The 144,179-nt window shown below is 35.9% G+C and overlaps 1 protein-coding gene across 1 annotated transcript; it reads left to right on the forward strand.

Annotated features, from left to right (window-relative positions):
- The first annotated feature begins 4,004 nt into the window (after positions 1-4,004).
- On the forward strand, positions 4,005-94,370 carry gcgra (glucagon receptor a). The gene is made up of 14 exons (XM_073849183.1): positions 4,005-4,175; positions 70,457-70,620; positions 74,612-74,708; positions 74,954-75,061; positions 77,475-77,578; positions 77,833-77,939; positions 78,062-78,230; positions 80,871-81,030; positions 81,162-81,222; positions 85,844-85,913; positions 88,200-88,288; positions 90,262-90,409; positions 93,115-93,156; positions 93,257-94,370. Exons 2-14 carry the CDS (start codon positions 70,567-70,569, stop codon positions 93,608-93,610), a joined length of 1,563 nt encoding a protein of 520 aa, XP_073705284.1. The 5' UTR covers positions 4,005-4,175; positions 70,457-70,566; the 3' UTR covers positions 93,611-94,370.
- The last annotated feature ends 49,809 nt before the right edge of the window (positions 94,371-144,179 follow it).

The following is a 144,179-nucleotide window of genomic DNA, read 5'->3' on the forward strand; positions in this document are numbered from 1 at the left end:
GTCCGACTCCGATCGCCATTGTGTGACTCAGGTGCAGAAGGATACAAGAATCTCTCAGATTGAGCGATTGAGGTGTTTTGTTGTTGGATGTAATAATGAACATAGCAGTCGTCATTTACTCCCGACATCTGAGCCACTGAAAACGCAGAGGAAAAGTGCAGATCCCGATCAACATATGCCTCTATGTTCGTGGGAATCGTTCCTGATACAGCTTCACCTACAGCAAAAGTGAGTATAAGGGTTTTTTATGCATTTTTGTGAATGGCCTTTCTTAACAATGTGCTTGTTGCCAAGTTTCGTCCACTAAATGCGGCTAAACGTGACTAAATGCTGCTAAATGTGGCTAAAGTAAGCATTACTGTTACACTACTATTGAGAATTTTTAACCAAAGTATATTATAGACATTTCATTAAGACCCTAAATAATCATATGAACCTGGAAAATGGGCATCCGATGACCTCTTTAAGTATACTTGACTTAGAAAAGGTTTGAATATATTTGCGTTATACTTGTGCTCTAAGAATCTGTGTTTTACACTACGGGGACTATTACGCATCCTTACAAAACACAAGTGAAGAAGAAACCGAAACAACGGATGCTTCCACATGTAATCTAACATAAGCCTCAGACATAAAACAGCATAAAAAACATACATTTGTAATGTGTAACGTTATGGAATAAATTGTTGAAGATGTAATAATCACTGTCAAGCTTTAAGGTGTTAATCAACTTAAAGATATTTGTCCTTCTTTCCCCTTTTTGTTCAAAATGTTTGTTTTTTGTGTGTGTGTGTGTGAAACTTACCCACATTCAAGTGTTTAAAAAAAGAATGCATGAAGCTAGAAACAAACGTTTTTTTCTACAAGCAGATTGTTTATTTTTTTGTTTTGTATGTTCAGATATTCATATAACAAAATATATACAAATTAATACCTACATAGGGACATAAGAGTATGCTTAAAGTATGATATAAAGTTCACTTAAAGAACTGAACTAGTATACATGCAGTATAAAACTACTAAACTAGTAGTATACTCAGACTATACTTCAAAGTGTACGAAAGATGCATTAAACAGTATTAAATTGGTAAACTATCAGTATACCTACAGTATAAGTTCACTTTTAGTATACTTGCAGTACAAACTAAAAACAGATGTAAACTAGTTGTGTACTCAAAGTTTACTACTGGTATACTTAAAGCATACTTAAAAGTGTACTATTATATACTAGAAAGTGGGCCAATTTAGTCCCAAGGAGTACTGAAATAGTCAGAGGTGTCAAGTAATGACTTACAAATACTTCGTTACCTTAAGTAGAATTTTTGGGTATCTATACTTTATTGGTCTAATGTATTTTTTAGCCAACTTTTTACTTCTACTCCTTACATTTTCATGCAAATATCTGTACTTCTACTCTTACCTTTTTAAAAATAGCCTCATTAGGCTACTCCTATTTCATTTCATTTGTTTTAATTCCGTCTTGTCATCGTTCAAAAAAAAAAAAACCTATCCAGATAAATACTTATAGGCACCAACTTGCGGTTGAAACAGGTAGCGTAGTGCATCCCAAATTTTTTAACATTACCATTATGGCCTTTAGAAAAATGTTTTTTGAGTAATAATGTTTTTTTTTGTTTTTTTTTTTTTCACAATAGGCCCCTGTGGTGCAGCCTAAGCTTTTGTCCTTAATGGCATTTTTTCCCCTTACATTAATTTTACTTTTATACTTTGAAACCAGCACTTTTATACTTTTACTGAGTAAAAAGCTTGAGTTGATTCTTCAACTTCTACAGAAGTCTTTTTAAACCCTAGTATCTATACTTCTACCTGAGTAATGAATGTGAATACATTTGACACCACTGGAAATGGTATACTTAAAAGTATACTACTAGTACACTGATATTTGTATAATTACTACATATAGTATAACAATATACTTGAATTTTACCTAAGTATACTTCATAAAACTAGAAGTATACTTCTTTTTGGTAAGGGTTCCCACATGGAAAGAACCTATATGAGGATATATGCGCATATATGAAACCTATATGCAGTATATATGCACATATATGATAATATATATGCTGCATATATGCGTATATATGCCACATATAGGCAAAATTGAGGTGCATATACAGGCCATATAGGTCTCCTGTATTGCTTCTTTATATCCACATATAAGCCCTATATGTACATACAAGATATGTCTCCTATATAGCTCATGGCAGGATCTGGTCATTTTAGCTCATATCTCACTTTGGCAACTGTCATACATGCCTAGCTCATAATTTAATTTAACTATGGCAAATAAGTGAGAGGAGATGGAAAGCTATGATGTCTACACGTTTTCCTGAAACATTTACAAGGTCAATTCTTTCTTGTATGAAAATAGTGGAAAAGAAGCAAATGTATAACAAAATGGTTTGTCGTTTTTTTTATTTTGTCAAGCAAGTCTTATTTCCAATTTCAAATCACTTCCAGAGTCACATTACAGCTCATACACATCCACTGTTACATCCACCAAATGCAATGCAAAATGCACATCTATCAATTCAAAGCTCACAGTGTCACACGTGCTGGAGAGACAAGGAGCCAGGAGAACAAACGCGGGAGCAGGAGGTACAAATAAACACTATTTATTTACAAAACTTAAAAACAAAACAAACAGTAAACAAAACCACGATGAAACTTCAAAACAAAACCTGAGGAGCAGACAAACACCATGAGACGTTATCGACAGACAATCAAACTGAGGAAACAAACAACTTAAATAGGAGTGGCAGGGGGTGTAGCAAATTAACAAGACAGGTGAACCAAATCAAAGCTAATGGGGACAAACCAATTAAACACAGAACTACAGGGGGAGACAAAGGGAGAAACCAACAGAAGTCCATGTGAGGGGGGGAAACACTAGGAAACACTAGACAAAACAGGCTATAATCCTGACACATGGAGCTGAGAAGATCCTCAAAATAATTTTTTTTTTCCTGTTCAGTTTTTTGTCTTATTTTTGTTCTTGTACTATATTTTTTGTTCTTTTACTATTTGATTGTTCTTAAGAAAAAAAAAATCTAAATTTTGGGCTTTTATTTATGTTGTCTAGCAGCTATGGATTTTAATAATTTTACTAATATATAGGTAAACATATAGGTGAACATATATGTGCATATGAGCACACATATAGGCTATACATGCATATATGTACCTATATAGATACATGTATGCACGTATATATGTACACATATATGTACGCATACATGTGCATATATGTACATATAATATATGTCATATTAAAAACCTATATCAAAACATATATTAAAACATATATGTTTATGTAGGTTATTTCCGTGTGGGTTAGTAAGCAGGAGAGGGCAATATTTTGACAAAATTATGTTAAAAGGTGATAAAGATATTCATGAGCAGTATTACATAAGATATTAGACTATCTTCACCTACCTGACCGGAAGTAAGAACAAACACGAATGTCGTGAAGATTCCTGAAGACAAACGCCTTTTGTTCCACAGTTTTGTTTTGTTTTTGTTTTGTTTTTGCACCCTTCTTGAATTGTTATACCTTTTAGCAGTCTATATTACTCTATAGTCTATGAACGATTAATACAGTCCAAAACATGGCAATACTTTACCATTTTCAGCAGCAATAATCAGCAAAATATGCGAGTTTAGTTCGGTTCAGTGGCATTGTTTATGTTCAGTGCCGCTTAAAGTAAACATGTTATTTGCCAAAATGGATATCACCTCAATTCTTATTAAAGTAATATCATAATGTTACTTTTACATGAAAGTAGCTTACATTAGTCTCACTCTATTGACTGTATTAACGCTGTCATTTGGTTAATTGTATAATGCAGTTAGCAGTGGTCACTGGGCTGAGTGTTGACGTCAGGCTGATGCTGCAGATACGCGCTCTCTCTGTAGCTTCACTTTGAGCACTTCATTGTGTTCGTGCACTGGAACTCATGTGTGTCACTCAGCGCGGACCGGTCACGCCAAATCCGAAGAGCAGATTGATAGTCTCCGAAGGATTCATCTCACATCAATCCATTCAGGATTGGATTACGTGTTTAATCCTGCACTGGGATTCAGTTTTGTTCCTCTGAAGATGCCCGATTGTGGATCGCAGATTGGGGGCTTTCGCGGAATTAAACGAGCTAAAGGTAAAACACTTTTGATTTGTTTCTCAACTGTGACCTTTGGGACAAGTTTAATTTTTTTTCTCTGAATATGAAACTACTCCGTTTTGTTTCTTTTTTGATGTCTAAGAGCAAAAGGGAAGTTTAAGCAAAAGCGACATTTATTCTGAGGATTATAGGTAGGCTATTATGATCCTGTAGTTGAAGTTTGGTGGAACACCTAAAGTAAGGTAAATCTTTTGGTTATATCGGGTTACTCTTGCGAAAGACAACTCTTAAAAACAAGTTGTCTGATTGCTTAACCTTAATCTTATCAATGCAGGAGTTTGTGAGGATCAAAACACGCTATGTAAACATACACTAGAGAGAAAGCTATTAAATAATATTTTGTGAAATCTTATTTTTAGTATGCGTCGTGTGTGCTACCAAACGCGAATAGTAGCTAAACTTTAACGTGTCTATTTTGTATTTTGCACTTGAATTTACGACAAATGAAAGTCGTGACATTTTATTTGATAGCTAGTTAGAGCATTATTTTGTAGTGTCTTTCACAGTTTAAACTGAGCTCTGTCAGTTTTCTACCACGAGTGGTCTGTTCTCTCTCCCTGCGCTGACAGAAACCTGACAGGAATCACTGACAAGCCAGTTGTTGACATTTTATGTATCCATGAATTGAGTCAGATAGCCATTTAATCGTATTTTAATAACGTATTTGCTTTTGGATAATATTGTAATGTTACTTTCTTTGCCGTTTTAACACTGCGATAAAGCCTATTCCTAGATTTTAGCAAATAATCACTAAAGAAGCGGAGTGCGAGTTGAAAAACCTGAGGGATCACTTTTAGTTCAAATGTATCGATACATTTTAGCTGATCATTTACTCGCATGTGCTTGCTTGTTGTAACCTTTATTCTTGCTGTTCAGAACCTAATCACAAACGGTAGGTTGTGTTGTGAGTCGTCACAAAGTTTTCACAGTTGTGGTTATGGTTGGTTGTGTTTGTTCTGTTCGTGTTTTCTTCTGTCACTTGTCATTTTGCTGACTTTACACAACTGCGTTTTTTTTTTTCTAACATAGGTGTTTATCTTTCTTCCATATGTGACTCTGGACTACAAAACTAGTCAAAAGTCTTAAGTAGCACAGGTATATTTGTAGCAATAGACAACAATACATTGTATGGGTCAAAATTATCATTTTTTTCGTTTATGCCAAAAATAATTAGGTTTTTAAATAAATATCATGTTTCATAAGAATATTTTGTACATTTACTGCTGTAAATATATCTCAACTTATCTTCCACTTTTTGATTAGTAATATGCATTGCTAAGAACTTTTGGACAACATTAAACTTGATTTTTCAAAATATTTAGATTTTTTTGTCCCCTCAGATTCTAGATTTTCAAATAGTTGTATCTCAGGCAAACATTGGAACCATACATCAATTGAAAGCTTATTTATTCAGGTTTAGTGCTCCAGGCTCACGTATGTCATTGATTGTGACCAATTAAATGATGCACCAATATTTAGCCTAAAATAAATATCCGCAGGTAATCACATCTGAAGTGTAGTCACTTTTATACGACAGTTCTGTTAACAAGACTAATTCACTTCATATATTTCTTTTCAATAAATGAAAATAGTTCCAAAAGAAGTCAAAGCATCAAGCTTTTGCATGTCTCCTGTCAAAGCACAAGCCACTCTACAAGCCTTCAGATTTTCCTTCTGGAATGTTATAAACAGTGTGAAATGAACTGAAGGACAGTTCAAAACTGACAATTTAAGTTGGTGCCTATAGCCTTGTGGGCATCACACCGACAAAGCACCGTTGCACTTCGGGCGTCCCGAGTTCAAGTCCAGGCTCGTGGAACTTTCCTGTTCTTGCCCCCACCTCTCTTCCTGTGAACTAACTGTCCTGTCCTGATAAAAGGCAAAAAAAAAAAAAAAACGCCAAGTGTCTGTTAGCAGTGTGAAACTACAGTTTTGGAAATTGGCTCTAAAATTGGTTGGACCACAAAGCGCCATTGTCAAAATTAAATTGTTGCCATTTGTGCTGTTGCAACATTTTATTTATTTATTTCTCATCCATTTAGAATGATGCTTTCTGTGTGCGATACCTGTACTTTGTCCTACAAAAGCAATCAAAACAAAAAAAGCAGTCACTTGGGTCCAGACAACACTGGATCCACTTTCATTTTGCTTTTTATTGTACTGTATGAAAAGAAAAAAATCTGGATATTTTATCATAAAGCTGCTAAAGCTAAAGAAAAGGTGGCAGCATCCAGGTCTAAATTCTTCCTGAGCTGCATGCGTCAACCAAGCAACTGCCATTGAGATGAATGGGAATGCTAATGGATAGCTCTCTCCAGGTGATCAAAATCAGCTTAATTGAGCGGATAACCAGCCAAGCTGGCAACACTGGTTGCTTCTACGTCAGAGATGTGTATCTGAACTCAACATCTGCTTTGTCCTGGTTCCTAAAAAAACTCGCAATGATCTATAAAGAGTGAACACGTTTACTATGTTTGCAATGCAAACATAAACCCATCCAGACAGTTTTAATGCTTGAGGGGACCTGAAGTGCCTGTCAACCATCTGACGCATTCAGACGTTTACAGGTTCTTCTATCAGCTACAGCATCACACAGAAGCTGCTACAAGACAAGATAGGATTTCATAACAAGCAATTATGTACTAGAACAAAGGTCTTTTGGTTCACAGGGTATAAACCTCAAGGCTTGCTATACTTGAATAATTTTCAGTAATTTACATCTTATTTATATTCAGATGCTGGGATAGTGACAGTATGTGATACAATGATTTCGTGTTGTTTCACTCTCATTTTCCCTTCTCATTGAAATCCAGACCTCAACACATGCCCTGAGGCGCACAGACCTCGTCTTTTTTTGCTTATTATAACCCTTCAAGGCAAGTTATATCTTGCATTTGCATCACTTTTTGTCAGCTGAACACGACGGCTGAGGATGTGGTCTAATAATGCCAGCGTGTGTAACTGGAGGCCTTTTCGGTTGTTCTTTATATGGTCATAAATTTCTCCACATGCCCTAATGACATCATCCTTTTTCAAAGGTATAGAAGCCATTTTTATTTTCTCGACTTTGCCTAATTTAGATAACATTCATGCTTGGGCTTTGTTGATATAGAGAAATTAGAAAAATTAACAAATGTTTTTTATCTTATCGCACCCAAACAAGTTCCAAAAGCCAAATGTAAACCCAGGGCTTCAGATTAACACATGTGAGCGATGGCACTGGTGCAACAAAGTCCTTCAAACACTAGCAGGAGACAAAACACAAGTAAACAAACCCAGTGTGCACATAATTGGTCTGTGCTGTACTGCTCATTTTGGGTTGCAATCTGTGTCCTACTTGAGAGTTTTCAGCTTTTTGGTGGCACTAATGGAAAAGAGCTGGGCACTTTGTAGCCACACAAAAGTTAGTCACACCAGCATGAAAAAATGGTTTGCTTTTGTGCACTCGAAAAATATTTAGGCCTAAATTTGAGAGCCATGCATTTGAATTGCATATTAAAGGATTAGTTCACTTCCAGAATTACTCACCCCTGGAAAGTTTTTTAAGAAAAACATTCCAGGATTTTATTCCATATAGCGGACTTCAGTGTGGATTAGCAGATTAAGAATCCAAATTGCAGTTTCAAGGGCTCTACATGATCCCAGCCAAGGAATCTTATCTACCGAAACGATCAATCATTTTCTAAAAAAAGCTAAAAATGTACAGTGAGGGGAAAGAATTAGATGATACCCTGCTGATTTTGTAAGTTTGCCCATTGACAAAGAATTAATCAGTCTATAATTTTAATGGCAGGATTATTTTAACAGTAAGAGATTGAATAACAACAAAGCATTTCAAAAAAGTTATAAATTGATTTGCATTTTAATGTGTGAAATAAGTATTTGATCCCCTATAAATCAGCAAGATGTCTGGCTCCCAGGTGTCTTTTATATAGGTAAAAATCTGAGATTAGTCTCTCTTAAAGAAAGTGCTCCTAATCTCAGCTTGTTACCTGTATAAAAGACATCTGTCCACAGAATCAATCAATCAATCAATCAATCAATCAATCAATCAATCAATCAATCAATCAATCAATCAATCAATCAATCAATCAATCAATCAGATTCCAAACTCTTCACCATGGCCAAGGCCAAAGAGCTGTCCAAGGTCAAGGTCAAGGTCAAGGTCCAAGCTGGGATGGGCTACAAGACCATCATTAAGCAGCTTGGTGAGAAGGTGACAACAGTTGGTGCAATTATTTGCAAATGGAAGAAACACAAAATAACTGTCAGTCTCCCTCGGTCTGGGGCTCCATGCAAGATCTCACCTTGTGGAGTTTCAGTGATCATGAGAACGGTGAGGAATCAGCCCAGAACTACACAGCAGCATCTTGTCAATGATCTCAAGGCAGCTGGGACCATAGTCGCCAAGAAAACAATTGGTAACACACTACACCATGAAGGACTGAAATCCTGCAGTGCCCGCAAGGTCCCTCTGCTCAAGAAAGCACATGTACAGGCCCATCTGAAGTTTGCTAATGAACATCTGAATGATTCAGAGAAGAACTGGGTGAAAGTGTTGTGGTCAGATGAGACCAAAATCAAGCTCTTTGGCATCAGCTCAACTCGCCGTGTTTGTAGGAGAAGGAATGCTGCCTATGACCCCAAGGACACCATCCCCACCTTCAAACATGGAAACATTATGCTTTGGGGGTTGTTTTTCTGCTAAGGGGACAGGACAACTGCACTGCATCAAAGGGACGATGGACGGGACCATGTACCGTTAAATCTTGGGTGAGAACCTTCCCTCAGCCAGGGCATTGAAAATGGGTCATGGATGGGTATTCCAGTATGACAATGACCCAAAATGCACGTCCAAGACAACAAAAAAGAAGCACATTAAGGTCCTTGAGTGGCCTAGCCAGTCTCCAGACCTTAATCCCATAGAAAATCTGTGGAGGGAGCTGAAGGTTTGAGTTGCCAAACGTTAGCCTCGAAAACCTTAATGACTTTGAGAGGATCTGCAAAAAGGAGTGGGACAAAATCCCTCCTGAGATGTGTGCAAACCTGGTGGCCAACTACAGGAAACGTCTGACCTCTGTGATTGCTAGCAAGCATTTTGCCACCAAGTACTAAATCATGTTTTGCGAAGGGGTCAAATACTTATTGCCTTAATTAAAATGCAAATCAATTTATAATTCTATGAAATTTTTTGTTGTTATTCTGTCTCTCACTGTTCAGATAAACCTACCATTAAAATTATAGACTGGTCATTTCTTTGTCAGTCGGCAAATACAAAGTCAGCAGGGGATCAAATAATTTCCCCTCACCATATATGCTTATGCTAAACCGTTAAGGACTTTGCTTTTTAGACATTGCTTGTGCTTTATTCAGTATGGACTTAAAAGTCAGTGCATAGATGTGGACAAGAATCATTTATTTATAAGAATTGTTCTCTACCAGTTTGAAGGAATAGATGCAAAGTGTGCAAACCACACTACTGTGCGAACTATAAGAATAGTTCATGCTTTAATCAATATCCATGCCTCTATTCCTGCAGTGTAGATGCCGTGGGCTGATATATCACATTGTGAGGTGGAAAGCATCACATTAGGCCCGTAATGTGTGTTTTTTAGCACAGTTTATTGTTTCTCCCAGTCTGTGCTTAATATCAAGGATATATTTAGAGAAGCAGTTTACTCAACTCCATGTGCTTCTGTATTAAAAATGGAATAAGGTCCCCCATTTAAGACAGCAAAGAGGATGTTTTTAAGAGATCTTTCCCTTCTGCTGAATCATAGGACCAAATCAGGTGACAGAGCAAAAGGGTATGTGTAGAGGGGAAGATTTCATCCTCTGTACCATACGTTTTGTCCAGACACTGCTCATTTTTCCAATACAGTATGTCAAACAGAGAGAGCATTTGGGGCAAAGAAAAATGTCATGGCTGTATTAACTGTCCTTTGTTCATATTGCACCAAATTCCATTTGCATACCATTTTGTGTCTGAATTATGTGCATCTGTGCATCTCTCTCTCAATGAGTACAATGTAAACCACGAGTTTACTCAAAAACAGCAATTTTACCCTCTTGTTTCTGGGAAATATAATGTAGCGATTCAGTATTGAAGCTGTTTTATTAATTAAAGTGACAGGGCAGCGGTGACAAGTTTCTTTGCTCCTGGATGTTTGTGTGTGTGCTGCGTGATTACCAGTGTGTTAGTCAATGAAAGCAACACATTAATATAGAACGGTAATTGAATGGCTCTAATGCACACCAGTATTCAGATAGAGCATGGTGTGTGTGTGTGTGTGTGTGTGTGTGTGTATTGTAGATCCTAACAGCTAGTGTGTAGTAGTGGTGCCCTATTTTTTACGGGAATATTTTTCCCCTACCCATTGACACTCTGTTTCATGAGCTGAGAGCAGGGGTCTCCAAACTTGGTTCCTGGAGGTCCAGTGTCCTCCAACCATAATTAAACTCCCCTGAACCAGCTAATCAAGGTCTTATTAGGCATATTAAAAAACTTCTCGGCAGGTGTGTTGAGGGAAGTTAGAGCTAAAGCCTGCAGGACATCAGCCCTCCAGGACCGAGTTTGGAAACCCCTGGCCAACGGGAAGGGGTAGGTGAAAGGGTATACAATAGAATTGGAATTGAGTCTTACATCAGTACAATGCCAAAAGACGTAGAAGAGTAGTGTGTCAGTGTGGAGAGAGAACAGAAAAATCCATCACAAGATCTTGCTTCATTACTCATCATTTACTCCTTTTCTGATCTGACCTTTAGACTGAAACTCATTCTACAGTTTTAGTAAGATTTTAATTCACATACTATGGATCTAGTTTGAAAATGTTTATTGAAGTTGTGAGTGAATATGAGTCAGATTTGACACACACAAAAAATGTAATCAAAATTTGTCTTTTTTTCCCCCTAAACAAAGGCTAAATAGAAGAGACTGTGCCACATTTAGACATGTCGTCGACATTAAAAATGTACATGTGACGAATTTCGTTTCATTTTTGAAAATACTGTGATATGCACAACAACTAATGTATTAAAACAGATTCACGTTCATCAGTTTTGGATGAAGCTAAACCTCATTTTAGCTTTTAAAGATTAAAAACGTACATGTGGCAAGATTTCTCCGAAATGATATTATGGTGTTTCTTGCACATTTAACAACACTTTAAAAGCTAAAATGAGGTTCAGTGCCAAGTTGTGGAAAAATGCAGTCTTTGCATTGCCTTGCTTCCAGACCGTGTCAGCAAGAACTTGGTCCTTTGTTCACTTCATTTTACCGTGGATTTGTTTACAAACAAGGCACAATTTTACAGTTCGTTTCACAATTCGATTTTGAGAAAGATTGAAACTAAAAGACAATGCTGTGCCGACTATATTGAATTCGTCAGTAATGTTGCACCACACAAGTGTGAGTAACTGTTTACATAAAGTGGAGATTATTGCTTTGTCTGTTATTACAGATTGTTTGATATGTGCTGAGTATTTATGCAGGCTTGACCTGCTAAATCACAGCGTTGGTCCTTTCAGGAATGTAGCTTGTCAAACATACACAACTGTTAGCCAATCAAAGTAGTGGGTGTTTACTTTATAGTCTACAACCCGCCAATCCAAAACAGCATAGAAAATAGCCTATTACCTGTAAATTATTACGTTTTTTGATGTAAAAATCTTAATAACATTATAAGTGGACCTTATAGTAGTCTCATGCTCCTCTGAAGAGCCCAGTGAAAGTGGATGGACACACGTGTGTAATTACAGCCATGCTATTTTTGTGTGATCTGGGCTTAGTGACCCAAACCTGAGCAAATTCATTTGTGGAATATTTAATACCACAGCAGCAGTCAAATGGACTGAGATCTGACATTTATTCACGGACAAATACGCAATAAGTTTTACAAGTGCACTGACACCTCTTTCCCAGTGAAATAAGGCTGGAGTTCAACATGAAAACATACAAGACATATTTCTGAGAAAAAAAAAAAGGTGGGACTTTAAAATTAGATTTTATCTATCAGGATTTAATCAGATTGTAAAAAATACAACCTGATCTCATGACAAAAACTTACTTGTTGGGGTAGAAATGGCTGGGTAGTAACTGATTACATGTAATCTGGATTACATCTGGAGTACTTGCAATTAGAGTAAACGCAAACATGCCATTTTAGCTTGTTTTTCGATGTCACATCTTTCAGCTCTTTCAGCGTGAGTCATGTTTTTCATGGGAATTGTACCCAAGGATTCCATATACTAAGTCCAATTCCGTGCCGGCTGAGCAACCGAACAAGCTTTATATCTGGAAAGCGAAACAAATGGAGCTGTAATCATAACTATGTACGAAAACGATTACAAATGCATGCTGTTTTACCGCCTCTAGTGTTCATTTCTGTTAGAAACTGCAGTGATATGTACATATTGGTACGTATTTCTTGAGAAAAAGTTCCCACAGGTACATTTTCACTATGAGATCAGGTAGAAAAAAATAAGTCAAAAGGTATTTATGACGTCAGTTATTTAGATGAGGGGATTAAATCTATGCAGTTTTCAATAGAAATACTGATGCAATGCCTTTAATGTGTTGTAAATATTGTAAACGTACAGTGCCTTGAGAAATTATTCATACCCCTTCATTTTTTTTTTACATTTTGTTATGTTGCTGCCTTATGTTAAACTACACTGTAAAATGTAATAAGTTGACTTTACTTAGAAAAAGTGAGGAAACCGATTGCCTTAAAATTTCCAAGTAAAGTAGAGTATTAATGTTTAGTTGGCATTACTTTAACACAATTTGTAGGGACAACTTGTTAATCAAGTATACTTAAGTACTGTTGACTTAAAATCATTATTTGAGTTAACTTTCTATTAGTGTTCACATTACTAGGAAAATATTAGGAAACCGATTGCCTTAAAAATCCCAAGTAAGCTAAACTAAAAACAATAAGTTAAGACAAAAAGCAACAACTGAACTTGAGTTTAGCAGTTTATTATATATTAAATTTCTTCAGGTACTACAGCGTACCAAACAAAGTCAGATGACCCAACTCTGTAAACAGTTTTTTGATAAACAAAAACACATTTTTACTCATGTTAATCTCAAACAGCCTCAACTTACATCAGCAGCAGGTTGTTAAGTGACTGCAGTTTTGGTTTCAGAGATTTGTGTCCAAGAGAGAGAAACACTCTCTGAATAAAACCAAAGGTGTTCTTGAGCTGTGGAGGGTACTCCAAATTCAGTGCATATATCAGCCCAAAAAGTAGACACATGGGATGTGGAAGATTCTCAAGATCATCCATCACGATGATTCCTTCCAAGATGATTGCGGTGTTTGAAGCCTCCAAATGCAGTGCTTATGGGGAATCCTGGCTATCTTCTGTTATCACAGTCAGTATCCCAATGGAAATCTGGGGTGTCACATTCACAGTCCTAATTAAAAAAAAGGAACAGCAATATTACAATTCTTGTTACATTATAAATGGGAAATCTCAAAGTATATGTCACCTAAAGAATCAGGACCATCTCTTGGGCCATGTTATACGTACAACTAATAAAAACTGTTGTTAAAGTATATTGTAGAAATTTGACAAAATTAACAGTACAAGGGCTTGATTAAGAAATGTGAAACAAAAGCAGAATTTACTTATCTGGTCCAAATTAAGGAGTTGCCTAAAACATAATCGAATGCCTATTGGCGCTTTTCCACTACACAGTACCAGCTCGCCTCGGCTCGACTCGACTCTGTTTGGTTTTCCACTGTGTAAAAGTTGTACCTGTACCGGCTTCCAGGTACTTTTTTTCGTACCACCTCCGGCGAGGTTCCAAGCGAGCTGAGGCGATACTAAAATGTGACGTGAAAACACAGCAGACTGCTGATTGGTCAGAGAGAATCGTCACTATTCACTGCATCATCATTGCACACGCCAGCAATAGTATCCAGAATAACCCCGCCATTTTTTAAAAGTTTGGCCAGAGATTGCGTGACATATCAAATCCATTACATATTATGGCAACTCGGAAGAATACGCCGTGGTCAAACGAGGAGGTGCAGACAGCGGGTGTGTGTCGCGTAGAAGATTACATCACGGCAGTTTCCTGCAGCGTCGCTATGACAACCAGGTACTATTGTGGAGGTACAGGTACAACTTTTACACAGTGGAAAACCAAACAGAGCTGAGTCGAGCTGGTACTGTGTAGTGGAAAAGCGCCATAAATGTGATGTTTGTGTGGGGGTTATAGTAAAGGTACTTACCAGTGCTTTTGTAAAAAAAAGTTAGAGGCTTCTTCTCCAAGAATGAGTAGAAGGCCACGAAGAAGTGAGTAGAAGGCCATTGCATGTCTCATCATCTAGTAAGATCTGCAAGTAAAAGAATATGTATTATTATCATCATACATCTAAAATAACATTCAAATATAAATCAGTGAATCAGAGTTATCAGTAATGTTTTCGTCAGGCACTGCACACATTTGCCCTCATTCTTGAAAGTTTCATGAAAATATACAAATAAATTTACGGAAAACTGCGTAAACCAGACATTCATGAAAAAGCTCATCTGGATTTCACAAATGATTTATAAATCACAGATTTGACCATCAAACATGTGTCTGTTATTAAATCACAATCATTAAATAGCATGTGTGCCATTCACTCAGCATTATCTCCCTTTCAATAAATTGTCTATATGCAAACTGTGACAGCACTTTGGTGGTGCAGCGTTTTTCAGCTGAGATGCTGATATGGATTATCCACAGTTTAATATATTACACCAGCATCTGGTTTTGCATCTAGTTTGTTCTATCAACAATTACTGAATATACAAATGCAGTCACACAGGCAATATTAACCTCTTCTTTTTTTGTTCAGTAGTTGTGAATGTAGGATGGGAGAGTTAAAAATTTTTGCACACAATTTTAACTAAAAGCAGTTTGCTTAAAAGAATACAGAAACATTGTATATTTCAAACACAATTTACATGTGCTTGGAAGTAGGTGTAAAACCTACTAACATTTAGAAAACACTTTCATGAACCAAAAAATTTACATCAAAACGGAATGAACAACTTACACATTAACTGAATTTTCAAGAATGAGGCCATTCAAAACAAAAACTTGATTAAAAAAATGCAGCCAAAGATGCAGTGATTAGCAAATGTTAGACTGCTCATTTCGATGAACACAATCCAGCACAATCCAACAATTTGATAAAAAAAAATATAACATCCAATCTCGCTATGTATCTCTACTTTACTTACTCTGATTATTACATGGTCGATTACTGTATATTAAGCAACTGAAAAAGATAACAAACACGAGATGACTCACCTCTCCATGTGGTTCTCCCATGTCAGATGCACTGCCGCAAATCGACGCTACCTATTGGTGGAACTGTGCATAACCACTTATTTCAAAATACTAATTATTGTGAGTAAAGTTTAATTATACCTATTTAGTTTAATCACTTTCAGTGCACAAAAGTTGTCATTACTTTGTTAAACTTAGTAAAGTCAACAAACGTATTCAAAATAAGTTATAATCACTTACATTTATTAGTAAGATCATCAGTTACATTTTACAGTGTACTTTAAATTACTTTTTTCCCCCACATCAATCTACACTCCCTACTTCATAATGGCAAAGCAAAAAATAGGTGTTTAACATTTGTGCAAATTTATTAAAAATAAAAAACTGAAAAGATCCTGTTGCATAAGTATTCATACTCTTTTCTGGGACACTCGAAATTTAGCTCAGGAGCATTCATATAGCTTCTAGATGTTACTACACTTCGAGTGGAGTTAAACTGTGGCAAATTCATTTGAATGAGTATGATTTAGAAAGACACACCTCTCAGAAAATGTGTAACAGCTGAAAATGCATATCAGAGCAAAAACCAAGTCCTGAGGTCAAGATAACTGCCTGTAGAGCTCAGTGACAGACTTGCGTTAAGGCAATGATCTAGGGAAGAGTTCAGAATAAAATCTGCTGCATTGAAGGTTCACAGAAGCATGTAGCCTCCATTATCCATAATGGAAGACGATTGGAACAACTAGGACTCTAGAAAATGTCTGCCAGCCCCCATCCAAGCTGACAGAGCTTGAGAGGTGAGAAGGTGAGGCAAAGAATGGCAGATAATTGCCAAATGCAGATGTGCAAAGCTGGTCACATCATACCCAAAAAGACTTGAGGCTGTAAAGGTGCTCCAACTATATACTCAGTTAAGGGTATGAATACATATGCAATTTTAATAAATTTGTAAAATTTGCAAATCTGGTTTTTGCTTTGTCATTACTATTGTTTATAGAGTGTAAACTGATGTGGGGAAAAACTAATTTAAAGCAGTTTAACATAATGCTGCAACAAAACAAAATGTGAAAAAAATGAAGGGGTATAAATACTTTTGCAAGGCACTGTATAATGAAATACTGTAGTTTAATAGGTAAATCAACATGCAGACAATAACAGTCAGCCAGACAGCGTGACCCAAAAACGCTATTTAAATGTGGTAAGAGAACAAGTGCAGTTCCAAGAACGCCTCTTTCCCATTGAGACGTGAGAGTTAGGGGCCTATGATCTGATTAGAAGCTCACAGAGGGCTCATAGATACCGGTGTCATAAACCAGCACGTTCACGCGGTTGTAGGCCACTGAAGAACACAGTAGGAAATGTCTAAGAGTGCCAGTGCCGCACAGCCCTGTCACATCGGACCCCACATGCTGTCACTTCATTGAGGTTCAGATTAATGTCACTGCGTCTTTGCCTGTGTCAGCAGCGATACTCATGGACTACCGCTGACTCTATCTACTCTACCGTGCCATTTCTATCAACACCAAGTCTGATATGCCACAGATCAGACTCCGTGGCTTTATTCCAAAACCAACTGAGCTGATTTTATGTATGCTGTCTACAAAGGCAACATCCTACATGAAGTAATTGATTTGGAAAACTCTACATACGACAGTAATTCAGTTTGTCACAAAATATAAAAATATTGAGTAAAAGAGTCATTTTTTTAATCCACGTTTTCCCCGTAAGGGCGCGCCCATTTGTAAATTTTATGTCTGGCTTCTGGTCTCATCCACGTCCAGCCATTTTTAACTGTACAAAACAGCTTGTTTTGCTGCTTGAAATTGCAAATTGGTATCTTTCCATATTATTTTAATGTATTACCTTTTGAACACACTGGTTTGTAGTGCAAACTGTTTTACCATTTACTGGACGTTGTTATCCACGTTGAAGAATAAAGTGGATAGGATTGAACATTTTGTATTGATGTTATAGGATGAGTTGGACTTCATCCACCATATTGGATAGGGTGACCATACACCCTCTTTTTCAGGAAAAAGAGAACGTATGGTCACCCTAATATTGGATAAACTAATATGATATAGTTTATAATATGTTTATAAAGACTTTAGTTTAATGTTGATTTTAGTAGCTGCGTAGCTCTTATTATATGTGACCCTGGACCACAAAACCAATCTTAAGTAGCACAGGTATATTTGTAGCAATAGCCAAAAAATACATTGCATGGGTCAAAATTATCGATTTTTCTTTTATGCCAAAAATCATTAGGATATTAAGTACAGATCATGCTCCATGAAGATATTTTGTAAATTTCCTACCGTAAATATATCAAAACTTAATTTTTATTTAGTAACATGCATTGCTAAAAAGTTAATCTGGATAACTTTAAAGGCAATTTTCTCAGTATTTTGATATGTTTGCACCCTCAGATTCCAGATTTTCAAATACTTGTATCTCGACTGATCAACGTGGTATTCACAGTGTGGTCTTAAGGTTTTCTTCTTTGTTTTACATTAAAGAATGTTCTCAGTGAGAATTGTGTGCGTTAAATCATCCTCTGCGAATGTTATGGCGTCCCACAAGGTTCTATACTGGGACCACTTTTATTTACTTTATTAATACTACTCCTCAGGTCTATTAAAAAAAGTGTTCACAGGGTATTTAGGCAAACAAAAGAAGGTATTTTACTTTTGGAAAAACCTTTTGCTTCATGAGTGTGGTTATGGTGCTTAAAATGCTTCCTATGTAGGCAGCACACTTGGTTTTTAGAAAAGAGCCTTGATTTAAATCCACTTTCTTCCAGTATATCATGCTGTGCATGACTATCTCTGACAACAGTATGTAGTGGACAAGCAGGCACATGTATGATTGCTTCATGCTGAAACAACTTCAGCTATGAAAAGCACGCCTTGCCCAGAAAATTGAAAATACTAAAAAATGGAAATGAATGTTCATATGATTCATTGCTTTTGTTAGCTTGAGCATCATTTGCAAACATATTTACAATAGAAGTCGACACTGTAATACGCCTACACAACTGCTTTAACTTGAAAACAAAGCTCGGGATAAAGCAAATGTGGAGGCGGATTACAATGTCATTTCTGTTGTAAAAATAAAGGGGTTTTCAAAACCACTAGGGCTAAGTAGTAAACTCATCCTAGAGCAATTGTGCTCCAAACAAAAATGATGATGGTTGATGAGAAGAGGTGTTATGTTACTTTTAGAAATGCTATGACTGATGATTTTTGAAAATCTATAAATGTCATAAAGACCTAGTGAAGGACTTAACTTTTTTAGCCAGTAAGCCACAGAACAGACTAGCAACATACTAAAACCTCCACTCTCGCACTGGAGCAAAAAGTTTTGCATAAGCAAACATCATTTATGTTAAGAAACAAAGCGATGAAAGTGTACCCCATTTAAGTACACTTACGTTTCTGAGTTTTCAGAACCCGTGTATTGGTCAATGCTTCAATTACTAGAATCTCAAGCTCAGTGGTTTTTTTAGTGATCATTAAAAAAAGACATGCTCATGATTGTTAAGGACAACCAATTCAATTCTTTCCAAACAGCAAATCTATCCCTCTAAACTTTGTAGAGAACATTATTTTCTCAAAAGATCAGACTCTTTATATCAGGTACTTTATATAGCTGTTCACAAGGATAAAGACAAAGAAATTGTCCTGAAGTTTCAATCACTGCACCTGAACAACAACCAATTTACTGGGCAAGTGAACTTGCTTATAGATACAAGCACTTTGTGTGTGTGTGTGTGTGTGTGTGTGTGTGTGTGTGTGTGTGTGTGTGTGTGTGTACCTGGTATTCATCACGTTATGGGGACCAAATGTCCCCACAAGGATAGGAATACCAGTAGATTTTGACCTTGTGGGGACATTTCTTAGGTCCCCATGAGGAAACAGGCTTATAAATCATGCACAATGAGTTTTTTTGAGGAAGTAAAAGTGTGCACAATCTCCTGTGAGGGCTAGGTTTAGGTGTAGGGTAGGTGTAGGGCGATAGAAAATATGGTTTGTACAGTATGAAAACCATTACGCCTATGGAATGTCCCCATAAAACATGTAAACCCAACGTGCGTGTGTGTGTGTGTGTGTGTGTGTGTGTGTGTGTGTGTGTGTGTGTGTGTGTGTGTGTGTGTGTGTGTGTGTGTGTGTGTGTGTGTGTGTGTGTGTGTGTGTGTGTGTGTGTGTGTGTGTGTGTGTGTGTGTGTGTCTTGGGTTTTGCCAAAACTGGAAGGACTTAAATGGCATAGTGAAACCTGAAACCACCTACACGGTTGGGAGCAGCCAGCAGTGCCCATAAGGAAAACAGCTGAATTAACATGCAAATAAGATCCTAATGAAAATGTAAAATGCAAAAAGCCACTGTGAGGGATACTTTTAGGAGTATGTGATGACAAAAAGAGTTAACTTCTAGAATGAACAAACAATTTACTCACCCCCATGTCATCCAAGATATTCTTTATTTCTTCTGTCGAAAAGAAATGAATGTTTTTAAGGAAAACATTCCCGGGATTTTTCTTTATATAGTGGACTTCGATGGGGATCAGCGGGTTGAAGGTCCAAATTGCAGTTTCAATGCAGCTTCAAAGGGCTCTACTCAAGGAATAAAGGTTTTATCTAGCGAAATGAACAGCCATTTTCTAAGAAAAATACAAATGTAAATGATTTTTAACCACAAATGCGCGTCTTGCACTAGCTCAACCTCACACATTAGTAGATGGAAGTACCAACCCAGTGTTTACAAAGAGAACGCGCAAAGAAAGTCAAATGCCCTTCACAAAAAAAAAATGGCAAAACAACAATGTCGGATGATTTTGAAGTTGGAGGACAAAATGAGATGAAGTTTTTCACCCTACCTTTTTGAACTGAAGTACACAACTACGTGATTACGCAATGCGTGAAGATGCACATACGCATTGCAGAGTGCACAAGTGCAAGACGGGCATTTGTGGTTAAAGGAATAGTTCACTTCCAGAACAAAAATGTACAGATAAATTACTCACCCCCTTGTCATCCAAGATGTTCATGTCTTTCTTTCTTCAGTCGTAAAGAAATTATGTTTTTTTGAGGAAAACATTTTAGGATTTTTTTCTCCATATAGTGGACTTCTATGGTTCCCCGAGTTTGAACTTACAAGATGCAGTTTAAATGCAGCTTCAAACGATAAAAAAACAACAACAACAACAACAACAACAAAAAAAAACAAAAACGGTGCAGCTGTAAACGATCCCAGCGGAGGAAGGAGGGTCTTATCTAGTGAAAAGATCAGTTATTTAAAAAAAAAAAAAAAACACAAACAAAAAAAAACTTCTATACTTTTTAACCTCAAACGCTCGTCTTGTCTTACTCTGCCTGAACTCTGTTTTTTTTCCGGTTCAAGCCAGTTAGGGTATTATCTTCTTTGCATGTTCACTTTGCAAACACTGGATTGGTACTTCTGCAGCGATGTAGGATGATTTTGAAATGATTTTTGAAGTTAAGGGAGAAAATGACTACTCATGCACATTACAGAGAGAGACAAGATGAGCATTTGAGGTTAAAAAGTATAAAATATTGTAATAAAAAAAATTATTATAATCGATTGTTCCGCTAGATAAGACCCTTCTTCCTCGGCTGGAATCGTTTACAGCCACATTTGGGATTGTTTGAAGCTGCATTAAGCTGCATTTTGGAAGTTCAACCTCGGGGCACCACAGAAGTCTACTATATGGAGAAAAATCCTGAAATGTTTTCCTCAAAAAACATAATTTCGTTACGACTGAAGAAAGAAAGACATGAACATCTTGGATGACAAGGGGGTGAGTACATTATCTGTACATTTTTATTCTGGAAGTGAAGTTCTGTAAGAAGAATCTAAATTATTATTTTTTTCAAGAAAATGGCTCATTTCATTGGATAAGACTCGGCTGGGCTCGTGTAGAGGCCTTTGAAGTTGCACTGAAACTACAGTTTGGACCTTGAACTCGTTGACCACCGTTGAAGTCCATTATATGGCGAAAAGTCCTGGAATGTTTTTCTCAAAAAACAGAATTTTTTTGCGACCAAAAAAAAAGAAAGTCATGGACTCCTTGGATAAAATGGGGGTAAGTTATCAGGAAATTTTCATTCTGGAAGTGAACTTCTCCTTTAAAAACAATAGAGGTCAATGTAAAGTTCTCAGCATGACATTAAAACAAACGTGTATTTGTTACGGTAAAATGAGCAGACCGGAGGATTATAGTGACTGGTTTGTTGGCCTTAACCTCGGAACACCTACCTATAAGGCATCAGTCTTGCATATCCTAAAATAGTAATATCAACACTGTAATCCACATCGACAGCCCTGTCAACTCACTGACAACATGCATTGTCTGAATACAGTCTTAAGGCATGACATGAATGTGGGTTTTAGAGGGCAGAGGAAACACCATTAAAACCCCATTAAACTGCTTTCCTGAGTCATCGATATTTCTGTAGTTTACAAACTTTTATGCAAACTGAAAAACAGCTGCTTTTCCACCATTGTGTTTTTTTTCCACTGCAGTGCTCCCACTGGAGAAAAAAATATTACAGATATATGAATATTACGGACTCAGAAGCAAAGGTTCAAAATTAAATGGTGTATTTGTTTCTTACAAACACACAGAGTTGTGCGGATTACTTCTCCAAATCTGTTATGATGAAGAAATGGTAACACTTATTCACTATTAACTACAACTGTTAATAAATTCATAATTTGCTGCTTATTAATACTTAGTAAGGTAGTTGTTAAATTTAGGTAAGCCTATTGGGGCAAGGGTGTAGCATAAGGTATTTCTATTTGCTTCATTAGTTCTAATAAATGGCTAATATTCTAGTAATATGCATGCAACTAGTTAAGAGACCGTAAAATAAAGTGTTACCAAAGAAACAAACTGAGTGAGGGTGAGTACATTTTCAGCTAATTTTAATTTTTGGGTGCACTCTTTAATTAACAAGAGAAGATCCTCCAAACCACCGAGTCCACAAACACAGCTGACACGTTTTTTTTAGACACCTACTTACTCTAATGATTAAGAGTGGCTGGATGGCAACCAAGACAGCCGATTGGCTGACATTCACCTCTGCAATGTGCCACCCTTCAACAACTGCACAACAATAGTGTCTCATTAATCACTAGCAAGAGTAAAAGTGACTGCAGTTGTGACGAGCAACGTTGTGTCCGGAAAGAAACGTTCACAGATCCATGCTAATTATTCATGCCTCATGCTTAATCACTTAACAATAATTATAATAATAATAATAATAATATGTTTAATTTTTATAGCGCCTTTCAAGAACCCAAGGTCACTTTTACAAAATAATACAAGCAAAAAACAACAACAAATAAAACAACCAATTGGCAAACAAGATACATCAGAAAAGCTGAGGGGACATTCAGACAAGCAAGTGCTGACAACAAGGAATCATAGATAATTAACAACAGAAAGTCTAGCAACTTTATGATGAACTTCAATTATGTCAAGAAAATAGTCATGTGACACACAGACAGAAAAAAAGGAAAAAGAGAGAAGCAGAGAGGAGAAAGAGTTATTTAGATGTAGTGAATAGATGAGTTTTAAGTTGAGATTTAAAGATCACTTGAGATTAAACATGGCCATATCAAGTAATTAAGAGTTAGCACATTCATTCAAGTCAACATGAAATCAAAACACACACAAAAAAAGATATTGTTTCAAGTATTTAGTTTTTTGTTTTTCCATACAGGAACAATGAAATTGTTAAAAATACCTATTTTTTATAATAATAATTAAAAAATACCTCTGGGTGGATTTTTATCATTGTAGGGTGGTTGTGTACACAAACTGCCAAAACACATTAATGTTCAAACAACAAGTAAAAGTGAGTTTTGTATCCGATAACCCCTTTAAAACTTCCTTTTTGTTCATAGAATATAACATGAACAATGCTGTAATACAAAAGTTCCAAAGATGTCAAGAAAAGTACAAAAGACTTGACATCAGACAAGTGTGGCTACATGTGATAAATGGTTTGAAATAAAGGTACTTGAGATTTGGAGCGCTCCGTCATTCGTCTGCAAGAATCCATTAATAGTCATTTGTGGTGATTTTCTGAGATTTCTGTCTGCTGCAGATGCTTGACTAGTATTGCTTTTCACATTGACCCATAAGCTGAACATTTGGAGGTTTTAGGCTTGTATGCTTGTAAAGCATTAACATGAATTCATCACAATTAAAAATACTCCACAGACATTAAGTAATTAGTACACTTCCAGAATAGGAAAAGTCAGGAAAAATTTCCTGATAATTTACTCACCCCTACAGTGTCTTGCAAAAGTATTCATACCCCTTCTTTTTTTTCACATTTTGTTTTGTTGCAGCATTATGTTAAAATGCTTTAAATTACTTTTTCCCACATCAATATACATCTCATACACCATAATGACAGAGCACAAAACAGGTTTGTAACAACTTTGCAAATTTATTAGAAATAAAAAACTGAAAAGATCCCGTTGCATAAGTATTCATACCCTTTTCTGGGACATACAAAATTTAGCTCAGGAGCATTCATATTGCTTCTAGATGTTACTACACTTCGAGTGGAGTTAAACTGTGGCAAATTCATTTGAATGAGTACGATTTAGAAAGGCACACACCTCTCAGAAAAGGTCTAACAGCTGAAAATGCATATCAGAGCAAAAACCAAGTCCTGAGGTCAAGATAACTGCCTGTAGAGCTCAGTGACAGACTTGCGTTAAGGCAATGATCTAGGGAAGAGTTCAGTAAAAAATTTGCTGCATTGAAGGTTCACAGAAGCATGTAGCCTCCATTATCCATAATGGAAGACGATCTGAACAACTAGGACTCTAGAAAATGTCTGCCAGCCCCCATCCAAGCTGACAGAGCTTGAGAGGTGAAAAGGTGAGGCAAAGAATGGCAGATCATTGCCAAATGCAGATGTGCAAAGCTGGTCACATCATACCCAAAAAGACTTGAGGCTGTAAAGGTGCTTCAACTATGTACTGAGTTAAGGGTATGAATACTTATGCAATGTACTTATTTCAGTGTTTTATTTTTAATAAATTTGTACAATTTGCAAATCCGGTTTTTGCTTTGTCATTATTATGGTGTATGGAGTGTAAACTGATGTGGGGTAAAACTAATTTAAAGCAGTTTAACATTATGCTGCAACAAAACAAAATGTGAAAAAATGAAGGGGTATGAATATTTTTGCAAGGCACTGTATGCCATCCAAAATGTCTTTCTTTCTTCAGTCGAAAATAAGTGAAGTTTTTTGAGGAAAACATTCCAGGATTTTTCTCCATATATTGGATTTCATTGGTGGCCAACAGGTTAAAGGTCCAAACTGCAGTTTTCAAAGCAGCTTCAAAGGTCTCTACACAATCTCAGCTAAGAAATAAGGGTCTTACCTAGTGAAACGATTGGTCAGATTCTCAAAAAAAAGTATACTTTTTAGATAAGACACTTATTCCTCAGCTTTGAAGCTGCATCGAATCTGCAATTTGGACAAACCTGTTGAACCTCATTGAAGTTCAGTATATGAAGAAAAATCCTGGGATGTTTTCCTCAAAAACCTTCATTACTTTTTGACTGAAGATAGACAGACATGAACAATTTTGGATGACATAGGCTATGAGTAAATTATACGATTTTTTTTTTATTCTGGAAGTAAACTAATCCTTTAAGTTTAAAATCAGCCAGAACATTCCTTCAATATTATAATGAATCAATGTGACTCATTGTTGTTTCACAGACATCATTATTGAACCATCAAAGGGTCTTGTTGAGAAACACAATAAGTTCTGTGAGATAATACGGCTGAAAATGTGTTATGTGCTTGCTAATGCCTTGAATGAATGCTATATGATAAAGAGAACATTGGCTATTCAATATTTCTATATTTCTAACAATGTAACTGCATTACCTTAGTAGAAAAACAAAGAGGTTTTGCTTATGGCTGTGTTTAGCCCAAGCCATTAATATTTAACATAAACTGCCATTAGCCTCATTTAACAGACTCTGGTGATTTATGTGCACAATCAAGTAAAATATGAATGCATAAAATGCGCATTAAATGAGAGTATAAGGAGAACGGACAGAAAGAGTGAGTGAGAGAGAAAGAATATTGTTTTGATGGTAATTCATATGTTAAATAGAGAGCTACTTTAGTGTGTGATGGCATATTAATTTAAGATACATGTTTATGTATAATACAACACAAAATTACAATTTTAAAATATATTCAAATAGAAAACAGTTATTTTAAAATTTACTAGATTTCACAGTACTGTTTTTATTATATTTCAGACTTCCTTCATTTAAAAAACCTTTGAACAGTAGTGTATTTTTTCAAACAGAAAGAAGCAGTTGCAGTTTTCATTAATTTAATGCAGAATCCTCAGTACTATAAATATAAAAATAACACAAAAGACTCAAAAGTGGAAGCCGCAAACCTAAAACCACAATCAGAAGTTGCTAGTGTTTAAAGGCACATCATAGTCACTAGGAACTCAGTGGGAAGCAAGTTTTCTACAAGCTCCCGTACCAAAAAAAGAAAAGAAAAAAGGCACACAGTTACACTGAGCATTGAGAGCAAGCAGGGCTGGATTTACTCAAAGGTTACAGATCTCCTGTCAAATGCCAGGAAGATGTTTCCAGAGCCACAGGAAAGGGTAGCATACTAAGTCATCTTCACAGAAATACTGTATAGAAATTCAAGACAAGTTTTCTACTTCAGAGAGACTTTTTGGCTTTTGTCACATAGGTTGAATCCTTTTACAGTATGATGTGTCAAACCTGATCTTACAAATTTCCACATGACCTGCACAGTTCGTCTGGTGGGAAAAATTGTATATATATGGAATAGGGAATGAGCAGCCTTTCTTTTTCATGTAAAAAAAAAAGAAAGAAAAAAAGGGTCATATGGGTTGGTAACAACATGAGGCTGATTACATGGTGACAGCATTGTAATTCTGGGGTGTTATCGCTTTAGTTGCATTATCTCAGGTTATTGAGCAAGTAATGATCACATTACTAAAGATCTTACTATGTTAAGCATGCATACATTTTCAGTAGAGCTCTAAGGTCAGCAATACACTCAAGTACTGACTTTTCAGCCGCAGGCCAAATTCATTCTGTAACATTTACCCCACAAGACCTAAAGAGATTAACCATGAATAATTTTCCATTGGACAAGATATGACTTTGTCATAGTGCAGAATACATGAAACATTAATGTTTTTGAAATTCACTTAAGCCTAAGACTGCATTTATTTGAGCAAATACTGTAGTATTTTGAAACACTATTACAATTTCAAATAGCTGTTTGATTGTTTAGTTTTATCTTAATTACACTACAGTCAAAAGTTTTGATTTTTAAAGCTTTTAAAGAAGTCTCTTCTGCTAAGAAATGATAGAAATCAAAAGTGATGATAAAGACATTTGTAATGTTACAAAATATTTCTATTTCAAATAAATGCTGTTCTTCTGAACTTTCTATTCAGCAAAGAAACCTGAAATAACAATAACAATAAATATTTTTTGAGCAGTAAATCAAAATATTACAGTTTTGAAGGATCATGTGACTGGAGTAATGATGCTAAAAATTCAGCTTTGAAATCACAGGAATGAATACAATTTAAAATATATTAAAATAGAAAACAGTTATTTTAAATAGTAAAAGTGCAGACTCTTAAATTCTTTAAAAAACATCCTACTGGTAGTGTATATTTACCTTCAGTGTCACATGTTCCTTCAGAATTCACTGTAATAAGTTGATTTGCTGCTCAGATATTATCAATAGTTATTAATAACGGTTCTTATTATCAATGTTAAAATAGTTTTGCTACTTAATATATTTATCGAAACTATGACTTTTTAAGGATTCTGTGATGAATAGGAAGTTCAAAAGAACAGCATTTCTTTGAAAATAATATTTTGTAACAAATATTTACACTGTCACTTTCAATCAATTTAATTACAGAATAAAAATATGAATTTCTTTAAAAAATATATTTTATAACCCAAACTTGGTTTCAAGAATAATATTAAGCTGTTTTCAACATTCATAACCTGGAGTAGTGATGCTGAAAATCCAGATTTTACAAAAATTTAAGTATTTCGAACTTTTGACCAGTAGTGTACAGTCGTGGCCAAAAATTTTGAGAATTACATAAATATTGGAAATTGGAAAAGTTGCTGCTTAAGTTTTTATAATAGCAATTTGCATATACTCCAGAATGTTATAAAGAGTGATCAGATGAATTGCATAGTCCTTCTTTGCCATGAAAATTAACTCAATCCCGAAAAAAAACTTTCCACTGCATTGTTAAGAAGGCTTCAGGGCGTCCAAGAAAGTCCAGCAAGCGCCAGGATGGTCTCCTAAAGAGGGTTCAGCTGCGGGATCGGAGTGCCACCAGTGCAGAGCTTGCTCAGGAATGGCAGCAGGCAGGTGTGAGCGCATCTGAACGCACAGTGAGGCCAAGACTTTTGGAAGATGGCCTGGTGTCAAGAAGGGCAGCAAAGAAGCCACTTCTCTCCAAAAAAAAAAAAAAAACATCAGGGACAGATTGATCTTCTGAAAAAAGTATGGCGAATGGACTGCTGAGGACTGGGGCAAAGTCATATTCTCAGATGAAGCCTCTTTCCGATTGTTTGGGGCATCTGGAAAATGGTTTGTCCAACAGTAAAGCATCCTGAGACCATTCATGTGTGGGGTTGCTTCTCATCCAAGGGAGTGGGTTCACTCACAATTTTGCCCAAAACACAGCCATGAATAAAGAATGGTACCAAAACACTAGGGCTGTGCAATATGGACAAAATAATCATATTGCGATTTTTTGAACGAATATTGCGATTGCGATTTTTTTTTTGCGATTTTGACAACTGTTTTTGCTTTTTCAAACAAGCTACATACATACATTCTAAATGTATTCAGTGCACGAGAAGTGCATAACAAAACATTTCACAATGAAATAACATAGTATTAAGTTTAATAAACAAAACTGTTGTAAAATTGTCTTTAAAACAGACAACATAAAAAAATTAGCCATGTTACTTTTTTCCCCAGTACTTTAGCCTACTTTGTGTAATAACGAAAACATTCATTTCAGTGGAAAAATATGTCCAAAACTCTCTATTTTAACATTTTGAGGGCTCTACAATCTTTTGCTTTTTTTTTTTTTTTTTTTTTTTTTTTTAGAAATTATTATGTGTTTTAATTTTTCTGATAATCAAAAAGCATAAACATTTATTTATTTTTAATCAAATGAAAAATAAACCCTTTTAATTTTTGGCAAACAAACAGAAGTTTACTGTTAAAATCAATACATGGAAGAAAAATTATATTCAGTTTAAAACGTTTAAATAATAATTGTAGTGTTTTTTCTACAATTAAGTGGTTAATCTTGTTGTAATATATATTTTTTTATCATATATATTGTTTTATGTATGTTTTGTACATTATACTGTACAAAAGTAATACAAGACTAATATTGTTCTGTTTCATGTTAAACCGTACTTTTATTTTGACAGGTTGCCGTGAAGTTTCTGTGTGTACACTGTAAAGTGTACAGTATGATATGATGCTAGTTTTTTCAAATGAAACGGTAAAAGTGACACTCACAGCAGCTTTGGAGATTGAGTTTATCTGTTCATGTTAGATGCAGATGCCAAAAATTATAGGGAGCTTCACGAGTGCTTCAGTATGCATGTAGTGTCTCTGCCATTCATACATACAGAGGCAAACGGAACATGCAGGATTCATATTAAAACGGTCTTTTTGCATTTCAGTTTTCACAGACACTAGTCCATATCGCGATTTGAATTAAGTGACAGACGAACTTTTGATTTATTCATCCAAAAATCAACGAATTCCGTGGCATTCCGCGCTATAGTAAATTCCTTTTTTATGAATGGAGTCCGCGATCCCGTCTGTGTTTTCGCGGAGGAGACATTGTAAACGCGCGACCATGTAGACACAGAAATGACATGCCTAAGTGTAAATAAGCTAAATAACATAAGGCAATTTAGTTTGTTTAAAAAAAAAACAATCTGTAGACCTGTTCTATAGGAAAGATCACCTTAAATGACTTCTATTGTGATCTGGCGCTATAGAAAATAAAATGAACTTGACGTTCGAGGGGGGAGGGGGATAGATAAAATCGCAGCCTTATGCGGTTTAGAAATCGCATGTGCTTAAATCGCGATTTTTTTGCGATTGCGATTAATTGCACAGCCCTACAAAACACCCTCCAACAGCAACTTCTTCCAACAATCCAACAACAGTTTGGTGAAGAACAATGCATTTTCCAGCAGGATGGAGCACCGTGCCATAAGGCAAAAGTGATAACTAAGTGGCTCGGGGACCAAAACGTTGACATTTTGGGTCCATGGCCTGGAAACTCCCCAAATCTTAAAACTTGTGGTCAATCCTCAAGAGGCGGGTGGACAAACAAAAACCCACTAATTCTGACAAACTCCAAGAAGTGATTATGAAAGAATGGGTTGCTATCAGTCAGGATTTGGCCCAGAAGTTGATTGAGAGCATGCCCAGTCGAATTGCAGAGGTCCTGAAAAAGAAGGGCCAACACTGCAAATACTGACTCTTTGCATAAATGTCATGTAATTGTCGATACAAGCCTTTGAAACGTATGAAGTGCTTGTAATTATATTTCAGTACATCACAGAAACAACTGAAACAAAGATCTACTGTAACAGCAGTTTAGCAGCAAACTTTGTGAAAACTAATATTTGTGTCATTCTCAAAACTTTTGGCCACGACTGTATAAGGACAGAAGGTAATATGAGGGCATAATGTCAATAGGATGGCAGTACAGCTGACAGCAATAAGCTACGATGTACAAAAATCTTTAGTCGACAAAAAACATCCCCTCTAGTCTCCTCGGATTTAGTGACTTTAACTCAGTCGTGCCCTGAACAGAGTGCCAGAAAGGCCTCCAGCAGTCGATCTGGTAATGAAAACATAAGGAACACGACCCGCAGCCTCACCGGGTCTTGTGACCTTTTGAGCTGAGCTCAGACACCCAGGCGCTCTGGTTTCTTTCACGAAACAGGAGGAGTTATTCTTCACCTGCTGATAACTCATCACAAAAACATCAAATAACTGCTGACTCTGAGATTGTTGAATACACAGAAGAAACGCACTGATCCAGAGTGCACCTGTTTTCACCCGCATCTCCAAACAACGAGCACTTCCGTCACTCTGTCATTGTCTGCATGTTCTGACATTTACTACGCTTATATTGACAGGAACTGAGAGAGGACCCACAGTAGAAACAAGAATAACAGATTATCAAGCACACAGCATGCCGTCTTTAGGTTTTTCGGTATCCAGCAGAGAAATCTGTGTGGCTGGGGATTACAAGGGTGAACTCAGATGCCCTGTGGGGTTACCAAGAGGAGAAGCTACCAAAACATATTGCACAAGCTTAAGGTCTTTAAAGAGCAGATTGGCTGCAGTGTTAAAGGTGAACCACGGGGCCGCTGAGATAGTGTGTATATTTCAAAGGTCTAGGGCTTGTGAGGATAAAGTGTTACTCTGAATTAATCTAGCCTTATTTGATCTTTTCCTAATAACGGCAGGATAAACTAGATTTACATTAAATGAGGGACTGTACCAGTGCATGCTTAGTGCTAAAAGTTTAATTCAGGAAAGTTTAGGTTGTAGACTTTCTCTGTAAATGTTGTGCCATATCAGAGACACTTTGTGGTGGTGTTTTGATTGTAAATGAAACTGTTTTTCAACTAATCTTCAAATCACTCATGTTCACGTCCATGTGCTAATTCATACTTTTCATTTACTGAAGTCTCTCTCTTTTGAAGTACCTGACTGCTTTGGTAGCTTATTAATGCAGAAGTTTAATATGAGAGCTGTTTAGACAACCTGGTCTTTCCGGGTGCACTCTTAAAAATAAAGGTGCTTCACGATGCCATGCCATGGAAGAACCTTTTTTGTCCAAATGGTTCCATAAAGAACATTTAACATCTGAAGAACCTTTCTGTTTCACAAAAGATTCTTTGTGGGGAAAGGAGGTTTTTCAGATTATAAAAAGGTAAGAAAGAGATGATTCTTTAAAGAACCTTTGACTGAATGGTTCTTTGTGGAACCAAAAATGGTTCTTCTATGGCATCGCTGTGAAGAACCTTTTAAAGCACCATTATTTTTAAGAGTGTGTAACAATTTTGCTCGGTAGCTTGGCCGGCACAAAATTGGATTTAGGATGTGGAATCCTTGGGTACAAATCCCATGAAAAATATGACTAAGAGCTGAAAGATGAGAGATGGAAAAACAAGTTAAAAGTGCATGTTTGCAGTTGCATTTTAAGTCACATTAGCTTTTGTTCATACTATCGGGTAGGTTTAGGTGTAGCGCAGATGGTACGCTATTTTAAAACGACACAGAGCATTAGAGTTATAGCGCCACTCAATGGACATTTCAAGTCAGAACTGTGGTGACACATACAAAACCAATGCATAAAACGTACCATATGTACTGTACATTTATCTGTTCTGGGGTAAAAAAAAAATTAACACTCTTTCAGTGCCACTCAGTGGTCATCTCTGTTGAAAACCACAGTTATATATACTTATTTTGCTTTAAAAAAAAAAACGTTCCCACAGGTACGTTTTCGTCTTTAGTGTTTAGAATGTTTGCAGAATATTAATATAAGAAAGAAATTAGTAGGATAGTCTGACAAAGTGTATTTCTTTTGTCTTTGATAATAGTCAACTATTACATAAACATTTCCATTATTTTGCATAGCATTTCTTCGCGGTTCTATTGATTTTTTGAACAGGTTTTTGGTTAAATGCCATTTTCAGGTTTTATTCTACACTGATAAAAATGATTTTGTGGTGAAGTAAATACTACAGAAAAACAAATGTAATTTCTACATTAATTTAGTTCAGGCAAGAATAATACAAAAAAGTAAATTCAGTTTAAAAATTGAACTCATAAGTATATTTTACTTGGAATTGTTTGTTATTTTTACAAAGATTGTTTAAACAAATATCAAAGTGATGATCTGATTGTTCCCATCATGCACTTAGGCATGAATAATTTATAAGGTTACATTTTTTGCTGTTTTTGAGATGTATTTGAACTCTTTTACAGCTGCTTTTTTTGTTAGGTAACTTGCTGTTTTGTAACATCTAGAGTTCATTTTCTACTCAAAATGTCTCATTCATACTCAAAAACTATTCACTGATTGTTATTGTCATTGTGCATCACGTGCCAATTATTGAAGTCTCTGTGTTCATTTGGTTAGTAACTACATTGAGTCAACATATAACCTTAAAAACAATAAGGAGCCATCTACTTGCGTACATGTTTGTAAGTGAACCACATGCTTTAATGGCATTTTTTCAGTCCTATGATGTTTGAGTAAAGTTTACAAACCGTGGCTGTACTTGAGGAATGCAGAGTAAACTTAAAATAATTAAGTAGAAATTACTTATTTCCTTTGCTAATCTTATTTAACTTAGTTAAGTAGATTTTACTTAATTCCGTACCTAAATTTTACTTAAATGTGCATGCAAAAACTTGCCAAATAAAAATTAAGTAAATTTGCTTATTGTATTTTTTTAATGTCATTTTTAATTATTAAGCTCTGTCTATTTAATGCTAAATATGCTGCAAATGCATTTACATATCATGCACTTAATAAAAATTACCTGCAGTTATCCTTTTAGTATACTAAACTGACAAGTTTAAAGTCTGCTAAATTGTAACAAATAATTTTGCACTTAATGCACTTTATTTGAAGTCCATCTAAAGATATATTTAAGTATATTTGTGCTAAAGTGGAACTATTCCAAGTATACTTTAGGTACACTTTAATAGACCGATATTATTTAAAGATGATACAGTCATCATCAATAGTGACATTAAAACATATTTTAGGCTTAATATTAAGAAATGTGCATTGTGCACAAGTAGTAATAAAATTAAAAATTTATTTTAAAAATTAAGTAAATTTGCTTATTGTATTTTTTTATGTCATTTTTAATTATTAAGCTCTGTCTTTAAAAAGTGGATGCTAACAAGTGGCTAAATGGAACTACAGAGGTTGTCAGTGATGTTACAAAGATAATAGAAAGCTCTCGAATTTCATAAAAAAATATCTTAATTTCTGTTCCGAAGATGAACAAAGGTCTTACAGGTTTGGAACGACATGAAGGTGAGTAATTAATAACAGAATTTTCATTTTTGGGTGAACTATCCCTTTAAATGTCATCACCGAACGAACAGGAAAAAAAATTCTACTAACTTGCTAATCCAATTTTAAAGCCTTGTTCTCTTGTATAGGGAAAATCCGAATTTAGGGGTTGATTTACAAAAAATACTTACCCTAGTAAAAAAGCGATAGATTTTGCATTTATTTAAAAAATACAATTGATAAATTGCATTTATTTAATACTATAGTTCAATTAACATATTTACTGACGTTGCTTGAGACTTAAAGATATAAAAACTGTATTTAAACTTTATTTGGAGTACTACTTGTGCACAATGCACATTTCTTAATATTAAGCCTAAAATGTTTTAATGTCACTATTGATGATGACTGTATCATCTTTAAATAATATCGGTCTATTAAAGTGTACCTAAAGTATACTTGGAGTAGTTCCACTTTAGCACAAATATACTTAAACATATCTTTAGATGGACTTCAAATAAAGTGCATTGAGTGCAAAATTAGTTGTTCCAATTTAGCAGACTTTAAACTTATCAGTTTAGTATACTAAAAGGACAACTGCAGGATATTTTTATTAAGTGCATGATATGTAAATGCATTTGCAGCATATTTATTATTAAATAAGTACATTTTAGTAGATTTATTTTTCACTAGTGTCAGTTTCATGGTTTCAGGTCAAGGTTTTAAATCCCCCAAAATAAATCTTTTCACTTAAATTGATACATGTTCTGCCCAGTGTTTTACTTAATCTCCCCAACCTGGCAACCATGCGCACAGGGATTGTCATTCAAATGTGCTGATGACTCGAAAACTTTGACAAACTTGCATGTTGGAGTTCAGCGAACTCTACTTTAATATTCCGCTCAAATTAAATTATTATAAAGCTAGTCTGTCTTCCTTCACACTGTAATTTAAGTCTGTGATCAAACCTTCTCAATGACAAACTGTAATAAATCAAAAACTGGATAAATGCAATATTTTCTGCAATATGCCAGTTATAAAATAAAAAGTAAAAAGTAAAAATTATTGTTTGAACAGGTTGAAAAAAAACAGGTGGTTCTGCCTCAAATTCAAAATATTGGATGAGGCTGAAGTTCAACCATACAAACAAATGTTTAGATAGCACCAGTGTTTATACTTGAGAAAAATCAACCTGTCAACGTATGCTTTATGGTCTACTAAGATATAGTATTTTAGCAGTTTAACATAAAAAATACACACTTCATAAACAACAATGCACAACGTGGTAAGAGTATCACAGTACTAAAGTGCAATCAAATCATTCTAATCACAGCAGGAATGTGCCAGAAAGAGAGGATTTCAGGACACCGGATACACAATGAGAGAAAAGCACTCACACATGCTTTTTAGCATCTACTGAAAAGACTATTAAAAAGAGATTAAAATTTGCAGGGTGCAAGGTTTTCACCTCTCCTGGGAGTTTTAATTAAATAGTGTTTCATGCAATAGGCCTCTACAACAACATACAAATAAGCTCACATGGGAACAGTGGTTCCTGATTTAAATTAATTCAAAATTGATTTAAAAGTTATATTACAATTCAATATTCTAAATTTGAATTGAATTACATTGCCCAAAAAAAATGTAAAAATAAATAATGGGATCCATTTCAGAATCCTGTGGTTTAGGTAATTAAAAGTCTTGGCCTGGAGAGATTCCCAGTGCTATAGAGAACATCGCTTCTTGTCCCAATGCATTGAATAACTAAATAATACTTTAGAAACCATTTTCACGCAGAAATTGCTAGAAGATTTCAGTAGCATTTAGAAGGAAATAGCAGGTAAAACACTGAATCAAATGTGAAATAATGTAGAAAATCCAAAACAGTGTGTTCTTGTAAAAAAAAAAAAAATACTCCTTGTATTTTTCACAACTTCAAAAATGAATTTTTTACTGTGTACCAAAAAAAGGTCCATAGAGAAGATCATGGAGAGGTTGGTCCGTGACACATTTGAAATCCCGGGGCAGCTCATTGCTGACCTCCCTGCAGTTTGCCCCAGGTGAGGGTGGATAATGTGATCATCTACATGCTACAGAGGGTCATTTCACACCTGCTCAAAGCTGGCTGCGCAGTGAGAGTAATGTTCGTTGATTTCTCCATTACCTTCAACACAGTCAGCCAGCATTACTGGGAAGGAAGCTATAAGTAATGCAGGGTGATTGATTCCTCTTGGGTCACCAGGCTGTCACTGGTTGTCAAGTTCGGATGTGGTTTTGCTGGGATTATTTAAAATAAATATGATATATTATGTTTGAGATCTGAACCTGGGTTCCTGCATTTGGCAGTGGCTTTTATCCATTCATAGGCTGCTTCTAATATCACATACTCTATAGTATGCACCACACCGCATTGAAACCAACCCAGGATTATAGAAAAAACATGCTAGTGGTGACATTTCTCGCATATTTTGTACCTTTCAAAGTGACATGTCGAGTGAGTGGGGCTAAAACAGGCACTCTATACGTGACTATGGCCACATTTCGATTATGTTGCTTCAGGCATGTATTGCGGCGATTCAGAATTCAAATGTTTGGGGAGTGACGCTAAAAGGTTAATGCTCTATCATGCCGGAAAATAACATACCCCCTACCAGTGCCGGCCTGTAGGTTTGTGGGGCCCTAGGCAAGAAAATGAAAATAGGCCCCACTAAATTTCAAGAGTAAAGAGAAGACACATACAATGACAATTTAAATATTCAAGAGTCAATGTGTATTAATTGTAACACATTGCACAACCATATGTTAAAAAAAATAGTGCAAATGAGCTTGAGTAATTAGACATGAAACACAAATAAATAAAATATAAATGAAGTACATTAAATAAAACAAACAGCATAAGCTAAATAAACATAGGCCTACTAATATTTTTAAATGATAAGAAATGCAGGCTATTCTGCTTGTTTGTAAGGATCCATTGACGATCACAAGAAAAAGAAAAAAAAAGTTTGCATTTTGCAAACTATTGCATTATACATTGGATCTGGGTCTGTAATTGTTTAATGTAACATGCTAAATGTGGCTCAATTTATTTTATTTTTTATTGTGGCTTTCAATTTATTAATTTCCTTATAACAAGTCTGTGATCATGGGCATAACTGCATGTATTAAACAAGCACTAGCAATAAATATTATGTGTATAGCAGTCAAAACATCCTTTTTTTCCAGCTCCGGAAAGACAATAACTTTACTTTAATCTCTCTATAATGCTTTCATTTCTAATAATTTAAAAATAACATCAATGTGGAACAAAACTTAATTTCGAGAGACTATTTTGAGAGGCAATGTTAAGTGAATTCCAAAATCTAAACCTAAACAAAATCTGAACTGTAACAAGAATTATTCCGAAAATTATAAAGTTTGTTATGCCTGTTTGTAGGGATGAACAGTTTGGACAAAATGTTATTTTTTATCAATATGACTAATTCTTATTGTTGTTATTAAATAAAAACATTAAGCAAAACAATAATTATTGTTAATGATTATCAATTTATTTTACAGAAAACTGCAGCATGACCTGTTAACATGCAGGAGGCCTAACTCTAAATGTTCAGAAAGGTATAAGGATTTATTCCATAAATTATGATTAAAAATCTTTGACAAAAAAACCCCAGAAAATTTTATGGCAGAAAATTGTATGCATTCACTGAGAGGAAAAAAAAACCTGTTATTGATATTATTATTCCTCTTTTTACCTCAAATATATTATTAGTAATATACAATAATACAATATATGTAATATAATGTTTCATTCATACAGAAAATCCCTAATATGGACAAAGGTATACGTACGTTTTCGCGTAGCTGAATAAAACTCTGATTTTAACTGATGAAACATGGAGACATTTCTGGACGATTGCGACCAAATGGTTTATCTCTGTTCTTTAAGCCATATCAGGTATTTTTATACGAATAAACTATAAATGCAATGCAATGCTAATCAACAGCCTTCATCACGTTATAGAAAACTAGCCGATATAAAATAAGGTTTTTGCCTCATTCTGTGATGTGAAACCACGTCAGATCACAAAAGGGAGTTATTTTAAACACTCGACTTATGTTATTAAATTTGGAGCAATAAAACCTCCTGTAATATTTGCATGAGGTGAATGGGTGAATGTACAGCGCTCTCTTCACCCTCAATACCACGACAGAGGTGAGTCCCTTGAGCAAGGCACCGTACCCCCAACTGCTCCCCAGCACCACAGCAATGGCTGCCCACTGCTCTGGGTGTGTGTTCACGGTGTGTGTGTTCACTACTGTGTGTGTGCACTTGGGTGGGTTAAATGCAGAGCACAAATTCCTAGTATGGGTCACCATACTTGGCCTCACATCACCTCCTTAAGAATGAGAAAACTTCTGAATGGGGTTATTTTTATAAATTCAACTATTATTTTCTCTTGTGGACTATATGTAAACATCTTTTCTGTGAAATATCTCATACAGGTCAGTACTAAATAAAAAATGTTAAATGCATTTAGTATGATCAATATGTATTTTTGCAGATATCTGCAAGGTATATGTAAAACTTTGACCTCAACTGTTCTACATTTGTCATTATCATGTGACCTCAGTTACATCTCTGTACTGGCATTCACAAATCCTCTCCCATGGTCTTATAGCAAAGTGTCCATCAGATGCACACTTCACAATCTCAGGTCACCCTACTACTTTTTATACTGTTTTATAAATACTGTGAATTCAGACATACTACTTTTTTGGCATACTGCTTTTTCGTCTACTATACAGTATGGAAGTAAGCCAATTCGGACGCAGTGACAGTGTATTTAACAAATTTTTAAGTGTTGACAGTGCCGTGCTCTTGCTTATTTCCTCTGTCTGTATGTAGAGAGTAAAACATCACTAATCTGATGTTACACTGTTACTAAACAGCGAAGCTTCTGAGCTGCCAGCAGCCTGTGTTTGTGTCAGATGACACATCATTTTTTAAAACTGTACTTGTTTTAAACAAAATACCATAGTAATCCAATGTCTGATGATACTGGTTTTCATCAAACACAGAGTGACTTGGCCAGACTCTGACTGTGTTAAGAACAAAGTCCCTTTAAGGAAAGTCAGTTCAACCTGCAGCCAATTTCTATCTAGGCATTAGACAGGCTTTTATGCGGTTTGGCGTCACTTTTTGATGCACAGGGTAGCCCTTTAACATCATTTTTTGACATGAAGGATCCTTCATTGCTTTGCCGTCAAATGTGACCCTGGACCACAAAACCAGTCTTAAGTTGCTGGGGTATATTTGTAACAATAGCCAAAAACACATTGTATGGGTCAAAATTATTGATTTTTCTTTTATGCCAAAAATCATTAGGAAATTAAGTAAAGATCATGTTCTATGAAGATTTTTTGTAAAATTCCTACTATAAATATATCAAAATGTAATTTTTGATTAGTAATATGCATTGTTAAGAACTTAATTTGGACAACTTTAAAGGTGATTTTCTCATATTTTGATTTTTTTGCACCCTCAGATCCCAGATTTTCAAATAGATGCATCTCGGCCAAATATTGTCCTATCCTAACAAACCTATACATCAATAGAAAGCTTATTTATTGAACTTTCATATGATGTATATATCTCAGTTTTGTAAAATTTAACCTTATGACTGGTTTTGTGGTCCAGGGTCACAAATATGCAGACGCAAAAGGCATTGTGTATTTTATCGCTTTTATTTTATCGTATAATTTTGCTATTATAGCATATACGTTGGGATGTGATTTTTTTTAATGTAAACAGTCACAACAATTTTATTTACATTACACTATTTACACATTTATGAGCACCTAACTCAACTCCTACACTGCAAAAAAATGCTTTTCTTACTTAGATTTTTTATCTTGTTTCCAGCCAAAATATATTAAAAAAAAAATCTTCAACCAAGAAGCATTTTCTAGACAAGACAAATTGTCTTATTTTCAGAAAAAAAACTAGTGAAAATTAAGTGAGCTTTTGCTTAGAACAAGCAAAATAATCTGCCAATGGGGTAAGAAAAATAATCTTATTTCAAACAGAAAACGAGATTATTTTTCTTACCCCATTGGCAGATTATTTTGCTTGTTTCAAGCAAAAACTTGCTTAATTTCAACTATTTTTTTTCTGAAAACAAGACTTGTCTTGAAAATCCTTCTTGATTTAGGAATTTTTAGCTATTTTGCCTGCAAACAAGACAAAAATGTAAGTAAAAAAACAACAACTTTTTTTTGCAATTTACCCCTAAACCTAACCATTGGTCAATATAAAACACAGATTATAAAGCGGTTAGTTCCATTCCTCAATTCTGATTGGTCAGCAGCTGTGTCGTATTCATGATACGGCACTGCTATGACCGCTTCACTCAACGGTTTGTGTATCATTGAACCCCCTTAGCAACCACCCTTAGCAACGTAAACACAGCTGCAGCAGTTAGGGACTACTTTTTACAGCGGAAGGCAGTTAATGATTTTACTTTATGAAAACGTACAACTTAATATATATAAATTAATATATATTTTTGATTTTAATATTTTTATTGTGTGGTAACCGTTTTATAAAAGCAATAAGGTACTTGAGGCCGTGCTGTATCGTGAATAAATCACGCCCTTCAGCCGTGATTTATTCACGATACAGCACGGCCTCTCGTACCTTATTGCTTAAATATAATAGGCAACTACAACTACAGTCACAGTTTTTTTCAAGAAGTAATATTCCAAGTTTTCACAGACAAAGTGATGGATTTGTGAGAGTAATAACCGCGATTACCGTCTATATCCACCTTAAAACTCAGATCCTGTGTGCAATCTGTGCACAAAATAAAAAATTGCCACCAGAAGAAGCGTTACGTCAGCTGTGGTTGTAAAAAGCCATTGGCTCTTGTGTGTCTTGTGACCGATTGCATCATGATAATGTTCAGGAGTATCTTTTTGAATGAGATGTAAGTGCTTTAAGAGAGCAGGATCAATTTCAGCGATTAAAACCCTTTTGATTTACTCTGTTCTTCACATAAATATATCATAAGGCTTCAGATTTGGATCAGATTTACTAAACAGGGCGAAATAGAGCGTTAATTAAGCGTTAGAGCGCAGTTCCATAAAAGCACCAATGGGAGGAGGAAATTCTGATCACTTCCATAATAAACCGTGCAATCTATCAATAGCAGCGCAAATTACCGCCTGCATTAAGACATGCTTTTTTGAGCGTTACATAATGGTGCAAATGCTAGTAGCAAATGCAACCAAACAATGCAAACACTGGTTCATTTTAATACTCTCCTCCTATAAAGTTTGCATCTGAAAAGAAAACTCCAACAAATGCATACTTAATAAGGTCAGGTGCAAAAATAACCTCTGACAGTACTACTTTAAAGGTCCCATATTGTACACATTTCTGGAGGTTTATGTTAGTTGTTGATGTCCTTAAGAATATATATTTGCGGTATAAGTGCCAAAATCCATCTCAATATATTTTTACAGCTCCTTTTTTAGGAGCTCTGTCAAAAACAGGTCGATTTTGACCCATCTAATTAATATTCATGAGCCTCTCTTCTGATTGGCCTGTTGTTTTCTGAGTGACGCACAGCCAGGCCAATCACAGGTAACTATGGTCATGTATCGTTGTAGCCGAACCCAGAGCCATAGAGAGAGCCTAGCTTGCTGATACTCAACAGGATATTTCAGAATGATCATTAATGTTTTTTCTTTTTCAAACACCGAATGCAGTAAGCTACATAACTGTTGCTTCAGTAAAGCCCCTTTCACAAAGCGCGCTGATTCTGGAAAATTACGGGAACGAGCGCTGTGTGAACAAAAGCCAGAACCATAAAGGCAGAGTTGTAGTGATGATGCACGTTACCCTGCGACTCTTCACGACGAAAAATACGTGCAAAGTGGAATGAAGCGGCGATCGGGCAGAGCCAGCTCCTCACTATCAGCGCTGAAGCACAGTTTGTTCAGGTTAGTTTCAGTTTAGTGAAACGTACGCGTCGCATTACATCTCACATCCAAACGTCACATGTCTTTATGGGTTGTGTGTAAAGCACGCACAGATCCCGGAAAACAACTGTGAATGAACCAAATCAAACAATTCCGGAACAAATCATGGGACACATTATCCGTGTATTTACCGGAATCGCTGTGTGAAAGAGGCTGAAGTTGACGTGCCACTGGTCTCTTATATTCACGTTGTTCGGAACAGGGTTTTCTCGACTTGTTTTCGTGTTGTTGTTGCTTAGCAATGTTATGCACAAGATATTGTCTGGGTTTGACAAAAGGAGGATGGGACGGTGGTTGGTGCTGGGGTGGTGACTGAAGGCGGTGACTTGAGTAGATCGGACGTCACATCTTTGCGGAAGTCACAGCAGCTCGTGAAAATGAACAGCTACTTTAAGCAGGCTGTGTGCAGTTTACTGTGGATTGACTGTTTTGAAACTCATATGGTAGTTACATAGCCCCTAGACCTCAGTTATCATGAAAAAAGCCAGGAAATTTCGATTTTGACAATATGGGACCTTTAACCTTTGAGCTATCACAAGCTGTTAGTAAATCTGGCCCGTAGTAATACTTTTATACTACTATACTACTTTTTTATGGACAGTTTTTGCAATAAATACCTTGTGACTGTACTTTTATTTGCCTGTTATGTGTATTATATTGTTCAGAAGTGGGTAGGTTTAGAGTAGGGGTTGGGTTAGGTGTTCCAAAATATCTATGAAAACATAAGTGGATATAAAATCATTTCTGTTTTTACAAATGCATGCAAAGCATTAAATGTCTCTTGATCTGATGCATAAGGCAAACAACTGAAAGCAATGGAGTAGGGCCTACCCTGAGCGTCAAAGAGCGTTCCAAGGGGTTGTGACCAAGCATCAATATGTGGCGAGTTGGGAGTGAGAATGTGAGTCCGGAACAAAAAATAGCTTTTACTTTCAGTCCATGTACATTATTTATGGAAGAATGTCAGAGTAAGATCAAGGATAAAATACGTCAAGTTGACAGCAAGTATAAGAGACGTGGACCCAATGAAAACAGCATGACTGACCATCCGGGAGCTAAAATACATGGTCATTTAATTGTAATTTAACACGCAATTAAGTGGCAATTATATATACCACTGCAGCTTCAGCTGGACTATCTAAATGATCTGTGCAATACTACAATTGCTTTTTCTTTCCCATAGTCTCTCTCATTCTGTGTTTCCCTGAATCACACTTCCACTTTTTTAGCGACATGCTCCCATATGCCCTGCCAGATGCTCTTACACACAGTTATGTAAACCACATCAAATTGCCTGGGGGCTCTTGAACTTCCATTCTTGTTTTGGGCAGTGAAGGAGGTCTCATTTGTTCCCAAATGTTTTGGAGAGAAGCATAGTTTAGGGTGACACTGTGCCTTGTCTGTCCGCTGAAGTTTTCAGAAGCTGGCGTGCAAACGCCTCAGAACATAAATAATGGATTTATCAAGTTAAGCAGCCAGCCATGCGGCTGTACATACCAAGCAACGTTATCTTGCCGGCTACCATATAATTTATTTCCCCTCAGCACAAACTAATGCTAAAAGCAATTCAGAATGAATTTTTTTCTTTTAAAAAGGTAAAAGACTAAGGCAGAACAACTTTTATCCTCCTCTAACCTAGTGGTTCTTAAGGGGTTGTGACCCCAAAACAGGTCTTTTCTGACAGGGTCATGGAGAGCAAGGAAAAACAATACTAAATGCAAATAATAAGACGCATCTTAAGTCTTAAGAAACACAGTCAAAATGATCAATTTTTCTTTTATGTCAAAACTAATTTTGATATTAAATAAAGGTCACGTTCCATGAAGATATTTTGTAAATATTTAAAAACTTAATTTTTGATTGATAAAATGCATCGCTAAGAACTTCATTTGGACAACTTCAAAGGCGATTTTCTCACTATTTTGATTTTTTGCACCCAAATTTTGTCCTATTCTAATAAACCATACATCAATGGAAAGATTATTTTTCAGCTTTCAGATTATGTATAAATCTCAATTTAAAAACAAATTTACCCTTATGACTTGTTTTGCGGTCCAAAGTCATATGCACAGGACACATCTAGTTTGTGCAAGATTCAGCAGACTACTGCATTCTGGTGAACTTTACTGGAATTATACAACATCACTCCACTAGTATTTCTTAGTCACTGCACCTACATCTTTAAGCTTGAGGATGTAAGCGAATTTAATAAATAAAAAGTGATAAGATCTGATAAAACAGTGGACAAAAGGTGACAGGTCATTTCAGGTTAGCTCCCTATCCGCTTATCTTCAATTAATGGTTTATTTACTGTAAATGTCTTGCTTGATTATATAAACTGAAGGTTGAAGTGTCTTCCTATGGCTCCACTGGTAAAAGATTATGCTAGCAACACAAGGTCATAAGTTCAACTCCATGCAAACACATACATTACTTTCAAAAATGTGGATCTTTTTTTTTTAAGTCTCTTCTGCTCACCAAGGCTGTATTTGTTTGATAAAAATACAGTAAAACAGTAATATTGCAAAGTATTATTACAACTTGAAATACAGTTGAGGTCAAAAGTTTACATACAACTTGCAGAATCTGCAAAATGTTAATTGTTTTACCAAAATAAGAGGGATTTTACAAAATGCATGTTATTGTTTATTTAATACTGACCTGAATAAAAAGACATTTACATGTAGTCCACAAGAGAAAATAATAGTTAGATTTATAAAAATGACCCTGTTCAAAAGTTTACATACACTTCATTCTTAATACTGTGTTTTTAACTGAATTATCCACCACTGTTTTTTTTCTCTAAGTGATAGTTGTTGAGTCCCTTGTTTGTCCTGAACAGTTAGCTGTTCTTCAGAAAAATCCATCAGGTTCCTCAAATTCTTTGGTTTTTCAGCATTCGTGTATTTGAACCCTTTCCAACAATGACTGTTTGGTTTTGAGATCCATCTTTTCACACTGAGGACAACTGAGGGACTATTACAGAAGTTTCAAACGCTCACTGATGCTTCAGAAGGAAAAACAATGCATTAAGAGCCAGAGGGTGAAAACTTTTGAACAGAATTAAGATGTGTAAATGCCTAAATATCATATATTTTTTTATTTAATACTGCCCTTCAGAATCTATAGAAGATACTTACATGTTTCTCAGAAGACAAAATAAGTTGAATTTAATTTGATCTTCAAATTCAAAAGTTTTCACCCCCGGCTCTTAATGCATTGTGTTTCCTTCCGAAGCATCAGTCAGTGTTTGAATCTTCTGTAATAGATGCATATGAGTCCCTCAGTTGTCCTCAGTTTGAAAAGACAGAGATGTAGAGAGATGTCTTTAGAGATGTAAAATATAAATAAACACAAAAATGTTGCTTGGGAGGATCGCTTTGCTTTCTTAAAAACAACTGCGATTACATTTCACCGCAACTAGAAAGATTGCTGGTGGCAAAATTCATGTCAAGGTGAGCCGACCGTTCTTCACACGGATGGGTGAGCACGCTTCCGCTAGGGGCGACAGACCAAAGATGGCCCGTCTGACATAAAATGTGAAGGGTGCATGCTAGTGTGAGCGACAGTGAAAGCAGTTTGTGTTCATTCATGCTAATTAGCTGGGATATATTCCAGAGCAAATCTGAAAGATTATGACAGACAGAGACAGAGCACAGAGTGAGAACGAGAGAAGGCAAAGTACAGGTGAACGAAATGGACCATAACTAATATCTTCACTAATTTAAGCAGGAATCTCAGAAATGTGGTAAACAGAGAAAAGATGTGGAAAATGCGGCCTTTATTTTAAGTAAACAAAGTTGTTTGAAAAGGTTCTTTTCAACTCAGGGTCATAGGAAAAAACAAGCCTCACTCACAGTACATTTTTGCAAAATTGTGCTTATACATACTCAGGCCTGATAGTGGAAAAAATTCCTGAGCCTGAACTTTTTTTTCCTTGCCCCCAAGGTGAGTGGGGTGGGGGTACTATGTATGCGACACACTTTTAACACATAACATGTTGGCCCCTGGGCCCAAATATATAAACAGCTTATGTATAACCCTGATCATCATATTGTTTTTTAAAATATCTTTTTAGATATTTTCATATTTGCATTATGCCCCCAGTATTATTCAAGAAAACACAGCATTTTCTTCTCAATATGTTCAGTGCCTAGATTAGCCCATCTTAGTACAATCACTGGAAGTAAATGTTACAGATGCTACAGCCATACCAAGACAGGTCAGTAAGTGGCAATAATAGTACTCCAAAGTACACAGGAATTGATTAACTAAAGACCATAAAAAGGACACACATTCATTTTTCTTTAACAAATTTAATTGCAAAATATGCACCATTCAACTGAAAAACCATAGTAGCCCGCCTGGAAAACACAATAGCTCCGGGACGTCGGGCTAGCGATTTTGCGAGCCCTGTATAAGCCCATTCACACCATAGACTTTAATGATAACTACAGTTATAAAGTTTTCTAGCTGATAAACAACTGAAAAACAATTTTAATGAACATTTTAATGATGTTTTGACTTCTAAACTTAAAATGTCTTTCATTTTTATTGCAGCATTTAAGAAATCTGGCCATCTTAGCATTGTGCTTCAGAGAAAACAAATGATTCATTACCTGCTGTTTTGTGTGTGCACCAAAGTGTAAAAAACCAATGAGACCATATGTGTTGAGCTCAGAGTAATTTATTTAATAGTGCTCACTTCACCAGCATGTGCGTGTACTGGTGAAAACGCTGATGTGTGTTAAAAATGCGTTACCTCACAGTTTCCTTCTGTTTGTCAGACTCAGTGAAAGACCAGTGAAAGAGTCTGAGCTGGGGTGTTTGTTGAGCTGTCTAGCCTTTTAGAGAGTTTTTAGATACTGAATTCTTGGTATTGTATCTATAGCTTTGTTGTGGCTATATCTATTACAGTATTATGTAAAAGAAGCAACCCAGGCTCACTTGTATAATGTGCCTACGATGACATTTCAACAAAATGATATTGCACATTTAATGGCAATTTGAAAGTAACATTTTCAGTGAGTGCCACTAAAGGTTAATGCATGAGATGAGAATACATGCAACATGAGATAAAAATGCATTTGTTGAAGCAACCATGACAAATTAGCTTGCTTTTACAAGTCTTTGAACTCTGTAGCATGACTTGTGTTTCATAGGACTCATGCAAGTGCAGTGCTTTACCAGGTGAGCTACTGAGCAAGTTTACTATGTCAGCAAAGCTGGACATATGGAGGCAGTTATGTGTATCATTCCTTGGTATTTGTTGATATTTATGTATTGAAAATATTTTTGATTGACATTTAGACTCCTATCTAATTTTCTAAATGAAAAAAAAATAATAAAAATAGTTAAAAGGATTTTCGGGCTACCAAAATCTGAAGAGTACCTGCCCGAAGGGCTACCAGAGATTTAGAAATTTTGCGAACCTTGTTATAGATATGTGACCACAAAACCAGTTATGAAGGGCTGAATATAAAATAAAATAAGCTAAAACAAATAAGCTTTTCATGTATGGTTAGTTATGATAGGACTGATTTGGCTGAGATATAACTATTTGAAAATCTGCAATCTGAGGGTCCAAAAAAATACTTATTTTTGTGCAACTCTCTGCACAATACTATGTTATCACCTCAAAACACATAACATTTAATAAACTAATACATTTGGATGTTTGCCTCACATAACTACCTCCATATGTATGGCTTTTCTGACATCGTAAACTTGCTCAGTAGCTCACCCGGTAAAGCATTCTACTTGCATGAGTCCTACGGTACACAAGTCACGATACAGAGTCAAAGACTTGTAAAAGCAAGCTAAATTATCATGGCTGATGTGTAAATTGTCAAACGCTGATGTGTGTTTAAATGCATTACCTTACAGTTGCCTTCTGTTTGTCAGACTCTATACAAAGCATTGAAGAGGCCTGAGCTGGGGTGTTTGTACACTCTTAAAAATAAAGGTGCTTCGAAAGGTTCTTCAAGCGATGCCATAGAAGAACCATTTTTGGTTCCAAAAAGAACCATTCAGTCAAAGGTTCTTAAAAGAACCATTTCTTGCTTACCTTTTCATTGCTTAAAGAGCAGGTCATATGGTATTTTAAATTGCCCTAATATTGTATTGGAGTCGCCTACATTCTTAAAAATAAAGGTGCTTTAAAAGGTTCTTCAAGTGATGCCATAGAAGAACCATTTTTGGTTCCACAAAGAACTATTCAGTCAAAGGTTCTTTAAAGAACCATTTCTTGCTTAACTTTTCATAATCTGAACCTTATTTGCCACAAAGAACCTTTTGTGAAACAGTTTTTGTGAAAGTTTAAAGTTTCTTTATGGAACCATTTAGACAAAAAGGTTCTTCTATGGCATCGTGAAGCACCTTTATTTTTAAGAGTGTAGTCCCATTAGGTGTCTAGCTTTTATTTTAGAGAGTTTCTTAGGGAATTTTTAAATACTGAATTATTGTGAATGGGCTTTAAATATATGTGACCCTGGACCACAAAACCAATCATAAAAGTCATAAAATAGGCTGAATAAATAAGATTTCCATTGATGTATGTTTTGTTAGGATAGGACAAAATATATGAGATACAACTATTTGAAAATCTGGAATCTGAGGGTGCAAAAAAATACATCTAAATATTGAGAAAATCGCTTTTAAAGTTGTCTAAATGAAGTTCCTGGCAATGCATAATACTATTTAAAAGGTTTTGATATATTAACGGTACAAAATATCTCATAGAACATGCTCTTTACTTAATATCCTAATGATTTTTGGCATAAAAGAAAAGTTTCACCATAGTGCATGATTTGTAAACCAATACACTTTTATATTTGCATCTCATAACCATCTCAATATGAATGGCTTTTCTCACTTAGTAACACATTCTTTCATAGTTGACTGATCACTGTCGCTGTGTGACAATCTTAACATAATTAACAATCAACATCTTCATTGTCAGTATGAGATGTGAACATGTTTACAAAAACATGTTTGAGCTGATATAGACGACTGGCTTGCTAATGTAATCAAATTATAAGAGGTTATTAAAATAGAGAGAGAGAGAGAGAGAGAGAGAGAGAGAGAGAGAGAGAGAGAGAGAGAGAGAGAGAGAGAGAGAGAGAGAGAAATGCAAACTGCTAATCGAGCGCAAAACATCATGATCTCCACATGACAACTTATAGCACTGGATATGACCATGAGAATGAACAAAGAGTCTTGCTCCTCTAACTTGTTGCCTTTTAAAATGTTAGGAGTCGGCGTGCAGTTCTACAGCACATTTAAAGCTCTTAACATTAACCAAGCAGAGTCTTTTCACATGAGATTTTGTTTGTGCCCAGTAGATCAAGGTTCAGCCGCCAGCACGTTGCCCACAGATCAAGGTCAGCTCTCCCTGTTTGTTTACACAAAAGCAGGCCACGCTAAACACACGGACATTAGGAGCCCACTCTGATGACGCAAGTCACCGTGATGTTTTTCAGCCCCTTGCCGAGTGCCACTCATGGAAGTCCAATTCAACTGAATAAATGCCACGCGCAGTGACAGAAACACTTCAGTCTGCGCAAGAGCTCCGGTGCATTGACAGATTCTCACAATTGAATGCAAAGGTAATTAATTTGAGCCAAAGACGAGATGACTATTATTCATCAAGCTGTTTGTGAATAATGGGTTCAATTATTCAATAAAAAAAAGCAACAATGGCATACAATTTATCAAGTATTTTGGCATTTCAGAAAAGTGCCAGAGCGCAGCCGATCAGAGTACATGCACTCTCTACAAGAGCACGGCTCTCAAATGTTCAATTAATTCAGATGAATGTTTTAAACATTTGAAATTGTTGAAATGAGTCAAGATGGAGTCATGCTTTATGTAATGTTTTACTCAAAATTAAGGTAGTAAGGACTTTGTTAAAATAGTCCATGTGACATCAGTGGTTCAACCGTAATGTTACGAAGCTGCAAGAATAATTTTTGTGCGCAAAGAAAACAAAAATAGACACTTTATTCAACGATTTTTTCTCTTCTGTGTCAGTCTTCAACGCACGTTCACGAGAACAAAAAGTTTTCTCAGAGCTTCATAAAATTAGGGTTGAACCACTGATGTCACATGGACTATTTTAATGATGTCTTTACTACCTTTCTGGGCCTTGAACATGTCAGTTGCGCAGAAAGCCCTCAGATTTCATCAAAACTCTCTTAAATTGTGTTCCAAAGATGAACGAAGGTCTTACAGTTTTAGAACGACATGAGGGTGAGTAATTCATGACAGAATTTTAATTTTTGGCTAAACTATCCCTTTAAATCATTCCACTCAAAAAAAGAAAATTCTGTTATCATTTACTCAACCTCACATCATTCCAAACCTGTGTGTGTTTCTAGATTCTGTGGAACAAAATGAAAGATATTTTGAACAATTTAAGTAACCAAACTGTCCTTAGTCCCTTTGACTTCCATTGAATTTGTCTATTCTATGGAATTTAATGAGACCCAAAACTGTTTTGGTTACCATCATTCTTTAAAATATCTTCTACACTCTTAAAAATAAAGGTGCTTTAAAAGGTTTTGTGGAACCATTTTTGGTTCCACAAAGAACCATTCAGTCAAAGTTTCTTTAAAGAACCATCGCTTTCTTACCTTTTTATAATCTGAAAAACCTTCTTTCGCCACAAAGAACCTTTTGTGAAACAGAAAGGTTCTTCAGATGTTTTAAGAGTATATTTGGTTCTATATAACAAAGAAAGTAAAGGAATGACCTGATGGGCAGAACATTATGACAGATGTTAATTTTTGACAACTATCCTTTTTAATCTCAGTCTATCATATGACTTGGGGTGTTCTGAAGTCATATAGGGCATTTGAAATAATTTTATGATACTATAAAGGTGATTTTTGTACTTCTCGTACTTGGCATCATGTGAACTGATGCTGAATTATAAGTGCTACATGAAGGCTCCTCTAAACACTTTTCATTTAACAAAACCAGATGCATACACTATATTGCCAAAAGTATTGGAACACCCCCTTCTGATGAAGAAGATAACTACTTAATTAGTAATTGTCATGAGTACAAATCTTAATGTTTAAGCATATAATGATATTCTAGGGAATTGTGAGCCTCTAAATGTATAGCAACAGTTTGGACACAACCCTTTTCTATTCTAACATGACAATGCCTCTGTGTATAAAGCAAGGTTCAAATAGAAATGATTGACTGAGTCAGTCCTAATCCCAGCTGAACACCTCTGGTGTGACTTTAAATGCAGACCATGAGCCAAAAACTCATCACCAAACACCAATGATTTGGACATAAACGTATAGTCATTTTAGACGCTTCCAAAACTGGTGCAACAGGTGGAGATACAATTTTTAAATACATGAATTATGCTTCCATCTTTGTTGCCACTGTCATGATCTGGGCTGTGGGGCTTCCCTCAGCCACCTGAGGTCGCTGTTTTCCTTTTCCTGCACTGCACTCTGATAGCATTCACCTGTCCTTGTCGTTATCACTGATTACACGCACACCTGTTCACAATCACTATCTGGACTATAAGAGATCCCACTACTCACTCTGCATTCATGTCTGCATTGTCTTTTGTTGTTCATGTTATTTTGTGTTTCTGCGATTCCTGGCCTTAGACCTTGTTCCCTGTTTTGGTTCTTTTGAGTTTATGTTGTATTTTGCCGTGTTGGCTTTTTGTTTGTTTATTTGTATTTGTTTCATTAAAATCACTCACCCTGCTTTTGGACCCAGACCTTTATCTAAACGTGACAGCCACAGTTTTGGAAGTACCTTTTTCTGTTCTAAATAAGGGGGTGTCCCAATACATTTGTCCATATAGTGTACATGTTTGGAAGCACTGCATCTGAAACCAAATCATTATAGCTGCATCATACGGTTTAGTCACTCCTTCAAGACAAGATATGATCCTAAGGAAACACTTATTCTTCAACAGAGCCAAAGCTAGACTTTCATACGCACAACACAGCTGAGGTGATTCTGATTAATTAGTAGTTAGTAGTAGAAGTAGTTTAGTCTATATTACACCTAAAATTGGACAATATAACCAAAAAAATAATTCATAATCTCATGAGCATTTGTACATATTTTATATTAAATGTGGTTCAACCACATGTACATTTCCATTTGCAAAGACACTAAAACGTACAATACTGACATTGTGATAGCAATTGAAATGTAAATTGTTTACAAATGAACAACTTTACAGATGTGCAATGGTAAATGGTATAAAGAATCTGTAAATATTTAATGATTCCATATTGTACATTTCAGAACCTTTCCAAACATACAAAAAGTATGTTTGTGTAAATGTTACATTTGATTGCTTATGTATAAACAGTGAGACCAGGCTGTTATTTCTGTTAGGAAAGTTTAATAATTCAGCCTTTAACACTGTTGAATATAGAAATGAATATAATAATAACATGCTTCTGTTAAACAAAACTCTTCAACATCTTCAGTAGGCTATTCAGAAAGTTTAGTTTCATTCAGCAACAGCACTGCACACTCATATATTACTATAAATGGGAGAAACTACAATAAAAAATACTGTATAGCAGAACAAGCCCCGCCTTCTAAATAAAATCAGCAATTGATAAAGCCATCACATTACCACAGCTACTGTTGAAAATGCTTTTTTAATGCTATATTAAGAGAACAAACAACATTTATGGATCAGTTCATGTCAGATATTGTTGTTTTTTGTTGATATTTCACTATTTTCCCATTCAAACATAAAGGATTTGGTCTTGGATGCCTGAAACAGCTGTCGGAAGCATTGAAAATATGGTCAAAGAGTTGACAGACTTTTCAGAAAAGGGTCTTCTATGCCTCTTCCTCACAAACCGTGTCAGGGAAAGCTTGGGTCGTGAATATTAATAATGTTATATGATGTTTACATTGATTTGCTGAAAGACTTCTGTTAAGTCTGCAAGCCAAAGTGGGACTGTATCACTTCTCCATTGAGCATTTATTTTAGTGAAAAAAAACAAAAACAAAGGCGAGTAATATCACACTTGTGCTGGATTTGATGGCCTATGGCCGAAATCAGTGTCATACTGATATTCAATACAACAGCACGACTGCGAGTGTGATATTGCTAAAAAAAACAACTCTGATGCACTGTCAGAGTTTGTTTTGTAATAATGACTGGAAAGTTTCTCACTATGATTACGTAAGAAGCTCTCTTCGGTTACAACCTGAGGCATCAAACTGCTGATGCAACAACAATCTCTTTACAAATGAAATGTGTTGGAAAATGTTAGCGGTCCTGGGGACAGACGAGAGAGTAACATTCTCCAGCACACCTCTTCTGTCCTCTGGTAGAGTCTACTAAACGTGACACTGTATGACTGTCATTTTCTCTTTGAGCTTTCTGAAAATGAAGAAGCCATTATATCCAGAGGATTTGTTCCATCATGCCCATTTGTTAACATGAAAAAAAAATGCTTAAACTGGTTTAGCTTCATAATAGACACAGCTAATATTTGTCTCAGTGGTTATGCCAGAGGTATTACCTTACAGTATATTAATATCAGTGCTGTATTACATTTTGCTAAAAGGTAAAACTACACAGCACTTTAAGAATTGTCCAGTGTTCTAAAGATACCAACCTGACCTCATGACGAAAACCATCCTGTGGGAACGTTTTTGCAAGACGCTAAATACGTACTGGCATGTACGTTCCGTGACATATTCAATGTGAAATGTCCACTGGGTGCCGCTAAAAGAGTGTCTGTTTTTTCCTCCCGAAACAGATGAATATACACATGGTACGTTTTATGTGACGTTGGTTTTGTATATGTCACCGTCTGACTTGAAATGTCCGTTGAGTGGCGTATAACTCTAATGCTTTGAGAAGTTTTAAAATAACGTACCATCTGCACTAAACCTAAACCTCTTTGATAGTATGAACAAAAATTAATGTGACATAAAAACGAAATTGCAAGCATCTTTCAGCTCTTTCATCTGGAGTCATGTTTTTCACGGGATTTGTACCCAAGGATTCCGCATCCTAAATCCAAATCTGTGCCGGCTAAACTGCCGAGCAAGCTTGTTATGTCCGGAAAGCGAAAAATATTATGCTGTAATCATAACTGTGTACAAAATTGATCGACTGATTACAAGTTTGCATCTTGCAAAAACGTTCCCACAGGTACGTTTTCGTCATAAGATCAGGTAAAAAGATACTTTAGTCTTTTGAATAAAATCAATTTAGCTGTATGAAGTGAAATGAAAGTGGCCACAGCTGCTTGATACCTGTGACATATTTTGGGAGCGGGCCGTATTTTTATACAGTTAACTTACCTTTTTTACTATTATACAGTTTAACTTTACCTCTTTAATGCTGCAGCCTCTCATCTCTGTGAAAATGAAATTCCATATTAAAGGGGTCATCAGATGCCCATTTCCCATTAATTAATATTAATATTTATTTATTTATTCTTTTTTTACTTTAATAACAGTGAGAGATCTGGATCAGACCCAAACCTTGCGAGCAGATCTGATAAAAGTAACTAGAGTTAACTTTTCCATGCTCTTTACAGTATACACCAGAGATACTGTACATTATTTATTACCAGCCCCGACAACGTAGTTGAATCATATGGATTGAAAATGCATTTATTGTAAAATAATTTTTTCTTGCACTTTTGTGATAAACTCACACTATCACATACAGAACGAGTCAGTCTAGGAATGTAATGGTATTATCAATATCACGGTATCATGATAGCAAAACGACAGGTCTTCTGGGCGGAAAGTGAAGTTTTAAAAATATATTTAAACTTCTTTTTCTAACATAAAAGGTCTTTAAAGTTGTGTTTTGGGTCATTATGCTTTGGTAAAGTATCTGTCAAATGAACTAAAACCAAAAGCACAATATGGCTTAATCCCTGCGCATTTCAATGCGAAGCGTGCACCTCAATCAGGCGATCAGCTCGTGATCTGGTGTTTTCCGTGCCTCAGAACGGCTCAGTTCACAGTGAATGCAGTGAACTCATTATTGCATGTGCTGTGAGTTTAGCACACATTTGGGAACACAACGGCCACCAGTTATGCTTTAATTTCGCAGCAGATGATTATAGAATTGAACTAGATGTTTCTGTAAGCCTGTTTTCACTGAAGCTGGAGTTTTCCATTAAAATAAAAGCTCTACTGCTGTTTCCGTCAAAATAAAAGCTTAAAATTGAAGTATTAATTGCGGACAGCCATTTAAATGGGCAACGCTCCTGCAGTCAAAATTCAAAATATCTCTTTCAAGTGTAGAAATGAGGAAAGAAGTATTCTAATTTTCCTACTGTAGAGTGAAGCTAAAACAACATACCTATGAAATAATCATTTTCATTTATTTTACAGTGCAATTGTTTCACAATATGTGACCCTGGACCACAAAACCAGTCTTAAGTCGCTGGGGTATATTTGTAGCAATAGCCAAAAATACATTGTATGGGTCAAAATTATTGATTTTTCTTTTATGTCAAAAATCATTAGGATATTAAGTAAAGATCATGTTCCATGAAGATTTTTTGTAAAATTCCTACTATAAATATATCAAAATGTAATTTTTGATTAGTAATATGGATTGTTAAGAACTTAATTTGGACAATTTAAAGGTGATTTTCTCAGTATTTTGATTTTTTTTGCACCCTCAGATTCCAGATTTTCAAATAGATGTATCTCAGCCAAATATGGACAATCCTAACAAACCATATATCAATAGAAAGCTTATTTATTGAGCTTCCATATGTTGTATACATCTCAGTTTTGTAAAATTTAACCTTATGACTGGTTTTGTGGTCCAGGGTCACATATATGAAGAAACAGCGATTTTGTTTCTAATATTTTCAGTATACATTTTTAATCTATACATCTATAAATGAAGAATATCTGTATAAAACAACATACAAATGTAGGCAAGAGAAAAATATGTGCATGTTATCATCCTCATTATTACTATATTTAAAATCAATCTCCACATAACCATATAACATTCTGTTCAGCTATGAGTGTGTGTCATCGCACTGCATATTCACTTTCGCTTTGGACAGACGAATCGCTTGTCGCTGGACGCTTGTCGCGTCACGCCTGGTTAAGACTGATTAAGCCACAGATGACAGAGGCAGATTGTGTTAACGTCATGAGTGTCTGTCTCTCCACAGGACAAATGACAGCGGTAATGTGATTTCACAGGGAGATAAAGAGCATGTGTGTTTGAGAACGTTTTATTAAATGAGCCCTGACCAGCATCCAGCTTCATGCGCAGTGTTTCATGTACTGGGACAGATTTAATAAACTCAGAGCTGATCCGTTTAACACACCACGAGAAGGAAAGCGGGAATGATTGGCAATAAAATCTGAGCTGGTTAAAAACAGAAAAGTCAATGCTAATTCAGTAAGTGAGGGGTTATTGTTTCCTCCAGCTCTCAGGCACTGTTTGTACTTGTTGAACACCTGTAAGTGCACACACAGCGAACATGAACGCTGGGATACACGAGGCTCTAATTATCTCAGGGTGTGTGTACCGCAGCACGTGTGATCACTCAACGTGTGATGACACTCTTGGTGAACTCATGGACCCCCGTGTAACCCCATGTCGTAGACCCCATAGGACAGCTGGTGCTAACAACCTCACACAACGCTGTGTTACACCCAATTCCAGTTGAGTGACTGAATGGGTTTAACAACAGCGTGGTCAGTTCTGGCTAGTAACGCCATTTTAAAGGAGAAGACCGCTTCCAGAACAAAAATTTACAGATAATTTACTAACCCCTTGTCATCCAAGATGTTTGTGACTTTCTTCAGTCGATAAGAAATTATGTTTCTTGAGAGAAAAAAAAAAATATTTAATGGATGCCAGTGGTGCCCCCAAGTTTGAACGTCCAAAATGCAGTTTAAAAGCAGCTTCAAATGGCTCTAAATGATCCCAGCCGAGGAAGAAGGGTCTTATCTGACAAAATGATCTGCCATTTCTGAAACAAATTGACAATTTATATACTTTTTAACTTTAAACGCTCATCTCGTCTAAGTCTGCGTGAACTCTGTTTTTTTCGCCGGCCAATACAGTTAGGATATGTCGAAAAACATCCATCTAATTTTTCCCCCAACTTCAAAATCATTCTAAATCACTGCAGAAGTACCATGAACAAGGTACTAACCAAAAGGTAAAACAGCGGGACAATTTTGACGTTGAAGGAGAAAACGAGACAGGAGTTTTTCCAACTGTGTTGACCATATTGAACCGGATAAAAACGTAGACTTAGACAAGATGATCGTTTGAGGTTAAAAAGTATATAAATTGTCAATTTGTTTCGAAAATGACAGCTAGCTGTGCTAGATAAGACACTTCTTCATCGGCTGGGCTCATTTAGAGCCATTTGAAGCTGCATTTAAACTGCGTCTTAGAAGCTCAAACTTGGGGGCACTATTGAAATCCATTATATAGAGATAATTCCTGAAATGTTTTCCTCAAGAAACATAATTTCTTATCGACTGAAGAAAGAAAGACATGAACATCTTGGATGACAAGGGGGTGAGTAAATTATCTGTAAATTTTTGTTCTGGAAGTGGACTTCTCCTTTAAGTCCAAAAACATACTGCAAGCAAAAATGGTAAGCCATTTTTCGATATGGCAAGCTCTAAACTGATGCTTTTTATTTCAGGCACTCAGTAAGATTTAGTCTTGATTGGGCAGAATAAGTTACAACTAGGACTAGACTAGTCAAAAATCTGCAATACATGTACCTCTATCTACCTCAGTCCAAAAAAAAGGGAAAAAAATATACTAAAATGGCAACTTGTATTCTTTTATTTAACACAATTTATACTATGGCTTCAAAACAATCCTGCATGATTTGAAAACTGATACTTCTGAACATTACCGTCACATATTCAGCTGCATATGCGTTACAGCATTACACTTGACTGGTGAAGAGCTCTGGTTCGAACCCCATGAAACTACGGTTCGACAAAACTGCTCAAAGAAAGTTAAAATAACATGGCAACATCAACAAATGCATTTTTATATCACTTTTGCATTTGTGAACACAATCGGGTATGTTTAGGGTTGGATTTGGTGTAGGGGATTTTTCCAACATGATAGAGCATTAGTCTTTAGCACCCGGATATTTGAATTCTGAACAGCCACGATATGTACCTCAAGCAGTGTTATAAAAACGCAGCAATATGTGCCTGTACTTACTTAATAAAAATGTGCCACGGTCACATATTACGTACTTAAAAAAAGAATTGTAATGGCAACTTAAAATGCCATGGTTGTTTGACCGTTTTAGCTCATGTAAAGGGTTATGAACTGCCTTTTTTATTATTTTGTACTAGGGCTGTAGTCAAGACCACCTTTGTCGAGTCCAAGACAAGTCCAAGACCAGGACTAGTCGAGTCCAAGTCAAGACCGAGTCCAAAGAGGTTCGAGTCCAAGACAAGACCGAGTCCAAAAAAGTTCAAGTCCGAGTCAAGACCGAGTCCAGGACAGGAAAAAAAGCCGTATGCATGACATCATCAAGACAATCATTTTGGGTTATTATTTGTTGATCTAAAAGCAAAAACAGTGTCACAACTAGACTTGTAGTCAAGACCACCTAAACCGAGACCAAGACACTACCAAGACCAGAAGGGATCGAGACCAAGACAAGACCAAGACCAAGACCAAGACCAAGACAGACCATGTCAAGACCAAGACCAAGTCGAGACCAAGACCGATACCAAGTCGAGACCGGAGAGAAAAAAAAAACAGACTAGTGTTGAAGCCAAGGTTAATTTAGTTTAGCTTTTTAAAATTTGTTTTATTTTGGTATAGTTTTAAAATTTTCAGTAAAATTTAGTTTAGTTTTAATTAGTTTCTTTAACATTTTTTTTAGTTTTAGTTTAGTTTCTATTTTGTGAACACATTTCTATTTAGTTTTTATATAGTTTAGTTTCAGTTTTAGTTTTTTTGAGATTAAATAGAGATCACGATTTCCTCGCAATTCTAAACTAAGCAAAATAATGTGAGACAAAATATTAATTGTTTCAGTCTATTTAAAAGTGTTTAATTCATTTTAATGAATTCTTAATAATTTAATACATAATATTTATATTTAAAATAGAATATGTTTAACACACCAATTTTTTATATTACATTTATGAAAAAGTGGTTTGAATGAATAAATGACATGCTCACAAAAACATCACTGGATGAATCTGCATTTTTGAATCAATCTCTATTCGTTGACAAATACATTTTTTAACAGTTGTTTCCATCTAGTGGCGAAACAATGCAATCGACACAAACATTATTTGAAGCGCCAATTACTTTCAAAAGATGACGTGCTCTGTTTTAATGTCTACCATAGACATCACATCAGTGTTTATATCCAAACTATGACCTTTAATCATAATATTGCTGTGATAATATGAATGACTGGGTAACAACACCCATGATTTTTAAGTATAGACATTCCCCTTGATATCATATAATCTATTAATCTAAAGAAAACAGAATGATGACATATGGTGATACCTCATAATAGCAGTGTTAGAACTGATATACAAACACCAACCCACTACTATTACCAATGCTCGGTACTAGTACTGAGCATTTAAGCAACTAAATTACAATATAGCTTCACTGCAGATGTACAGTAGTGTAGAAAAGAAGTGACCAGTAGGGGAGAACGGGGCACAACCTAACACTTTTCGAATTTCGCGGTTTATGTAAATCCACTTGGGGTTCAGAGTACAATTTTTATCCACATTATTTTCACATTTGTCTAGTACAAATATATCGCTTTGTTTCATATTTACAGTGTATACGTTTTTCGTTATTTACCTCAAAAGAAAGGAAGTGAAACGTGACAACATGCCCCATAGATGGGGTACATTGTAACATCTGAGGGGCACTTTGTAACACGACCATATGACAGCTTAAAATGTTATCTGATCAAATGAAAAAAATATACACAACAAACTAAAATACATGTTAACTTTTTCAAATTAAGTAATGACGTTTTTAAAAAAAATAAAAATGGTCTAATTTTGGAGTTTGACAATGAACATATCACGACGATGCTTTGAACGGTCCTGATCGCAACACACAGCGGTACAGTAGTTCAAAACAATGTGGACAAATAAATGAAACACATATAGACATTCAGAAAAACATTCCCGTCCCTCCACACACAGCTCTCATAGAACACGACACACATAAACCAGCCAAAATGCTTTACATGTCTTGAAATAATAACATCTGAACATTAAACATTGATTGTCAGCCTTTATTCACCTGTTTCTTGTGGTTTCTTATCAAAATCCTTAGAAGTCAATAGTGTAAATTGCACCGCTTATGTCATGTTAGAGTGTGTGTGAATCAATGAAAATTAACGTTAGCAGGGCACGCAGATGCAGAGCGTGCCGTGCAAATATAATCTAGTGTGTGATTGGTTATTACTTTTTTGTTTTGTTTTTTTGTTTTTGTGATTGGTTATTGTTAGTGATGGGTCGTTCGGGCAGATGACGTGACGAAAAATAATATTTTAATTAAATTCGGGCGGGTGAAATGAAAAAATTAAAATTATAAACAGTTTAAAATGTGTGCTTACTGGGAACATAATAAAGACACCTGGACTCGGTCGAGACCAAAAGCCATATTTGGCAAGACCAGTGGCCGAGACCGAGACAAGTCCGAGTCTGAATACCAGCGAGTCCGAGACAAGTCCGAGACCATAAAAAAACGGTCTCGAGACCGGACTCGAGTCCAAGACCGGACTCGAGTACTACAGCCCTGCATGAGAGCAGCCCTGTATTGTGCGCTTTAATCAGAGAGGTTTGTTTTCTCTTTCATGACAGTCGTGTTCCCCTTTTGAAAAATGCTAGAATAAAGAACCCTTAAATTACAAATATTCAGTGGTCATTTTGTGGCACTTGTAAATTATGAGCGAATGCTCAATGCCTTGCCGCTTTGTTTGCTTAAGAGACAATCATAGTCACCTCTGTAATTACATTTGCTATTGAATTTAAACAATATTGAACAATGGAAACTGCTGGGAGTAAAATCGGCACTAAAAGACTGATCATTGGAGCACAGTTACTGAGACCACTTCATATTATTGTTCATGTTATACCTGTTACTTACATTTACTATTGCTATTACTTAAATATTACACTGTAAAAAAATACAGTGGATTTAATGGTAAAAGACTGTAAAAATGCTACAGTAAAAATTTGTTAAATGGTTAACGGTGAAAAACTGTATTTGACATTACATACCATTTGTGACCCTGGACCACAAAACCAGTCATAAGGTTAAATTTTACAAAACTGAGATGTATTCATCATATGAAAGCTCAATAAATAAGCTTTCTATTGATGTATGGTTTGTTAGGATAGGACAATATTTTGCCGAGATACATCGATCTGGAATCTGAGGGTGCAAAAAAATCTAAATACTGAGAAAATCTGATCACCTTTAAAGTTGTCCAAATTAAGTTCTTAACAATGCATATTACTAATCAAAAATTACATTTTTATATATTTATAGTAGGAATTTTACAAAAAATCTTCATGGAACATGATCTTTACTTAATTTCCTAATGATTTTTGGCATAAAAGAAAAAACAACAATTTTGACTCATACAATGTATTTTTGGCTATTGCTACAAATATACCCCAGCGACTTAAGACTGGTTTTGTGGTCCAGGGTCACATTTTATGGTACTACACAGTTTTTGTAAGTGAAAAAGAACATATAATTTACAGTGAATAACCGTAAATTGACATTCCCAGAATTTCCTGGTTACATTTTAAAATTAATGTTTTTTTAATTGAAATAACTCTGTTTCATCTTAGTTTTTTTTCTTATCAGTTTTGTACATTTGGGTTGTATGTTATACCTAATGTTGTTAATTTTAGATGTCAGTTCTTCAGTAGGCTGGTATATTAACATTATATCAGTTAATGAAATTACAGTATTTAACTGTAAATTTAAATTTAATTTGGATAAAAGCGTCTGTTAAATGAATAAAATTAAATTTAAATTAAAACCGTAAAACCTAAAATGTTGCTAGAATATTTTTAAAGTAAAATTCCGGCAACCACAGCTGCCGTTTTTTTTTTTTTTTTTTTTATCGTAAATTTTACAGTTTTTTTTTTTAAAGGGAATTCTATTATTATTATATTATGCACTATTTTTCAGACGTTTTGTCAGCCATTGTTTTAAGAGATGTAAGAGCGACTGACTCACAACAGAAGAAATTGTTGAATAAAGTTGTTATTTTTGTTTTCTCAGAGATTTATAACGTTACGGTTGAAGCACTGATGTCACATGGACTATTTTAACAATGTCCTTACTACCTTTCTGGACCGTTTGAACATTTTAGTTGCTTTGCTGTCTATGCAGTGTCAGAACGCTCTCAGATTTCATCCAAAATATATTAACTTGTGTTCTGAAGTTGAACGAAGGTCTTGCAGCTTTGGAACAACATGGAACCAATTTCAGAGATGTACAGTAAATGCTGACAGATGTTGTGTGAATGAGCAGCTGGAGTGGAAATAAAGGCCTGTGGGCTAACTGTTAACTGCGTGTTTTGTTTTTGCAGTATCTCATTACCTACGGCCTTTGAGCCATTAGTAAGTTTCTTGTGTTTTCACACCAAATTTTGTGTGTGGCCTTTGGGTTTGTTTAACAAGCTAAAACCGCATCTGTGCCACTGTGTTACTGTTTTTAGCCATTGCTGGCAAAGATGTGATATGAGAGTTGGCTAAAGTTGCAGCTTAAGGCTTGAAGATATCCCTTTTTACTCAGTCAAGTTTTACTCTGTCTTGTTAAGCGAGATTAGCCTAATAGGACTCATGTGCTATTCCTGGGCAATATTCCCCAACTTCCTACGAACAGCATTCCAGTATGCGCTTGAGGCAAGGTCTCAGGTGTTGAAACTGTCACACAGTGTTAGCGCTGTCTGGGGCAACAGTGGGGGGAATGAATTTTTAAAGGGCCTCTGGTGCACATAAACTTTCCTGACCCACTGACTAAAATTTAATTTGCTTTAACAGCTCGTAACGAAATGGATCTGTGGTTTGTTGCTTCACATGTCAAAGACAAATGTCTGGCTATGGGAGAATGCGTCAGTTCTGACTGATTGCTTTATAAGCAAGCTACAGTGCCTTGCAAAAGTATTCAAAAGTATTAATTCATCCATTTTTTCACATTTTGTTTTGTTGCAGCGTTATGTTAAACTGCTTTAAATTAGTTTTTCCCCTCAATTTGCACTCCATACACCATAATAAAGACAAAGCAAAAACCAGATTTGCAAATTTTACAAACTTATTAATAATAAAACACTGAAATAAGTACATTGCATAAGTGTTCATACCCTTAACTCAGTACATAGTTGAAGCACCTTTACAGCCTCAAGTCTTTTTGGGTATGATGTGACAAGCTTTGCACATCTGCATTTGGCAATTATCTGACATTCTTTGCCTCACCTTTTCACCTCTCAAGCTCTGTCAGCTTGGATGGGGGCTGGCAGACATTTTCTAGAGTCCTAGTTGTTCCAATCGTCTTCCATTATGGATAATGGAGGCTACATGTTTCTGTGAACCTTCAATGCAGCAGATTTTTTTCTGAACTCTTCCCTAGATCATTGCCTTAAAGCACATCTGTCACTGAGCTCTACAGGCAGTTATCCTGACCTCAGGACTTGGTTTTTGCTCTGATATGCATTTTCAGCTGTTAGACCTTTTCTGAGAGGTGTGTGCCTTTCTAAATCATACTCATTCAAATGAATTTGCCACAGTTTAACTCCACTCGAAGTGTAGTAACATCTAGAAGCAATATGAATGCTCCTGAGCTAAATTTCGAGTGTCCCAGAAAAGGGTATGAATACTTATGCAACGGGATCTTTTCAGTTTTTTATTTTTAATAAATTTGCACATATGTTAAAAACCTATTTTTTGCTTTGCCATTATGGAGTAGGGAGTGTAGATTGATGTGGGGAAAAAAATCATTTAAAGTAGTGTAACAAAAGGCAGCAACATAACAAAATGTGAAAAAAAAAAAAATGATAGGGAATGACTAATTTTGCAAGGCACTGTATGCTGAATAAGAAAAAATACCAAAAATATTTTTTTCTTAAACTTATTCTTAATATGTGACCCTGGACCACAGAACCAGTCATAAATCACACAGGTATAGGTGTAGCAATATCCAACAAAACATTGTATGGGTCAAAATTATTGACCAAAATTATCTAAATTATATATTTTTTTATGCCAAAAATCATTATGATATTAAGTAAAGATCATGTTCCATGAAGATATTTTGTAAATTTTCTACCATATGATTGATTGATTATTAATATGCATTGCTAAGAACTTAATCTGGACAACTTTAAAGGCGATTTTCTCAATATTTACAGTTTTCTGCACCCTCAGAATCCAGATATTTAAATGCCAAATATTGTCCTATTTCGCATGTATATAATTTTTTTTTTTTAAATCGACTTTTTTTGTGGTCAATGCTCAGATATAAAAGTAGATTTTTTTACATCATTTTTAAAACTTATGAATCAGCGTTTCATTTAGTTTACTTACTGTAAATAAAGTTGAGAGTCATTAATGCTTGTTGTGATTTAGATGTTTATTTGCAAATAAAAAAAGAAAAATTATATAAAACCTACAATAACATCTGCAGTCAATAAAGCCAGTGAAAATACTATTTACACTACTGTTTTATTTTGTTTCTATATAGTAAATGTCTGCTTTTATACAAAACGAGCAAAACAGGTTTAAACAATGGTTTTCGAGAAGAATATAAAAATGCACTTTAAATAAATCGCATGCTCTTTTCAGTTTTTTCAGTGTACATATTACATAATAATACAGTACCTTGACATTCTTAGCCAACTGGCTTGGTTAATGAAAATATTGGCAGGATGACCTACTGTCCAAACAGTAATTCTCAGTCTGTGTGTCAGGGTTTAATTGTTGATGATCTCTCACTGAAAGAGTTTTGACTGGGCCGCACATACCTAACCAATCATTCTGATGGATTTCTGCCGGACGACAAGAACATTAGATTTAAACTGGAGTGCTGCATAATGCCTTTCTGTGATCTGTCGGAGGCTTTAGTGTGGAGGAGAGAACATGGTGTGAGGTGGCCAGCATAATGGAAAAATTAGAGATTCTAAATGCACATATGTGACCCTGGACCACAAAACCAGTCTTAAGTCGCTGGGGTATGTTTGTAGCAATAGCCAAAAATACATTGCATGGGTCAAAATTATTGATTTATTAGGAAATTAAGTAAAGATCATGTTCCATGAAGATTTTTTGTAAAATTCCTACTGTAAATGTATCAAAATGTAATTTTTGATTAGTAATATGCATTGTTAAGAACCTAATATGAACAACTTTAAAGGTGATTTTCTCAGTATTTTGATTTTTTTGCACCCTCAGATTCCAGATTTTCAAATAGATGTATCTCGGCCAAATATTGTCCTATCATAAACCATACATCAATAGAAAGCTTATTTTCTGAGCTTTCATATTATATATACACATCTCAGTTTTGTAAAATTTAAACTTATGACTGGTTTTGTGGTCCAGGGTCACATATTTGCTTAAAATATTTAAATATGGAACATAGCGGACACAGTTTTTATTAAGAAAAAAAGTGAAATGACTGCTCATCCCTCAAGTTTTCAAACATAGTTTGTGGGTTTAAGACAGGCTTGGCTTTTTCCAAATGTAAGGTTAACTGGAAGATTGAAACCAAGTAAAATATGACTCAGCAGACTGTTTTTGTTTGTTGCATTGGTCAGGGGTTTTGCAGGATGTTTTGTTTTTCTTCAACTAGGTTACTGTATACGTCTTTGTCCTTGTGTCCAGGAGATAGATGGAAGTGATTTCTGAATGTACCACAGCTCAATTCCAAGGCTGACTTATCCAGTTTCCAATTGAGTTTTATAAATGTACATTTAAAGTAAACTGATGGAAAGTGAACATGTAATGAAACCAAATCACAATTACTGGCCCTCCAGAGAGCCACTGTAATATATTTCCCAGGGGATCATAAAAATGTATTTAGAAACATTCTGTGAGTAAAGGTGGTTCAAATAGTGTATTTCTAGAGTGCGTCAGGCAGAGCAACTGCCATTGAGATGAATGTGAATGACAATGGTTGCATTGTAATGAAAGATATATATTTTCTAAATAATGTCAAATTGATGTCATATTAATTTGTGTCTGGGGCAACCAGATTGTTAGTCTTTTGTATTCACCACAATAAGCCGAATGAATATGAAACGTCATTTAAGTGCCTGTCCCAGCCTGTCCAGAGACTGGAACAGAATGGAATTTGAAACGTTTTAGCCAAAAATGTTTCCATGGTAAAGGTGTTTTTTGCAGAAACGTTTCAGATTTCGTTCTGTTCTCCGACTACGGCTGAAGTAGGGATGTGGATCGATAACTAGGTGAGTAACTATAACTACACTTTGAGAGGCCAGCATACGGATGCCTAGTGTTGCTTACTTCATTGGCAGCAGCCTACTTGAAACATAATCTGCATGTATGCATGTACTTTATGTCATACAAATATATGTGAAAACCAAGCTGATTTCAGTAGTTTGTTGTTAGAATGTTGCTAAGCTGAAAATGTGATGTTCTAATAAACATGAAATGCGTAAATACAGTTGAGGTCACCTTGCAGAATCTGCGAAATGTTAATTATTTTACCAAAATAAAAGGTGTCATATGAAATGCATGTTATTTTTTTATTTTGTACTGACCTGAAGAAGATATTTGACAATGAAATACATTTACATATAGTCCACAAGAGAAAACAAGTTGAATTTCTAAATCTGAATCTGTTCAAAAGTTTGCATACGTCTGGAACTGTGTTTTGTTTGTCTGTTTGTTTTTTGTGATAGCTGTTTGTGAGTCCTTAGTTTGTCCTGAACAGTTAAACTGCCTGCTGTTCTTCAGAAAAATCCTTCAGGTCCCACAAATTCTTTGGTTTTTCAGCATTTTTGTGAAAAAATTCCAACAAGAACAACTGAGGGACTCATATGCAACTATTACAGAAGGTTCAAACACCCACTGATGTTTTAGAAGTAAGCTAAATGCATTAAGAGCAAGGGGTGTGAAAACTTTGAATTGAAGATCAGGTTAAATTTCACTTATTGTCTTCTGGGAAACATGTAAGTATGTTTTGTAGCTTCTGAAGGGCAGTACTAAATTAAAAAAAAATAGGATATTTAGGCAAAACAAGAAAAATGTACACATCTTAATTCTGTTCAAAAGTTTTCACCTCCTAGCTCTTAATCCATTGTTTTTCTTTCTGGAGCATCAGTGGGTGTTTGAACCTTCTGTAATAGTTGCATATGAGTCCCTCAGTTGTCCTCAGTGTGAAAAGATGGATCTCAAAATTTTAAAGTCATTGTTGGAAATGGTTCAAATACATAAAAAGGCTGACAAACCAAAGAATTTGTGGGACCTGAAGGACCTTTCTGAAGAACAGAGAGCAGTTTAACTGTTCAGGACAAAGAATGTGTTGGATCATTCAGGTAACAACACAGTATTAAGATTCAAGTGTATGTAAACTTTTGAACAGGGTCATTTTTATAAATTCAGTTTTTGTAAACATCTTTTATGTGAAATATCTTATTCAGGTCAGTACTAAATAAAAAATGACATGCGTTTTGTATGATCCCTCTTATTTTGAAAAAAAAAAAAAACTTCACAGATTCTGCTAGGTGTATGTAAACTTTTGACCTTAACTGTACATAGATAAATATTTAGTGAAAACAGAGGTGGTCTAATTACTGGGAGATACCAAGGTACATGGCTTTACCATTGGAGAAACTTAGGTCAGGTGTTACTTTAAAACCAATCACATTACAGTTTTCACATTATTGAATTAGGATACATATGAGACATATGAAGATTAGGATATTGATTAGAGTAGTATGGTATATTTTTCCAAATCCATCCAGTTTGTAAACTGAGCTTGTTGGAGTGCATTCTTGGCTTGCATCCTACAAGTTAACTTTCCTATGATGATTAAACAGAGAAAAAAAGGAAATTGTCATCATTTACTCACTCTCATGTTGTTCCAAACCTGACTTTCTTTTTCTGTGGAAAGATATTTTGAGAACTGTCTCAGTGTTTTTTATATCCATACAATGGAAGTCAATGCTTGTCAAAACTGTTTGGTTTCCAACGTTTTTTAGAATATTGTCTTTTATGTTATACAGAAGAAAGAAAGTCATACAGGTTTGGAAGAACATGAGAGTGAGTAGATGATGGCAAAAACAAGATTTAGTCTGTATCTATCCGGTGCTCATATCTGTTACTGTTATGCTCTGCACTAACATCTATCCGTAAACCATGTGAGTAATTGAGCTGTAAGGGATAGTGTATTCTGTCTGCTACTATCTGCTTCATCACGCAAGCAAGAGCTTGGAGCAAAGACAGTGACATGGTCAATAGTCTGTGTCCTTCCTTTGCCCAGAGGCTTCTGCAGAAAAGTGGGATAATGAGCGTGTTGTTTTTAACTGTAGATCAGTAGGCCAGGTCTTAATTGCACTGCAAACATTCTTTGTTCTTGTATGCTATCCTGATCGCTCACATTCAGCAAACAGTGAAATGAGTTTAGGGAGCCAATGAGGCTCACACTGCTTGCATTATTACTCAACATGATGTTTGCCATTTTAATCAGTGGAAAAAACCAACATCAGTTCCAGTTCTCGCTCTTATTTTGGGAATAGGGATGGGGGATATGACCTAAATCTCATGTCACGATGTTAACAGTACATATTCATTGCTTACAATAATTGTATGCATTACATAACCTTGTGGTATTGGCTATTTTTGAATAGTTTGTTCATTTTTTCATTATTTATCACTTTTTATATTTGCAACTTAAAGCAACTGTATGTTTTGTGAATGTTTTGTGACTTTGGAGCTCCCTACAGTTAAGTGAGTGGAACTAACTGTTGGAAATGTTTCATTGCTGTAATTACAGTAGAAATCTGTGCACGTGAATTTGTTGCTGCTGTAAAGCAATCTGGCATTTTCATGGAAACCATGAAACTTACCGCCAAACTTACTTTAAGAACAGATGTTTGGGGGAGGAGAGGGCAAGAAACTGACCTCCTTTGCCTTATTAGAAGTTAGTGTACCATCAGAATTATTTTGAAACTGATATTTCAATGTGTGAAGAGATGGATCTGAAAAACATGGTCATTGTTGGAAAGGGTTCAAATATGCAAAAGATGCTGGAAACTCATAGAATTTGTGGGACCTGAAAGCTTTTTTTAATTTATTTTTCACAACTATTCCAAAAAACAAAAAAACAAAAGCAGCTTTAGTATTAAGAATCAAGTGTATGTAAACTTTTGAACGGGGTAATTTTTTATAAATTCAGCTGTTATTTTCTCTTGTGGACTATATGTAAACATCTTTAATGTGAAATATCTTATTCAGGTCAGAATTAAATAAAAATAGTATGCATTTTGTACGATCCCTCTTATTTTGGTAAAATAAATAACATTTTGCAGCTCCTGCAAAGTTTATGTAAAATTTTGACTACACCTTTTCAAATAAATGGTGTTTCAAATTTGAACTTTCTTTCATCAAACAATCTGGGAAAAACAAAGCAGCACTACCGATTTTAACATTAAAATTGTAATAAAAATTCACTATACTGTATGTACTTTTTTTAAAATGTACTTTTAATCAAATGAATACAGCTTTGGTGAGATATTTTTTTAAATAACAACTGTAATATATATTGACATACATTACTAGTCAAAAGTTTTTGAACAGTATTTTTAATGTTTTTTGAAGAATAGTCTTCTGCACCCAAAGTCTGCATTTATTTGATCCAAAATACAGGAAAAACAGTAATATTGTGAAATAGTTGTACTATTTAAAATACTGCTTTCTATTTGAATATATTTTAAAAAGTAATTTATTCCTGTGATCAAATCTAAATTTTAATCCTTCAAAGATCATTGTAATATGCTGATTTGCTGTTCAAGAAACGTTATTAAAACAGTTGAGTACATTTTTTTTTTCAGGATTCTTTGATGAATAAAAAACCCAAAGATCAGAATTAATCTGAAATAAAAAGCTTTCGTAACGTTACACTGTACCATTTAAAAGCTTAAACTTGTTCAAAAGTGAGTATACAGAATAATGTTACAAAAATGTCTGTTTCAGATAAATGCTGTTCTTCTGAACTTTCTATTCGTCTAAGAAACCTGAAAAAATTCTACTCAGCTGTTTTCTACATAATAATAATAAATGTTTTTTTGAGCAGCAAATGAGAATATTACAATAATTTCTGATCAAGTGACTGGAGTAATGATGCTAAAAATTCAGCTTTGAAATCACAGGAATAAATTACATTTTAAAATATATATTCAAATAGACAACCGTTATTTTAAACAGTAAAAATATTTAAAATGTTACTGTTTTTGCTGTGCTTTAGATCAAATAAATGCAGGTTTGGTGAGCAGAAGAGAAATCTTTAAAATAAACATTTAAAATCTTACTGTTCAAAAACTTTTGACTGGTAGTGTAAATGACATTACTACCAGTATAGATCACACGACACATATCATCATAACATTCAGCTTTACTTAAGAACACACTGTGCATTTGCGGTTTGATAATGTGTTTATCTTTTTGACTCTTCCCATCTGTGCTTTAGGCTGTCTGGTGATAGCTGAAGCCTTCCTATGAGGTGAGCATATCTCTTCGGACCCCCGGCTCCCCTCCCAGTGCCGCCAGCAACAGCAGCAGCAGCAGCAGGACTAAGGGATGTCACAAGTATTCCTCCTCCTAACCCTGCTCAGTTTCTCCTCCTGCATCCAGGTCAGAGCATATTACCCTTTCTCTTTTTTTCACTCTTTCTTAAGGTGACCAGATGACCGTGAAAAATTGTTCCATCCTCTGCACAGTTACACAGTTGCTCATGTTTGTTACATGCCTCTCAATATTCTAAAGACGAAGCTCAGCACTTCTGATTCTTTATATAGTACTTTACTGTTACCAATATCAGTTTAAAACATTATTTTATAGCAATCAGACCAAAGCCAAAGCTAATTATCAGGACAAATGGCGCTCTGTAACTCCATCAAGATGAGAGCCATGACTCGTATAATCAGGACTGATTTTATCTGGACATCTGGTCACCCTGCTGTCTCCTGTGCAGGAAGACCTACTTTAACCTGCTTTATACTTCAGCATATATTTAAGAAAAGTACTTAGTATAGAAATAATACACTTTAAAGGAATATATACACAAACTACGTGCACTTCTTTTTCACAGCAGTGTGCCGTTTTTATTTGTGCACTGCATGCATTTCATTTTAGATAAATAAGTTTGAGTTGTCTAGCCAGATACATATACAAATAAAGCTGAGAACAAATAAAAATACCACAGACGCACTTGTCAACTCTTTTTTTCGAGTTGGCTAGGAGTCTGAGCATTATGCAACTCACTGAAAATTAGATTAGGCAGTAATTCAGCATATTCATGTGAGGAAATAAAAAGAAATATGAATATCACAGAGGTTCATTAGTATAGCTCAGCTTGCAGGAGTTGCATTTGCTGTATTTTATGGTAAAAAATTAATCCTCCATTTTCCGTTTATTGATTGTAATAAAAGCATTCACTAGAGTTTAGACCTTGAAATAAACTGTGTTCTCATACAGTCACTTACAGTACTAACGTGAGTTATTTATTTTATATCTGCTGTTATGACACTTACAGTTGAGGTCAAAAGTTTACATACACCTTGCAGAATCTGCAAAATGTGAGATCATGCAAAATGCATGTTTTTTTATTATTATTATTATTATTATTATTATTAAGTACTAACCTGAATAAGATATTTCTCATAAACGATGTTTACATATAGTCCACAAGAGAAAATAATAGTTGAATTTTAAAAAAAATGACCCTGTTCAAAAGTTTACATACACTTAATTTTTAATACTGTATTGTTACCTGAATGATCCACAGCCATGTTTTTTTATTTTGTGATAGTTGTTCATGTTTGTCCTGAACAGTTATACTGTCTGCTGTTCTTCAGAAAAACCATTCAGGTCCTACAAATTCTTTGGTTTTTCAGCATTTTTGTGTATTTTAACTAGGGGTGCAACGGATCGTAGATGATCCGTGATCCGTACGGACCAGCCCCCACGGTTCGGCACGCTTGTGATTCGCGGATTAACTGTTAAATTTATCCATCATAGAGTAAAACTTTATAATTTGCACGTTTTGTCTTGCCAGTTTACCTATTCAATCAATTTTAAACCATTGCAGTAAAAGAGAACACGCGCGCTGTTTATTTATTTATTTATTTATACCGCTGCTGCACACACCAGAAGCGAGCACGCGCACAGAGAGAGAGAGAGAGAGAGAGAGAGAGGCGCGCGATTCAAACTGCACGATTCACAGATTGATTCCTCTTCAACTTCTCTTGAACGGAAACATACATACGAAGTTATGTTTAAATACCCGTTGTTTTATTCTGGTAAACACAGTCGGTTATGTCTTCAGTGAACCGAAACAGCTGAGAAAGAGATGCGTGCCAGTATTAGGTCCGTGCATTAGGCCTTAAAGAGACAGCATCCTATAAATACCTGCAGTGAGAAGCACTAGTTATTTTACAATGAATTATTAAATTTCTGCACCTGAATACTAGTATTATTGATTTTATTAGTAACTTAATGTTGTATTCATCTACAGTTGTCATTTGTGTAATTGTTCTTGTTTTGTACCTTCTGTAGCTTCAGAAGGGCAGTATTAAATGAAACATGATATTTAGGCATGATATTTAATCTTCATTCTGTTCAAAAGTTTTCACCCCTGGCTCTTAATGCATCATGTTTCCTTCTGGAGCATCAGTGAGCATTTGAACCTTCTGTAATAGTTGCATATGAGCACCTCAGTTGTCCTCATTGAGAAAAGATGGATCTCAAAATCATACAGTCATTGTCGGAAAGGGTTCAAATTAGGGGTGGGCGGTACACCGGTTTCATAGTCAGCACCGGTGTGACATTGCGCCACGACATGGATTTTCTAATACCGTCAATACCGTAATAAATCAATTATGTGCCTCGAACGGCTGCATTTACATCAATAATAGCTCATTCTAAATAATAAGGCATTAAATTTTCTTCAAACGTTCAGTTGTGGTCTGAATACCTGTCCTTATACTATATATCTTGTTGTAAATAAAGTAAAACATATTCGTATCAGCTTTGCAGGTGGTAGGTAAAAGGGGAGTGGCCATTAAATGACTGGTGAAACACAGTGAAGAAAGGTCGGGCCTGTAGCCTTTACCAGGGGCGGAGTGGCAATCGGGACGACCGGGACTTTTCCCGGCGGCCGGCCGAAGGATTTACACAGCGGAACACAAATTGAGCGGGCGCGAGGCGAACGCGACGGGCCTGTTTACTTTTACTTTCGATTTTGCGATAACGCACACTCTGTGTAAAGGGAGCAACACATCTTATAACATATATATATATATATATATATATATATATATATATATATATATATATATATATATATATTTGTCAGTGAGTACAAGATTGCAGCAAATCCTCCAGTCTATGTTTGTAATCTCTCTTTACTTTCGACCCGTGATCATTCAAATCTAAAGGTCATTGTACACTGAGTCCGATTTTCGTATGCGTTTTTTTTTTTTTAGTTTTCTCATATTCGCCATCCTTATCAAAATCGTTATTATGGATGCGAAAATGCAGAAAATCAAACACGATCCGATTTTTTTTTTTTTTTATGACGGACGTATATATTTTTTTTTATAACCTGTATTTTTTTTTTGTTTTTAACGTGCAAAAATCTCGGACGAAAATTTCGTACTCTTGTGTGCAATGACATTAACTCCAGCAGCTCGTGTTGGATGCAGGGTTGCCAAGTCCGCGTTTTTCCCCACAGAATTGGTCTACTTTTAAACTGTTGCCATGGGTTGATTTCCCCCAGTTATTTAAAGGTTTTAAATATTGCAGAAATTAAATTTCAATAAAAAAAATATTTTTGTTTTGTTGTACACTGTTAAGTAAGATCTTTAGGTTTTTTGCAAAATAAATATGTTAAGAATGCATACTCTCCCATGTCTCTTTTTGATAAGGATACCTACCATTTACTTATTATATTATAAAAATATTAACTTTATTCACATACTAAAGGGACAGGACAGGCTGCTCCTCCCAAAATGTACCAAAAAAAGTAATACCGTGATATTATACCGTCACCGTTCAAAAGATGAAAAATACCGTGATATTAATTTTAGGTCATATCGCCCACCCCTAGTTAAAATACACAATATTTTTGAAAACACAAAGAATTTGTGGGACCTGAAGGACTTTTTTGAAGAACAGCAGGCAGTTTAACTGTTCAAGACAAGAAAGGGACACATGAACAACTATCACTAAACAAAAAAATGTGTATCATTCAGGTATGTAACATTGTATGTAAACTTTTGAACAGGGTCAGTTTTACTCTTGTGGACTATACGTATGTGAAATATCTTATTCAGGTCAGTACTAAATAAAAAATATCATGCATTTTGTATGTTCCCTTTTATTTTGGTAAAAGAATTAACATTTCACAGGTTCTGCAAGGTGTGTGTAAACTTTTGACCTCAACTGTATTAAATGCCTTTTAGTCACTATCTATTTTCATTTTATGGAAAGACCAGCTTTCTAGAAGAAAGACATTCACACAACTTTTTGGCTTTTACAAAAAAAATGCAATTATAATACTTAATTCAAGTGACTTGAGAGTGACTATAATGATTCATGTAGTCTCACTAATTGGCTCTTACAGGTTTCATCTGCTGCATCCCTCAAAACTTTGATGGCAAGATGGATGATGTACCGAGATGAATGTTTTCGAAATATTAGCAGAGAACCGCCGATGACAGGTGAGTTATTCGGCATCCTTCCACAAGTAATGACTAGAGTCTGACTAGAGAATGGCTTGTGTAAATTCATCTGGAGTCCTTCATAGACTCTGTGGACAGCCATGATGAAAGTGCATAGCGCTGTTAAGGGATATATGTTGGAAAACACTGCTGAGACCTCAGATTAGGGGTCATGTCACATACTGATCCTGTCCAGCACTGTAAACAAAGCCCAGGTGACTTTAACATTAATGGTTGTTTTCCAGGTCTTGTGTGCAACAGAACATTTGATAAGTATGCCTGCTGGCCAGATGCACTGCCTAATACTACAGTGAGTGTAGCCTGTCCCTGGTACCTGCCCTGGCACAAGGAAGGTAAGACTACGGGAAAATCAAAACAAAGAAACAGATTTTTAAACTCTTTAAATCAAATTTGAAAATTTAAGTTTTTTTGGTTTTTAGTATGAATATGTAAGCCTTAAGGTTATCTATGAGCTAGTGTGCTCCAATACAATGGCAAAATTCACATTTACAAGACATAAGCTTTTAAAACTTACAGTCTCTAACTTCCAGGAATATGGATCAATGGTTTTGATGACATCACCCTGCACTTCAGCTTCTCATCAAACTTTGTCCAATCAAATGCTCTCTAGAAACTAGAATCGAAAGTGGAAATCGGTCACTTTTTTTTACAGAATTAATATTTTCTGTATGATGAATGTCACTTAGTGCACTATATAGGGGATAGGGAACAATTCAGACAGTGTTAATATGCTTTCCATCGGGCCAAAAGAAGTCAATAGCACGGAGCGGATCATATGAGTCAATCGGCGCAGATCACAAAATTTATTTTGACCCATTTGAATTCTACACAGAATGCTATATTTTATATCAATATGGATGAGATTGTGGCTGTCATACACTGTCAACTACAGCTTTATCGAGCTCAACGACTCTTCCCCAAACTGTTATATAAGCGAAACACTATAGGCTATTTAAAAAAGGGGTGGGATTACTTGATATGTCCTGCTCCGTATTCCTGTTTCTGTTGAAATTATTAAGTCCGATGCGGAAGAACGTGCATAGGCAACTGTCCGGGTAGTGCGTTAACGGGGCGAGGAATATGAAGTCTCTGGTGTGGTCATTAGGATCATCCATGACGGGGAGAAAAAAATAAAAATAAAATAAACACTGATACAAAAAACGGAAAAGAAACGCAGGGAAAGGTGCCGGGTAAACTGTTGCGGTCGGTCCTTCTGTCACGGGTGTGTGCAGGACGAGACGAGACGATAGACGAGATAAACAATCAACAATATATTTAATAGAATTCTCCAAGATGAACAAGGCTGGAACAGGCAGGAACACAAAGGGCTTTCACACACATCAAAATAACGTTAAGGACCGACAATACACTGAACTCAAAGACAGACTTATAAAGGGTAACTCATGATTAAACACGGGTAACGGTGATTACACAAACGAGGACTAAACCAAATGATCACAAAATGACAGGGGGAAGACAAATGGGAAAAACCAATGACAAAACTGTGACAGTCTGACTATTGCCTGAATTTGCTATATTTCATCATCAAAAATTCCCATTGTCACTTGCTTTATTCCTGAATGAATCAGCCATTCGAACGAATCAAATGAATAACATTATTCAATAATTAAATCAGCGACTTGGCGCCTTCTACTGGCGGTTTTAGTTTCATTTTTAAAGTAGCCTATCTTATTTAAATCATTTAATATTTCTATAGTCAGTAGAAGTTTTTATTTAAAACATTAATCTGAACATAAATTTACATATTTGATTGCACTCATGCCACCTTTGAGCCTCATTAAACATATAATAATATACCTACAAGCCACTTTGGTTCTTTTGTGCCACCTCTGTGATACAAATTAATTTAGTTAATACTGATTTAATAAATTTTGTTAATACTGATTCAATAATAACTGGTAACTTCTATCTATATATATATATATATATATATATATATATATATATATATATATATATATATATATAAAGGGATTTTTCTGAGTTCATATTAACATGACTTTTGATTCTGAATTTGGTGTCTAGGCAAATTTGCGATATTAAATGTCTTCTGGAAACCTTTAAAAATTGAATTGAGATTGAAACTGTTCTGACGGTTCTCTTTGCTAGATATAGCAGTTTTGTGAAATTATGACAAAAATAAACATATTAAAAAATAAATAGAGTATGCTTAATTTCACTAAGTGTGCAATTAATCGCAGTTTATCACACAAAAAGGGTGCGATTAATCGTGATTAAAAACATTTAATCTTTTAACAGCCCTACTAATTAATTAAGTTAACGTGTTAAACTTGATAGCCCTACTTAAAACTTATTTACACTTGGTTAAGCTTGAAATATGATTACAGCAGTTTCAACAGTGTCTACCAAACCACTTTATTTGTCTTGAAATTCTGAAAAAAGACAGGTATTTGAGTTATTTTAGAGTTATTTATGGATCTATCATATTATTCGCAATTAGTCACATTATCAAAGTAGGTTGCATTTTCTTTATGCAAAATATATTTGTATATCCTTTTCATTTTGGGGTGAAATATTAGCTGGGCATGTATTGACAGGCTGCACAATATTTATGATTCTGAATAAATGCATGTCTATGTATTATATATGGATGCACTTATTTTAGCTTAGCTAATTTAACACCATATGCAGTATTCTCTAATGCACACATGACACTATTTTATGCACCTGTGTGATGACTCAATTTGTGTGTTTGTGTGGCAGTCCGACATGGATTTGTGTATCTGGAGTGTGATGCAGATGGCCAGTATAGCAAACAGAAGAATGCCAGCGAATGTCTATCACGTGACCCCACACAAATCAACATGGTAAGTGAGAAACAAAGCAACCCTTTCGAGGCTAAATGAATAGGTGATTGTTAAATTAAATATGTGTTAGCTCTTAACCTTTCTAAAGATGAAGTGTGTTCATTTCTGCACCACTAAAGGCTAGAATACACTGAAGACTTTTAAAGTCAAAATATCAGATTCAAAAGTACGGTTGGACTATTTTAACAGTGTCCTGACTACCTTCCTTGGCCTTGGCATTGTCTGAGCAGATGTATTTGTGTGTCTGTGTGCAGCAACACTACGGACGGATCCTTAGTCAGTTTCGGACCATGTACACTATTGGATATTCTCTGTCTCTTGGGGCGCTGGTGCTGGCACTGGGCATCCTGGTGGCCTTTAGGTAACATTCAAGCCAAGTGGGAATTTATTCCTTCTGCTTACAATTTAAATTGAAAACGTGTTTAGCATCAGATTTTGGTGTAATGCTTTTGACTTTTATTCATTGCACTCTGATCTCCGCAGGAAGCTGCACTGCATGAGAAACAACATCCACATGAACTTGTTTGCCTCCTTCATCCTGCGAGCCTCTTCTATCCTCATCAAAGATGCCATGTTGGAAAGGCCTGATGACTTCCATGTTGGTCAGGACATCACCACTGAACTGGAGGTGGAGTGGCTGGTTAAAAACGAGGTCCAATAACCTGCTGTCTTTTTTATGATATTTTACTAAAAGATGATTTCAGAGGTTTGGGGTTGGTAAGATTTGTAATGTTTTTGAAGAAGTCTTTTATACTCACAGAGAGTGCATATATTTTAATATAAATATATGTAAATCAGTAATACTGTGAAATATTATTACAATTTAAAATAACTGTTTTCTATTTAAATATTTTAAAATCTTTTTTTTTTTTTTTTTGATTTTCAGCATGATTACTGCAGTCTTCAGTGTCACATGTTCCTATTTTTGTGGAAACTGTGTTCCTTTTTCAGAATTCTTTGAGTTAAGAGTTAAGAACATTTTTGGAAATAGAAAATGAAAATGTCTTTTTCTCTCTCTCTCTCTTTTATGTCTTTTGGTCAATTTAAAGGGATACTTCACCCCAAAAAAAATTAAATTATCTCATGATGTACTTACCAATCAGAGTTATGTTAAAAAAATCTCCTGGCTCTTCCAAGCTTTATAATGGCAGTGAATGGGTGTTTAATGTTCAATAAAAAAAAACACTCCACATGGCTCCAGGGGGTTGATAAGGGCCTTCTGAAGTAAACTGATGCATTTTTTTTAAATATTCATATTTAAAACCATAATCTTTAGCTTCACTGCAAAAAATTCCTACTTAGATTTTTTGTCTCGTTTCCAGCCAAAATATCTACAAATTCTTAAATCAAGAATGATTTTCTAGACGAGTAAAAATGATTTTTCTTGTTGTCTCCACTGCGCTTCCGCATTTGTTCATCCACTGGAACGCAACTCGTTCATGAACACATGTACAACAGTTAGCAGAAGCTAGAGATTACAGTTTATAAAGTTTTAAATACAGATATTTTTCTTCTAACAAACACATCAATTTTCTTCGTTAGGCTTTTATTAAGCCCCCAAAGCCATGGAGTACTTTTTATGATGGATAGATGCACTTTACTGGACTTCAAAATCTCAACACCCATTCACTGCCATTATAAAGCTTTAAAGAGCCAGGACATTTTTTAATATAACTCTGATTACATTCGTCTGAAAGAAGAAAGCCATATACTAGGATGGCTTGAGGGTGAGTAAATGAGGAGTAAGTTTCCTTTTTGGGTGAACCATCCCTTTAATGTATCCTTACTGAATAAAATATATTTTTCTTTTTTTTAAATCTTACAAACCCCAAACTTTAAAATTGTAATGTGTCTCTGGATTCATTCACATTTTGAATAATCCTATACCTATGTAATTCTTTTCAAAGGAATATTCTGGGTTATTTACAATTTAACGTCTATGAACAGGATGTTAAATCTTCAATTAGGGGAACTTTTTGGTTCCTTCTGTTTTGTTTTTAAGAAAAAAAAAATACAAAAAGCATCATTCTACTTTTAAAAGGTATATTACATGCAGTTTGGGGAAAAAAACAATGTCCTCAAAATAACTAAAGTTTTATTTAGGCATATATGTCTTTTATTCATGTTAAAAATGAATTAGTATATATAAAACAGAAATTAAATGCTGAACAATTACTTATGATAGCTAATGTCAATGTGTAGCATGTTTATTTGTGAAGTATATGATTTATGTAAATTTTCTACAAGTTAGCCACAAAAATAACTGTCTGACCTTTTCGTCACTAATTTTTCACTGTGCTCTTTAACAAATCCTGACAGTAGTTTTTTAGTGCCAAGAGAGGGTTTGCATTGGTGCAAGCGATTAGTAGAAATTACAGTAAGATATTTCAAAACAAAAAAATAGCTTTTACATGCTTATTTAAACTCTTCTATGCTAATATGTGAACTTGGACCACAAAACAAGTCATAAGTAGCTAGTCATAGTATATTTGTAGCAATAGCCAACAATACATTGTATGGGTCAAAATTATTAATTTTTCTTTTATGCCAAAAATCATTAGGATAGTAAGTAAAGATCAGGTTCCATTAGGATATTTTGTAAACTTCCTACAGTAAATATATCAAAACTTAATTTTTGATTAGTAATATGCATTACAAACTTTAAAGATGATTTTCTCAATATTTTGATTAATTTTTTTTTTTTTTTTGCACTCTCAGAGTCTAGATTTTCAAATAGATGTATCTTGGCCAAATATTTTCCTATTTACTCATCTTTCAGATTATGTATAAATCTTAATTTCAAAAAGTAAAATTGACTCGTATGACTGTTTTTTGTGGTCCAGTGTCACATATGCTGTCTATACTGCCCTACAAAGGCAAAGTGCAGTAACTACGCCAACACTGAAACTGAGAAAAATGCCTTTAAAGTTTTAACACCATATATGGTATTAGTTTGGATTTTGTAGTTACTGCAATTTTGACACTCTTGTTTCTCTGAAACGGGACAAAATTGAACCAGGAGACTTTGCCACAAGACAAAACAGTTGTCACAAAGCCCATTTTAAGCCTTAACTCAATTTTGACCAAATGTGTAGTTACTGCACTTTGCCTTTGGAGGGCAGTATAAACCTTACAATATGTTGTAAATGACCAGGAATATTCCTTGAAATGCATGTTAGTATAGATCTGGGTTAAATACCAATTTACCATGCAAATCTGAATGGAGGCGGCAGGTTAAAATTTGGCCGAAAGCTTTCAGTGACCCAAAAACACGCCAACATGTGCATTTCAGACGGCGGTCGGCTGCAGGGTTGCAATGGTGATGATGCAGTACAGCATACTGGCTAACAACTACTGGCTGCTGGTGGAGGGCATCTACCTGCACAGCCTTCTGGTCGTCACAGTCCTGACGGAGAGGAATTACTTCGGCATCTACCAGTGCATTGGCTGGGGTGAGAGGTTCAGGGCTTTTACTCTATGAACTCATTAACAGGGTTTAAGAGCTTCCTCATACATAGCATGTCCACGGCAGATGGTTTATGCCTCGTATCACAAGGTCTCTCTCTCTCTCTTTCACCCTCAGGTGCCCCTCTGATATTCGTGTTGCCTTGGGTGATCGTGAAGTACTTGTACGAGAATGAAGAGTAAGTTCTGGAGCCACGTGGGTTGAGTGTGTTTGCGACTGATATAAGCCAGTGCTCGTCAAACAGCCTGTTTTTGCGGTTGGAGAGTTGGCCGACATTAGCACTCTGTCAGTGTAGCGTTTGTTTTATAACAAATCAAATACATAAATTGTGAACACAAGCTGCGTAGATATTATGTCAAAGGCTGTGATGCTACGCAGATTTTCAGCTTCTCTATGATAAATGAGTGTTTAGCTTTTTTATGTACCTTGAACATCCACTTCAGTCTTACAAGTTGTGGTTGTAGCAGCCAACAACATCGCATTGTCCTTTAAGTTATAAAGTGCGTTGTAAAATCTCATAGATCTTTCACTCACTCCCCGTTATTGTTGGAAGGGCTTTCAAGATCTAAATTTATTTTAATGACCCTTTGGGAGTTCTGAGGTCATGTATTTAATAGTATCTATTTCACCCATATTTTAAAACCTGACTGCATAACTCCCATACGTTCGTCTGCTGTACATCAGATGTAATGTAAGTAGCACTCTAGTAATAAATCCTGTTGGTCCATTAAAGGAGAAGTTCCCTTTCAGAACAAAGATTTCCAGATAATGTACTCACCCCCTTGTCATCCAAGATGTTCATGTCTTTCTTTCTTCAGTTATAAAGAAATTAAGCTTTTTGAGGAAAACATTTCAGGAATGGTCTTCATATAGTGGACTTCAAAGGTGTCCGCAAGTTTGAACTTCCAAAATGCAGTTTAAATACAGCTTCAAAGTGCTCAAAATGGCCCTAGTCGAGGAAGAAGGGTCTTATCTAGTGAAAAGATTGGTTAATTTCTAAAAAAAAAAAAAAAAAATTATATACTCTTCAACTTTAAACTTGCATTTGCATTTTGGAAGTTCAAACTTCCGAACACCATTGAAGTTCACTATATGGAGAGAAATCCTGAAATGCTTGCCTCAAAAAACACAATTTCTTTACGACTGAAAAAAGAAAGACATGAACATCTTGGATGACAAGGCGTTGAGTAAATTATCTGAAATTTTTTGTTCTGGAAGTGAACTCCTTTAAATATAAAATGTACTTCACATATGGTAATTTTACATATGGTGATGATTAAACATCACATTTTCTATATATTATATTCTATATATCCTTTCGGGTCAAATAGCCATATTTTTGCCAGCATATTTTTGTACTAACATATTTTAATACATGCAGTTGAGTGTCCTGAAAACATTACTCTCAATTCACACTTAAGGTGTGTTCACAGCGCTTAGTGTTCACACTGGCATTTTTGACAGCGAACCTAAAGATACTTAACCAAAAGGCATAGTGATAGATTCACAACCTGATTGGTCGCGTTTAATGACGTATATTTTGTGGCGGAACTAACAAAACACTACAAACAAAAGGAAAATGTGTGTTTGAATTAAAGCGGTGCTGCAGGTGTATGACATCAAAGTACCCATTCACTGATTGGTCTGCAGAGCGCTACTTTTAATTCGAATACACCTAATGTCGTCTTCTGGACTAGGCGCGCTTATTGTTGCTTGTATATGATTTTATTTTCACCACCTGCGAACTCACAAAGAGCTCACAAAAGGCATTTGACCTCATCGTTGCTCCACATTTTGTTTTGCTCACTTTGTTTTGGATACACTGCTTGTTCCTTTCAGGAAACCATGTCGTATAGCAACGCATCTTGTCAGAAGTATTTGGTCTATGTTGCATTCATATTTCATTCTAACCTCCCCTGAGTTCGTTTGGGTTCGGCTTCGGATGGCAGCGTTCACACTTACTCAAATGATAATCGATAATGGTTTAATCGAACCAAACATGACAGTTGCGAACACACCCTTAAAGAAATTGTTAATCCAAAAATTCCAAACCTGAATGAGTTTCTTCTGTTGAACACAAAATTTTAAAGAATGCTAGCAACCAAAATGCTGATAGTAGATATTAGCTGTGTTTCCGTCACCATGTTTTAATGCGCATTTTGAAGTAACGTAACAGAAGCTAGTGCTGGAAATGCCAAATAAAACAAAAATACCTTAATTCGCAAAAAAAGTTTTTACGCTCTATTGAGGTGGTTTTTGTCTTGTGCAAAAAAGGGTTAATGCGAATAATGGGAGATGGAAACGCATTTGACGAATAAATTCCTACACGTGCATCAAAAAAGTCATGTGCGCAATGGGACGGTATGACCTGACAAACCAGCAGACTGAAATGTTATGGTCATTCTGAAACGCCCCAGCAAATTCTGTTATGAAGGTAATTCTGTATTATTGCCTCCCAGAGCTGTCTTACAAGACTGCGTTCTCAAACAGCAGGCATCCACAAAAGCAGTGACCGTTTTCATTGTGTTTCTTCTGCTCACTCTAAGGCACAAGTCATATATTAAATATAAAAAAATGATTATAGCAGTGTCTACTCATACTTTTCTGTGTGATATTTAGTGTCAGATTATCAGGAAGTGACGATTTTGTTCTCTTTGACTCGTCGGATGGAAACGGTGCTTATTCGCAAATGTTTTATGTAACGTTCGAATTTCACGCACAAGTTAAATTTGCAAATTTGAATGGAAACCCAGTTTTTGACTTCCAAAGTATTTTTTCATACTATGACGGTCAATGGCTACCATCAACTTTTGGTTGCCAACACTCAAACATTCAAACATTCTTTTGTGTTCAACAAAAGAAAGAAACAAACTTAAAGGTGAGTAAATGATGACACGATTTCCATTTTTGGGTGAATTATCACTTTAAGTGTATTTTTCCATAATAAAAGTTCACCCAGAAATGAAAATTCTGTCATTAATTACTCACCCTCATGTTGTTGCAATCCCGTAAGACATTTGTTCATCTTCAGAACACAAATGTGACCCTGGACCACAAAACCAGTCTTAAGTCGCTGGGGTATATTTGTAGCAATAGCCAAAAATACATAGTATGGGTCAAAATTATTGATTTTTCTTTTATGCCAAAAATCATTAGGAAATTAAGTAAAGATCATGTTCCATGAAGATTTTTTGTAAAATTCCTACTGCAAACATATCAAAATGTAATTTTTGATTAGTAATATGCATTGCTAAGAACTTAATTTGCACAACTTTAAAGGTGATTTACTCAGTATTTTTGATTTTTTTGCACCCTCAGATTCCAGATTTTCAAATAGATGTTTCTCGGCCAAATATTGTCCTATCCTAACAAACCATACATCATTAGAAGGCTTATTTATTGAGCTTTCATATGATGCATACATCTCAGTTTTGTCAAATTTAACCTTATGACTGGTTTTGTGGTCCAGGGTCACAAATTAAGATTTTTTTGATGAAATCTGAGAGCTTTCCGACCCTGCGCAGCAATGCGACTACCATGTTCAAGACCCATAAAGTTAGTAAGGACATAGATAAAATAGTCCGTGTGACATCAGTGGTTCAACCGTAATTTTACAAAGCTATGAGAATAACAAAAATAACAACTTTTTCTCTGCTGTGTCAGTCTTCAATGTGTATTCACAAGAGTACCACAACTTATGCGTGGGGTGCTGCTGACACAGAAGCCGGCTTTCTGGCGTTCCTCATCTGTATATTCTGGTACAAATAAGTAAGGCTGGGCAAAAATTGCAAATCCTCCTCTCTGTCGAAATCTATAGACATGTTTACAAAGACACGTATGCATCACGATGCTCTCTTGAATGCTTGGCAAAGATTGACACAGAAGAGATGAAATTGTTTCTGTCAATACAGGTCCAGACAGCTTTCGGATTTGAATAAAAAATATCTTAATTTGTGTAGCAAAGACGAACAAAGGTCTTACAGATTTGAGGAAAGACATGAGGGTAATGAGAGTAATTAATGTCATTTCTGGGTGAACTGTCCCTTTAAATAATAAGTGTACTTCTTTATCATATGGAACAGCCCAGCCCCCTTTCTACTATTTTACTGTAGATCACCACCAGGCACAGAAACATAACTCATGTCGTTTGTATATCAGTTGTATAATGTGTCATGTTCTGCTGGGGTTGAGGACAGGTTCATACTCTCCCGCACTCATCACCCTATCAATCCAGCTGAATTTACCCATCATCAGCAGATAAAAGAATCACTCCTTCCTGTTGATAAGCTGAACATTGTCCTCATTCTCAACGAACAGCGCGTCATCTGTCATGTGTCCGTGAGGCTATTTGTTGCAGTGTCGCTGTTTTATTTTTTCCATGCTATCACTCCAGATACTGAGATAATGCTGCAGTTTCAGTATGCAGGTTTTCTGTATGCATTAAAATACTACTATAGTTGCCAAAACAGCTCACTGCAATGTACTTGATTTGACCTTATATTTCTACTGTGATGAATGAACTGGAAGTAACATCAGCCACAATTTTAAACTTCCAGTTATTTATGCATTATTTAATCAAACAGGCCATTTTATACACATTTTAGAGACATACCAATAAATGTTCTATTATATTTAATGCTCACATTAACATGATTCTAGGTATTCAAGTAAACCGAAGATGCTTCGCTAAACTTAATTGCTTAAGTACATTTTGTCTGTATTGAGTATATTTAAAAAAATGTAAGTAGGCCATACTTGCTCATTAACAGTGATGTATTTGATCTCTTGTTGTTGATCAGATGCTGGGTGCAGAATATTAACATGGAGTACTGGTGGATTATTCGTTCGCCAATCCTGCTGGCCGTGTTGGTGAGTGCGAGTCTCATTCATTTCCCTCATCATCCTCTCTCAGCTGTACTTTTCTGCCTGAGTGTCCCATATTCAGTGCACTGCTAATGACACATTACCTCTTGTAATGGCACTTTACCTCCACCCTTGAAGTCAATGTGAATGTAAAATTGCTTTTTAGCTTTGATTATCTAGCGATACTGGCGACTGGACAAGGAAGTGGAACGATCGAGGGGGATTGGGTTCAGGACCCACAGACACAACAGCTCTGTATTATAGTATGTCATATGCTGATATTCCCAACCAATTAATCTGTCAGTCAGTTTCCTGAATTCCTGAATTAAGTAAGGCCCTTATATGTCATTGAATATTGTTTTACTCAGAAATTATACATTCAACAAAAAAATAACAAATTAAACCTTATTATTGTACACCTTGCAGAATCTGCAATGTGTTAATTATTTTACCAAAATAAGAGGAATCATACAAAATGCATGTTATTTTTTATTTAGTACTGACATGAATTAGACATATACTCCATAAGAGAAAGTAATAGTTGAATTGATAAAAACAACCCTGTTCAAAAGTTTACATATACTTGATTCTTAATACTGTGTTTTTAACTGAATAATCCCCGGCTGGTTCCATTTGTTATTTGTGTGTGATAGTTGTTCATAAGTCCCTTGTTTGTTCTGAACAGCTGGTCTTTGGAAAAATCCTTCAGGTCCCACAAATTCTTTGGTTTTCAGCATTTTTTTTTTGTGTGTGTGTATTTGAACCCTTTCCAACAATGACTGAATGATTATAAGATCTATCTTTTCACACTGAGGACAACTGAGGGACTCATATGCAACTATTGCAGAAGGTTCAAACGCTCACTGATACTTCAGATGGAAACACAATGCATTAAGAGCCAGGGGTGAAAACTTTTGGAATTTGAAGATCAGGGTAAATTTCACTTATTTGGTCTTCTTAGAAACATGTAAGTACCTTCTGTAGTTTCTGAAGGGCAGTACTAAATGAAAAAAATATGATATTTAGGCAAAAAAATTTTTTTACACATCTTCATTCTGTTCAAAAGTTTACACCCCTGGCTCTTAATTCATCCTGTTTCCTTCTGGAGCATCAGTGGGTGTTTGAACCTCTGTAAGAGTTGCATATAAGTCACTCAGTTGTACTCAGTGTGAAAAGAATGGATCTCAAAATCATGCAGTCATTGTTGGATCATTCAGGTAACAACACAGTTTTAAGAATCAAGTGTATGTAAACTTTTGAACTGGGTCATTTTTATAAATTCAGCTAATATTTTCTCTTGTGGACTATATGTAAACGCCTTTAATGTGAAAAATCTTATTCAGGTCAGTACTAAATAAAAAATAACATGCATTTTGTACGATCCCTCTTAATTTGTTAAAATAATTAACACTTTGCAGATTCGGCAAGGTGCATGTGAACTTTTGGCTTTTTTGACTTTTGACAACTGTAAATGCAAAACTAATTAAATTCACTAATGAAAATTCCTGTTGTGTCATTCCACTTCAAAAACCTGTGGTCATTTCAATTAAAATTCACATTCATGAAATGAAAACAGGTAAATTCTGCCTATTTTGCTCAACACACATAGCAAGAAATTTGATAATACTGTTATTGCTGTGACCCATGCTTGACTGTATTTTCTGACATAATTGAAGGAATATAAAGTAAGTTAACACAGTAAGGTTAAATGTTTTATGCTACTTTATGCCCAGCAGTTTCCATCTATGCTCACACCATCACACCCAATTGCACTGCATTTGGCTTAGCATTAAACACAACATTCAAAATTGAAGTAATTTCCATTACGCACAAAGCACAGCACCAAATGATGTCGACTCTCGGTACATCAAGAAGCCACTACACAGAATATGTTTTAGCGTCTACAGCCATGATTTCAAAGAATTGCTTTCCCCCTCCTCCAGTGTCCACATGAATGCATTGAAAGGCACAATACTGTGTAAAATTGCTAGGCATCCCTAATGCTCACATTGACTACGTGGTGCAAATGAGCATTTAGAGATGTGCAGTGATGTTTCTTTATATCTGTCCACGTCTCAAGTGTTCCTGTAGTGGGCAGGAATTCCTATGTTTGAATTCTCCCAGGGCTGGACTGTACGAATGCTGTTCCCATGCTGTTGCTGTTCTCTGACTTCCTTCCCCCCACGCTGTTTGAGTCTTGAGTCATTTGTTATGCTGTGAGGGAACTGTTGTGTCAGTTTTGTGACATAATGGTCTTAACCAGGACATTATTATGTTTTGTTTTCTGTGCAGATTAACTTTTTCATCTTCATACACATCATCAAGATCCTCGTGTCTAAACTGAGGGCGCACCAAATGAGATATTCTGACTACAAGTTCCGGTGGGTGTCCTACAGTTACAGTATTGATGTAGACATTACATTTACACTTAGACATTTAGCAGACATTTTATCTAAAGTGACTTACAAAAGAGTACAATGGAAGCAATCGACAACAAATGAGCAATAACGTGCAAGTGCTATGACAAGTCTCATTTAGCCTAACGCAGGTTTTTTTAAGCTATATAATAAATAAAAAGGACATAGAATAAAAAAGAAAATGCAAGCTAGTGTAAGAGGCCTAAAATAGATAAACAGAATACAACAAGAACAGAGAAGCTAGTGTTAGTTTTTTTTTTTTTTTTTTTGACTCAAATCAAATGATTTGCGAACCGTGCTCCGAAGACCCGATTTAAACAATGATTTGCGCACCATAATTTCAAAACAGGACTCGGAGCATGGATTATGAATCATTTAATTCATGAAATGGTTCACAAACTCGTTCCAAATCAAATGAATCGTGAACCTGATTCGAGGTTCCGACTGAAATCAAATGACTCGCGATCCGTGCTCTGAAGACCCGATCTAAACAATGATTTGCGCACCATAATTTCAAAACAGGACTCAGAGCATGGATTGTGAATCATTTAATTCATGAAGTGATTCACAAACCCGTTCCGAATCAAACAAATCGTGAACCTGATCCCCAGTTCCGGCTCAAATCAAATGATTTGCGATCCGTGCTCCGAAGACCCGATCTGAACAATGATTCACCAACATTCATTTCAGATCAGGACTCGAAGCTCGGTTTGCAAATTATTTAATTTACAAAATGATTCACAAACCTGTTCCGAATCAAATGAATCGCAAACCTGATCCGAAGTTCCGACTCAAATCAAATGATTCGCGATCCGTGCTCCGAAGACCCGATCTGAACAATGATTCATGAACCTTCATTTCAGATCAGGACTCGGAGCACAGATCGCGAATTATTTAATTCACATAATGATTGACACACCTGTTCCAAATCAAATGAATCGCGAACCTGATCCAAAGTTCCGACTCAAATCAAATGATTCGCAATCCTTGCTCCGAAGACCCGATCTGAACAATGATTTGCACACCGTCATTTCAAAACAGGACAAATCCCTTTCTGAAAGTCCCGAACCTAATCAAATGATTCGCAAACCCGTTCCGAAGCTCTGACTCAAATTAAATGATTCGCGAACCCGCTCCAAATTTCAGAATGAAATCAAATAATTCGTAAATTGATTGGAGTGCTTCAAAAAAGTGAATTTTGCATTGCATATTGATTCAGAGTTTCGAAAAGCGATTTTTGAAATCATTACAAGCGATGTCGAAATGGCTTCTTTAATTTGATCAGGTTTTTTCTAGTGAATCATTTGAACTGAATGATTGAAGTCACAAGTTTGAATCAATCGGAGCGGTTTTAGCGTAAATGACTCGCTCAATTGATTCGGTACATCTGTTCCTCTTTCTGCATCGGTCTTCAGCCATGTGGACACAACACTGTCAGTACTACTACTGGCTCGTAGCTCGTAGATTTATGACATTAACTGAAATAAGCTAAACAAGTATGATGTTTACAAGTAAAATGTGAATATTTCCATTCCAAAGATAACATCCAACACAAATCTACTAACATACTGAGTTGAGGTGACCGGTTTACTGTTAACTAGTGAAACACTCCATTAAAATGAAGAGCTGCAGCTGAAAATACATGTTAGATGTAAACATTGTGCATTATGATGGAGTTTGTAGCTTAATTCACTATAATTGAAATGGTATTCGTGAAAGATATTATACCTAAACTTAACAACTATCTTACTAACTATTAATAAGCAGCAAATTAGGAATTTACTGAGATAAAAGTTTTAGTTACTAGTTAATTACTTAGAATTGGTTCCCAAACAATAAAGTGTGACCTAATTTTCATTTTTGGGTGAACTTTGAGCGTTTGCACAATGTTGTGCATTTGTTTCCAGATTATCTATGTCTTTTTCTCTCAATTTCAGGCTTGCTAAGTCAACCCTCACCCTGATTCCGTTACTGGGGATCCATTCGGTCCTGTTTTCGTTTGTTACTGATGAGTCTACCTCACATGGTGCTCTATCCCTGCGCCTCACAAAGCTCTTCATTGACCTCTTCTTCAACTCCTTCCAGGTCAGAAAGTCTTAAAGGATTAGTTCACTTCCGGAACAAAAATGTACAGATAATTTGCTCACCGCTTTGCCATCCAAGATATTCATGTCTTTCTTTTCTCAGTCGTAGAGAAATTATGTTTCTTGAGGAAAACATTTCAGGAATTATCTCCATATAGTGGACTTCAGTGGTGCGCCCAAGTTTGAACTTCCAAAATGCAGTTCAAATGCAGCTTCAAAAAGCTCTAAATGATCCTTATCTAGTGAAACAAATGATCATTTTCGAAACAAATTGACAATTTATATACTTTTAAACCTCAAATGCTTGTCTTGTCTCGATGCGCATCCAGGTCGATACAGTTAGGGTATGTCAAAAAACTCCCATCTTGTTTTCTTCTTTAACTTAAAAATCATCCAATTTGGCTGTTTTACCTTTTTTTTTTATTTTGTAAAGGGCATTTGGTCTTCTTTTCATGTTTACTTTGTAAACACTGGGTCAGAACTTCTGCAGTGATGGGAGTTTTTCGACATACCCTAACAGGCTTCAAGCAGACAAAGACAAGACAAACGTTTGAGGTTAAGTAGTACATAAATAGTGAGTTTGTTTCTAAATTGACCGATCATTTTGCTAGATAAGACCGTTCTTCCTCGGCTGGGATCATTTAGAGCCCTTTGAAGCTGCATTTAAACTGCATTTTGGAAGTTCAAACTTGGGAGCACCATTGAATTCCACTATATGGAGTGAAATCTTGAAATGTTTCCCTCAAGAAACATAATTTCTTATTGACTGAAGAAAGAAAGACATGAACATCTTGGATGACAAGGGGGTGAGTAAATTATCTGAAATTTTTGTTCTGAAAGTGAATTACTCCCTTAATACGCCATCACTCTAACAAGGACTGAGAATTGTTTTCCTTTCAATTAGTGGTTTTAGTGTAATGATAGGATAGAGAAGTCACACAACAGAGCAATTTCATTAGTTTAATCCATTTTCAGGAACTGAATTGGAATTTTAAAAGGCACTCTCAAGTGAATTCAATTGTGAATGCAGCACTACGCTGACCCTCACTAACAGATGGATATCAAGCTCAAAACTGCTCAGAACAAGCTCAGGTATAAGAACAAATTATCTTCTCGATATGCCACTCAGCTGTGGATAAACAGAAATCAACTCACCTTGCCAAAATCTCCCTAAAAGCCCCATATGCTGCGCGTTAGCAATGCATTCAAACGTCCCTTGATTGGCTGGCAGCTTTGAAAAAATAATTTGACATTCTGTAGCTTATTTTACAGTGTCAGGACTAATTGCTTTGCGAGAGTAGACGCTACAAATTGGCTGACTCACCCTTTGACAAACTGGTAATGACACTTGAGTGGAGCGCAGGTGCAATGTGTCGAATTTGTATCGTCTGCCTGGAGGAATTGCCCTGATGAGACTTTTCACATGCGTAAATATTCAGAGTAAGGGAGAGATCGAGCAAAGCCATGAAGCTTGACTGCTAAGTATCCATTTGTAGACACTTCATCCGTATTGGCTTTTGAACATCTTACTACAGATTGCATTAAATGAGCTGCTTCAAAGTGTCAGGTTTAGCTCATTCACAAAATAGACTGATTATGACTTCTATAGATTTCTGAAAGCACTGGTTTATGTATGTTTGACTATGTACAACCTCATAACGTGGTGTTTAGCTGGGCTTTTCACACTGAAATTGATTATCCAAAGGAACCTACAAGGACAGTCGTGATATACATTTGTGCCCCCTGGGAATCAAACCCAAGAACTAGTTAAGCTACAGAGATTGTACTGTATGGTATTTCCTGCTGAAAAGAAGAGCTTGAATTGCAGATCCAGGCTGGTTTATGATGGTTAGTGTTAGTTTACGTTAAAAGTAGGGTCCGAGTTAGGACTATTTGATATGAATATTACTTTATGATCAACAAAAGATGTTGACCAATGAACAAGACCTGCTTTGGTAAATCATGTTGTGTTACAGAAGGTTAAAACACTCACTTATGCTCCAGAACATTGGTCTCCAACTCAATTCCTGGAGGGCCACAAGTCTACACAGTTTAGCTCCAACCCTAATCAAACACACCTGATCCAGCCAATCAAGGTTTTCAGGATTACTAGAAACTTCCAAGCAGGTGTGAGTTGGACCTGGTTGGAGCTAAACTCTGCAGAGCTGCGGCCCTCCAGGAATTGAGTTTGAGACCTCTGCTCCAGAAGGAAAAACCATGCATTAAGAGCCAGGGAGTGAAAACTTTTGGACAAAACGGAGATGTGTATCATATTTTCTCATTTAGTACTGCCCTTCAGGGGTTACAGACGATAGTTACATGTTTCCCAGTAGACTAAATAAGTTAAAATTACCCTGATCTTCAAATTCCAAAAGTTTTCACCCCCCGGTTCTTAATGCATGTTTTTTTCCCTCTGGAGCATTAGTGAGCGTTTGAACTTTCTGTAAAAGTTACATATTCTATAATAGTGAAAAGATGGATCTCAAAATCATACAGTCATTGTTGGGTTCAAATACACAAAAATCCTAGAAAACCAAATAATTTGTAGGACCTGAAGGATTTTTCTGAAGAACAGCCGGCAATTTAACTGAGCAGGACAACACACACATCTGAGGATCATTTAGCTAAGAACGCATAATCACTTCAAACCATGTGTTTAGGTGTTTCCTAAATGAATTGCTTATTAATGTTCTGACATGTTCACAGGGGCTGCTGGTAGCTATCTTATATTGCTTCGTCAACAAGGAGGTAAGTTCGATTCTCTTTTTAACATGCACAACCTCACAAAGCTGGCTTTGTCCTCGCAAGTCTGTTCCTTGACCGTTTATGCATCTTCTTGATTGGTCAGGTTCAGTCTGAGATTCTGAAGAAATGGAGACGTTGGAAACTTGGGAGGGATATCGAGGAGGAATACCGTCACACCTACAGCCAGTCCCTTCAGATGAAGAGTGGCAGCATCATGGTCCCTCCTTCCAACCTCTCGCGGCTGCCTGATATCGCCACTACTACCTCTCGGCTCGGCAGTCCAGAAGAGAAGCAGATGCTGGTGTCCAACAGCCAAAATGGTATGGGTACTGGATTACAGTTCACCTCCACACAAGATAGTTCCACCTGCAGTTCGATAACAGAGGACATAGTAATGGTGGACAGAGGAAAGTGTTGTAGTGTTCAACAACAGGACAACGCCAAGAGCAACCTCTGAGCTCAAAAGAAGACCCTTATCCCGACCATCCTCGGTTCGATTGGCTGAGAGTCGTAAACCAGTGGCCCTAGCTGGAGCGAGAGCCATGTGTATGTGAGTGTGTGTGATATAGTGTGTGAGTTTGCGAGAGTGTCTGATGGGACACATGATGGACACCCGTTCGTCACATTAAATGGTGCTCAGTTGACTCTGTCCCAGTCAGAAAGGATCCGCAGTGAGCAGAAGGTGGACGTATGTTTAGAAAGATTTGCACAAATGTACATGCTAACAAACTCAATGACGAAGAACAGAGTCTTACCTCTAGTCTTATATAGCTGTCTGTGATGATGATTTAGTAGAGAAAACCCTTTGGGACTGCAGGGTCTGAGAGGAGCCATCACAAGCAAACATCCAAACCAGCACCTCTGGATGAACAGATGATTAAGAAAAAGACTTCAAACTTAACAAACCAGTTGCATTCCCAAACTCTATTTGAACCGAAGCATGTCCTTGTAGAAGACCAACCTGAATCAGAATTTCCATGCAGGTTTATGCTAATGTTTCAATGGACCAGCAAAGCCAAAAATGGGTGAAGCTAAATAGTCAAGGACATTCTGCTGGTTAAGTAAGTGAGGAAGCCTTGTGGTGACACCAGCATTTTTGTTTGCATATATTTTGGAATCAATTGACGCTTTTGGGTACATGTAACAAGTGAAGCTATTTGTGTGTAGTTAAATTAAAACCATTGTCTTTGTTAGAAATGAATTGCCAAGCTAAGGAGTAGATATAAGCTGATCAAGTAATGACTGGTATTGCCCATGTGCCTTTTTCTGTAGATCATAGACCCCGATTTTAAAACAAACAAAAAACGCAAAGATTGACCTTGCAAGTGAAGTACAAATCACTCAATCTTCAGAGGCGAAAGCTGCTTAAAGCAGATTCCTTCAAGCACACATTAGATGAATGTGCCACTATTAATCACCATGATTTTCCCTTCAGAGAAAATATGCTTGGTATACTCAAGCATGCAAAATACAGCCATATGTGAAATGCTTCAAAGGGTCTGGGTTAATGCCTTAATGGAGTAGTATGACAGATCTTAATTCCCCTGTGTCAGTGGTCAGAAGAGATGTCTGTCCACCAGACATCTTGATGTGTTCAAGAATCAGTATTAGTTCTTCTTTCGCATACTTCTCATCTCCCAATAGACATTCGAAATTCTTTGCCATAGAGCTTTCGGGAAGTGTGGGAGGAACTGCGAGGATGAGAAAGGATGAGAACATTTAGAACAAATTACAGCCTAAGACATCGATCAAAATGATGCCTCACTCAGAGGCTGTCTGTCAAGCTCAGTTCAAGATATATGCTTTAAAAAAAATATAAATATATATATATATATATATAAATAAAACTCAACCGCAAGACACTGAAATGAGATTGCGGCGAAGTATAAAGGTGAAGTGTGTAATTTCTGTGACATTAGCGCCACCAAATTTGTTTGTTTGAGTGCCCCAGTTGAGCCATAACAATAACAAAGAGTCTGGAAGTAGGGATGTGCCCGAATAGTGAATCCGTATAGACCATTTTGGAATAGACCTCATGGAGTTGTGTGCGCATTGTGGTGGCAGAAAAACACTGGTAACAGGTGGAGGGAATCGGGTCAAATCAATGGAATAAGAGAATAAATCTGTTGTGCCTGAATCGGAATGCAAATCATTTTTATAGAATACTGTTGTCAAATACGTCATTTGAAACTAAATGCAGATGTTTAAATGAACAGACTATGGATGAAACCTACTATGATTATCCTACTTTTAAAGCATGAATTTGATTCAATCAATAGTTTTACATAATATTCACATGTGCAGTTTGTAGGGGACATATATTATTAGCTCTACAGTTATAGCATGAAATATTATTTAAACCTATAACATTTAACATAACATTTAGCCATTTTATCTCACAATTCAGACTTTTTTTTCCATTACAATGGCATTGTAGTGCCACATTACCTTATTTTTAAAATCTAAGATCACAAGATTAAAGTTGTAATATTTTGAGAATAAAGTCGAAGTTACAAGAATTAAGTCAAAATATTACGAGAATGAAGTCGAAATGTTTTGAGAATAAAGGCAAAATTATGAGAACTAATTTGTTGCAGTCATTAATTATTATTATTATTATTATTATTATTATTATTAATTTAAATTATTTAACAATTTTTAATTATTCTCTAAACATTACAAATTTATTCTCCTAATTTCGACTTTATCCTCAAAATATTTTGACTTTATTCTTGCAATTTCGATTTTATTGTCGAAACATTTCGACTTTATTTTAGAAATTTCAACTTTATCCTAAAACTATTTCGACTGTATTCTCTTGAAAATTTTTAACTTTATTATCAAAATTTTGACTTTATTCTCTAAACTTTATTCGCGAGTCATTTTGACTTTATTCTCAAATTTTGACCTCATTCTCAATCATTTTAACTTTATTCTCAAAACATTGACTATTCTCATAATTTGATTTTGTTCTCAAATCATTTTGACTTTATTCTCAAATTTTGTCCTTATTCTCGAATCATTTCGACTTTGTTCTCAAAATTTCGACTTTATTCTCTAAACATTTCAACTTTATTTTCGAAATTTCAACTTTATTGTCTAAACGTTTCAACATTATACTTATAATTTCGACTCTATTCTCAAAATATTTTGACTTTATTCTTGTCATTTTGACTTTATTCTGAAAATATTACAACTTTAATCTTTTAGATTTTTAGAATTTTTTTTTTTTTTTTTTACGTGGCACTGAAACATCATAGTTCATAGACTGCTACTTGAAAATTGTAATTTTCTGCCACCAGATAGGCACAGGCCACAAACAACATCACTGTTTGCAAATATGAAATTATTCTATTCAGAAAGTCATGGAAAATGAATAACGCGTTCTACAGAGCCATTAAAGGGACATGGTTAGCCGCATGCTAGCTGTAGCCTCTACATTACTGTGCATAGAATTTCACTAACCACATAAAGACAGTAAAGATAGATGACTGATAGGATGAAGGCGAATGATTTGCAGATTCTGAGCACCACTGACAAACACCTAATCTTGTAAAATGTGTGGCAAAGTACTGCTGCTCTGTAATAAACAGAGTACATGTGATCGCAAATCTGGAAAGTGAAAGTAAAACTCAAGCATGCATACAAAAGCGGACTGTTAACAAATAGGATTTCCCTGTTATTGAAAAGTACTTGGGCCAAACAAATGGACCACAGAGAGTTTGTTTTGAAAATTCTGTTTAGTGTCACTAATGGCGTATAAATGACATACTTCACCTTAAATGAGAGGTGATGACAATGACAATGAGCAGCTGATGCCCCATATTGTGGCATTTGTGTGCATTATGATGCACATTTATATTTTCTTTAGATCATCAACCATGTGATGATGATGACGACGATGATTATCGCAAGTAACTATGTGGGGCAATTTGCACAATTTTAATTTATAATTGTTAGATATGTAGATATCGGTAAATGCCTGTTGAGATTTGTAATGACTTTGTTTTGTGGTGTCTGTTATTTGTGCACATGGTGTGTTTTGTGCTTGTGTGTGCTTCGTGAAGAGAGAAAGAAACATTTAAGTCCTGGTATAGTGTTCAGTCAATTAAGTAGACAATTTTGTTTTGTTTTGTTTTGTTTTGTTTCTTGCAACACCCAAGACCAATTTTGCCTTTTGCGTAAAACCGGCTGAGATAATTCAGTCTTTCTGTGGTAAAGGTGAGATAGTGGTGGCTAATTTGTAATAACACTCACAAAACACTTAATCGCCACAAGGGATCAAAGACCATGAACTTATTTGTCTGAGGTTGCCTGCCAAAACAAAACATCCTGTTGAATATTTCAAACAGATTTTCCAAAATTGCCATCATGTGATGTTATCCAAGCATGAGGATAATCGTGGAAGTGGATAAATCATGCATACATGGGTCTGCCTTCTATTTCCATGTGAGTTTCTTGCAGCCAAACTAAAGTGATGCCAAATTCTTCAGTAAGGGAGCAAAGCGTCTGTTATGCTCATCTCTCTCCTCTTGGAATATCTAGGAATGAACCTGCCAAGAGTATCCCAGGAGAACCCAAGCCATGCTTTGGTTGCAGGAGAGATGGAAATCTGTGAATCTGTGTAACAGAACATGCATTTGAACCTGTTATTTTTAAGTATCTGAACGGTAATGAAGTTGCATCAAAGTATATAAAGGAATAGCTTACTCAAAAGTAAAAATTATAGTGTTATTTTAACCTTAGATTATTTTTGTATTAACACTAAAAGACATACACTACCAGTCAAAAGTTTTTGAACTAAGCCTGCATTTATTTGATCCACAGTACAGCAAAACTAGTCAATTTTTTAAATATTTTTACTCTTTAAAATAGCTGTTTTCTATTTGAATATATTTTTAAAATGTTCTTTATTCCTGTGATTTCAAAGCTGAAGTTAGAGCATCATTACTCCAGTCACATGATCCTTCTGAAATCATTCTATTTTTTTGATTTCCTCCTCAAAAAACTCCATTTATTACAAATGTCTTTATTGTCACTTTTGATCAGTTTAAAGCATCCTTGCTAAATAAAAGTATTGTTTTCTATAATTTATTTAAATAAAAAGATAAATGCTTATCCTACTGTAGGATCTTTATATTCATCAAAGAAAAAAAAAGTACTCAACTGTTTAAAAAAAATGTTTCTTGAACAGCAAATCAGCATTTTAGAATGATTTCTGAAGGATCATGTGACACTGAAGATTGGAGTAATGATGCTCAAAATTTAGCTTCACAGGATCACAGGAATAAATTACATTTTAAATGTTTTAAAAAAATGTTAAAAAAATATTTCACAATATTACTGCTTTTGCTGCGTTTTGAATCGAATAAATGTAGGCTTGGTGAACAGAAGAGACTTCTTTCCAAAAACATTTAAAATCCTAATGTTCAAAAACTTTTGACTGGTACTGTAGGCTATCAAAAATTTAAGTCGGCGTGACAATCTTCCCTTTGGCTGTAGCTTTTGCAGTTTCCAAACAGGTTTGCATTTGGTCATGTGATGCATGAAAATCAGTGATATCAGATTCTCATAAAAATGGTTTTAAGTTGGTTTGTTTCTCACACAAAGCTACTTTATGACAGAAAACATCATATCGACACATTTTTTGGCACTTGGTAGTACAAATCATGAGCTGCTGATCTCATTTGAAATGTCATGAAATGTTTTGACAGAATTTTCAATCTTAAAGGGGTCATCGAATGCAAAACTCACTTTTCCATGTTGTTTGAACATTAATGTGTGTTGGTAGTTTGCGTACACAACCACCCTACAATGATAAAGATCCACCCAGTGGTATTTTTTTAATCTTTAAAAGTAATATCCCCTTTTTAAAATCAGGTCATTCTCAGCTTCTTGTCATGTGACGGCACACAGACAGAGGCCGCTTCCACAATAGTTGATTGACATGAGCACCTTACCTTAGACCCGCTCTCACCGAGCTGAAACAGTCCGACTCCGATCGCCGTTGTGTGACTCAGGTGCAGGAGAAGACAAGAATGTCTCTGATTGAAGTGTTCTGTTGTGGGATGTAATAATGAACATAGCAGTCATCATTTACTCCCGACATCTGAGCCACTGAAGACGCAGAGGTTTAACGATACTATCGTTTTTTAAAATGAAAGCACCGATCCCGATCTACATATGCGTCTATGTTCATGCAAATCGTTCCTGATGCAGCTTCACCCACAGCAGAAGTGTGTATAGGGGTTTTTTATGCAAATGGCCTTTATTAACAATGTGTTTGTTGGCAAGTTTCCCCGCTAAATGCGGCTAAACGCTGCTAAACACGGCTAAATGCGGCTAAAGTAAACATCACGTCCTAGACAGAGAGGGGCGGGGCAAGCAGAGCTCATTTGCATTAAAGGGCCATACAATAATATGAGTTGATGTTTTGCAGAGCTGATTTAGACAAGGTAAAAGGGTGTTTTTTTACACTACTATTGAGAATTTTTAACCAATGTATATTATAGACTTTTCATTAAGACCCTAAAGAATCATATGAACTTGTGGAAAATGGGCATCCGATGACCCCTTTAAGTGAACTTTTCCTTTAAATTGAATTTGTTGCCATCATGTCATATAATTTTCTCTTGCAGTCATTGTCATATCCTTGTCCAAAATGTCATAAAATATCCTTTTTGCCCTTAAAATCTATTTTTTTTTTTTTTTTTTTTTAATGAATTGTCTTTGGTTGAATGTATTGTATATTTCTCGGTGAGAATTCCCCTCTTTTTTTAAATATTTAATTTATCACAGTGTTGGTGTTTTATAGTACACCTAAGCTACATTGCAAATGACTGATGCTAAATAATGAATCTAGAACTCTCCTATTATGTTGAAAGACAATGGGACGCTTTCCTCATTGTAATGGGTGTGTTCTAGTTTTGTGTTGTGTAGCTCGCTTGCTGTGTCGATGGGCTGCTGGTAAGGTTGGCCAGACATTGAGCCAGACATGACAGAGAAGACCTGCCATGCTGTTGATTAAAAATATGTGCTTGTGTAATGTTTTTTGATTAATTATGATATCAAGATGGTGAATAAATAAATTCAAGTTAAAACAAAAAAAGAGTGTGGTTTGTTTTTTTACTATTCATATGAATTTAGACAATGTTCTTCGTATGTTTCCATACAATCTGTTTATGCTCCACAGGTTTTAGGGGTGGACCTTCATGATTATTTCTTCACCTTAGAAATGCTGGGTTCAGCCTGTTGGGTCATTTTATTGGGTTGTTTTTAATATTTTTAACCAGGTGCTGGGTAATATTTCTGTTTTCTGTCATTGTTGAGCAGACATGAATCCCTACGGTGCATTTTCCAATCCGTTTTAATTATCTCAGTCCTCTTTAAAGGAACACTCGACTTTTTTTGGAAATAGGCTCATCCTCCAACTCCCCCTGAGTTAATAAGTTGGTTTTTACCGTTTTGAAATCCATTCAGCCGTTCTCCTGTTCTGGCGATATAACTTTTAGCATAGCTTAGCATAGATCATTGAATCCTATTAGACCAATAGCATCGCGTTCAAAAATGACCAATGAGTTTCGATATTTGTCCTATTTAATTCTTGACTCTTCTGTAGTTATATGTGTACTAAGACCGGCGGAAAATGTAAAGATGCGATTTTCTAGGCCGATAAGATTAGGAACTACACTCCCATTCCGGCGTAATAGTCAAGGAAGTTTGCTGCCGTAATATGGACGCAGCAGGCGCAGTAATATCACACAGCGCATCGCAGCACAACGTGACCAACTGCATGCACAGGAAGTGTTCCTCGTTGGAAGTTACCTAGCTGGGAACTAATTTCAGGCGCTGCGTGATATTACTGCGCCTGCTGCGTCCATATTACAGCAGCAAACTTCCTTGACTATTACGCCGGAATGGGAGTGTAGTTCCTAATCTTATCGGCCTAGAAAATCGCAGCTTTACATTTTCCGCCGGTCCTAGTACACGATATAACTACAGAAGAGTCAAGTTTTAAATAGGACAAATACTGAAACTCATTGGTTATTTTTGAACACATTGCTTTTGGTCTAATAGGATTCAATGATCTATGGGGAATTGGAGAATGAGCCTATTTCCAAAAAAAGTGGAGTGTTCCTTTAAGGCTGTAGGCCAAGCTTTAACAAATTTGTCTGTTTCCCCATGGACTTCTCACCTCTGTGACTGTAATACCATGTCCCCCTATTAAAGATTGTTGTGCTTGTGCAGGGGATAAAAGCACATCATGGAAAAACAGATGTGTAGAGGTGTTGATGCTCTGGGTAACTCTTGTTGTGTTTGTGTGAGATTGATGCTGGAATAAGACCGGATAAAGGCATTGTTATCACACACTGCTTTAAATGCTACCCAGTATCATCATTTATCATCACACTGGTCTAACAGTGTGATTTATGATTCACTATTAGAGCCTAACAAGGTCAATAAAATGCTTGAAACACACAGTTGTCTAGTGTGGTGTTGTCGGAGAGACCTTGTTTCATAACTGTCTAGTTAGCAGACTTCAAACCGCATAGTTTGTTTGTCTATCCTGGCAACTGCACTGCAACTCAAGAGTGCTGTAATCCAAATGAGGTGGTGCATTATCAGCCTGTCCTGTCCACCGGGCCCTACATCATTTCCACACCATTCATCATGCACCACTAGTGTTTGTGGGCAGATGGCTCTTGGAACAGAATTGCAGTCGCTTATGTGAGCTGCTTAGATGAATGCTTCAGCACCTCACGTCAAAAATGTGTTCAAATGTCATTACATTCGTAACAGATTAATCGGACCACCGTAAAAAATGAGGAAAGCATTGTGTGTGGCGTGGAAGAACATTAATAGGAATTGTGACATAGCTTTGAAGAATTGGAATATATGCTCTACTTTTGGTAACTTTTGGTACATTTTGCTAACACTTTAGTTTAGGGGCCAATTCCGACTATTTGTGACCCTGGACCACAAAACCAGTCATAAGGTTAAATTTTACAAAACTGAGATGTTTACATCATATGAAAGCTCAATAAATAAGCTTTCTATTGATGTATGGTTTGTTAGGATAGCACAATATTTGGCCGAGATACATCTATTTGAAAATCTGGAATCTGAGGATGCACAAAAATCAAAATACTGAGAAAATCACCTTTAAAGTTGTCCAAATTAAGTTCTTAACAATGCATATTACTAATCAAAAATTACATTTTGATATGTTTACAGTAGGAATTTTACAAAAAATCTTAATGGAACATGATCTTTACTTAATATCCTATTGATTTTTGGCATAAAAGAAAAATCAGTAATTTTGACCCATACAATGTATTTTTGGCTATTGCTACAAATGTACCCCAGCGACTTAGACTGGTTTTGTGGTCCAGGGTCACATTTAAGTTACCGTAGAATGCAATGATATGACATTTTAAATTGTTTTCTGATATCTACATAGGAGGTATATGTCATTGGAAATTCTCCAGAAACGGTTTTACAGGTCCATTTACAACCCTAGGATTTGTCCCTAGAATGAAATGGTCTGTTATTACCATATTTGGAAGGTTCGTGAATATTAATGAGCTGTGCTCTGATTGGCTGTTTCACAGAGTGGCTCATTTCAGTAGCTGGCACATGGAGGAAAATATATATTTAATCACGGAGCCCGAGCCGCTATTAATATGTGGGTCATTGAAACTGCTGTTTTGAATGCAGGATCATTGTACTTTCACTTTTGAGATTTGCAATTGCACATGCTCTGTGTAACTTTATAACTACAGCGGCAGTACTTACCACATATTTTACAAGTTTAGATGCTTGTTAGTGATGCTCAGTATCTGTAAATCATTCGCCGTCGTCTGCACAGTCATCTCTCCTTACTCTGTTTACGTGGTGAAATCTTATGTACTGCCATGTAACAGGCTAGTGCTAGCAAGAAGCTAACTGTGTCCCTTCAGTGGCTCGCCTTATTTTATAGAACACCTTATTTGTTTTCCTTACCTTTCTGAGTACAGACACCAACCCATCCCTGCACTTAACATCCCCTGCACAACCTGGAACACAACATTTATTCCTGTGATCTGCCATTTTCGTCATGTCCATGTACAGAACTGTTATTATTCAACTATACCAAGGTAAGTACAGTTTCCCATTCTATGGCACCTTTAGCTAGTTGCTTATTAGCATGCATTTTAGTAAAATATTGGCTGTTTATTAGTATTTATAAAGCAAATATCAGTGCCTTATTCTGCATGACCATATTTTAGATCGCTTAATCCAACCCCATACCTAAACTTAACAAGTACATTATTAACTATTAATAAGCAGCAAATTAGGAAGTGAGGCAAAAGTCGTAGTTAATAATTATTTAAAAGTGAGAATTGGTCCCCGATATAAAGTCTGTTTAGGTTTGATATTACGATTTTATCACGATAGACACAGATTTACGCAAAACGTGTTTATATTAAAATTAAATGAAACCACTTCTCATTAAGTAACAAAAACATAGTCTTTTTTTAAATGAAATACCAATGGCTATATAGGCTTCTTTATAACAACTTGTTTAGCACATTCTTCATTCTTTCAAGCAGACATTTATTTATAGAAATTAATTAATTAGATTAATCTTTTTTAGGCTAAGTTGTTTCAGTAAGTGGTTTTCTGTCTTTCTTTTGTTGCTTGATTAACATCAATGCCACAGACAATAGCAACTAAATTAGGCAGCTGTCCCTTTTAAAACCGGATACATGGATGCAATGTACTGATTGTACTGCAACGTCCAATATTCTCCCAACTTTTTACATTCACATGAGATATAACCAAGTATGTTAAGGTGAATACTTGCCAAAACGGACAATTCGACACAATTTTGTTTTGTGTCCGTTCATGAGACGTGAAAAAGTACTTGTGTGCTGCGTGAAGGCACTGCTTCTCTTTTGCTTAATTACATTTATCCATCCGTCAGCTCTTTTCTTTTACTCACAGATATTGGCATGTTTAAGATGTTTATGAGACATGCAGCAAATGTATGCTGCTAGCTTATGTCTTGTCGGATAGCTCAATAGGCTATGTCACAGTTCAAATGTACGCATCTAACCTTTTAACCACGCAGCAGATTCGTTCTGAATGAATTTCTTCCCAAATCGTCCCGCCCTAACATTTTCGTCTTGTTTTTGTTCTTTGCTGAAAATGTCAATCGATTGCCGTCAGAGTTTTTGTCATTCATAACAAGTCTTTGTTTTGTTATCGTCTCGTTTTTGTCACTGAAACAATGTTGTTGACAAAAATTATGACGAAAATTATCCATCAACTAAATTAACACTGGTTATTATGACCTCAAAATACTTTTACCATAGTGCATGATTTGTAAATGTACAAAAATTTAGACATTTGGATTGCATAAACAGCTCCATATGCATGCCTATTCTAACATAGTAAACTTGCTTGGTACCGCACCTGGTACAGCATTGCGCTGGGTATGAAATGTGAAACATGAGTCAAAATAAAAGAGCTCAAATCTTACCAGTTTGTTAGTTGTCTTATAAACCATTACAGTTTACAAAACAATCATTGCATAATGGCAGCATCTGCATTTGAATTGAACTAGAGAGCGATACCAGGATTACATAATTAAATAATTGTGCACATAATATTTATTTGAGTTTTAATATTGGCTAACCAAACACAAAGCTTCCACAAAGAAGAGTTCTACAACTGTTCCTTGCAAGCCTTCCTTCCACCGTGTAATTCGATTCACCATCTCAGGTGTGCATTACATTCTAAAAAGTCAACAGCCCATTCAATAACAAGTAATTCATGCATTAGTAAGTATTGCAACATTTCAAAGGACACAATTTAAAACTGCACAAATGAACTTTGAAGGGAATTTGTGATGTTTACACATTATGCACTTAAGTAATTTGTGCTGATTAATCTCAGTGATCTGCGCCTTGATGAACCAGGCTTTGAACGCACACTTAGAGCTGTTGTTTACATCTGTACCTGCCGGTAAAAATAGCATAACTACGACCAACCGTGCCCTCCATCAAATAATATTGGAAATGGCAGCGTGAAGTGCAATTTCCGTCCCTTTATTTCTTTATGCTCATGACGTACAGACATAATTGTCAAAAGTCATAATGACAATGATAGCAGGGCAATTTTGTATCTGCTATAAATATTGCTCATAATGGGACCATTGCTTCCTCTCAGGTTGTTATCAGTTCCATTAGAGCTTAATGGACTCATTCATGATGTGATTATGGTGCACTTCTTACACATGAAGCTCTTAAACCTCTTTCTCTCAGTTAAACTGGCTTACCTTGACTCGTGCTGATGAAGTAAGTGGGCTAAGTTTGTTCTGTTGTGTTGGTTTATCGTTGATTGTAAATTGGCCTGATATTCGGTCTCTAGAGAAATGTTGGTGACTGCTGGTGAAGGTGTGTGTTGAATGCATTAATGTTCATTACCACAATTAGTTTGTACAATGATGACTGAATAACTAATTTCTCAATGCAACTCATTAAGCGAGCATCATGAATGACATGATAAGCCTGAACTAATGAAATCTTCACTGTGATTCAGAAATCTACTATAGTGCCAGATTTACCTAAAACAATACACTCAAAATATGTAAATACAGTGCCTTGCAAAAGTATTCATACCCCTTCTTTTTTTCATGTTTTATGTTGCTGGAACCATATGGTAAGTAAATGATAACATTTCTATTAATATCAGTAGAGGCTCACCCATGTGTCTAGTGTACATTTTAGTGACAGACCATGAAACACAGGAGACAAACTGAATGTTGCGAGACTATAAGACTCACTGCTCAGCTGCACAGATGTTACGCAACTGTCACGCTAATGCTATTTTCCCTCGTAAATCCACTGGGCCTGCATTCTCACATGCAAGTCAAAATCCTTCTCTGTGTTAGAACTTGTTCTCTCAACTTCAGAGCATTGATTAATGGGTAGTTATGTCATTGTGCTTCGGGGTGTTACCTCTGTGTGACCCAGAGGGCTACTTCCCACCTTCTGTTTTCAGTGACAGGACCCCCCTCTCTTGTTCTCACTCTTTCTGTTGTTTTGTCCCTCTCTCGGTCTCACACTCTCTCCATCTGCCCGATCTGCTCTATGCACGATTGCCTCGGAGCAAAGATCTCAGTCACTTTAAATTTTACACTCAGCGATGTACAGTGCATATTTTTATCCTGCTAGATTTGACTGCTAATATGCTGGCCAGTGCATTGCAAGAGCTTGATCCCATTGCTCCTGCAATGCACGATCCCAGTTACCTTTAAAGTGCCCCTATTATGCCATTTTAAAGGTAGTTAATATTGTTGTAATAGTCTCTTAAAACAGGTTTACATGTATGCAAGTTCAAAAAACACTTTAGTTTTCTCCAAAATTAGATTTATTTTTACCCCGTTTCTAAATGATTCGTAAACGACTCGTGTGAAGCAGTTCGAAGAATCAGTCTCTCTAAACCCCTCCTTTCCGTGAGCCCTCACTGCTGTGATTGGTCAGATGGTGCAGTCCTTTTGGATTGGTCTACCGCTACAGCGCAAAACGAAACGCCCATTGGCATAACTGAATGACAGCTGCGGAGACCTGTTAATGCATAGAAAAGATAGCCTCGATTTTACCCTATCAATTCGAGCCGGAGTCTGACGATGAAACGGTTGAAGTGTCACATCGACAAGAAACTGTTTTGCAAGCACGACTGGAGCAGGACGTTTCTCAGTGGGTGTCATATGTTAACTGTGGACAGTGTTTGCAATTTGCTTTTGTAAGCGAACCGGGCACACCTCTACGTTGTGAACTTCAACACTGTACAATCCATAACACTGCGTTAAGCCATCGTTTATCATTATCATTACTTAAACTAATAAGGCAGACAGACAGTCAAGCTGCATCAATCACAAGACTTTTTAGACTAACGTTACATTGCACTCACAGCTGAACAACAGAACTACAGAAACGCAAGTTAGCCGGTTACCAAGACATGTGCGGGGTTGTTACACACCATAACGTACACAAAGACGTATTTTGAACGATCGCTAGAAAATACAATTATTAATCATACTTACAGGTAGAAGTTCAGAGGAGCAAGCCGGTCCAAATAAACTGGGCACTGATCCATTTTTTAAAACCAAGCGTTTGGTGAATCTCGCGTTGTAACGTTACTCCCCAAGATTGGAAAAGCAGTCATCAGTAAAATGACGCGAACACAACACAAGATTGGCATTGGACTGCTGAGGTGTTGAAAAAATTAATGTTAACCACTGATAGTTTCATCTTTTGGAAGGGCATATAAAACAAATTCACTCTCACAGCGCAGGGCGTCTTCTTGACATGATGTAATCCACGTGAAAATAGTAGGCCTGCTGTTTGTGGGCGGGCAAGTTGTTCGCGAAATTGAATGTGGGCGGACATTACGCAAATGTGTAGCTCGTGACGTGTGGCCGTTACAGAAAAAAGATTCGAATTGCTGACGACTCGTTTAGGCGAATGTGAGCCGACTCTTTTTTTTGATAGACAAAAACTTTATTTATAGTGCACTGTCAGCGTCACAACTTTGCAGATAGTTTATGTTCACATACAGCTACATGACACACTACATGAAATATCATATTTGAAAAGGCATAATAGGGGCACTTTAATTCAACATTTTACTTGCAATTTTTTGTTGTTATTTGTAGGGATGCACCGATCCGTATCGGCCGATCACTTGCGCGTTTTGTCAGTAAAGCCGGTTCTGTAATCAGCGGTAAATGCCATCAGGTGCGTGATTTCACGTTGAGCCGTATATACTACACACAGCCGTTGTTCACTGACGAGCTGCGCACATTCACACTGATAATGAACATTGATTTGCGCAGCTCGTCGGTGAACAACGGCTGTGTGTAGTATATACGGCTCAACGTGAAATCACGCACCTGATGGCATTTACCGCTGATTACAGAACCGGCTTTACTGACAAAACGCGCAAGCATGATCGGCCGATTCGTATCGGTGCATCCCTAGTTATTGTGATATTTAATATCAATTTCTGATAGTTGTTCAAGAATCCCTTGCTTTTCCTGAACAGTTAAACTCTCTGCTGTTCTTCAGAAAAATTCCTTCAGGTCCCACAAATTCTTTGGTTTTTCAGCATTTTTGTATATTTGATCATTTTCCAACAATGACTGTATGAATTTGAGGTCCATGTTTTCACACTGAGGACAAATGATGGACTCATATGCAACTATTACAGAAGGTTGCTTCAGAAGGATAAAACAATGCATTAAGAGCCGGGGGTGTAAAATTTTGAAATTTGAAGATCAGGGTAAATTTAACTTATTTTGTCTTCTAGGGAACATGTAAGTATCTTCTGTAGCTTCTGAAGGCAGTACTAAATGAAAAAAAGAAGATAATTAGGCAAAATAAGAAAAATTTACACAACTTCATTCTGTTCAATAGTTTTCACCCCCGGCTCTTAATGCATTGTTTTTCCTTCTGGAGCATCAGTGAGTGTTTGAACCTTCTGTAATAGTTGCATATGGGTCCCTCAGTTGTCCTTAGTGTGAAAAAAATGAATCTAAAAATCATACAGTCATTGTTGGAAAAGGGTCAAATACTCAAAAAGGCTGAAAAACCAAGAAATTTGTGGGGCCTGAAGAATTTTTCTGAAGAACAGCAGGCAGTTGAACTGTTCAGGACAAACAAGGGACTCATGAACAACTATCATTAAAAAAAAAAAAAAAAAAAAAAAACACAGCTGTGTTGTGTTCAACTTGGTGTGTTAACAGTGTGTAAACTTTTGAACAGGGTCATTTTTATAAATTCAACTATTGTTTTCTCTTGTGGACTATATGTAAATATCTTTTATGTAAAATATCTCCAGGTCATTACTAAATAGAATAAAAAGATTGCATTTTGTATGATTTTGGTAAAATAATTAACATTTTGCAGATTCTGCAAGGTGTATGTAAACTTTTGACTTCAACACATAGAGTTAATGACACTATATAAAGTGGGACCAAATTTGCATACACTAACAACTTTGCCCTTTAGCAAATCAAGGTACTGTATGCTAATTAAAACTTCCTCTTCAGTACCATCTGTTAGGAAACATACTGCACCCCACATGCAGTCTTTGTTGTGAATTTCTTGCATTCTGTTTCGTTATTCAGACACATTCATTATCTGTTTGTCTACAGTACTTTGACAAAATGCATGAATATGCTTTTCCTATGCAAACAATTAGTTTTATTCAATGGCACACTGAGAGGTGAATACACAGCTGTGCCACGTTGGCATGAGGTATTTCAGCGCAAAAACCTCCAGTATACACAGGAGCTGAATCTGCCAAAACAGCATTATGCTGCAAATGTATAAAAGTCATTATTTGTCATACTTTCTAGGCAAAATGGGCCTTTCACAAAATTAAGTGCTATTTGCCTGGTGAATTTAATGCTGTGCTTTTACAGACTGCAGAAAGCAGGGCATAAATGGAGGATTATTTTAAATTGTACAGCGTTAGTAAAGTATGTCAGATCACAGAAGTCTAACCACGCAAATAACGTGCAAGATTATATGGGTTAATATCAAGGTATTCACAGTTGACAAACAGTATCTGTGAGCTAGCTTTGAAATAGGATTAAATAGAAGTTAAACAGAAAGCACACCAGGGACCGCACATCAGCTTTTGAAATAACTTAGCTTGAAAATGCATTCATTATCTCTCTTTGTGCTCCATCTGTCACTGAAGACAAGTCTGCACGGTTTCATTGCCTTTTGTCATCTGGACAGCGCAGCTCCTTCAGCTGGGTGCGCTGAGCCTGAGGGTAGCAAAACAGAGGCTGAAGAGTTACTTAACAGCTGGAGAAAGAAAGCATGACAGATAAACAGATACAAAACACAACATAGAGTTGAGAACAATAGACAGACAGGACAGCATGTGCCTTACATCTACTGGACATGCTCAAAAGGATAGTTCAGACAAAAATGAAAAATCTGTCATTATTTGTTCACCTTCATGTTGAACGCACTTATATGAGTTAATTTCTTCTGTGAAACACAAAAGGAGTTATTTATAGTAGAATGTCCCATCTACTCCTTTCCATACAATGGAAGTGGATGGTGACCTCAGGCGTCAAGATCTTCAAGATAACTTTTGGTCTGTTCTTCACAAAGCAGTTATATAACTTCAGAAGACTTTAAATATAATGCATGAGTCACATGGACCTCTTTTATAATTTTTTGGTGCTTTTTGAGCATCACATCTCTTACGCTGGAGTGTGAATATTCTTCAAAGCTCTTCATTAGCCATGTCATATTAAAATGACAGCCACTTTAAAGCAAGTAAAAAAATAACCTTTAAAAACAAACAAGTTTATGATTTTAAGATTAAAATATCCTGATAATTGTACACATTTGGAACTTAAAGATCAGGGTAAATTTAGCTTATTTTGTCTTCTGGGGAACATGTAAGTATCCTCTGTAGCTTCTGAAGGCAGTACTGAATGAAAAATATATATTTTTTTTATTCTGTTTAAAGTTTTCACCCCTGGCTCTTAATGCATTGTTTTTCTTACTGAAACATCAGTGAGCATTTGAACCTTTTGTAATAGTTGCACAAGAGTCCCTCAGTTGTCCTCAGTGTGAAAAGATGGATCTCAAAATCATACAGTCATTGTTGGAAAGGGCCCAAATACACAAAAGTGATGAAAAACCAAGGAATTTGTGGGGCCTAAAGGATTTTTCTGAAGAACAGTGGGGAGTTTAACTGTTTAGGAAAAACAAGGCACTCATTAACAGCTAACTATCACTAAAAAAACTAACAAAAAAAACACTAGCTCAACTTCACACAGTACGCTGGAAAGGTCACACATGACATAGACATAAGTACCGACCCAGTGTTTACAAAGCGAACGTGTATCTTTTACAAAAAAGATAAAAAAAACAATGTCTCATTGACAACCTGTTGTTAGCGTCGGCTAACTAACCCCAGATTTCGGACTGCAGGACACAAACCGAGATGAGATATGCAAGGTACGTTCACACTCGGTATCATGATTCAATACACTTTAGGTCAATATTACACCGGACTTCTCCTTTAAGGGACCTACAATATGGTCATGCAGAATAAGGCATTAATATGTGCCATTAATACCTTTTCAAGTTAATTGGTACATCTTTAAAATACTGAAAAATGTTTTAGTGACTTACTTTTTCTTAAATTACACTCTTAATTGGTCATGCAGTCTCATAGTCTTCGCTCACAATCATGTAAATCCATGAGACCGTAAAGTATCCCTTTTGTCATTTTATGATTCAGAAGGATACCTATGATGAGTCCCCGCTTCAGTAATTCACCCTCTATGTGCCCTTTGGCTGAACCTGCACTGGTCCAGACTCCACTGCAGATGAGTGCCTGACCTTGCTGCATTACGTCACCAAAGTGTGTACATGACGACGCTTGAAGTGGTTGAGGGGCAGGGCTTAGGGTGAATAAAAGTTCAGACATTTCCGTCAGGTTGTTAACACTCTCCTATCTGGTTAATAGTGCACTGCATTACAACTCTGCCATTGGGGTTTTCAAGTACTGCTGTGAAGTGATCACTGAGCCAGTAATTTCAACAAATCTGTTTGATCATGAACAAATCGACTGATTTGTTAATCTGACCAATTTGTTCATGAATCAGACATCACTACTTCTCATGAACACACTAAGGAGATATAGAGTGGAAGATCAGCCTAATTTGAGTCCGAAAAGTAAAACAGATTACCTCTGCTTGGTCAAACTAGTTCTTAAGACGCAGTCTTAGGTGCTTCACGATGCCATAGAAGAACTTTTTTTTTTTTGCTTAAATGGTTCCATAAAGAAGTTGTAACATCTGAAGAACCTTTCTGTTTCACAAAACATTATCTGTGGCGATTCAGATGAATAAATGAATAGATGAATCTTTAAAGAACCATTGACTGAATGGTTCTTTGTGGAACCAAAAATGGTTCTTCTATGGCATCACTGTGAAGAACCTTTTAAAGCACCTTTATTTTTAAGAGTAGAATAGTGGATATGTGCATTTGGCTCTGGGACATTATTCAAAATTTCTTCTTTTGACTTCCACAGGAGAAAGTAAGCCATACGAATTCGAGAAAACATGAGAGTGAGTAATTTTCAATTTTAGGTGTTCTTTTAATGTGGGTGCGTCTTAAGACTACAATGTGAAACAAGCTTTACACTATTAAAAAAGATGACAAATGGATTCATGAACAACGCTTGAGTGCAGATAGGATTCCCAGGCATTCATCTGTGCTCTCAGCACTTCCTTCCTGCCTTCCTTTACATTTTGGTTGTTTCAGCCCAGGTCCCATTGCCCTTTCACAGCCTTCAAGGTGGGGAGGACGTGCAAAGCCCTTCCCGCCCTCCAACGGCATCTCTCCGACACTCCACATATCAATAGCTGCCATAGATACAAATATAACAGCGTAAAAACAATCCATCTGTTCCACTACGCTTATCGCTTCCACTCGTTTCTCACGTACACAGCACAAACCCTAGTTTCCTATTTTATGGCACAGTGAGCTTAGCATTGCTGTATAATCCTCAAAGACATGATACACTACATGCTCTTACACCCCAAAATTGCTTCCTATTCTGTTTGACAGCTGAATCAATTCTAAATGAATTACCTGACCACCATCATAAACTATATGTGCTGGTGAAAAATTGGCACACTGGGTGATTTAAAATCTGTTTTAAGTGTTAAAGGGAGGGTTCAGCCAAAAATGAAAATTTCCGCATGATTTACTTACCCACAAGCCATCCTAGGTGTATATGACTTTCTTCTTTCAGATGAATACAATCAGAGTTATATTAAAAAATGTTCTGGCTCTTCCAAGCTTTATAATGGCAGTAAATGGGGTTTAAGATTTTGAAGTCCAATAAAAGTGCATCCATCCATCATAAAAAGTACCCCACAGAGCTTTAGAGCAGTGTTGCCAAGTCCGCAGTTTTCCCATGAAATTGGGCTTTACCATGAACTTTACCACTGTTGTTGCGGGTTAAAGCATGAATAATGTAATATTTATCCCCTGGAATACTAATTTTACCAAAGGAACCATGCCAAAAAATGTGTGTATTACCCCGGGAATACGATTTTTAATGGGGGACCCCCCTTAAAACGTGATTGGGCTACTTTTGGGCTAGTTTTGAGGAGCAATTAGGCAGGTCTTGTTGTGAAACTTGGCAACCCTGTTTCAGGGGGTAATATTTAGCCCCTGGAATGCTAATTTTATGAGGAGAACCCCACCAAAAAATGTGTATATTACCCGTAGAATATGCTTTTTAATGGGGGACCCCCCTTGGAACATGATTAGGCTACTTTTGGGCTAGTTTTTAGTAGCAATTAGGCAGGTTTTTTTTGTGAAAAACTGGCAACCTTGTTTCAGGGGGTAATATTTATCCCCTGGAATGCTAATTTTACCATTAGAACCCCGCCAAAAATGTGTATATTACCCCCGGAATACGATTTTTAATGGGGGACCCCCCCTTAAAACATGATTGGGCTACTTTTGGGCTAGTTTTGAGGAGCAATTAGGCAGGTTTTGTTGTGAAAACTTGGCAACCCTGCTCCAGGGGGTAATATCTATCCCCTGGGATGCTAATTTTACCAGGAGAACCCCGCAAAAAGTGTGAAAATTACCCCCGGAATACGATTTTTAATGGGGGACCCCACTTAAAACGTGATTGGCCTACTTGTGAGCTAGTTTTGAGTAGCAATTAGGCAGGTTTTGTTGTGAAAACTTGGCAACCCTGCTCCAGGGGGTAATATTTAACCTTTGGAATGCTAATTTTACCAGGAGAACCCCGCCAAAAACGTGTATAATACCCCCGGAATACGATTTTTAATGGGGGACGCCCCCATAAAATGTGATTGGGCTACGTTTGGGCTATAGTTTTGAGTAGCAATTAGGCAGGTTTTGTTGTGAAAACTTGGCAACCCTGCTTCAGGGGGTAATATTTAGCCCCTGGAATGATAATTTTACCAGGAGAACCCCACCACAAAATGTGTATATTACCCCCGGAATACAATTTTTAATGGGGGGACCCCCCTTAAAACTAATTTTGAGTAGCAATTAGGCAGGTTTTGTTGTAAAAACTTGGCAAACCCTGCTCCAGGGGGTTAATGTAGGACGTAGTGTAAGCTGTGTACAAAAGTAGCAAAAATGTTCAGAATCAAACATTCAAATTCATTATTAATAAGGATTTCAAGCATGATGGAGAGTCACAAATCTGTGACAGATTGACAAAAAAATTTGGTGAGTTTGATTGGTCCCACAGTCACAACCAAAGACATGAGGATGATTTTTCTCAGTTGCATAGCATTATTTCCTGTCCACAACAAACCTGCAACCTATTGTCACAGAACCATTGTCACAGATATTATCAGAAATGCTCCAAACCAAAATGCCCTAATTGTAAGATCTGTTGTTTGAGTTTTGTTAATGAACATAATGAGTGACAGCTCTGTCTCTGACTGAGCAAATCTGAACAGCTGGAAAGTGAGACTGAAGGCGGTGACTTATTCATCTGCGCTTGCTGAGCGCTCATAACATTCCAGATCAGAATTAGAGTCTGACTGTGACAGCCTTGTGAGAGGGTAATGAATCAAAAGTTTCAGGCAAGCAGAGCACTCAGGCTCTCAGCCTGAGGGAAAGACCTAATATTCACGCTCTATGACTCCATCTCCTTTTTTTTTTCTCAGACCCATTCAAAAGGCATTATGCTCCAGAGATGTGCACTGGCATAAATATATGCACATACCCAAACAAACAATCACACTCATACAACCACATACTCAGCATGAAAATGTGTAGGCCTACCAATCAAACTGTCTTTGCATGCATTTCAGATACAGCAAAGCTTCATCCTTAACCATTACATCTATGAAATGTACCCATAAAACATTAAAACCCAGTGTGTGTGTGTGTGTGTGTGTGTGTGTGTGTGTGTGTGTGTGTGTGTTAATCATACATTTAATGTTGTGAGTTTTATAAAATCAGTCCAGCAAACTTGTCTTTGTGTTTCATTGTTGAGTTGATACAATTGTAGAAACTGTTTGAAATAATTAATTTCAGTTGTATATATAATATATAGTAATAATAATAAAAAAGCCAACCGCCATTAAAACAAAGAAAAAAGAAGAAAATAATAAAAAAAAGTAAGCAGTAGGCCAATTTAGTTTTCCCGTTGAGTGACGTCACTCCTAATCATCCAATCGCGTCCCGTTCTCTCAGAAAGGCCTGTGACTGGAAAGAGTCAGGTAAGTTTTTGCGTCTCTCCGAGATAAAGAGTAGAAATATGTTATACTCACTCAGTCTACATTTGAGTTAATACCGATTACAGAAGTGTTATTAAGTTATACTGCGTTCATGTTTATGCTTTTTTTTGTCGAGTTTAACGGATATTCCTCATGGTTTATTAACGAACATATTCGTTTGATGTGCAGGGCCTGTGACTGGAGAGTCAGGTATGGTTTTGCGACTGTCTATGATAGAGAGTAGAAATATGTTATCATACTGAGTGTAAATGTAACGTTAAGTTAATGCCGATGACAGAATTGTTATGAAGTTATATTGTGGTCATGTATGTGCTTTCTCTGTCGAGTTCAACGTATATTCATCTTGGTTTTAATAACGAACGTATTCGTTTGACGTTGCCGCGGCGCTTACGTGCCAATGTAAAGCAAGGGCTAGCCAGAGTCGTTAAGAAACAGAGTTGCGACACGCTTTGATCTCGCCGCCGCGCGGTCACGTGGTTCATGGAGCTCTCAATAGTTCCAAACAACTCCGCGCTGTCAATGTGTTTGAATGGGTTTAAGTAGGATATACAGCAGTTTCACTATATTTGCAGCAATTGCGAGTAATTATTAACACATAATGTGCATTGATTGTGTATTGATAACTACTCTGAATACGCTTTACAATCGCATTTTATTCTGGGGAGTGATAAAGAGACACAGTTAATATATTCTCATACTTTTGGCAGTCAAATGTGACCAAACACCTTAAGTTTAACTTTTATTCAATTAAAAAATTGTAATATATAGTTCAGTTCTATTAAGTTTATATTTGAGTTTTTTGTACTAAATAATAAGTGCAATAATGATCCTGGCCATTTAAAAGATAACATTTTCTAATATAGTATTTATATTACAGTTAGTGTGATATTTTAGGTTAAATACATTTGAATGTGTATTTGGACATGATCAAACACAAATTTTTATATGTTTCGATTTAACGATTTAATGTTAAATAAAAAAAAAAGTAATTTACTTGTGTTATTTTATGATAAGTGAATATTATAAAAGTCAAGCAAATATGGCATTTAACATAATAGAAAAGATGAAAATGGTGTTTAAAAAAAAACACAAGGCAACCAGTTGCATTCAGCATACATTTTTATCGTATTTCTTATATGCAGTCTTTACTGAAACTCATTCAACCTCCTACAGAGAGAAAAAGTTTGCAGACTAAAAACATAAAAATATGACAACTAGTATCTGGTTATGGTCGTTATTACGGTTTTTCTCACGTTATTTTACTGCAAATACGTTATAACTGTATATTATCTAACGATAAACATTTACTATAACATCCTTCATAAAATACCACTACTGGCCAGTTTTTCGAGAGGTCAACTGATGCGTTACAATGTAAAAAAAAATGCAGTAATTTCTTCAATTTACCAGCGACTGTGCTTGAGAAGCGCTGAAATCAATGGGCTTCAATGCTGGAAGTATTGGTTGTTTGGAACTATTGGCCGCTCCATGACACGCTTTACTTCCGCATTCCTCAGTTCCTATGGAAGCCTATAGGAGTGTCGCAATGCTAGCCATGTTAGGTTTTAAATATTTAAATATTAAAAATCCATTTACAAATACAGCATGACGTGTATTCAATGGTTAGATTTAATTTTTATATCAAATTGTTTGTTTTTGTGTTACCCTTGGTTTAATCAGGCCTATGATAAGCTTTTTTGTTGCAAAACCTTGGTCAGTTTTGTAAGGGCAGGCAGTCGATGAAGTTGGCAGTTGCTGTCATTGTTGTGGGCGATTTGATATATTTCCTCTCATATATTTTATTTTCATTTTCAGCCTAGAGTCCTCTGATAAGAGGGCGTCTGTCTCCTCTGTTAAAAAACTGCAGACGTGGCCTGCCACAGTACCTGGTATTGGTGAGTCATTTGTGATGCTGCATGAAGACCGGTACGTACACATGAACTGTACTCAGGCGTATTTGGTTTTTCTACTGTCCTGCTGTTTTATGTGCTGTGTCCTGCACCCATTTTTAACCTTTAAATGCATACCACGGGTCTTTAGCGACCTAGGACATCATTCACCACCCCCTCCTTCCTTAATTTTTTTTAGTAGTATTCAGTCTATTTATTATATAATATATTTTTTAAAATTAAATTATAAAAGAATATCTGTTTTCTAGGGATGCTCATTTCGGTTAATTTTCCGCTGCTCGTTATCCGAACATTAACCGTTAACTGATCAAATTAGAATAATAGATTAGTTTAAAATAAAAATAGAATGCACAAATATCTGTGATGATACATAAAAAAATACAAGCAAATGTTTTATTTTAATGTGCAAACAGCAGCATACACATATACTCAAATTATTACACATCAGCAGCGCTTCTGAGAACAGAAATTCAGAATAAAATAAAAAGGCCTACACTAAACATATATAAATTATCTAATTAAGATGAAAAAACTAAAACACACTGAATTCTTCTGTGCTCTTTGAAGAACGATACCGGTCTTGTTCTTTCCCATCAAACATAAAAATATATAGCAGGCCAGCCTATACCTCAGTGTACCTAGTTTTTAACATGTCGACATGCTGTACGAATAGACTGGAACGCTGCCTGTTAACCGTTAGATCCGTGAAAAACACACCATCACAAAAATCCTTTCAATTTGCAATTCGGGACTTAAATGCGTGTTTTTACAGCGTTTAGCAATAGCCAATCACAGATATATGTTGTTTTCATGATCACAGTGGCCAATCGGAGGCGGCTAAATTACAATCCACTCACCACCCTAAGAGAGTAAGATGAGTTACAGCTTTCAGATTGAACCCTTCCAAGTTTCAAAAGGTAACAAAATATTCTTTCTTTTATTGTTTTGTAATTGTTATTAAAATATTAGGAGAGTTTTATGCTATTGCAGCAGTTGTGAGATCCATCCTTGATGGATATATTGGTCTGGGTTGCTAAAGACCAGAATATGTAATAACGATGTGCAAAACATCAATGATTTTAAGGGTTAAATGTTGCAATGTACAGTCGTGGCCAAAAGTTCTGAGAATGACACAAATATTAGTTTTCACAAATTTGCTGCTAAACTGCTTTTAGATCTTTGTTTCAGTTGTTTCTGTGATGTACTGAAATATAATTACAAGCACTTCATACGTTTCAAAGGCTTTTATCGACAATTACATAACATTTATGCAAAGAGTCAGTATTTGCAGTGTTGGCCCTTCTTTTTCAGGACCTCTGCAATTCGACTGGGCATGCTCTCAATCAACTTCTGGGCCAAATCCTGACTGATAGCAACCCATTCTTTCATAATCACATCTTGGAGTTTGTCAGAATTAGTGGGTTTTTGTTTGTCCACCCGCCTCTTGAGGATTGACCACAAGTTCTCAATGGGATTAAGATCTGGGGAGTTTCCAGGCCATGGACCCAAAATGTCAACGTTTTGGTCCCCGAGCCACTTAGTTATCACTTTTGCCTCATGGCACGGTGCTCCATCGTGCTGGAAAATGCATTGTTCTTCACCAAACTGTTGTTGGATTGTTGGAAGAAGTTGCTGTTGGAGGGTGTTTTGGTACCATTCTTTATTCATGGCTGTGTTTTTGGGCAAAATTGTGAGTGAGCCCACTCTCTTGGATGAGAAGCAACCCCACACATGAATGGTCACAGGATGCTTTACTGTTGGCATGACACAGGACTGATGGTAGCGCTCACCTTTTCTTCTCCGGACAAGCCTTTTTCCAGATGCCCCAAACAATCGGAAAGAGGCTTCATCTGAGAATATGACTTTGCCCCAGTCCTCAGCAGGTCATTCACCATACTTTTTTCAGAAGATCAATCTGTCCCTGATATTTTTTTGGAGAGAAGTGGCTTCTTTGCTGCCCCTCTTGACACCAGGCCATCTTCCAAAAGTCTTGTCCTCACTGTGCGTGCAGATGCGCTCACACCTGCCTGCTGCCATTCCTGAGCAAGCTCTGCACTGGTGGCACTCCGATCCCGCAGCTGAATCCTCTTTAGGAGACGATCCTGGCGCTTGCTGGACTTTCTTGGACGCCCTGAAGCCTTCTTAACAATGCAGTGGAAAGTTTTTTCGGGATTAAGTTAATTTTCATGGCAAAGAAGGACTATGCAATTCATTTGATCACTCTTCTTAACATTCTGGAGTATATGCAAATTGCTATTATAAAAACTTAAGCAGCAACTTTTCCAATTTCCAATATTTATGTAATTCTCAAAACTTTTGGCCACGACTGTAAAGTTAAAAATACTTTTTTTAAAACATGTCTTGAGCCCCCTGTGTTCTGTTTCATTCCATGGCATGCTCTTCCTCTCTTTTTTTATTTTTGGTAAAACAAAATAAACCATCATGTGTGAATGCCACTCCTGTCAAAAGGAAATTCTCTGTTTTCTTGGCATTCAGCGTACAACAGATTGAAAGTGTGCAAGGTTATTCATATGGCAATCTCTCCTGTTAAAACACGTTTTGCTGAAGAAATGCAATTACAGGGTTTCCAGTAAAGATAAAATGTAATTTGATACATTATTATTAATCAAAATGTCCATAGATGCAGGGAACTTTGTATAATCATATTAGTTGCTTAAAAATTAAGTAAGTCCGCGAGAGAAAATGTTTTGGAGCCACTGGCTTGAATTAGGACTTAGCAGTAATGATTCATTTTGCAACAGGAACATGTTCTACAGACAAGCATAAAAATGTGTGGAAAAATAAAGGAATAATTTTGCACATAAAAGTAAAAAAAACATCATGCAACAATTATAAACATGCAATCCGTTTGTTCTAAAGTCATGTTCCTACTAAATAGGTAAGTAAGTATTTGACATGAAATACTTTTGGGAAGATTGATGTCTTGCAGTGTGAAATGCTATACTAATCTAAACCTATTTTGAACTGCATTTTAATAATTACTTAAATCATAATGCTTGAATGATAAATGAATAAAAATTGAGTGACACTTAAAACAAAATCCAGACCTAAAATACTAACCTATAATGATTTATTTTAATGATGATTAAAATACTATTGAAGTGCATCTCTTAATCCACCACCTACCTCCACCACCCACTTGCAATCCTCTGTTCTCCTCCTTTCCTGTCATAAAGAGAAATCTCTAAAGTTCTTCTTTCTAACCAGATCTCTGCAGCACTTGTACCCACACTTGCACATATTGAGACATTTCTTTCCTGTCACATTTATGCACAACTCAAACGCCGCCTAACCTTCAGTCTCTTTCCTGCCAAAAACTTGTTTGTGATTAATCAGCTTTCTAATATTCTTTCACAAAACACAACACTTCAAAACAACTTTTTTGTGAGGAATGAAGACAAATAGTTTGCAGTATCACAAATTGGTAGACATTGTAAATTGCCTACATGCTTGTAACTACAGTAAGAAACTATAGTTTGTAATGTTTTTAGTGCAAGAGCATGACATTATCCTTTATGACAAAAAGCTGTAATTTCAACACATAAACACATTTTTATAGAGGGATAGTCTTTTTCCCTCAGTGCTCCATCACTACTTCCTCTCCATCCTCATTTATGCGTGTTATATGTGTGCATGTGTGGGTACGAGTGTTGCAGAGATAATCTGGTTGGAAAGAAGAACTTTAGAGGCATTGGTCTCCATTACAGAAAAGGTGGAGAACAAGGGATTGCATGTGGGTAGTGGATTCTTTAATGTTTAGCATATTTTACAAGGAAGAATATAGAAGAAATTTGGCTGCATCTGACATTAAAATAAATCAACTTCACTTGGTTCTCCCATTTCCCATTTAGGATAGGTGTCAGAGTCAGAGCAGTCACTCCTATGCAGATGAAATGTACCGCTACCTTTCAGTCCAGCCTGACAATTTCAAACAAACTCTACTTTACCTCTAGTCTTGAAACTCCTTATTGCTATTATTATTGGCCCTTGTAAAGTGTGTTTCTGTTGGTTTACAAAACACTTTAGTTGCCAGTTTTTATCCCTCTTCTAGCCTCAAAAACACGAATGCATCCAGAAAGTTAGATTTTGCACATTGCGTTTATCTGTGATACTGGCATGATAGAAATGTTTACAAAATCGAAGAAGTCCAGAAAAAAAAATATCAAGGTATGTGCAATAAATAAATTGGACATTTGAAGAACACTGTACCTTGCCTCTATTTTCCCTCCAAATTTAGGGTTAAATGTGATTACAGCGTGACCTTTAGCTCACTTTAGGTTTAGATTTAGAGTTATTCTTTTTTTCTACTTGACGTTCAGTTCTATTAACATTTTGTAATGTCTGCATTCTTTCGCTAATTCTTCACAAATCGACTACATCTAAGGTTCATTCAGGTTTATAATACATAAACGCATCACAGCTGGTGAGTGCAAAATATCTGAAAATGTGGTAAGAAAATGGTACTGTTATTGTTCTGTTGAAATAGGATTCCAACCATTTAGTCTTTCTTCCTCAAAATTACTAAAAAGAATCAATAATGGAATCATTAGGTAACTGGAATCCTTTTGATTCCATAACTACTAATGTGTTCTAAATTAACTTTAATGTATTGTGCATGTTTCTTCACTTTCTAATGCTTTTGTAGAGTTGTTTAACCTCTAATGAATGATTAATAATAAATACACGTAAATCCATCAGAAACATAACTTGCAACGTCTCTTTAATTATGCAAACAAAAACAGAGCTTCCCAGAGCAATTATATTTTTATTATGTGACTTAAATGATTTTTGCATCAAGCAACAGTGCATTATCATTTATCTATTATCTAAATGAAAGTAAAAGAATAAACTTGTTTGAACATAAAAAGTTTCTGAAAGTCATTTATGACAACTGTTTTGTTTATGCAGAGAGAAATACACAGTTTGAAAAAGATGTGAAGGAACATTCAGGAGCTTTTAAGGTTAATTTCACAGGCTATTTGTGTCACCCTTAATCTTTCAGTGTGGCTGGTGTGTTGGTGGTAATTGAGTTGAAGCATCTAATTATAGAGATTACTCGCATTGACCAGCTGGTAGAGTACAGGACTCAGTGTGTGTTCAAACCTACATGGCTCACTCAGCCTGCCGGCTTCATGCTATTTTAATGAGCTGTGTTCCTCTGCTTCTGATTTTGTTTACTTAAAAAGGAATCTGTGGTTAAAAAGAAACAATGGTAACACTTTACAATAAAGTGTTAACATTAATGTATTAACTTACATAAACAATGAACAATGTATTTATTACATTATTTATTAATCTTTGTTAACGTTAGTAAATAAAAATACAGTCGTCCATCGTGCATGAAATAATTTTAGAAAACAATGAGTAACATTTTTCTCTAAAAAAACAAACAAACATTTGGTATAGTTATGGATGTAAACATTTGGTATAGTTAATAATTTGCACATGTATTTATAACTAAATATAATTTTGCATTCATTAAGTCATACCCACATATAATTTTTTCACTGAACTGAGATTAAAGAGTCAAAAATGAAAATTGGCCCATAATTTTCTCCTAGGTGTACATGACTTTCTTCTTTCAGACGAATCCAGTCGGAGTTGCATTAAAAAATATTTTGGTGTTTCCAAGCTTTAGAATTGCATGGGCGGGTTATTCTCCAAGTCCAATAAAGTGCATCCGTCCATAATAAAAAGTTTCTCCAATGGCTCCGGGGATGAATAAAGGTCTCCTGTAGCGAATCAATGCATTTTTGTAAGAAAAATATCCATATTTAAAGCGTAATAATTACTTTAATCCAGCTTGCACCTACTGGTTTTACACGGAAGCCCTTCTGGGCGAATTACACAAGATGTCGGTATTGCACACATGCCAGTGAGTCTCGCACAAACCAATGTTTGTTTACTGGAGCAAAGGAGAACCAGTCTATCTTTTTTTTTTTTTTTTTCATTTTGTACATCTAATTTGTGAGTTTTGTTTTGATCTCTCCACGGTGTTTGCATGTACAACAGTGAGCGCAAGCTAGGTTAAAGAGATTATTACATTTTAAATATAGATATTTTTCGTACAAAAAATGCATCAATTCGCTACAGGAGGCCTTATTTACCCCCCTCAGCCATGCGAGGCACTTTTTATTATGGATAAATGCACTTTATTGGACTTGATTTGGACTGATGAAGAGAACCACCCATCCACTCAATTCTAAAGCTCAGAAATGCCAGGATAATTTTTAATAACTTAATTAATTGGATTCGTGTGAAAGAAGGAAGTCATATCGACTAGGATTCCTGGAGGGTGAGTAAATTATGCGCTAATTTTCATTTTTGGGTAAACTATCCCTTTAAGATTGTTGTGGTCTTGCTGGTAAACAAATCTTTTCCCAAATCACAGGTGTCTTGCAGATATTCCTCCAGGCTTTCACTCTATATTGTTCCACCTAGTTTACCCCACACCTTTCACTGGTGTTCTAATTAATATCCGTCAGGCTTCAGAGTATCCCAAATGCCTCCTCCCAAACTGTAGCCAAGATTTTTTATTTTTATGGTGGCTGTCTCTTTGCCACTCTCCATAAAGCTGTGAATCACCCCGTTAACAGTCTCTCTAGTTTTAGCCACTAATGTCATAGGTCTCCTGGTGTTGTCCCTCAATAGTCTCCTTCTTGGGCAATTACTTGAGAACATCAGGTCACAGCTTGAGTGATCCTCTTTTCATTTTATAAGTATTGATTTTACTGTACTCCAAGGGCTGTACAATGGACTGGAGATGTTTTTGTACCCATCCCCTGGTTTTTGCTGCAGTACTTACTTTCCAGAAGTTGTACCTTGCAGAGATTTATTTATAGTACAATCGATTGAAACCCCTATGACTCTGTGACACCAGCAAGGTCAAATTGTGTTTGTCCTAAAAGAATAAAGACAAGTTACATATGGGCATCAACTTTAGACATTTTGCTCTCCACAACCCTACCCTCCAAAGATGTGTCAAGTAAGTAAACCAGAGTTTGCAAAATTATTCAGTAGCAGAGAGATTCTAATCTAAAGATCCATCCATCTTCCAAACCTGCATATCCTCTGTAGGGTTGCAGGAATGTTGATGCCTATGCCAGTGTCTGGATCAGGGTGGTCCAATCCTGCTTCTGGAGGGCCAGTGTTTAGCTTTAACCAGCTTCAACACACTTGCCTGGAAATTTCTACTAGGTCTGAAGCCTTTAATCAACTGGTTCTGATATGTTTAATGGTTGGAGGTAAACCCTGCAGGACAGTGACTCTCCAGGAACAGATTTGGGCACCTAAGCCCAGGATGGATGGTCAGGGAACACCCAGAGAAAACCCTCACAGACACTGGTAGACCTAGATTAACCTAGCTACCTACATTTTTGCAAAACTCCAAAAACACACCTATACACAAAACTCACTGTGACTTTCAGCTAAAATGAACATTAAAACACCAACTTTTATTCTTGGCGTGACTTTCCAATAAACCTTTGTTGATAAATAAACACTTCTTGTAAATAAATATAGCTGACAGCTTTCTGATGTTAGACAGCCCCTGTGAGAAAGAGAGGGGAAAAAAAAGAAAATATGGCAAAAATTACAATAAAGATGCTTAGCGTCTAGTGCAGATGGGGAATAAAGCAGGACTTTTTGTAACTGCATGGTTAACACTTTATGTTTGATTACCCGAGACAAAACCAACATTAGTTGATGTGAACACAGAGAGCCAGGGTGTTATGATGCCCTCTAGATGACAAAACTCAACAAAATAAGGGTAAAATGACTTGTTAATGTTTATTCAGAGGCATTTGTGTAAATGTCTTTGGACGTCAATATAATTTCAAGTGCTCCGGAACAGCACTATTATCCGTCAATTCACATTCTGTTTTAAAAAAGTAGAGTGGACTGAAATTGGTTAATTTTTTTTTCTTGTCTTCTAGCCATTTAATATTACTAGGAAAGAAGAGAGAATTGTTGAAAATGTCATCTCATTATGTGCAGAACAATAACTTGAAATTCAGAGACATTTCATAGCGATAATAGATATAAGAATAGCTCATAATAAACCATGAGCCAATTCACTTGTCAGAAGTGTTCAGCAAAATACACTCAGTGCTTGTGCTCATAGCAGGGTCAACAGACGTTCAAAGCAAACAACTTGCCTAAATCTGTGATGCTTCAGCACTTTCGGAAGTTGGAAATTAAATGTGAAATTAAAAGGTTCAGGAGAGTGACCTATGATTAAATGATAATAATAATATTTATATTAATAATGAATTTGTGAACATTTGTAAAAACTCAAAAGATTCTCATTAAAATGATCCTTTTAAAATCATCAGATCATAGCTGTTTGTTTATTCAGTATCATTACCTCTGATTCAGCTGCCCTCTTTCATGCATGCATTTGGAAAATTTATTTGGTGTCTCTGGCAACCAGATGAGAGCTGTATGCTTCTGAAAAAACATTGCTTGTTTCAGTCTTGTTTCTGAATGATAATTTAGTTTATTTATGCAGAGAATTTAGGGAAATGAAGTAAAAGAAGCAGCTGCTGCTGCAACAAAAAAGATCCTCAAACTCAAAGTTGGAATTTTCAACTTCCTAGTTGGAAAAGTGCCAGAGAAATGTAGAGGATTCCAACTTGGAAACTCATGTGGAAAGCTGGAGCTCCAATATATTTGCACAGTACAATGATCCATGCCAACCTTTCTTTCATTTGCAACAACATTTCTAAACTGCCAGCATAAAATTATAAGATATTTAATATTAAAGAATGTTGTGAAGAATATAAAACTTTGAGATGTTAAATTAACCGAGGCAGAATTATTGTAAAATAATAATTTCAGAATTTCCATGGTAAAATTATTCAGTTATTCATTGCGTGCCACGGCGCCATCATCGCAATTGATGAGATGATTGGTCTACATGCCAACCAAAAGACGTACACACATTCACACTGTTTTTCTTCCATTTCCTTAGGGCTGAGTTGGTCATGGGAGCACGCAAAAATGCTTCTCAGATGCAATTAATCCTGTCTTAACATGAGATGTTTTACCTAGAAGCCAGGAAAAGTAACCATTGCCATGTAAAATGATTAATTTACATCAGAGGCCTGAAAACAAAAATATTGCACATTTGAGCTATTCAGTCCTGCTCTCTCTTCTGTTCCATAATAGACAGATGACTTTTATTGAATCTTTTAAAACTGTATATGCTTACCCATAAAAAATACCTTATAATGGGTGACTACCCAGGTTAAAAATGTGCTCCATTTAATATTTAATGTACTAAAAAATATTGTTTAGTACTTAAGATAATCTTAAGAACATCTAAGTGCACTCGACTGTGCTATTTTGAGACACCATGAATATGAACTAAAATGAGCTTTTAACAACAATCTCTGTATTTAAAAAAATTTATTTACTTACCACTTGAACCCATCTTTCATACAGTAAACTTGACAAAAAACATCGCAGGTCAAGTCTCAAAATTCCATATTCTGTGTTTATTTTGTGATTAATAATGAGTAATAATGTATCGTGCTTAAGCAAAATCTCTTTTTTTGAATAAAAAAGCAATATCATGCTGATTGTCTTTAAAAAGAGTTTCATTAAGTGTTCATGAATAACAACCTTTTAAATTTGGAAAAAGAGTAATATATTTGCTTGTTTTACAATGCAGGAAGGTTCTGACGTCCTTCCTCCCAAGATGACCATAGATATTGCTTGAATTCATATTTTATGTTTCTACTGCAAGCCATTTGCAGGTAGGTTTAAAAAGTCAAGAGAAACTGAAAATTATTCACGATTGTAATATTAGAATACAAGAATATCTTCAGGCATCCTATAACCGGCATAGTACTCACTGAGAAAAATCCATTGTCAGCTCTCATCATTCCTAAATTTGATCAAGAATGACAGTGTTGATACATCAGCTCGGTCTTTTGGGTTTTTGACCTTAATGGGAGAGTTTAGACATGGCCAGTGGCATTTCTGTGTCTGTTTCTGAGCAGCAGAGGCAGTCAGCTATTCTGAAAGCTTGTGTTCAGATCAGACCTACAGTAGATACAGCCTGCAGCACAGCAAGACAGAAAGATCGTTTCAGGTTCTCTCATCACATTTTAGGCCTGTTTTTTCAAAACCGCTGCTTTTTCTATGCAGTTTGGCCATTTGTCCACACACAAATGCAATAGGTCACTAAAACCAAACCTTTTTGAAAACTCCTGCCAGTACTTATTGTATTTAAAGAATTATATAAACGTTTTCTTAGAAAAGAAATAATGTGTGAATAATGTTAGACAAAACATGAATAACTGTGAATTAAATTTGTTGAGAATTACACTGATTCTACAATGATTCTTTTGACTGATTTGATTGGATAATCTTATTAATAAACAAAGCAACGCATTTGTTTTCTTTTTGCTTTTGCTTTTTTCATGACTTGATTTTCTGTAATCTTTACTATAGCAAAGAATATTCCTAAGCGTAACAAGAGACGAAGTGCCAAAAATCCCTTTAACCATATTAAAATCACTGTATTCACAGCCTCCAGTAATTAATAGCTTTTACAATGGCAGCAAAATCAATATGACTTATTATTAGCTCTGTTCCTATGCGGTGAACTTACATTCTCATTATATATTCTGTGCATTTAAAGATAATGTCTTTTGTTGGGTAATTCATAATGCTTCCTGATTAAATGGGTGACCTGCATGGGCGTGCATGTTTTCGTGTTTTATGAGACATGACTTGTACTAGCATTCAAAGCCAATATACTGAAAGCAAGCCTGGCTAAGCTGGAAGAGTCTAAGCCTTTATATTGCTCTTACTTGATAATGTAGAATAGTATAAAACTACTAAAGTCTGTGGATATTTGATTGTGTATGATTGTTCCTGACTGAGGTTCATTTGCATTCATTGCACAATCTTTTGTAAGTCTCTCAACAAATCAGTTGGAAAGATTGCACAAACAAAATACTGTGACTGCAGGCGTCTTTATTTTCCTACAATGTATTGTTTTCATTTACTGACCATTTGTAGATGGCAGCACCATGAATATCAGCTGTCAGATGAACTCAGCTGATAAAGCCTCCATTTGTGGTCTCCATTATGACTGTGATGTGTTTTCCCCACCGCTGATAACACATTTTATCACAAGAAAAGCCCTAAACAACATTGTTATTTGGAAGCTGGTGTATCGGATTGTGCCGTATATTTCTTGTAGATAAAGGACCACAAATAGAGAGGTTAAGAGTGTAAGATGTGTTTATTACACACACTAAATCTCACTAAAAGTCTAAAATATGCTAGGAGAGCAATCAGTGTTTTTCCAAATTGCCTAATTCCCGCATGCCGTGTGTCTGCTAATGTGATTGTTTGATGATTAGCTCATTTATCGCTCTTGGGGCATCTGTATGATCGATAACTCAGGTCTCCAGCAGTGTGGAAGTATAAATCATTTCAGCCCATGACTGGTTTAATTTTCATCTTTTGTAAAACGCTGAATCAAATTAAGAAGAATTTGTGGCAGCTTAAGAAACTGTAGATGTAAACGTCCTGTTTACACATTAGTTTTAACAGACTGAAGAGGTCTGATATTTTTTTATAGTTCTCAATAGACCCTTTAACACAGTAATACCAGTAAATTACCGTAAAATCACCCGAACGACTTTACTCTACAGGGCTCTACAGTGCGCACCATTTCAATTGCTATTGCGACTGAAAACTACTGCGTGCGACTGAAAAAATCTTTAGGAGCACCATGTGCGACTGACCCAATCAGTATATTTGTATTTGCGCTCAGGGGAGCTTCAAAGGTTTCTACGTGTTTTTGCAACTTTGTAACACTATTGCCTGATTTTGCTCTTTTTCGTCAAAAATAGTCAGAAACAAGTCACAAATGAGCTGTTACTCATCTCCATTCAAACACAGCTGTGATTTGTTTATGAATAAACATGCATTTTTAAATTAATCTACTTTTTCTGTTGTTTTGGTTAGAAATTTGAAAAAGCTTAAAAAAATTGACATAAAAGATTATATACTTTTAATTAAGAAAAATGCAATTACAAAAGGTAAAAAAAATTCCCCTGTAAGTCACTTTAAAGGGATGGTTCGGAGTAGCTTTGACTTCATTGCTATGCACTCCGAAGCCCATGTAAATACCCCATCCGAAGTTTTTTTTTTACCTTAGTCAAACATTGAGGGAGATATCAGAGTTTTTCGAATGGCTTGCTACTGCCGTACATGGTACATGTGATGTATCTCGTAAATTGCACCACTAAACGTGCACGTAATCTTACCAAACTTGTACAGTAGTGTAAATAGGGTATGTACTCATAAAACGCTGCATCGGAAAATTTGTAAGTCCACCATGAGTGTTTTAAAAACTTTTACCCGATACCTACTAGTCTCAAAAACTACAAATGGCGACACTTCGACGTCACTTCCCTGGTTTGGGAAAAGCACGTAAAAGTCCACTTACTACATTGACATGCACACAGACGTAGTAGGTGGACTTTTACGTGCTTTTCCCAAACCAGGGAAGTGACTTACAAATTTTCCGATGCAGCGTTTTGTGATTACATACCCTATTTGCACTATTGTAGAAGTTTGGTAAGATTACATGCACGTTTAGTGGTGCAATTTACGAGATACATCACATGTACCATGTACGGCAGTAGCAAGCCATTCGAAAAACTCTATCTCCCTCAATGTTTGACTAAGGTAAAAAAAACTTCGGATGGGGTATTTACATGGGCTTCGGAGTGCATAGCAATGAAGTCAAATCTACTCCGAACCATCCCTTTAAGGAGTCAAATATCACCTTGTGATAGGAAGGCAATTATTATTTTTTTGATTATTGTTTAGAATGTGCTCCTGAAATTTTTACTGTGCTCTTAAATTTTTTAAATTACCTAATATCATGACAAAAACGTACCTGTAGGAATTTTTTTGCAAGACGTGAAATGCATACCAATAAGTACATTTCATTGCAGTTTCGAACAGAAATGAACATTAGAGATGGTAAAACAGTGAGCACTTAGTAGCTCAGCCAGCATGGAATTGGACCTAGGATGTGGAATCTTTGGGTACGAATCCCATGAAATCATGATTCACAATGAAAGAGCGAAAGATGAGAGATTGCATTTTTACATACCATTCACTTTTGTTCATACTATCGGGCAGGTTTAGGTGTAGTGCAGATAGTACGTTATTTTAAAACGTCACAGAGCCTTAGAGTTATGGTGCCACTCACAGACATTTTAAGTCAAAACTGCAGAGACACATATAAAACCAATGTCACAAAATGTACCATATGTACTTTCATTTGTTCCAGCGCCACTCAGTGGACATTTCACATTGAATATGTCATGAAACGTACATGTCGGTACGTATTTTGCATCCCCACAGGCCGTTTTCGTCATGAGATCAAGTTGATGTTATCGGTAAATACAAAAATATGCTTAGGCAAAAACGTTTTGTCATTTTACAGGTAAAGCACCATTAACACATCAGTTTCAAAATACCGGTAAATTCTGTGACATCATTAACCAGAAAGTACCTTTAGATAGGAATAAACGTGGTCAGTGTTTTTGTTGATGTTGATGTTTTTGTGTCAAACGTTCACATTCATGCAGCTGCTTTTGGCCAGAGACATCATATTAGACGACTCTAAACCATAAATGCGTCATCTCATACCGGTAATCTCATTCTGCGTTCACACAGAGCTAGGGTTGGGTACCGAAACCCGGTACCCATATGACCGGTATGTACCGGACCGAAACAGAACGCGAATTTCGGTGCCTCAAGTGCCTGAGCTGTCTATTGAAATATTTGTCTTCTGGTGCTATGACACGGATGTAAGAAGCATTGATTTGTCAACATGCATGATCGCTAGTTAAATTCAAGTACTGCATTCATGGGGTGTCAGAATGATCGGAAAAATTATTTCCTGAATGAGAAAACTCACGTGAACGTCGGAAAGCTTTGATGATACAAATCCAAGACATCTTTGTAGTTACTGACCATTTTCACATTTCGAATTAAAAGCACAAATCGTCGGCAAATGAAACCATCCGAGAAGCGCGTGAATGCAGCAACTATCGTTATTCTTGCTGTGACTACAGCAGGTGGTCTGCCGTTAGCTTAGCTAACTACATTAAACACGCTTAACTTAAAATGCCAAAAACTAGATGTTCTAAAGTGTGGCTATATTTCATGAGAAATGATTCAGACACCGCGACATGCAGCAAATGTTTTACAACAGTTGTGTGTAAAGGGGGAAACAAGTCAAACTTAATGAAACATTTGAGGGCACATGGAATAAACTTGAAAGCAGAGAGATGTACCGTGTTTGACAGTTTGCGGACATCAGCTGGCACTATCAGCAGAGCGCGATTTGCTCTAGTCTATGCATCCCTGCCTCTGCTGAATTATTTTTATTCCCGGTGGGGATAAAACATCCCGTGAAGCTCTCCTACGTCCTGATGTAAATCGTCTAAATCAAAATGTTTGCGTTCAGCGCTTTAAAGTCCTGTTCTGAATCAAATGATTCACCATACTTGCTTTTAAGTTTCATTTTGTATCAAATGATTCACGATCCGATTGGAGCGCTTCGAAACAGTGAATCATTTTGCGACGCAGTGGTTTACTAATTTGTAAATAGTTTCAAATAGTTTCAAAAAGCTCTGTTTATGCTTTGCTCACTTTCTCTATATTTATTCGTTGATTGAAATTAAATCATTACAATTAATAGGCCTAACTTACAAAATTGTGATCACATTAGACAGTTTTCATATTAAAAACTAACAATTTGGTCAACCTCCCACCTATAGGAAGAAAAAAAAGTTTTTCAAAAGCATCCCCCTCTGCCCCCTGGTTTAGACTAGAAGGGAGACAGATCTGACCACTGGGCATGCGCACATCAATCTAAAGTTATTTTTTTATCGCACTGTACAACAATAATACTGTTTTTGTATTATAGTAAGGGCTAAGTTTAGGGTTGGGGTAGGTGTAGACGTTAAAAAAACACAATCTAATAGGTAGAACAATTAATTTCATTGTTTCCGGTCGGAGCTGCATCCCTTCTAGCCACAACCCTGCCCTCTGCCCTAGTCATACCAGGACATGCAATAAGTCAGGAGAGGTGTCCTATTTTGCCAGAGAAGGCAAATATGGTAATAATTCTGCAAAAGAATTGCTGAAATTTGAAGCTGTTAAATCATTGTAGTTGGGTTAGGTGGCTTAGGTTTTATTGTTGTTGTGTTTTGTATTTACTTATATTAATGTATACTTTAAAATTGTAATACATTTTTCATTTTAAAGAACCCCAAATCCAATAAAAAGATGTTCTTGTGTCATCCACCATTTTGTGCCTTTTTTTTTAAAGTATCGGTTCAGGCACCGTTTTGGCACCGGTACCGTTTTAAAAGTATCAATTTGGCACCGGTATCGAAAAAACCTCAAACGATACCCAACCCTACACACTACACAGAGCACATTACCAGTAATTAACTGGTAATATTACCACTTATACTGGTAAATTGCCAGAATGAATTTACTAGTATTTTTGAAATGACCCTGTTCACACAGGATCTGTAAATGATCATTTACAAGTAATTTACCAGTAAAGACTGCATGTTTAAAAACTGCTAATGGCAGTATCTTTAGTGGCCGGGGCCCCCTAGGAAGTACTGGACACGTATACAGTCGTATGAGTGATCATGGTCGCTTAGTTTTGGGCACACATCACCTGAGCTGTAAAGGCCATGTGGATAATTACGTTGGAAATCCAGGAAAAGGATGTGCTGACATTCTGCCAATACTCCATGGCACAAAAAATTATGCCGCAAATCATTCGTTAGTGATTATCCTGAGCTGTGACCGGTGTTGCCAGGAAATAAGCAGCCTGGTCTCAAAAAACAAGCCCAACATAAGTGTGGCATACACATATCACATAGTCCGCATAAAGTACCCCTTTATCTTTTTCCTACAACTGCGTTTAAGTGCCATGCTAAAAAAATAAAAAAACATTACGAGAAGTCTTAATGTTTTGAGAATAAAGTCGAATTAAATTGTGGCTATTAGAGTTATAATATTTTAAGAGTATAGCCTGTGCATGCAAATGGCCCAGATTAGGAGAACAGGGAGAAGTTGCCAGGCCACTGGAATTTATTTGAATATATGTGGGATTATTAACAGGAATCATACCTTGTGTTATACTCGCAGGGACAGAATATTAAATAATACACATCTTCGATTGCATTTGTTAGGCCTATTTGTAGTGTGCCAGACAACCAATAATAGCAATAAGCTTTGATCCTCCCAATCTGGGCAATTTGCATGCGCAATAGGATAGAATATACTCTCAAACTATTATAACTTTAATCTCATAATTGCTACCAATTAATTCTCGTAATTTTTACTTTATTGTCATTTTTTTAAGTTGCCTGTCACCATCAGCATTTTTGATCATTTTCACAATTTCCATGGCCCCAAAAATATTTGTGTGATCGTCTGAAATCTGAACAAACAATATGTCAAAAGAAAGAACAGAGCCTCTGCTTAAAATAATATCTGTAGCTTTATGCATTTTTTTTTTTATCAACACTTAAGTAGGTAAGTTTCATAAACATCAACAGAAAGCTGAGAAAACAGTTTCTATAAAAAGACTTTGTCTGGTAAGACTCAGAACAATGATTAAAACATATTGTAGATGAATCAGATCGCTTCCTTCCAGTACCACTTTCTGGATCGTCATTCGGTAGCATCAGGCAGTTTTGATTTATATGCAGCTTAATGCTTTATTTTATATATGCATGCACAATCGCTTGTTTCTGCTTCTTCTTTGCTTGTGTTTGATACAGAGATTCAGTACTTTTGTTACAGAATGTGGACACCGACACAGACTAAAGAAACAAACAGGCTTTTATTGACAGTTATGGCAAGGTAAGTAGAATTTCTTTTGTCAAAGAGTGATGTAGATTAAAATGTTTACCAGACTGTCCTTGTTTGTAGGAAATGCAGGAAATCATGGATGGTGGAGCAGACAGAGAGTAAGCACACACCTTATCAAAATTGTAAGTGTCCAAGTAATCATGACCATACACCAAACACTGGTACGCCAAGAGAGGAAGACACACTAAAGGAAATCTCTAGAGATAATCGCTGGAGATTGTCACTGAAGATCAGGAGAACAGGTAAGCAATCCACTTCAAATTAATGAAACCGGACAATGGGAAGGGATGAAGTGTGTGTTTTTATTGCGGTGCTGATGATTGGTTTTCAGATGAAGTGCAAGTATGGCTAGTTAGTATTCGGGTGAGGGAGTGCACTTTGATTGGTTGAGTTCTGTGTCTGGCCAATCCATGACAACTCTTTCAGATGATGTGTAATAGCGCCTACTACTACTACTACACTGTAAAAAATGACCGTGAATTTAACGGTAGAAAAGCTGTAAAAATGCTACGGTAAAAACCTCTGATATGGTTAACGGTAAGTTCCCCTTCTATATACGGTGAAAAACTGTGTTGGAAATTGCATGTAATTTTAAGGCAGTATACCGTTTTTTGAAGTGAAAAAGAACGTAAAATTTACAGTGAATAACCGTAAACTGACATTCCCAGAATTCCCTGTGTTTCATTTTTTTTATTTGATGTTTTTTGTGGAAATAACTTTTTCTTCTTAGTTTTTTCTTGGCAGTTTTGTACATTAGGGTTATATGTTACATATAATGCTGTTAAATTAATGTTTTTTGCATTAAATCAGTTTTATGTGTGTTACCATTATAGTGTTTAGTGTTTGTGTGAATGACACTGTGCACCTTCTATATATATTATTATTTAAAACCTCCTTGTGATGGGCTTTGGTTGATCATGTGATGTTGTCATCACCACCTGCTTTTGGTGGTTATCAGTGTATTGCAAAGGTACAAAACAGATTTCAGTACTTCAAAAGGTTGGTACATCACCATTATATCAGTAAAAAAAACAAAACAGAAATTACGGTATTTACCTGTATATTTAAGTGAAAACCGTAAAATGTAAAACATTGCTACCGTATTTTTTTACAGTAAAACTCTGGTAACCACAGCTGCCAGGATTTTTTCCCGTGAATTTTACGGCTTTTTTTTACAGTGTACATTTTATTTCATCAGAATGGTACAAGACTTGGTAAATATTTTGGCATTTGCTTTGTGGTAGATTAATTTGGGCCTGGAAAAAAAAACATACTTGTATTGTTTGTGGTCAAAAATTATCACAAAATCCGTCCAGTTAAGTTTGGTACTGCGCCCAAACAAAATTTTACTAAAAGCTTTCTTTTTCTTTTGAGATATCAACTTCAAATTTAGTTTAGATGTATGGTTTTGACTTTCTTGCAGTTTTAGAGTAAAATATGTTTTGGAAAGTATACACTACCAGTCAAAAGTTTTTGAACAGTAAGATTTTTAAAATGTTTTTTTAAAGAAGTATCTTCTGCTCACCAAGCCTACAACAAAAAACTGTAATATATATAATAAAATTAAAATGTAATTTATTCTTGTGATTTCAAAGCTGAATTTTTAGCATCATTATTCAGTCACATGATCCTTCGGAAATAATTTCTTGGACAGGAAATCAGCATATTAAAATGATTTCTGAAAAATCATATGACTGGAGTAATGGTGCTGAAAATTTAGCTTTGATCAAAAGATTAAATTACATTTTCAAATATATTGAAATTGAAAGCAGTTATTTTAAATAGTAAAAATATTTCACAATATTACTGCTTTTTCTGTATTTTGGATCAAATAAATGCAGGCTTGGTGAGCAGAAGAGACTTCTTTCTCTGTACTGTTCAAAAACTTTTGACTGGTGGTGTATATTTCATACAAAACTTTTTTTGGTGCATGTGTCTTTTTTTTTATTTTTTTATTTTTTTTTTTTTTTATAAAGAGATCAAACTTAAGTCTGTGCTCCAAAGCATGTAAAATCTACAACAGTTTAATGTCCATTTGTTAACAGAAAACAAATGGATCATAACTATTCCATATGCTCTAAATATATTTTTGTGCCAAAATTTCCCCACAAAATATTAAATAAAAAACATTATCAAACTAAAATCTAGTGCATTAATTTCCTTGAAATAAATTAAATAAATAGGTAATTTTTGACACCAGAGGGTTAAGGATCAAATGACCATCTTATCACAGCATTAATGCGCTGAATTAAAAAAGATGATTTTATTGTCCTCAAAACATATAAGAGACATAAACTCCAGCATGGCTAATCTAAAGCATCTAAATAACATATTATTTACAAATGTAATATGTATTGCATTGGCTATAAAGTATCTTATAGTTGCATTGCGATGGCGTAAAGATGCTGAATCAAATTGCTTCAGATGTTCAAAGAGACTAGTAAAAAGAAATTAGAATCAGTTTGTGGGTTTAGTAACAGCCTTTAAATGCATTCAGCTCTGGCATGAATAACAGCATCATTTCTGTGGAAAACGCACTTCAGTCACAGCTTTCATTCAAACAGACAGAGCACTGAGAGAGAAATATCACACATTAAATAATGCTGAAGGAATACTGTCACAAATATGGCAATAAATCCATTGAGCTAATGGGAAAGATTAAGTTAGGCCTAATTATAGTGTTTGAGATTAGTCACTAATGAAGCTTTATTTTACTTAAGATGTTGTTTTAGAAAGCAAGGCTTCGTAGGCATTGCCTAGGAGAAACAGAACCGCATCACAAATTTATGTTCACTCTTACAATATCTGACAAAACAGTTTTTACACTCTTGAGCGGTGGTATCATCAGCATGGTTATGGCTTCATCTTGTCCTTTGAGATGCTGTTTATATGGAGACTGCCTGCTGTGGAAGCTAAAGAGAAGTGATTATCATTATGGCTCCCCATGCTGTCTCTGCTGTCAGGAGCCATCACAGACAGCGTATACCTCTCATCATGCAGCAGGACTTCCCACGATCCCTCTGCTAATCGCTATGAATCAGATTTGTTATCGCATTGTGACAGGCATATAGTGATCTGCACATTAAAATGAGCTATATGTGAGGGGAAAATAGACCTAATAATAGTTTAAATTGTTTTATTTTGTGGTGTTTATAATAAAACATATAGAGAGAGAATTTAAAGACAGCATATCATGGCACTTTACAGGGTAAAAACAAACACAACAAACTGTATGTAGGAAAATAAATGGTAACACTTTACAATAAATTTGTTCAATTTGTTAACATTAGTTAAGTGCAAACAAAACAAAAAACTATCCTAAAACATTTGTTAATCTTAAAATTTATTTTAACATTTAATAATACATTATTAAAAAAGTAATTGTTAATATAGATGAACCTGAGCTAATGTGAACTAATAATGAACTGTTGTATTTTTACTATCTAACATTAGCAAAAATTAGTATTGCAACAGACGACTTACTGTATTGCTTATTGTTAGTTAATGGGTTAACCCTTAACATTAATGATAACCTATCATAATCTAAAGTGTTACCAAATACGTCATCTGAAATCAAACTGAAATTAAAGGACTTTTTTAATTTATTAAAATAAAAAAAACTAAATTGTGAGATAAAAACTTGCAATGACTTTCTGACCTTTTTCTTGCAATTGTGAGTTTTTTTTCTCAGAATTGTGAGATATCAACACTATAAACTCAATTCTGAAAAATGAAGTCAGAGAAATGAAGTCAGAATTGCAATATATAAAGTAGGACTTTTTATTAGAATTGTGTGATATATAAACTCAAAATTGCGAGAAATAGAATTGTGAGATATAAACTCACAATTGCAAGTTAGTCCAGTTTTGAAGGGAAAAAAGACTATGTTCACAGAATTGCAAGTTTATCTCACAATTCTGACTTAACTTGCATGTTATAAATTTAGAATAGCAAGATATGAACTTGCAATTCTGAAAAATTAAGTAAAAATTGCAAGACATACTGTAGTCACAATTTAACTCACAATTTTGAGTTTATATCTTGCAATTCTGATTTAAAAAAAATCTGAATTGCAAGATATAAACTCAAAATTGTGAGTTAAAGTCCAATTTTGAGAGAAAAAAATACTGTTCTCAGAATTGTGAGTTTATATCTCAATTCTGACTTAACTTGCAATTGCGAGTTATAAAGTTAGAATTGCGAGATACAAACTTGCAATTCTGAAAAATAAAGTCAAAATAGCAAGATAGAAAATCACAATTCTGACTTTTTTTTCAGAATTTCGTGACATGAACTCAAAATTGTGAGATAACTCGCAATTTTGACTTTTTTTTGTTTTGTTTTTCTCAGAATTGAGATATAAACTCTGTAAAACCAGTTCTGAAAAATCAAGAAATAAAGTGACCTTTTATCAGAATTGTGTGATAAACTCAAAATTGCGAGAAATAGTCAATTGCGAGATGATAACTCACCATTTTGAGTTTTTTTTTCTCAGAATTTTGAGATGTAAAGTCCAATTTTGAGGGGAAAAAAGACAGAATTCTCAGAATTGCGATTTTATCTCATAATAATTCTGACTTCTGAAAAATTAAGTCAAAATTGCAAGATTTAAAGTCACATTCTGACTTTTTTAATCAGAATTGCGTGATATGAACTCAAAAATGTGAGATAAAAACTCACAATTTTGACTTCTTTCTGCCCAGTTTTTTCTCAGAATTGTGAGATATAAACTCTGTAAAATCAAATCTGAAAAATTAAGTCAGAATTGCAAGAAATAAAGAAATTGTGACCTTTTATCAGAATTGTGAGATGATAAAAACTCACAATTTTGAGGGGAAAAAAAGACTGTTCTCAGAATTGTGAGTTTATCTGATAATTCTGACTTATCTCACAATTCTAACTTTATAACTTGCAATTCTGAAAAATTAAGTCAAAATTGCAAGATCACAATTCTGACTTTTTTTTAATCAGAGTTGCGTGATATAAACTCAAAATTGTGAGAGAAAAACTTGCAGTTTTTTTTTACATCAGAATTGTGAGATATAAATTCACAATTGCAAATTAAAGTCCAATTTTAAGGAGAAAAGGCTGAAATGTTTATATCTCACAATTCTAACTTAACTCGCAATCGTGAGAATTCTAAAAAAATTGCAATCGCCGTTCTGACTTAATTTCGCAGTTACAATATTTTTATATTTTATATTAGTTTATAGCAGCGGTTCTCAATTCCAGTCCTCGCGCCCCACCGCTCTGCATATTTTGCATGTCTCTCTTAGTTAACACACCTGATTCAGATAACCAGCTCGTTAGAAGTGAACTGTCTTCCGATTGACATGGTCCCTGCACAGGGTTCATTGCTCCCTACTCCCTGAGCGGGGGAAATCTGTTTACTACACTTCGAAACATTCATTCACATATTTGCGCTACGCCACCGCATGCAGCGTCTTCACACACAGATGAAACTTACTAGAGAAGTGTGACATAAATGCATCTGTAAATAAATACATTTTAAATTTGCGTCTCGAACGCTTTAATGACCTTCAAATGGAACATATACACTTGCTTCGAACTAATGAATAATGGCGGAATATCCTGTGATGTCCACTTCGAAGGGCAGTAACGTTGGAATAGAAGAAACGTCGGAAGCGATGCGTGAAACACACAAAATGTGCAGAGCGGTGGGGCGCGAGGACTGGAATTGAGAACCGCTGGTTTATAGCATGCAATTCTGACTCTATAACTCACAATTGCGAGTTTGTCCCAATTCTGATATATCCATTATATATAGATAGACTCGCAATTCTGAAAAAAGTCAGATTTTCGAGTTTGTACAACACAATTATAAGAAAAAAGGTCATAACTGTGAGATGTAAACTCGCAATTGCGAGAAATGGAGTCAGAATTGTGAGTCATAAGTGTGTTGTTATGCGTGGGGCTTTAAGAGGGTGTGTTCAGGCAGGGAGGTCAAAGTGAAAATAAAGATGTCGGGACAAAGAAAAGACTGACTGTGTTCGGGTTTGTCTGTATACAATAAACACAACAATAAGTACCTTATTTTTATTTTTTATTTAGTTGCAAAAATAGGCTTCCATGGAAGGCAGATAAAATACTGATTAAGTTTTTTTATTGCATTTTATTTTATGATGACTGTGTGCTACTAAAGTTTTCCACTTTCTCGAACAAACTGCGGTTGCAGACTTTCCTAACTAGACATATATAAAGATGTGTTGTGAGAAGATGTGTGGTGGCCATGACTGTTACATCATGGATAGTTGCCCTGTTTTCCATGCCCTAATGGATTCTGTCTTTCTGAGATCTGACACACTAAAGCCTATAGAGATTAATAAGACCTCTAAAGCATCATCCACTGAAAGAGTCGATGCATTACTGGCTAAAATGGCAAGCCAAGGTCTTTATCCACCTTCACATAGCACTTACCTATTTACGCAAGTAAAAAATGAGCATTCATTTGGGATATTGAGAGTGTGGTGTGTTGGACCAAGATGTTTTATTCCTCTTGCCAGCTGCCTTTTTCAAACAATTGCTCACAGAACCATTCTTGCATTGAATTTAATACAATAGTTTACGTAAGAATGGTTTATGAAGTGAATGATGAAATAGCTGGACAATAAAGTCTTTTGCAAATAACAGCTGATAACACAATCTGACCAGAGCAAACCCATTAAGCTGTCATATATCAAAACGATTTGGCTGATAGTTTCCTTTTGTCATTATTTGACTGTCTCACCAGAGCTATTATGGAAATGTCGTGTTTGTTGGAGAATGTGGCTTGTAAATGTATGACTTAATTATGGAAAGGAGACTCATCAGTCTCAGGCAGATCACTACTGCCCTCTCTTGCCATTAAAGACAAGAATTCCCAGGTGCCTGTCTAACTCGATTACCATTAGTGAGATAAGCGCTGAGGGAAAGCCTTTTATAATGAATTAAAAAAATATGATAAGAAACACCAGCTTGCAATATCAAGCGGCATAACAAGCTGTTTTGTACAGCTAAAAATAACTGTGAATGACACCAGAAGCCTTATCTGCACCTTATCTTACGTTAGGTGGATAGAACGTTACAACTTTTGGCCCTTTTTTTTTTCAGATTGAGCTTCCATGGACCTTTTTCTCACTAAAGTGGAACTGATTCTTATTTCTAAATGCATGTTATACAGTACGGTATTGTTTTATTGTGAACAAATAATAATCCGTGCATATGTTTATTTTTTTAAACCAATTTTGACCTTTGAGTGTTTCATTAAAATCAAAATGTCTTCTCTCTGGTGAAATATGCACGATTTCTCCAATCATTTAATCGGCTTAAACCCACACCTGTGTTTTGAGTGTAACGCCTGAAAACGCAATCAACAGCTGATGCACAGAACCAAGTCCCCACTCTACATTTTTTTTTTCTTTTCTTTCTTTATTTATTTAAATATTCTTTCAATGCAGTCGTTCCCAATTCTGTCCTGCCAACTCAAGTGAACATGCTTGGGGAATAGGGAGCGGTAAGCACTGCAAGGGGACCCTGTTAATTGAGAACACAGCTCAGGTCATGCCTCTCTCCTACACTCTAAAAAATACTAGGTCTTTTTTTTTTACTCAAAGCTTGTTGGGTTGTTTATTTGGGTTAATTTAATATTTTTTTACCCAAGTGCTGGGTAGTTTTTCTGTAACTAAGCTGCCAGATCTTTTTTAATGGCTTATTAATTTTTTTTTTCTACCCAACTTCTGGGTTTAGCTTGCCTCCTCCGAAACAACTCAGCTGCTGAGTTACAATCAGAGAGTTGGGAGTTGGAGAATGAGCCTAATTCCAAAATAAGTGGAGTGTTCCTTTAATGTGCTTTCTATGGACACAAAATCACTTTTGTAAATTTCGTTTGATGTGGACATGTAATATGTGACCCTGGACCACAAAACCAGTCTTAAGTCGCTGGGGTATATTTGTAGCAATAGCCAAAAATACATTGTATGGGTCAAAATTTTTGATTTTTCTTTTATGCCAAAAATCATTAAGTAAAGTTCATGTTCCATGAAGATTTTTTGTAAAATTCCTACTGTAAACATCAAAATGTAATTTTTGATTAGTAATATGCATTGTTAAGAACCTAATTTGGACAACTTTAAAGGTGATTTTCTCAGTCTTTTTGATTTTTTTGCATCCTCAGATTTCTGATTTCAAATAGATGTATCTCGGCCAAATATTGTCCTATCCTAACAAACCATACATCAATAGAAAGCTTATTTTTTGAGATTTCATATGATGTATAAATCTCAGTTTTGTCAAATTTAACCTTATGGCTGGTTTTGTGGTCCAGGGTCACATATTGTAAACTATGCTGCATTCATCCAAATAAATTCAATTTGTCTTATATGTTTGTTCACGGGTGGTCTTGCTTAATAATAAATGTTCATCTTTTGAGTATTGCTGTTGCCTCTGTAATTCTGTGTGTGATTTTTAATTTCCAGCCCATTTTAAGCCAGCAATACAATAATTTTTAAACAATAATTGACTTAAGTAAAACAACCCAGCATGTTGGATAAAAACATTTAACCCAACCAGCTGGGTCAAAATTAACCCTGCATGTGTTCGTCCAATATTTACCCAGCACTGGGTTGCCAAATAATTGGGTTGTTTTTAACCCAGCATTTGTGTAAGGAGTTTATGATCTGGATCAGTGCCAGAACTGGAACTGGGAACCATGACTTTATTGTTAGAATTTTCTATGGCAATATGAAAAAATATATATTACTCTGTCATGTCATGTGAGACACAATCTGCCAATCTGAGCTTTTCTGTTGCTGTGTGTTAAATTGGCAGTCAAACAGTGTTCCGTCACATTTCAGGGAAATCACTATATATATTGTTTATATCGGTTGTTTCCTCCGACGAGGCATGGGAGGCAGTGTTTCCACAAAATACTGGATGAGAAAAAAAAATGTAGTACAAAAAATAAAACGCCAGTTTTAACAGACAAACTAAAACATCACAATATAATTGGATATGACTGGTTTTGTTCAGTTGTGATTGGTTCATGCGATAAATCCCACCTCTTGTGTTTGTGCGCTGAATGAACTATAATGCTGCTAATGGAAAGACTCATTTTAAAAAGTAAAGAACTCACACACTTGGATATAACCACTTTGTCAAAGTGAGACTTAAATGGCATGAAAACATAATCTGTGGGAGTTTTTAATGAGTAATCAGTTTCTGTGACGATCAGTGTCTGTGACAAATATTTACTAAGCTTTGATGACTGATGCCCTAAAAAATAGATAACTATTAAAAAGATTAGCCGAGCATAAGTTCACAAATGAAATATATTGTTGAAATCATTACTGTTTTGAGTTATTTTAATGTAAAATGTAAAAAAAAAAAAAATGTGCAGTCATAAAACACAAAGAATACTACATTGCCTTACCATGTTCAGATATACCGTTCATTCATAAGACTTTTGAAAAGCCTTGATTAAATAATAAATGCATCCAAGTTTATTCCAACTCGCCTGTGTTTCATGAAAAACCCTCCATCACAAGAAATGCATTGCTGCATTAATACTTCAGATTATAGCCGCATAACTCACAGCAGACATGCAAGTGCACATACTGGCAGCAGAGTCCTGCACCTGTGCTCTCTGTTTGCAATGAAAGAGGGTTAGAGACTGACATGAGGGCCTCTGGGCCAGTGGTATAAAACCAGGACCAGTCCCAAGATGCAAATCAGCCCCCAGACCGAGTTTTGAAGCATGTAAGACAGAGTCAGGGGAGGGGTGTTGTGTGATGGGCTGAAGGTCTCATGCCTCACCTAAC

This window comes from Garra rufa, chromosome 1 (assembly GCF_049309525.1).
Source record: "Garra rufa chromosome 1, GarRuf1.0, whole genome shotgun sequence".
NCBI classification, from domain to species: Eukaryota; Metazoa; Chordata; class Actinopteri; order Cypriniformes; family Cyprinidae; genus Garra; species Garra rufa.

What these genes read in the sequence shown, in the direction of transcription:
- gcgra (XM_073849183.1), top strand. Translation starts at nt 70,567, where the DNA reads ATGTCACAAGTATTCCTCCTCCTAACCCTGCTCAGTTTCTCCTCCTGC. An exon ending in CAGAGAACCGCCGATGACAG is followed by an intron (nt 74,709 to 74,953) that starts GTGAGTTATTCG and finishes GTTGTTTTCCAG; the next exon opens with GTCTTGTGTGCAACAGAACA. An exon ending in ACCCCACACAAATCAACATG is followed by an intron (nt 77,579 to 77,832) that starts GTAAGTGAGAAA and finishes GTCTGTGTGCAG; the next exon opens with CAACACTACGGACGGATCCT.